The sequence below is a fragment of the Thunnus albacares genome, chromosome 8 (assembly GCF_914725855.1).
Source record: "Thunnus albacares chromosome 8, fThuAlb1.1, whole genome shotgun sequence".
Taxonomy (NCBI): Eukaryota; Metazoa; Chordata; class Actinopteri; order Scombriformes; family Scombridae; genus Thunnus; species Thunnus albacares.
The window spans coordinates 23,588,072-23,732,250 of NC_058113.1; the positions used below are offsets into that span (position 1 = coordinate 23,588,072).

Genomic DNA, 144,179 nt, shown 5'->3' on the forward strand with positions numbered 1-144,179 from the left:
AGTTCATCTGACACAAGGGTTTAATGCCATTTATATCTTGACAAGTGTTACAGTAATAATTTCCTCTAACTTAGTATATTTTTACATTACTGCACTGTTGACTAATGAATTAGTTGATTGAGCATTTAATCCTTTAAATCCGTTTTTAAGCAAAAACTTAAACTGGTTTCAGCTTCTAAGATGTGAAAATTTGCTTTCATATCTGATAGTACCCTGAGTATATTTTGGTTTTGGATTGTTGGCCAGATAAAACAAGACTTTTCAAGATGTCACCATAGAGTCAGAGAAACTGTGGTGGGCATTTTTCACTATTTTCTGACAGTTCATGGTTCAAATGAATAATCAATTTATTGAGAAAATACCCAGCAGATTAATCAATAAAGAAAACAATTGTTAATTGCAGTTATTTCTGTCTATTTTGTTCTCAAATTTGCTGCCTCCATTGTGCCAAAAAATATTGATGCGTTTCCCTTTTAAATGAATGAATTTATGAATGAATGCTGGTTACAGGTAAATTGTTGCATGTTGTACAAGTACCAGTCAAAATCATGTTTGCTTATCTTAAGAAATTTTAATAAAAGAATAAAACAAAATTGCAAGGATATTTTGCTGAGGATGTACAAAGCAGATACTCTGTGACTCCAGCAGAAAGAAAACATTTAAACACATATTCAAATATGTAATTACCATTCTATTTTTTGGGGTTTATATAGATATGTTTTGAGGACTTGGACCAAAATATGGTTTTGTAATATTCCTAACCTTTTTTGTGGCATTTTGCATTTATTTTCTGGTTTGACAGTGGAGACAGACAGGAGATGTGGGGAGAGAATAAGGAGGATGACATGCAACAAAGGGCTCCAGCTGGACTCGAATCAGGCATGCTGAGATTATGCACCAGAGATGAATTGACCACAGGGATGTGCCAGTTCAATAATATTTTTAAACTTGTCTTAAAACATAAATATACACTGGATTTTACTTGTGGTATAAATGTTTACAGCCTCTGAATACATGCATATACCATGTTTAACAACCACATACTGCTGGTTGAAGCCCAAACAAAAAAGTAAAAAAACCTGTCTTCATTCTAAGAAATCGGTGTATCCAAAGCATGTTATAAACTATGCAAATAATATGATCTCAGCATAGGACAAAAAACATCCTGGTGATAGTGTGTAAGTCAGGACTGGTGATGCATATGGTGCACCCACCGTCGAGTATAATCAGAGTTTTGCGAGAAAATGAATCACTTCTTGATTGCACTCTGTAGGTTCTCCAACAGCAGTGTTCAAGTGTGTTTTTAATTCCCAAGTTTGCGTGCTTGACCTTAAAGCTATAATATGCAGGATTTTCCTAAAAAATGTATAGACTCATACAAAAATAATCTCTCTCAGTCATCACTTATGACCTACTAGAAGTGTGTGGTGGTGCATTTATCTACAGAAACTCTGCCCTCTGTCTGTATTTTCTTATTATTTTGCTGTGTTTGGGATGTTTCTGGGTGTCAACCTTTGGGCAGTGGGTTTGTAGCCCCCAGCCAATAACAGTGCACAGGGTGTGAGGTAAGGACTCTATAGAAACGTAGCGTCCAGGTTACATCACTGTCTCCGTCTCTCTCCTCTGCTCTGCCTCCTTGTATCATGGATGTGTAAAGAGCTGCAGGTCTGTGTGCCTGTTGGATTGAGGGCGGGGCTGAGCTACACACGCGCAGAGCAGAGAGACCACAGTGGACAGGATGAAGCTCTGCATTCATACAAAATCAGGCAATGCTGCACCTTCCCGCAGGGTTGTGTGGAGGTGTGGGCATGTTTATTTGTGCTTTAGAACGTAAACGCTGTGAAACAATCAAAAAATAACATTTTATTTATCTGATTCATGGCTTTGTTTTCACCAGCACTGCTCACTTCACTGTCTTGCTCACTCAACTACGGTTGCTCTCTCTCTCACTCTTACTCTGGTTGAGCTGGAGAGGTGGGGCCAAATCCTGCATAGTATACCTTTAAAGGTCCCCTTGAACATCAAGAGCCTAACAACCTTGGATTTTGTTATAGCAGGAGAACTGTTCTTTATTTGTTTTTTTTTATCTTTGTAACCATGACATTCAGAAGCATATTTTTGCTTATACTCCAAATATAGAGGTTTTGATGTAAAGGTCATGAAATTGTGGCAGGGATTTTTTTTTATATACATAGCATATACAAACTGCTTCACAATTTTAAGCTGGCATCCAGTAGTTATTGAAGATAGATGATGGAAATGATAAGGATGATAACACTAATAATTCAATTGATAAATCAGGCTGGTCAGGAATCTATTATTACTCTGTGCCTTTCTCATCTATAACCAGTGGCTGAACCCCGCTAGCAGTCATTTCCCATCTCACGGACTGTCTGGATGACTGATCAGGGTTGTGATTGTCTCCCCTCTCCCCAACACACCACCGCCACATACGTCAGCAGCAGCACATACATCTTGAGCAGTCTCTAACTCCAAGCCAGAGCAGTCTAGAGCCCCAGTAAACGTTGCAATCAGCGCCAGAATTGGGCCAATTCCTCATAACCTTGTCTGCACATGGCACCTTGCCTTGAATCATAAGAGCGTGAGACTGTAGCAAGTGTTCAATCTGTCAGCAAAGCAGCTATATTGCCCCAGTACAGTTGAAGAGGGTAAATCAACGTTTAATTATCTGTGTCTGCCCACAAAAGCTGCATGGGCATTGTAGACCTGATGTAATGGAGTTGCCTGTCATGGCAGTATTTTGTACAAACAGCGGTTATAAGGTGTATGGCATTGTGGGCCTTGGCTGACAGCAGACAGGTATTGTGAATAAAGCTTTCAGAAATGCTTTAATTCTGTGAAGACACAGGATGTTCACAGACTAAAGAAATATGAAACAGACACCTCAAGTGTACTTTATTCCAGCCACAATGAAAACACAAGTATGGGGTATTTATTCCCAAACATCAAGCTTCTATTCTGTGAAACCTATTTTTGATTTTGTCACAATCTTTTCAAGATCAATACAACTCCCTCATAGTTTGAAAAGTTGACACTGTGGCCTTTTGACAAAACAATCATCTTTTCTTTTAACAAAGCTAAAGCTTCACCGTAAAAAAAGTGAATCCCATCAAAAACACCTGAAAAAAGACATCTAATTTATAACCACATTAGACTTAGAGATGAGTTCCTATTGACCCATTGTTGATGGGAGATGTTCGATCTTCAGCATTATGTTCAGTCTGGTGGCAGAGTTCTTTATATTTCTCTTGAAGAGAATAGCAAAATCAATGGTGAAAATGTTTCACGATTCAGTTTTGGGACTCAATCGAAGTGCAGCAATTTTTCCATATAATTATGAACAATCTAACATCTTGGATTGCACATCTCCAGCCAATCATAGGTGTATAAGCGAGCACTGAAAGGCGCCGTGTGGAAATTGATTGTCCTCTTTCTTCTCTCTCACAATCTTCAAAAAATAAACAAAATGTGCTGATCAATCCAGTCAACTAAGTACACCCCTTGTCAATGTCTCCAGCTTTTACAATGGAGACTTGGTGTTTCTGGAGCCATTAGTTATGACCAACTTGCCAGACAAGGCATTGATCGCTGGCCTGTTGTAAATGCAACAGCAATCATTTCACAAGGAAAAAACTTTGAGCTGACTGTGCTGTCGTGTATGAAAGTGTGACTGCTTAAGAAGTGTCAACTTAAATTACTATTTTAATTTACTAAAAGTAGAGACTGGAATGAGTTATTTCAGCAGCGGTTTGATGTTGTTATATTAGGACCCAGTGTCCTTCGGTGCCACAATAAACTTCTGTGTGTCTTTTGCTTTTCCAGTGGCTTTAGTGTAGCCTTGCAGTCAGTCATATCGGATAGACAAGAAAATTTACAACCCTTACAAAAATACCACCACTTTGATCTCAGTGGAACATCAATTCAATCATACGGCAGAAACCTGTTTACCAAAGTGCGCAGCCTGTTTTATTCAGGCTAAAGTTAGTGGGCACTTCAGTTCTTTTTCTGAACTGAATTTCGATAAATGATGTCATGCTGAAGGTAAAAGAGAGAATGATGTACGTTTGTCACCAAAAGGCTGTTTTCACATTCAGCTGCTGAAGGGGGAACGTTTCATTGTGTTTTTTACATTTAAATCTGAGTTTCATTATGCAATTTAAACAAGTGTGATGTGGAGACTTGAAGCCTCTGGTGCACATACATTTGTCAGTGATGAAGGAGACATCTTGTGTCCAGCAGTTAAACTGAAATGAAAAATATTTTCATAGATTCTGGATGTTTCAATGATAAAGACTGAGTAGTTGTAATTTTAAGAATTTTTTAATCATGTAATTAAGCTTTTTTTGTGGAAAAAACACATTAGAAACAAATTAGCATTCAAGTATTTTTGTATGTCTTAATTTAACATTTCTATTCTATTCATATCTTTGGTATTTTTATTGCATACATTGTTTACAACGTAACACATGGATGACATGGATGTGAAAGACAGCAACACTGCCCTGGTCTCTTCTAATAATCCTCCTGGCTGTACTCCCTTTGTGTCAGCACTGCCAAAGTGCATTTCCACAATCTTTTATAATGATATGTTGTAACATATGGCACTTCTTGCGATGACTGTGTGTGACAGGGAGACATAGGTTAACTGATGGGATGCTGTGTGATGCTGTGATGCTGTGTTAAAAAATGTATGCCAACCGCTGTAAGAAAGACAAACGAGTCAAATCCAGTTTGATCCTACAACTATTCAAAATGTAGACAATCGACGGTCACATGTTACCTTAAGTCCCCCCATTTGGAATTTGTAAGTAGTATTATAACATACTACAGATATAAGTGTTTATTTATGTACTTGTCAACAATTATAACTCCTCCTGTTGACATACATAAGTGGAGGCTGCTGTATAAAAAGATAATGAATGATAATATAATAAATCACAGTTATAATTATATAAAACATGTCTTCATGAAGCAAATTATAATTGTTGACAAATACTATACATTACATTGCATAAAAGTGTCCTTTCCTCTTCTTATAACTACATTATGGTGTGTTATAAACCCTTTATTATATGTTTGTACTTATATTATTTACATACACTACTTACAAATGCTAAATATGGAACTTAAAGTAAAGTGTTACCAATTAGCTGAGATACTACATTTTGTACTTCACTTCACATTTCCTCTCGGTGTGTCACAGTGAGGAGCTCCCTTGCTCCAGGGCCTGACTCCCTCCAGTTATCAGCCCAGGTGATTGAGAGCAGAGACCGCCATCTCTCTATAGAGGGCACCCACAGACCCAGAATGTCTTGTTTGCTAGAGCTGTGTACATTTTGTATTTGAAAGAGCAGCAAGTCAATGAATCTCGATAATGCGAGAGCCGGGCCACATAACTCACGTTGATAGTCCTTACATTGTGCCAAGAGGCGATAAATCTGCTCTGGGAGACATGAATATGCAGTGGCAGTCAGTCTGGCTTGTTCTTGCTTGCATGCTCCCTGATGCACAGTTTATTCCTCTCCCCCATTCCAAACAGAAAAATAAAACCAATGAGCCGCTGCACTATCTCATCAACAGTGTTCTATTAAGCACAAAAAAATGTAGCAATGCATTTTTCTGAATATGCCTAATAATTGCAAATCATTATTGTAAAAAAAAAAAAAATGCAGTTTGTGCTGTTGGCTTATTATAATGTAAAATATCTATCTATCTATCTATCTATCTTTGTAGTCAATATATTAACTAAAAAGTCAGCATATTAAAAATGTCTCAAAAACTAAAACATGATTAATTAATCAATCAGAGAGGGGTTTTCTTTTTCAAAAATGGTTAAAGATTAATCCTAGAGGCTGCAGCTTTCATGTCTCCAAAGTTAATTTCAGCCTTTTGATGGTGCTACAATTTTCAAATACCAGTGTTAGGCAAAATGTATAATACACTTACTGAAATCTGCACCATAAACAGGTAATTCCATACTTTCAGCCCGGCTTTACCTCCTCCACTGCAGTGGTGAGAAAGACAGACAAGAGCAACATTCTCTGTTTGATTGTATGTGTAACCTGCAGCTTGTATTTGACGGCTCTTTGTAAGGCATGAAGACTGGACAGCCAGATAGGCAGCGAGCAGTTACGGGGATTTAATGTACTCATTGACACACACAGAATGTCTCAAATAACAAGCGATAAGAAGCCTGCTTTGTCAATGGCCCAATCCTTAGCTGGCACTATTTCACTCATGCAAATAACTCATCCCATTCACAGTACTGTGCAGCCGGGGTTTTTCCTTCTCTTTTGCTTGAGGCAAAGAATAAAATGGCAATTTCCATCTTAGTGGAGTAAATAAAAAATCTGCATCTCCAACACCCCTGAGAACACAAAAGCATAAAATCCAAAATTTCATGATGTGAAATGTGGAGAAATTCAAGTAATGCACGTCTATCAGTAATATACAACAACTGGAAAAGTAGAGAATCGGGTCATTCTTCGGATCCCTCTCACCTCCATAAAATACTTTGACAACTATGCGTAACGACGCGTGCCTCTAGTGGCTCCGTGGAAGGAGGGTCGTCAGACGCACGCAGATGCACGGCTTTCTGCACTACCTTTCCATCCAGCACAAAGTAGATGATTTATAAAATGATCTCTGTGTAACAACGCGCCTTTTTGAACATATTTGGACGTTCTGCTATAACCAGCCTCTCGCCATCGCCGTGCGCAACTGGAGGGGAGCGGCGCGGAGCGGGTTTTCCACCTTCACAAAGTACCTCTGTGTTATATGAACAGTTTTCATGACTGGAGTGTGGGACCGGAATCATCAAACTAACAATAAGCATTTTTTGAGTGTGTGAAGTGCGTTCAGAGTCCTCAGCACTCATCGTGTAACGCTTTTCTCTGTCTTACGGGCGACAGAATCGTTCGAGGCGACCCAAAGTTCCGCAGGCGCAGTTTTTCTCTTCCACAGCGGTGCGGGGGTCCTGCTCGGCTGTTGCCGTGGTACTTGCCAGTAGACAGATAGCATCGGCGGTAGGAGGGGATACAGAGACTCCTGCAGGCTAATTGTAGCAGCCTGCGATCGCAGGTGTATCTGATCCGCCTGTGAGGGACTGGGGGGCTTCATCCTGATCGAACCGCTCTCAGACTTGTGAGTAACAGAAAAAAAAAACCCTCGGAGAATGTTGCACCAAGTACAATGAGCGCACATTTGTCGCAGACACCAAAATCCATATATGCTCCGTCGAATTCAGTTTTGATGAGCAATTCTGAGTCGTCTTTGGAATTTTAAAAAGTGGATCCCGCGACTTTACAACCATGCGAAATACTTGGCTGTCTCCCCGGAGTGCGATTTGGGAATACTGGACATCGCTGATTGCATGTCTCTTTTGGATTCAGCACTCTAACGGGATGCCTCATGTCATTCGAATAGGTAAGTTATTCATATTTACATTTGCATTGTAACCTTGAAAGTTGCTCCCCGTTCAGCTCCTTTCGGTTCGGGTCCTCATCCGTGCGTTCGCAACGGCAGCGCTTAGTTTTTTTTGGAATAAATGAGCAGTCCCTTTTACCGTTCGCCTCATTCAGGTCGTGTATGAATTTTCATTTTACTTAAACGGAAGGGAATTAGTAAGCAACAGGAGAGCAGTGCATTATTATGGCATTATAGCAGTCTATAAAACTCAGAGGCCATGCAGTGAAATATTGTGGGTTAGTGTGACCTCTATGCACTCCGCTTTGTCTGTTCCATTTTCTGCAGCCAGCATGTTGAGTCACCAGCTAGATTCAGACTCATTGCCATGCCTTCTGGGAGTAAGTTTTTAAGGACAGTCTGTTAAATTAAAGACTACAGTATTAAATCAAGAAATACAGCTCCATCAGAAAGTTTCAAACCATGTCATACAATTTACCCCAGGGAAATAAGTAAGTAAGTTTTATCTTATCAAACCCAATGAAGTATGTACACACACACACACACACACACACACACACACACACACACACACACACACACAGTAGTGTTTCCATCACTTCAGAGGACACTACATTGACATCAATTCATTTCCTGGAGACTTATCCTAACCTTAACCATAACCACTACTTGCCTAACCCTTATTCCTTACACTAACCTTTACATAACCCTAAATTAACCTTGACTTTAAACCAAGTCTTTACCTTAAAATGAATGATTTACGTTAAGGGGACTTGCTTTTTATCACCAGAAGAGAGGTGAGTCCCCCCCAGCATGACTGTGTAAACAGATTTACGTCCTCACAACATGAGGAATACCTCGTCCAAACACACACACACACACACACACATACATGCACACACATGTTACAAAAGCATTATGATCAATGTTGTCTTTTGCAGTTAAATCTCGTGTCCTTCCTCATGATCTTTCACACATGCTATGAGAAACAAAAGAAACCAGGTTTGTGCTGGCGTTGTCACATTCCAATCAGTCACAATGGAGGAACAAAGTGAGAATTGTCATTCGGAGGCTGGCGATGCGATGAAACATTTTGCGCCGCCAAGAGACAGGAACAGAATGAAGATCAATACGGTTTTTGTCGCGAGACAAATCGTTTTTGACATTTGGCAGAGTCCCATGCAGGACAATTACTCAAAATGGCACTGGCCCACATTAACATAGCACTACAACAGCTGGAGTACAGGCAGGGAGTGAGAGCATCTTAATGGCATGGAGCTTTTTGTCTTCGAGCTTTAAATGATGGGTGAAAGTGGATGAATGTTACAGAATTGCATACTCCATATTGTAACACTCTAAAAGAGGTAAATGGCCTTTCCATGCCTGTTTGTGTGACATATCAACAAATAACCAACATCGCACTCTGACTGTGTAATATATAATTTCTGTCAAGCCCAATAGGTGGTCATTGAAAAAAGTACACAAGCCCAAATTCAAGTTATTTGACTAACAGAATTAAGTACAGCTACATTTTATAGCACCATTACCTTTGTTGAATGCTGTCAGACCTTTTGCATATTTAATATAAATTACAAAAAAAAAGCTTTAACAGACACACACAGCATACACTGTAAAATAATGTTTACTGCTGAGCATCATATGCAGCTGTCGCAGGCCCAGCATGTCCTGATGATTGACTGCTGCACTCTGAAGAGCCATGACTTCTCTGACATTGCTGTGTATGGACTTTGGTGATGTCTTAAGAAACAGCATAAATCCTTAAAGCTCTCTTTCTACTGATCTGAACTGAAATCATCTGGTCAAAGGGACATTTTACTTCCTTTATCCTTTTTTTTTGACTGTGGCAGCAGCTCAAATAAAGACCTGAAAAAAGACTTGACAGGCTTTGTTTTTATAAAAAATGTCAAAGTGCTGAGACAAATTTACCTTGAAATGTGCTACAGTCGCACTATTGCTTTTTATAGAATCTATCATTGCTTGCGGTGCAGGAGCAGTTTGTTTTTTTGTGTTCCTGAGATTGTATTTTGACAAGCTGAGAAGAGGGACATGCAAAAGAAGGTTGCTGAATATGCCTCGATGCCAAAAAAAAAAAAAAAAAAAAAATCCAAAGGGCTTGCATCTTTATATGATCTTTTGAAGCTACAACGGTTCTGTGTGTATCCATCCAATTTTGTCCAAAAGAATAACAAGAAATAAACAATAATATTCCGTATAATTGCATTCACAACATTTTATTTTGCCTGCTCCAATAGTGGATTGGCTTGAATATGTGTAAAAATGAGCAATAAGTGTGTCTATTATTGGAGACACACTGTAGTAGTTTGTATTCAGTCTGTTGAATCGTTTAAGGATGACTGTTTTTTTTTTTGAGTGGGTGTGTAGTGGACCTTTTTTCTCCCCTTTTTTGTGATTCGGTACTTGGTGTGCAAGTATGTGTGTGCTCTGTGTCACAGCCACCCTGCTAAAACCAACAGAGGGCTCTCTTATAGTCAGCGCACAGTAGCCAACGTCGCTCCTCAGTACTGGTTACCAACACAAACAAACCAGTGAAAATCATCTAGGTGGGTGGTGGTATTTGAGCACGGCGCTCTCTGTCTGTGCTGTGTCTGCTCTTGGTTAGGTGGCCTGTGCAGATCTCCAAGTACACCATCTGGGTAATGGTGGGTATCCAAGGTAGAGTTGTTGCCATTGATTTTATTGCTTTTACAGTGCTTTGCTCTAAGTTGAGGCCAGATGGTCGCTCCGTCTCATTCTGCAGCTTCTATTTGTTGGAGAGAATAAAAGACTACTCCTCCTGTATTTGTCCTCTGACATGCTGTGTTTCTCTTTAGTCTCCCTCCGCTTGCCTTTCGTATTTTTTTTTTTTTCTCCTGACTTGTCTCGCAACCTTTCATCTCATCTAGGAACCTTTTTCGGTTGATAATGAATGTTGTTACAATAAAAGACAAATGTGCTCAAGGACGTGGATGTGATTTCTCTCAGAAGATAGCATGTGTCTCGTGATGCCAGTCTGGAAATCATTTGTATGTTCGCCAACGTTGAAATAAGAAGCATATTAAAGTGATGATTTCACTGAATATGATTTTTTTCTGCTTTGTCCCGTTACCTCTGTGAGCATCTTTGCATCTGCACCGTTCAGTAATTTCCTTACATACATTGCTTTCGTCTCCTTCAGATAGGGATTTCCCAATTTGGGAATTTGATATGTATTTTTTGTAGCGTACATTTATATAATACATTTATTGTTAAATCATCCGGTAATGACAGATTATTATACATTGTGTCTTTCATCTGAGCATTGATGAAACTAATTCATCATTTGTTGTGTCTTTTCTTTCTCAGCAAGGTTATTCACTGCTTGACAGGGATTTATTGAATAATCAATTACTTTATCTACCTAATACTTAAAGCACTTAATCAGTGCCAGTTAATCAATCTCCCTCATGATTTCATGTTGATTTCATTTCCTTAGCTTCCCACTCTGGCCCTACAACACCTGGTCACATGCATTTTTCATGTATCTTCTCTAAAATGCTTTGGGCAGCCACGACTCCAGACTTAATTATTGTGTGTGAAACAGCCCTAACATTTAAACGTAAGCCGACAAATGTGCAGCACTCGAAGCTGTATGCGGTGTGACCACTCAGAAGCTTCAGTGGGATAAATAGGGTTTGTGGTCACCACTTTGGTTGAAGTCTCCAAACACAGAGCCACTTCAGAGGCTTGTCTTTATTCCCGCATCAGCAGGCGAGAGAGACTGAGAAGTTTTCATGTGATTAACTCTTCTAGCGAGCCGTAGAGAGTGCACTCTCCACTCGCATGCTCCCCGAGATCCTCCTCGCCGGGGTTTGTGCAAATGTCTCATCTGAAATGACACAGACATATTTCAAGAGACCGCGAAAAGCTGTAATGGTACTTTGCAACTCTACTTTTAACAAAGTCAAACCAAAAGGGCTGCTTGTATGAGAATTACCCGCAGGAGGATGGTATGGCTGGCTAAGAGAGGGAAGAGGATACAAAAAAAAAAAAGTGTTTGCTGTTGAAAGAGAACAATGAGGAGATGTTGCTTCAAAAGTTGTATCAAATTAAGATGGTGGCCATCAGTTGCTGAGTGGAAATGAATATTTCATTTTCATCTAAATTTAATCTCTCCCTAGACAGAGAGAGGAAGCAGGGGCTGGTGGAGGCTTGGGGCCGGGGAGTTGTCGTATTGAATATGAAGAAAGGCTGGTAGAGGTCACCGAAGAATTGGATACAGGAAGAAGCTTCTTTGATGTGTAATTCCATTATCTGTTAGTGAAAGCAGAGATTGTGAGGGAGAAGAATACAATGGTTGTTTTACCTGAACTAACACACTCCCCTTCATCCACTTGTATAAACATGGACCGTTAAACGAACTGCAAAGAAATAGCAGAGGCCTATTTTCTGGCTCTCCCACTCTCGGGCATTTGTACCTTGGCTTTCTCACACACACACACACACACACACTCTATATAAACCCATACTCCATCCACAACATTTTCCAAAACATATGTCTGGTCTCACTGGGCCTCTTGTACACAATCCAAATCCATTCTCTCTGTCAGCGTACTTGCGGCTCGTCATTAGCTTCAGTCTCGCTGATGAGAAACGGCAGATGTTCGTTTTGTCGAGCAGAGGGCCCCGTCTCTGAATGTGCTGTCTTCTGTACTCGCCTGTGATCCTCTTTAGACGCATTAAAAAAGGAACATTCTACTTCAACAAACAAATATGTGCTCCAGGCTTTCCATAGTCTGTCTTTTCTGAAGTGCAGAGCTGTTTTTTTACGTGACGTCAGTAAACCAGTCAACATGCATTAAATGCACTGACTTCAAGTCAAAGTGTGTCAAATGAACAGCGTGTGTATGTTCCAGACAAGGTGTAATAAATGCCCTGAAATGTGCTCGTAATGTATCTGATCACTAACACTAACAAGACTTAACTGCGTCAAGGAAGTGCAGGTACTTAGCTCCTTGTTCAGTCACACATAATAATGATCATCCAATAATCCAAGCCACTAGGGGCTAATAGAGCGGATCTACCAACCAGTAAGATAATCCTGTGACACAGCAGGGCCCTATCTAGCCCCGGCTAGCTTAGCCTAGCCACTGCTCACACACACCAGATGGTGTTTTCATATCATACTACAAAGTGGGTGCTCCGCAGCGAAAGGTCTGCTGGAAGCATATGCTTCTGATTCCTATTGAAATAAATAAAGTGGTGAGTTCTTCATGTACATAAATTCAATCAATTTTCAATCAAAAATGAGAAAAGCACTCTGATGTTGGATGGATGTTAGATGGTATTTTGCAGACAATATTTCACTGGTTGTCATTTTTAACCATTTTGGGGGTAAAGTTGGATCTTTTAAAAGGGCCAGTTCACACAAATTACCACATTTAAAAAAAAATAAGGTTTTGAGATATCAATCTCTGAGATTCATGCCTCACCCAATACAATGGAGATGAGTGGATTAGTGGTGCTGACAGCATTGAAAAATTACAGTTATACAGTTATACTCTGTATAATCCACATGACGCACTGTCTACTAATTTCATAGGGACTGTTTATTTGGTAGAAAGGAGTCCTGATGAAAATAACCAGGACATGTTTTCTGGAAAAACAATTTTCAACGCTGTGAGCACCAAGAGCAAAATTTCAATCACCCCCATTGTATTGGGGTGGAGGCAGAATCTCATATACAGATAATAATCGCTTTATTTGTGCAGCACTCTTAAAAACACAAAATCAACAAAGTGCTTCACAGGATCACAACAATAAGAATATGTAATGTATAAAACAGTAAAGACATAAAATCAATACAGAAATAAAAAAAACAAAACAGAAAATAGAGCCATATTAAACAAGTACATGTCAAGATTCTTCTTAAAATCAGGTGTGTATCAAGTGTATTAAGTGTATCTAGCTGACCCCTGTTCTTAGATCGAACTGTAGGGATGGCTTGTTAGTTCCTGTGCAACAATCTCAGCGAGCTGGTAAGATCTACAAGATCTGAGCTGAACATATCTTTTGATAAAATCTCAGCAGTAGAGGCAAAAGACGAATCAATCTTAAGATCAAGCCAAAAAGACACAGAAACCTTTCAGAAACTTTTCTTCAAACCCCTTTTTTTTCTCATCTGGATGAGCCGACCTTTTAAACATCTTCACACAACTCAACATAGAAATGTCTATCAGAAATAACAGCCAGATTGATTGGGTTCACAATTTGCCTGCAGGCCTCTCAGGGACTCAATGTCATTATAACAGGACGTGTGCTTTTTTGGATTTGACAGTGTTTTGAAATTCATGGCATATCAATGTTGGCTATTTCCCTGTGAATATTTCTGTACCAAGGCAATGAATCAAATTTCATGCTCTAGCCATTTGTCTTTATTATGTGCCCTTGTCCTTTCCATTTGACTCTCCCATCTCAGCCTCCTCGGGGCACTGCTGGAAAAGTCAAATAACATCAAAACAGTTTTAGAAGAAAGCTTGATCACAGGGCATTTAGCTCCCAGGGTCAAGCTAGCAATATAACATAGTTAATTAGAATGATCTTGTTGGAGGTAATTTGGTGATTATTTTTTATATTTCAGCATGGGGAGCAATTTGTCTCCACTTTTCCAGACAAACTGTATATGTTGGCAAACCACACACACACACACACACACACACACACACACACACCATAAGCGCACAAAGTACTGCAGCAAAAGAGACAGAGGGAGGGAGAAAGAGCGAGGGTGGTTACATAGATGAAGCTTGGAGACTCTTATTTAGCTTGTTAATTAGCTTGAACCTTTTGATCCCAATTTTAAAACCCACCACGTTGCAATGCTGGCGCCTTTTGTGTGTTGCCCCAAGCCAGATAAAACTAAGCTTTATTCCTGCGCCTTTCAAACACCATGGCAGTATTAGCTCTGCTTTCCCTCCCTGTGTTAGCGTTGCTCTTATCTATTCCCAGACGCTCTGTGTAAAGTTGGTCACCTCTGACACCTCAGTTACATACAGTTACGCACATGCATTACAATAACAAGACCTTTTCTTCTCGCTGCTTTAAAGCAATCAGGATTTGACAGTGGAGGTATCAGCTGCAATGCAGGTTTAAATCCTATTTAACTTGGGCTAAGGACAATGAATGGAGGGTGACACTGTTTCATTCTGCCCTTTTAATCAAGCTCTCATTGTTATAGGTGCACCGCAAATGTCAGGTCTTAGTTGTGTGATTCCCTCAAATTGCTGTTCCATGACTGTAGGGAGATATGAGTGTGTGTTTGTGCATGAGCGCAAGTTTAGGAGGGAGTGAGGGAAAGAGAGGAAGTGTGAGTGTGTGCATGACAAGGGGATGTATAAGGGGAGCTGGCATAGAATCCCTGGAGCGTAGGGGTAGAGCGGGAGTTACTAATCAACTGTGAGAGAGTAGGCTAGAGAAGACTCACCCTCTATTTTCCCCCCAGAGAGAAAGAGAAGGAACAGATAAGACAAACCTCTTCAGGCCAAAACCACTACAAATGAATGGCTATCACCAAAAATATTAGAGGGGGGGGAGGGTGGGGGGCAGAGATCCTTTCCTCCACATTCTGCTTCACACATCTTTTTTGTTTTTTTTTCCTCTCCCTGCTTTTCATCCTGGCAGTAACAAATGCGAAGACTACCGCAGGAAGTGCATAAGACTAGGGGGGGTTACCTCTCTAGCCCCTGCGCTCATCACTCCACTGATGGATAGCCAGGAGGTTAGAAGCCAATGTCAATTTAGTTAACACAGCCAATACCCAGAAGATTCCACTCAGCACTCATGCTGTGTGCACGCAAGACAATCTGGGATGGTCTCTCCCGTCTCAGTGAATGTTTTACTGGCTACCGATCTACTGTCCAGGTTGCCCCCGGAGAGCAGTGTGGTTAACCGCAAAATGTTTCCCCCGTGACTCATCTGAAGACAGCTTGTCTGCTCGTGACCAGCTTCAGATATATGGAACAAGACAGAGATTATCATTGACAGGGAAGAGAAGAGGAGGAGAGGTTGTGGGTGGTTTGAGGCTTGCAGTACATTTTAGTAAGGCTATTAGTGATGCTTGTATGGATTAGGGCCTTTAATGTAAAGCCAGAAAAGGTAGTAACTGTTTTAGATGTGGTTTGAGAATTAAGAAATGGCTGTCATAGTAACCCACACTGTTTGCTAACTCGAATGTGATTGGTCAAGATTAGCATGCGATTAGTCTCTGCACCGTCTTTGTCTTTTGTCCAAATCAATTCTCTATCACAGAGTTAATGAAGAATTGGGACTGTAATTGTTTTGTTCCTAAAGCATGTGTTCCAGTCTCAAGTGCTTCTGTTTCTTCACTTCCAGTCTCAAGTGTTTTTTTTTTCCTTTTTTCAGTGTGTGTTGCTATTACTTTTTTGCATTGTTACTGCATTGCACACACCAATTTGTTAAATGGATTTAATCATTTTATTCTCTCATAATTCAGAGCTCAGTAATAGCTCAGAACTCATCATTTTAATGTGTTTAACCATAAAGACTGACGGATTTATTTTAGGGTTATACATTTAATTTTTTTGTAAGTACATATTTTCCAGACATTAAGATATAAATCTTTATATATAGCGAGGTTTTAATCAAAGACCAAACCTTAAGGTGCTGCAAATCCAGAGAAAAAAAAAAAGCAACTTATGACATTACCGCCCCACTCCCACTTTTTTTTTTAAAAACCCCTTAACCTAAGAGTTGTCTTTCTACTCGTCCAGATAAATAAAGGAGAATTAATTCTGTGAAAGCTGACTAATTTCTGAATAAAACCGGGCAAACTACGAGCAATACTTCCAATTGCTTTTTACCAAGAGTGAACATAATACCATGAAATTTGCCTGCGCCAAAATAGTCTGCAATCAGCAAGTATTATCTGGTTTGATGAAAAGGATCAGTTGAAGTAATGCTGCAATAATCGTATGCAAATTTAATGGGACATCTGCAGTGTATTAGGCCCATTATTTTCATTGGTAAAGCAAACAATGCATGTCCTTTTTGTCTGCTATTTTAACCAGAATTGCCAAAAATATTACCATTACATATCATTGGGGTCATAATTATATCTGTCTTTGAAAAAACAGTATTTTTGATATGCAGATTATTTAACATCAGTAGTAAACTGAGGTAGGATGTGTGGGTATCAGCACAACCTGAGCCTCTTCTTTTGTAATAAATGCTAAATGTAATTTTAGGCCACCAGTGGCCACCATGCCAAGATGTAAAATGTCCTTGGTGACTCAAAACAAGGAAAAGAAAAAGAGCTCTTGCTATAATTACATGTCTGAATCTACAAATCTATTAAGAAAATTTAGCACAGTTCAGAAATGTCTTCTAAGGTCTATAAGAAATGTCACAAATTGTAGGTAAGTGAGAACAAGGTTTCTAAAAGTGACATCTATAACTCATCATGAGGGTAATTTACCTGTTACATTTCTATTGTATGATGCAAATTGTAAATCCTATCCAATTTATAGTACAATACCCACATTTTCTCCTGTTTCAGTTGGGTTTAAACAATAAAAGTGCTGTTCACTCTTTCACTCCAGCCTTTTTTCATTTACACCAAGAAGCTTTTGTTAGTTTGATTGGTGAAATTTATAAGCATCAGAACATTGACCACATTTAAAATAATTGGCATCACGCCGACATCACAGAATTAATGCTCAGTTAATGTCCTGCTCAGCCTCCCTCTGCACTGTTCACATATGGATCGCCTGTCTGCCAGAGGGGTAATTACTTCAAATGTGGTTAGGCCCATTCCTGCTACGTAGAGAACACAGGCTACAACACACTGTATAAAGAAAGAGCAATTTCTTAATGAAGCAATTAAAATAGGGCTGAAATGATTTGTTAATTAATTAATTTGTTTTTTTTACACATTTATTTAGCAAAAGTTAAAAAACATGTATATCAGCCCCACTTTCAGCTTTGTGATGAATCGGATACTCTCGTCTGGTTTTTAAATGGTTTATTTAGGTCAAGAAGTAGGATAATTTTGTCAGTCTATAAAAGAAACGCTTGTAATGATGCAGTCTATCTGAAAAATTCAAAATCTCCTAAATTGAGTTTCTGGTTACAGCTTGCTTGTGGTCATCCAAATCATTATGAATGTACTACTTTTTTTAGCCATTGGTAACTTTGGGTTCTGGCATCTTACAATTTTAATTTATCATTGTTTTAATATTTTTTAAATAAAATAACCAATTGAACAAAGATAGCAGTATGTTAGTGAAATATAAAGTTAAATATCAACTGTCAGCCCAAATTTAAAATAAAGAACAATAAAAATCGGAGCAGCAGAAAGATGGAAATGTCTGAATAGAGAATATATAATTGTAAGAATTCAACATTCCCCTTTGTTAGATGTCCATAGGTCCCTTGTACTCAGCATGGTGGAAGAGGTGAGATTTAACCACAGAAGAATGAGAAATGAGTTTAAAAGGGGAGGAATTCATTTTTATCCTTTATCACGGCCCTTAGGAGGCCAGGGGACAATCAGTGGGGTTTGTGAGCTGAGGGGGCCGGTCTGTAATGATGGCTGGCTCAAGCCCAGATAGATCAGAGACCTCACGTTCTTTGTCAATATTCTGCTTAAGCATTGGAGGATACTATGTGATGACAGGATGATCCTGGTGTGTGCATTTATGTGCTTTTCTGAGTGGAGCCTATTAGTGAGGGGAGCCTCTCCAGCCACTGTCAAACTTAAAACGGAGGACAGGAGAAGGTATTACCTCCAATTATGTGCAGTGGTACATCTGTGAAGTCAGAGTACTATCAAGCTGCTTGGCTGTCAGACTTTTGTTCATTTATTAATTCATTTTTGTTTCACATTATATGCATCATGGTGATGGAAAAGGAACCCCCTTTACCCCTTTTAAGTCTTTGTCTTCGATTCCCCATCTTCCTTTCCTTGAGAGAAGAAATAACCATTTATTTGAGGCCATGTTCTTTTAAGAGGGTAAAAGATAAGCTTTAGTTTGAGTTTCATTCACGTGCTATTCATCTTTTCTTACCAGACAGAAGATGTGACCCTGCTAACATATGCTCATTGTGTTAATCCCTTGCCAGGGTAAAATGAGAACTCCCCGCGCTCACCTTTCTTGACCCATACCCCTTCTGCCTTCTCAACGCACTGTATTACAAGACTTACATTTCAATTTGCAAGGCCAATCACAGGGATCTTATGAGCTGCTGGTTGGAAAGCAATTGAGCCTCATTTAATCTGTTCCCCTCATGTTTCCAATCCATTTATGATTATTTAAAGAAATTAAAGGGCTTGAATAAACCGCTTGCAGAACCAAAAAGTTTTTTCTTTCTCTTTCTCTTTCTTTCTTCTCTTTTTCCACAGTTCATTTGATTGCACCCATCAGCAACCTTTTGCTTCCATACAGTGCTTCCCTGGTCATCTGTGCACCTTGATTTGAGAGTTGAAGGTGGGGGATGGGGGCGGGATAAACAGCGCATGGAAATGGGCTAGTGATTGCCTCCCTCTCTGCGTGGTGATGGAGGGCTTGAGTGATCGTGCCCCTCAAGCCCCTCCTTGGTGGTTGATTAGCTGTGGAGTCCTGGAGCTCCGGAGTGACACACTGGCTCATCAGACCCTGTTCAGCCTGTCAGGAACCCCCTTGATTGCACAGTGCTTCATAATTGTACCCCATCCTGCTTTAGTGTCCAGTGTGCTGCTGTCTCATCTTCGTGTCAGAGAATGCGCCCCACAGTGCTTGACTTTTCATGTTGCTTTTCCGAACGTACACGTTGGAAATGTCTTCATACGAAGGAATGTGTGTCATAAAAAAATGTGACCTTCCAGGAGATTCCAGTTAATAGCTGGTGACAACACAAACACTCACAGTAGCTTTTGTTCAAATGTATCTCTCATCTAAAGCAAAGGTGTCGTCTCTCTTAGGGCTGAAAATGAGCTCTCACAGTTGATGGACAATGAATGGCCAGTTAGAAGGTCCATTATAGATGAGCATCAAAGGAATGCAGTGTCATAATAATGCATATTGAGTTGTGTGGATGTACGGTTGGCTGAATTGGCAGGTGTAAAAATGTGGGACAACATTTATGTTGAGAAGGTGCTGCTTTTTTCTCCCTGCCTTTGTCTGCCAGCACCAGCAGCTGCAAACGGGCCCAGTGTAATGTCTTTTTTAGTAAGGCAATTGGAAAAGAATTGCCATCGTGACATTTATAATCATTGAGTTGGTGGACATGATTGAAAGTTAAAGCAGTCAGAATGGAAAACTCATAGGACTCTGGCCCGGGTTATTGATTCATATAGCTTTTGTGGGTGAACTGCCTGAGGTGTGGAACTCATCAAATCATAGACTGTATTAATTATTTTTATGTCCTGGCATCAGCCTCCACTGACACTTAATTTTTTTGAAGTTGAGACTTGTGCCCATGCCGTTGTGATCAAGTTGTAGTATACTGGCTAAAGATTAGTGTGAAGCCAGTCTTTTGACCCTGCACTGGACAACTATATGTTAGGACCCTAAATGTGAGTAATGGATGCAAGGATCAAAAGGTTATCACAAACACACACTTAAGGCTATGCTAAAAGATGAAAAAAGAAGTGTGAAAAATATTAATCAGAAAAGCTAAAGAAGTTAAAGATAACAAATCATAAATATATTTAAAAAATATAAAATTTCATGTGTGTCCTATGTGTTAAACTAAAGTAACATTCTGTACAAGCTCAAGTGCAATTATGCAAATGTGTAGCGCAGTGCAAAGGATTTAGAGAGGACAATGTGCTAGACAATGCTGCAGATATAAAGAGGGCAGAGTTCACCACTCTGATGGCCTGAGGAAAGAAGCTTTTTCTTTGTCTCTCTTAGTTGGACTTTTGGCTTTAAAGGCGTTTTTTCCAGTGTGGAAGCTGGAATAGCCTGTTATTAGTTTAGTATGGATCCTTCAGATTCCCACATGCTCTGGTTCTGCATCTTCTGGCCTATAAGTCCTGTAGAGTTGTGTAGATTTGATGGCATGTTTGGCTGAGCAAACTACTCTATGTAGGGCTCTATGGTCCTAAGTGTAACAGTCTGAGGTAGTCAAGGCATTAACTTGCCTTTCTCGCCAAGATGTCTGTGTGATTTGTACTCCCAGGTACCTGAAAGTGCTCAACCTCTCCTTAAGTGTTCTGTTGATTCTAATAGTTCCTCTGTTGCTTTGTCCCAAAATCCAAAACAAGCTTCTTGGATTTGGTAACATTTAGTAAGATACTTTTGACCTTGCAATATAGTGACAGGTTCCACACCTCTTCCAGGTAGGCTACCTAAACATTGCGCCACCAGCAGACTTTGTCAATGGAGTTGAAGGTGTTTCTGACCACACAGCCATGTGTTACAGGGAGTACAGCAGGGTGCTAAGCATACAACCTTGGAGGGCACCTGTGTTAAAGAGGTGGAGGTTACAGGTGTGACTGACCAGCCGAGTTTTGGCAAGTCCGGGACCCAGGCACACAGTCATGCTATGCTAAACAATAACAGATTAATGGCCTGTTACATACAGGATGAGTATTAGAATGTTTTTAGCGTTAATGCAAAAGACTGGAGTTTTTTTCTATGCCTTGGTTTAGAGTATCACAGCGACTCTGTGTCACATGCATCAGACAGAAGCCCTCTCTCAGGCATTTTGGTTATGCTTTTGATTGGTTCCTCTTTTTGCCTCTGGTAAAGGCCCCAGCAGGTCTGCCATGTCCACACATATCTGTTGGGCTTTTCCACTCACCAGATAGCTCAGATGACCTCCAGTCACTCAGCCCAACAGCTGCTTTTCACTCAACCAAGAGACATCTCTCTGCTGTTTTGGCTCCTAGAAGCTATTTCCTATTTTCACGGCACACACAACCACCTACGGATTAAGACTTAAAACATAAAAGATGACCTCCGTGTTTTGTAGAATAACTTGCCCACTATTTGTGATGTGTGCAATTGCATTTAACTGCATGCCGGCTTTTATCTTATTTTCTACCAAAGACGTGGTGGCTGTGGCCACAGGCTTATTCATGTCCAGACTTTTTACTCACCAAATAGGCTTTTGCCTGTTGTCAAGGTTGGGATAAAATCCCTCACCAGTGTTTGTCGCTTTGTTTTTCTTCTTTTATTTCTTATTATTTCCCCTATTCCAAAAGTAAAAGCATGGTCTATAATGTCTCACTTCTGTTAAGTTTTTTTTCTCGCTCCTCTGGCTTTGTGTAATCTTCTATCTGCATTGGTACATTTGCTTCATTCAGCCATTACAGTTTCAGTGATTTCACCTGCTACATGTTTACTTAACTTGGAGTATAAAACATTACTTTTTCCTTGGTGTTGCTGTGATAGAGATTATAGTGTCACAGCTCTTGAATGAAATAGGATTCAGTGTCAGCCTTGTACACGATGATAGACTTTACGGTGCTGGAGGAGACTTGTATTGGATAGTAAATCCACCATCATATTCAGCACAAGCATTTACATAAGTCAAGCGCTGTGGCAGATGAGTGGCTTGTCGTAGCATTACGCATTTGTTCAGTCAAGAAATGAGGCAAGGTGTTTGCTATGTGTCAAAGGAGAAGCCTCAGAGGAAACACTGGCTTTGTCATGGGTCCCTGAAGAGTGCTGTAACCAGGGTAAAAATTACATGTTGGTTTATACCATCTGTCCTTGGGGGTCTGTGTTTGTATCTATCTGAGCAACAGTAAGATAATGAAGATACTGTAAGTGATAGTATTGTATTTTTGCTCAAACTGGCTAATGGACACGAATATTTTCTATTTTCCTTGTATTAGTAACATGATTTGGGCTATGGCAATGATGCATGGGGATCAATTTAACAGCTTTTTGTTTGGTCGCCCTTTTCATACCAACCTCTTTGCGTGGCACATCTAATCTTGTGTGTGCTATTTAATTGCCGCAGGAAGCATCACAGCATACCTTTGTGAGCTCAGGGCTCCTGATGATTCTGATGAAAATCTTCTGACAACTCATAGTTCACAAAATGGCGGTTCATCCTCACAACAGAGGTGGTGCTGGAACTTGCTTCTCATCCAGCAGAGCAGAGTTATATGATACTGAATGGTGCATCATAGCTGACATGATGGCTTCCTCCATTTTGCAATCTGGTTTTCTCTCCAGTCCCTCAAAGCTTAGCATGACGGTTTACAGTTGGCCAACGGTGCATATTCACACGTCATAGTTCACCAAACTTGATCGCTAAGCTAAAGCACTGCTCAGATTTACTCTGCAACTGTGGATGAATCCACTGATGGTGCCGATTCCACTGAAATTATTATTATATACACTACATATTTTTTTGTATCCTGGTTATACTGTAAATGCTGGTGTACATGAGCCCTAAAAGGGGTTGTTTACCACCGTAATGTCGTGGAAGTTTAATGTTTTCACTCAAACTACAGATAACGCCTGTCGCATGCACCTCAGTTGATTATCGTCAGGTCTGTGAGGCTGTGGGTGCTGCTGGTTTTACAATTCCTCCAAATACATGTAAATGTATTTTATACTGTTACTGTGCAGTAACATATTTTTAACTGCATCAGACTTCATTACAGCTCTTAACAGCAGATGACAAAACAGAGTCTACCTCCTCTATAAATGTTGCCTGATTGTTGATGGTTATTAGTGGACATTTGGTTCAAGATAAAATAAGGAAATTACAACATATCTCCTTATTTATGCCAAATGATCTACTCAAAATGAATGTGGGTTTTGCTTTCAACATATTTTGGTTTCTTGCATGCCTCAAATACAATTCCGAAAGAAGCAGGAATCAATATGAACTGGAACAGATAAGCATGGTAAGAGGGTGTTGCTTAACATGTTTGATGTTTTCGTTCAAACTGCAGTAATCAGAATCAGAACTGCTAAAATCTAAATGATACCAAACCCTAATTCTGTAAACAATATTGTATGTGCCATCATATGTATTTTAAGTGGGGCAAAAAATATGTGAGATTTTTCACCTACCGATGGAAAAGGATGAAACATGACTCCGTAGTCCCCTGTCCGCCCTCAGTATATTCCTCTTTCATGGGCTGAATAATATGTAATACCTTACAAAGCTGCACGCCTTCCTGGTAATGTGTCACTGCTGGAGACAGATACACTCACCTCAGTTCAAAGTAAGGCATGTCATTTTGTTGACAAACTGTAGCTAGCTGCCTGTGAGCATGCTTGTGCCTGCGAAGATATGCAATTTCGTATTCTCTCTGACAAAAATCAGCATTGTGACAGAGAGTCTCTCAGTGTTGTTTGCTCAGATCACTTAACTGGAGCATCTGGATGCTGCTGAAAATCAAAGGCCAAATAATGATAGAGCTGATGCAACATTTAAAACAGAAACAGTTGCTTATGCATACTGATATTACAGCAGCAGGTTAGGGGCATTATAGAGGTCGAAAAGACTGAGTAGATGCAATACAATACAATACCATCAAAGGTTTACTCTCTGAGATATATCCTATAGTCCAACTTAAATATAGCCTGTGGACTTTTCGTGTTAAAAAAAGAGTTATGCTTATATTCAGTGTTTTTCACCAAAATGCCTTGAGTGTATCATTGAGGCCTACCTAAGATGTCGATGCATTTCCTTCCTCATAAAACATTTGCAAAGCAGATGTTTTGGAAATTTTTCAAACCTGCATCATTTACCTCCATGCTTAAATTGGCTAGCAGTCTTGTTCTTCTTCCCCAGCTTTCTCCCTTAGAAGAATGTTATGTTGCCCACCTTTCATTTGATAGACAAGGCCAAACTTTGAGGTACATCAATTATATTGGACTATTTGACGCACAGGCCTAACTAGCAGCCAATAAGATATTTTCAGCTGAGGTAAGAGTTTATAAAAACTTTGGCAAACTTTGATATACCAACTTTACACTACTTTAAATGTATTCTTATTTTTTCCTCTTCCTCTTCTTCATGTTTTATGGCTTGCGTGCACTACATATTTGGGGTAACCACATGTTTTTACACATACTTATGTGTAGAACTTAAGAAACAACCAAAATGAGGACCAACTCATTAATAGTGCTCCATAGTGCCACTGGCGTTCAAAAACTCCACAGGGTACCTTTAATATGCTTTTCCAAAGACTTTTTGTACTTGTAGTTTCTGAGCACATACAGTATGTGTTTTTAACAATATTTACCATTAAAACAAAAAAGTTTTTTTCCCCTCTTAATAGCTCTGTGAAGCAGGTCTTGGTCAATTGCCTTGCTCAAGGACACCTTAATGGTAGTTCTTGTAAGTGAGATAAGAACTCCCTCAGGCAACATCGGTGACCTCCTTATTGCAAACACTTGGTTTAACTCATCTCCAGGCATTAAACCACATGAATGTTGAACAGGAAAGAAGTGCCCGGTGGTGATTGTGTGCATTGTGGCCTTGCCCCTTCCAATGCGGAAGGTCAATGTTGATGCATGTACCGTATCGCCCTACCTTGTTTTGCACATTTCAAAATTGTGTAGGAACAAGGAATGTGGTAATCAGTAGGGGTTGCTGTTGGCATGTAAGCATTTTGATCACTTGCCCAGAGGCTTGAGATTCCACATACTGAAGCTGTGTGCTCACCTCAGGTCAGGAAAATACGGAAGCTGTTTGTTTTCTGCACTGACTCGGGCTCAGGAACAGGAAGTCGGCGCTGCGGCTGCTGGTGATTAACTCTTGTTGTGATTCAACATCTTTTTGAGTCCTATTTTCCGCCCCTTGTTGCCTCTTTCACTTTAAGCTGTCCTGGTACTTTGTCATTCTCTTCATGCTCAGCAGAGTGTAAACATTGTCACTTGAACATATTTATTATTCAAAAATAATTACACGCGCTGTTTCAGCCTGTATGTCTCCACCTTACACAGTTTTGAAAAATGACCTTCAATTACATTTCTGCCAGAGTGATGTCAATGTATCTCCAAAAGTAATCAATGCAAAGTTTGTTCAAATGTAAGAGGAAAGTGATACTGCTCTTCACTCTACTTTCTCCTTAATTAACGAAGGGGTATGCATTACACTCTCTCTCATATCACCTCATGGTTGTCATGGTCTTTGACAGTGTTTAATTGAAAAAGGGTGTCTGAAAATTTCTTACCAAGTTCATGATCAGCACTGATCAGAGTGTGTTGGTGTGAAGTGAAACATGTCCAAAAATTACACTTTAAACACAGTATTACCATTACTATTTTCCATCTTTTTTGCTCCACTCTCTCCTTCTGTCACACAAACAGATAAGGCATTTGTGTTTTCTAGGCTATATTCTACCGCATCAGGCAAGAACGAATATGAGACAACTCATCCATTATAAGAAATTGATTGGTTCTGTAGTGGCAAACATTGCAGCCCCATTTAATACCATAACCACACACACACACACACACACACAAACACACACTGTCTCACACAAACACCTACACCTCAGCGTTGCCCAGCCCTGCTCTTTCATAATTTTCTTGTCAAGTATAGCAGACAGCCTAATGTGAGAGGGCAAGCACAGAGTAAACAGTGGACAGATTTTAGATGTATCACTGTAATGGAGTAATTACCCGTCAGTAGGGGACTGCACAGGGCTGCTTACCAACACTGTGGTTCGACAGAATCAAAAGGAATCACAAAATAAGGTATTAAATTTTAATTACTAGCATCCTTTGGCTGCATATTTTGTTGAAGGATAAGTCAGTCCATTTTTAACCTTGATGCTATTTTCCCATCTAGATCCAAAGTCTGACATATAGCTTTTAATATACTGATTGATGGTACAAAAATATTTTTAATGCATCAGCTGACAGTACAAAGATAAGAAATAAATTATTACAGTTCAGGGCTTCTGCCAGTGAATCGTTTAGCTGAGGTAGTAAGCCACCAATATCTGACATATCTCGCCTTGTGATTGATCCAGTTATGGTCTAAACAATACTCACAAATATAAAAGAGCAATTTAACTCCCCATATTAGCTTGAACACGCCCCTCACCCAGGTTTTCACAGATTTTGGGGGGGATCTAGAGGGCAGATTGACTGGATTTCCTTTGGAAAAAAGAACATTTCTGTTGGAATGGAACCGTGATCAATGTGTGGATTATAATTTACTAACTCAAAAAAGTGGATTCAGTGTTACGTTCAGATATAGGCTTACTGTGTGAAATAGCTTCTCCTCTCTTTTGCCCTGCAGATTTATGTTTCACTTCTTCATAAAAGTATTAACTCCTATAATATTAGCAGAGGTGGACTTTGTTTCAGGGGAAACCCTGCGGTTGTGCCTTTGTTGTATAACTTTAATGCTAATTGGCCCTTGTTTTAGGACTTAAACATCTTTTCAATGCTGGCCAGCTGTGGCTATCTGCATGTCTACTTGAATTATCATGCAATGTAGTGCAAACATGTTATGGATGCTTTAAAAATTGTCCTTCCTTTTCAAAAAGATTTTTCAAATGTCATTTTTTTCTGTTTGTACTGTAATAGTTATTCTTTTAATATTTCTGGATGTCTTTGGCTTTATGGCAGTATTTGATGTGTGCATTTGATGTGTATGATTTGTGCATCAATGTGATTTAAAGTATTTAAATTGCTGTGTCAGACAGAAATACATATGTCTGTCTAGTTATCTTAGCTATAGATAATTTCTTTCTCAACTGATTTTTTGGACATTTTATCACTATTGTTAATGTGATATATAATTTAAATATACTTTGATAGAGGAACAGAGGGTATCACACACCCCTAGAATTGGTACAGAGCCACAGGCCCACACAGGGCCAACAAGCAAGTAACTCTATAGTAAAGCAGTTGTCTGGATTTTGGTCAAAATTGATCAATATGATGGAAAATTATGGCAAAATAGGGTCCGAGATGAAAACGATGGAGTTAATATCCAAGTGGCAGATTTTCATCTCACTTTTTCTTTTCATTGGGAAGCATGCACTGGGAAGCATAGAATCACTCTGGTGTTCACAGTTTGTGTCGGCTGCTGTACTGAAAAAAAGAATTATTAGATTTAATAGTATGTAGGGGAGAGAAAAGCAATGAATAAATAAGAGGTTATACAGTGGTGCAATTCAAATCAGCCTTGGATTCAATTTGTCGATGGAATGGTAATAGGAAGGCCAGAGAGAGGAGGCAGAAAATGGTATGTGATTTCCCCCACTCTCTTGCATCACACCATGCTAATTTGTGTTTCATGCTCTGCAAATGCAAGCCAAACCACAATTTTTCCTCCCCTCAACCCTGGCATACAATTAGATTTTTTTTTAAAGTACTTCATTTATTTATTAATTTATTTGGTTACTTTGAAAGCATTAACTTCAAATGCTGGTTTTGGTAATAAAAGCGAGAGCTGAACATCTGTTGTTTAGTAGTCTTTCACAAGAACTACTTTCAGCCCATGTGGCATCTCACTTTTCACTTTCATGATGTCTGTGTAGCCTTGTGGCTCTCTTCAAAGACCACAAAAAAGTGTGTGAATAAGAAAAGCACAGTATAAATGGCCCTCCTAATGACTCTCAGCAGGACTACTCCTTGTATCTTTTATCAGCCAGGAAGAAATGCGCGCATCATTACGCCTTGATTCCACCGGGCATGGCTGCGTCGCGTTCCAGCTGCGACTCGGTTTTGTTCCCTCTTCTGCACGGCATCACACCCCACAAGGAGCGTTCCAGAAGCAGAGTGTTTTGCTCCAGCAGTACCAGAGAGAAGAGAGCCACCCCTCTACCTGGAGAGGAAGCCAAGGACTGGGGCAGTCATGGAAGCAGTGGTGTCATATAAAATCTTGTGATTTTCCACTTCAAAGATAAACCGCTTGTTGTCCATGGTGTCAAATATCTTGTGAGACCCTCTGACTGGTTGACTTCTGGCCTGGTGCCACCGGTTATAACATAATATTGATGTAGTGATGTATTATACAATCAGGAGTCTGTACAGGGTGTTTTATTTTGAAAATTGACTGGATGCTGCCATTTCTGTGTCTGACTTCCTGCCTGGCTTGATCTGCTCTGTGCAGCTTGACCCGGCTTCCGTCAAGGCTAGGCGCGTATTTTTAGTGGAGCAGAGTGGAGAGCTGCTTCTGGGATGTTTCTGAAACGTGCTGCGGTGCATCTGATGGGACCGCAAGCATTGACTATAGTGGCTACGATCAACTCCGGCGGCCACGTTGCAGCTGGAACGCAATGCAGCCATGCCCGATGGTATCAAGCTGTTATACAGTGCCCATCTGAAATCCACCAGCAGCATGATGCTCAACAAAAAGATTCCCCTCCTGGCAAATCGGATGTAATAGGACACATTAGCATATCGTTAGCCTGTTAGCGTGCCTGGAGGTCAGACACTGTCTGCCAAATTCCTGCTGCTGTAGAAAAAGAAGAGCTGGCTCTTGATGTCTGTTCGCTCATTTGTGAATAGATAAAACACTAGCACAGACACTTCTATACAAGATTTTAAAGATTTCTTCAGGATATAGTAGTGATTAAAATATACATTCCATTTATTATGTCAGGAACAGACAATCATCCAACTCAGCAAACACTGATATTTGAAAATGTCTCTCAAAGTTAAGTGCTGATTCCTCAGAGTAGCAGCTTAGTTCCTCGTGCTTGAATGCAGGCAATTGCAAATATTAATAAAGTTTCCTGTATGCATCAGGAGCAAATTTATTACTTGGTCTCTCACTTAAAATAGAGAGCACTGTGTTAGTATTCAATATATGGACAATCTGATTAAGTCTTTGGCAATAATCTTAGATCATGAAAAATGAGAATGATTGCGGCCGTATCTATTCTCGGTCTCTCTTGTGAGAATATAGTACAGGTGTGCTTTGTTTAAAATGTCACCACTTAGACTCACATTTGCTGAGCTATATAAGAGAACACGTGAGGCTATTGAAATGCCCATCAAAGCAAATCATTTATATTGAGAGTTGCCTATGGGGAATTCAGTACATTGTGGAAGACTATTCCCCCTTATGTGTTTTCCTTATAGTATAGGAATTGTGTCGTAAGACTGACAATTTGTGAAGGAGCACAAAGGGCTTACGTCACTGATGTAGATTACAGGACAGCTTGGCAGAGATTTATAGGAAAATGGATGGAAACCACAGCAACAGAGGATGTAGATGATGGCAGAGAAAGAGAAAGATAGATGGTTGTGGTCAGGGAGAGGTTAATAAGGAGAATGAAGGAAAAAGCGATGAGGGCTGTGACTGTAGCCGTCACCTAGTGTCATCTGTCACTCACTCTACGGTGCTCTGTTGATGGGACCGAGCCCCAAAATATCATCTAATTTGACTCACCTTCAAAATGATACTCACCATCAGAGGCATCATATGCTGTATTATAGGAAAATGATTTTTGAATAGTAACACAAATGACGTGATAGCCGCAGCACTATCATATGGTATAGAGTGGGAGATGCTTCGATTTCCAAGAAATGATAAGGGACGTTTCAATACATCACTGTGCAATCTAGTCAGGGGTAAAAGGTGCGAGAGTGGGGAATTGTAAGGCTAACAAGTGCAGGGGCTAGTCAGCAAATAATGGGAAAGTCATCTGTGAGAGATGACTATCAATTAAAGGCACTTAAGGCGCTAATGATCAGCAAAGGGTTCCTAATGAGGATATGTGAAGGTGGGATCACATCTCTGGAAGTCAAGTGCAGTGTTAAGATTCCAGCAGTATGCTAAAAGCCATGCATGCACACAGGCTCACTCATCACACTATCAAGGTCATTAGACGCTGTAATCAACTTTGCAAGCACTGTTTCAGGGTGAAACAAAGTTGCTTCGCTTAAAAGCAGCGATGGGAAACCATGTGCCGTGGTACAGCAGGTGATTACGCTAATTAATTCCCTCTGTCAGCTAGAAGGCATGCTAATCAGTGAAATCGCCCTGTGTAGTGTTTGGTTGGAATGAAAACCTGCACACTCTCGGCCATTCCCTGTCACACGGTTGCTTTCCCTCCTTATAATGGAGAATTGGACACAGTGAGCTGGTCTGGGCCAATTTCCCTTTTGGCTGTTCCAGTATCTACTGATTAAAAATAAAGGTTCAGATAACTGGGTCTTTCATGGCCGTCTACAAAATATACATGGAATACTACCACATAATTCTCTATAAAAGTTATGAAAGACAAAAAAAGCACTGTTCAATGGCACCAATTAGCAATACATTTTACATAATGATTCTTTTAGATATTTTTCCATGTAGGATGTTGATGCCACTGTGCACCATATATTTGAAGCTTAAAAACTCATTGAAACAATATATTCCATGAGTCTTAGCCACAGAAGCATTGTTGAAAGCCTCATGGGAACTGTAGCTGTTGAATACTAACAAAGCAGTCAGTCTTTGAGCTTTGTAAGTGTTCACATGAAAGAGGTCAATAGCGGAGACAAACTCAGGATTATATCCACAATATATGGCTCTAGTGTTTTAGCCTCTTTTAGCTAATTGTGTTGGTTTTACAGCCGGCACATTTACGTGCACTCTCAGCAAAAAAAAGCTCAGATAAACTAACTGCACACCAGGGATCAGAACCATTAGGATTTTATCAATACCGATATCGCTACCGATACTTATTGATACTCTTATACTGATACTCTTGATACTCTTATTGATACTACTTTCCATAATTTGGAAAGCAGCAGATCCTGCTGCCAGCAGATTTGACCTGTTACTCCATGACTGAACAAAACGATTTTAAAGAAACCAAAGCTGTAATTATAATAATAATAAAATACATTCGCAACAAATTAATGAACCGGATCTTAAGCTGGTGGTCTGGGGCTGGCCATGGGAGGGTTCAGGAGCAGCAGGGCCCAGTGTGCTTGTTATGGATCGTGCGCTTACACTTTGCGCACGAGCAGATCCGTTTCCTCTGCAGAGAAGCACTCCTTCTTACTACTTGGCAAATGCGCCATCTAATAGCAATCTGCCAAGGTGCAGGTGCACCTGGCTTTTAAAAGGAATGAGAGATGACACTCTGATTGGTTATTGCATGTTACGCCGAAAACACACCCATGATTACTTAGGAGACTAAGGACAACCCCTTTCAACCATGTTCTCCTGTTTTAGGTAACATAAGACCATAATATAGTGAGATTGTGAATGTTTTTTCTCCATAAACAAAAAGTGTAAAACCTTAAGAAAACTTAATTATGGATTAGTCACCCATTCATTAATACTGATAATAGACTGATAATGAATGAAAAATACATTTGTGGCTCAGAAATTTGGTTTACAGATTAATTATGAGGGGATACTGTGAACAATATACGGGTTATGGGTTATGTTAGTACCCAGAAACTCAAATCCAAACTAGAAAATGCATTTCCTGCAAAAAATATGAATGCAGACAGCTTAAATAAATCACAAAGCACTGCAGAAAATGCAGAAATCTGATATGAATTTTACTTCAAAAAGCTGAAAGCTCAAATGCATTGCACTGCACTGCTGAAAAATCTGGAAGCTGAAAAATTGGAGGCTGAACTGCATTACCTAAAGAAGCCAAGAGTTGAAATACATTGCTAAAAAAGCTGGAAGCTAAACTTTAATACTGGAAGCTGGAAGTTGAAATAAATTGCCTGAAAAGGCTGAAAGAAGAAATGCTTTGTATTAATATCACACAGATGAACTGAATTGCTAAACACTTTGGAACAGAAAAGGCATTGGCCTAAAGAGCCGAGAGTTGCAAAGCATTGCTGAAAATGCAGAAATGTGAAATGAATTGCTAGAAACTGAACTGCATTATCTAAGGAACCCACGAGCTGAAGTGCATTGCTAAAAAAGCTAGAGGCTAAACTGTAATATTGTCAAAGTTTTTCACTTCTATTGTAATAAATTGTTGAAAACAGCTTAATATTTTAAAAAGTATAAAAGGTAGAACAAAATTGAATAGAAGCATAAATGTCCTTAAAGAACAAGTTTAACACTTGAATGGTTTCCATAGCTTAAAGTATGAAGAAGTAATAGTAAACCGAAAAGCATACAGAAGAAGAATAAATTGCAAAGCATTGCTGAAAATGAACAAATCTGAAATTAATTACTTATTTTGAAATTCCAGCCTTGTCTGTAGCCCCCCCAGTAAGCTCCTATTACCATCTGGGGCAAAAGCTTAATATTTTAGAAAAGTATAAAAGGTAGAAAGAAGAAAAGAGCATAAATGTCATTAAAGAGCTGAATATTTTCATATTTGAATGGTTTCTGTAGCTGAAAGTGTGCAAGTAGTAGTCAAGCAAAAAACCATACGGAAGAATAATAAATAAAGCTTAGAAGAATATTAGTGCTTGTCAGCATTCACACTAATGAATGCTGTTGTTCATCTACGTCTGCTAGATCTGTATGGCAATTGTTCGCTGCTTCATTAGAAGTTGCATGAAGGCTTTAAATTTCTGACACTGGGCACTGTTAGTGGTAGTATTAAAAAAATGTAGTAGATGGAAACGCACACCCGACGATTGTGGCTACCTACCTTACTGATTTAATGTGATTTTTAAAGCATTAAAATGCGGACACTTTTGACACAACTTCCACAAAGGGGTTAACTGTTAAAGGTGTATCCCATTTTGGATTGTCTTTCAAAAATATCTGCTTGTAACTGCATGTCAGTTTTATTTTCCTTTTTCTGTTAATATTAGTGATATATACATATTTCAGTAAGAAACATTATTTTGTTGAAATGGGGAAGTTTTCAGCACATCAGTAAATGAACAAAGTGCTCAGCATGGATTGAGCCCACTCTTTCTAGGCTTTAGGAAAAGAACATTGTCTAGGCAGGAAAGAGCATGATACCACTGACACTGCATACTCTCTGAGCACCTCCGGGTATTTGATTATCTCCGTAGCAACCTGTTCACTGATGACCCCCATTACCCACCTGGCACACAGGTCAGGCACGTATTGCGTCAAATAAAATGTACTTCCTGACAATCTCACACACAAGTCCACAGAAAATGTTGCGAGGCTAGAAGAGGGTCCTCGACAACAATGGAACCATCTGTGCATCTATGGCTTGATTCAATCATGAGCTGCACTGCTGCATACTGTATTATCCCTCCCAGATGTCTGTGTGGAGCTAAATGATATTTTTGAAATATTTATTTGTACTTAAGGGCATTGGAAGCGGTTGACGTCCTGGATTGTAAATGTAATTTCCCCACCACATCACTCCGCACTCCACTCTCGCAGTTAGTCAACCACTAAATTCAGTGCTGAAAGGTTATAAAACCATACGATTTACACCATAATAAAAATCTTTATTTTGACAGTCATGTAAAGGGATATCGCCACATGATTTCTGTCATTAATGTTTGTGAAAAGTGGACATGATGGCCAAGCTGACTCCCAAAATGAATGGTTAAGCCTGACAGAGAACCAGAACTGAATAATGCATTCAGGCTTTCCTTGTAAACCCCTAACATAATGCATTTTCAAATTTATGATCAGGATGTTGCAACTAAATGTACATGGCATTAACTTAAACACAAAATAGATGCTTCTGGCATAAAATGCACCAGGTTAATATTTATATATATATATATATATATATATATATATATACTGATAAAGAATAATATTTTTCTATTATTTTTCTAATATCATATTATTGCAGTGATGTTGACCACTCAAAAACATTGTTAATACATAATGCTTGAGTAATATTTCCCAACTGGAGCACAGTGGATCATGAGACCCTGAGAACTGCAAAGTATTCTGGTGGTGACCTCTAAATTCAGGCAAAACAAGGCTGCATTTGCATTTTAGAGGATTCAGTTCTTAATTTGGAACATAACTGTACTGAGTATAGTCTCTGCCGATACTGATATTTGAGACTCCATAAAAAACCAATAAGGATTTACCACCTTATGTTTTTTGTATAAAAACATTAACATTTTTGATGAGAATCTCTTAAATTGCTTTTTAAAAAAACATATCACCACAATCTTTTTTTTTTTTTTTTGGACTGGAATTTCTTTTTCTTTTTGGCTGATGTAGTATAGGCCGATAAGATCTGTGATAAGCTAATTTTAACTAATATGTCAGGTTCAAGTACAGACTGGTCTTCTAAGGAATTTCTAGGTTTTTTCTTAGCTTGTTTGTTTCCAATAGTTACCAACGGTCACTTGTGTTGCCAATTTGACCAGGACAGAAATCTTCAGGATTAACACTTTGATCTTAATATAGAGAATCACAACTCCACATAAAAACGAAACATAACTCACTCACTTTTCTGACCTGCAGCATCACCCAGTGTGAAATTTGGGGCATATTGGATACTAGGGCATCTTGAGCAATAGCCTGCGTGTATTTGGCCAGACCTGTGTTGTCTGTGATCAAGAGCTGATTGTGTCCATGTGGGAAAACGCTCTCCTCCATTACTTTTTCATCTGATATGTCCACAGGTGTGAGCCCACAACAGTGGATCAAAGGCCAACAGAAGTCTCTTGGTCTTAGTGGTATATATTGTGAAATCATAAGAAACCTTGTCTAGATACTGGCATCATTTCAGGTGGTTCATTTTCAAGACCTGTACTTGCATTAATGAGACCAAACCCCCCTGAGACAAATAGAAAGTGTGATTTTGTGGATGCCAATAACTGTAATTTCTCAACTATAAATATCACATTAATAGTGGTATTTTTCCACCCTGTTTCCCTTGGCAAAGTAGAAGCGTGACGGAGTATGTCTGTGTCATTTGGCCATGTGGGTGTTTTGGAATAGACATATCTTGCAGGTTAATTTTTCATTCACTCAACTGTGTTAAGGAAATGGTGAAAACATGTGCTGTACATCAGTCGTTATGTCTCTCTCGTTATTAAAAATATTTGGAAAATGGCCCTTCACGCTTCACAATAAATGACATTTCTACTAAATTGTAAAATAAAATAATTCTCACCTACCTTTCGTTCTCATGGTAAATAAATAAAACTCTCCTGTTCATCTCAGCTCATTTGCATGTTAGTTAGTTAGTGCGTGGCAGTGTTAGTTTCCCCTTCATCATGTTCTTACAAAGGATTAAGCAATACAGTACATCATACTATTCCAAGCTTCATGATACAACTACTTCAAATTAAACTGCTGAAAGTATTAAATGGATGATTAATGATGCAATCAATATTACACTACCTAAAATACTAAAAATCACATCCTCTGAACTCTGACATTGATAGATGAAAATAATCTTAAAGTCAAACTGCAATTTGACTTCACATTTCTTTTGTGTCAAGAAATATAAACTGTAATTATATTGCAGCTATTATGCAAATTTTTCAAAAGAGGATAAAAATGTCTTTTGACATATTTGTCAAAAATATGTCAATATCATGGAAGTTGCTGTCAACTTCCATGATAGTGTGCTACTGACTTGAACACATCATAGAGCTGTACACATGTGAAAACAAGACATTTTTTCAACATTTTCCTACATAGCATTTGTTATGTACTATCAGGGAATTAAGTTTGTGCATTCCACTCAGAAAGTGGAAACAAACAAGCTAGGCTAAATAGTTAGCTCTTGGATAAGTGGAGGCTAGTTAGCCGAACAGCCACATTCTGCACACTCATGCTGCGTTTCGTTCCAGTTGGAGGTAGAAATTGTGTCACAATCATCAGCACACAGGTGTATTGTAGAAGTGCTTACGTTCTTTTGCGCCATCGTGCCATCTATCATTAGTTGGTTAACCAATTGTTAGAAGTAAGCTACTTATGCTGCCTTCAGCACAATGTGTAGCATAGAAGGAATTATTGATGCCATCGATGGATGCCACTTCAAGATACAGAGACCACACATCAGAGGAGGGGACCACTTAAACAGAATGAATCATTACTCCATTGTCCTTCAGGGGATTGTAGATTAGAGAGGGGGATTCTGCTACATCTCGGTTGGAGCAGCGGTTAAGGGTCATGATGCAAGAATTTTAAGGAAATCAAAGTTCTTTAAAAACTGGAATGAAAAAATGGGAAGGTTCATGCTGTGCGGTGAAAGTGCCTACATTGGTCAGGCCTACCCTTTTATCACTACTCCAAAGTGTGACAATGGTGCTCTCACCATGCAGGACCAACTGTATAATTTAAGAATAAAATGTGGGTGGGTGGTGGTAGAGCAGGCATTTGGGAGACTAAAATGTAAATGGAGGAGGGTGAGAGATCTACTGAAACTAGACTTGATGCGGCTATCATGCTCATTGCGTCTGTATGTATGCTGCATAATATGTGCACAGGATCTACAGACATCTGTGAAGAGCATCCAAGTGGTTGTCCACGCCAGGAAGATGAGAACTGCCAATATTATTTAGCTGGAAATGGAAGATACATAGAATGTGATTGAAACTCTGCAGTGGCTCATACTCTTCCTCCTCTAGCTTGTGCCATTGGTAATGCACATAGCTGACTGTCTTTGTATTGTTTAAAACACAAATTTAATTTGTTATTGTTTTGCAATTGTTGTGATTATTGATTCAGATTTTTTTCAGGAGAAATGTCATTTATTTCACATTTGTGATATTAGCTGGTGATTTCAAATTATTGAAATAAAACTGCAACAGAGTTTGTGAAAATGAAAACCTTTGATTCTATTAAAGAATTTCAAGTCACATCATATAATGTCTGAAGTGGGACACATTCATTTGCCTAGATGAAAGCTGGCGCAGCGCCAGGATTTCAATTTTGGAAGGGCCAAAGTAATTTTGGTTGGGCCTTTTAATTACAGAAGTACTGTTTGCCTTCCTTTGACGGTTTCAAACTGGTAGTGTTGCTAAAACAGAAATGACTGATATGCTGTGGAAGGCAACTAGCACATCTGGTTGATTATGACACTTTTTAGATCTTTTTCTAAAACATTTTAATGCCGAGATTAGTTTATTATTTACCCACAATAGTTTGTATTTATTACAAGTGGCATACATGGGTATATTGCTCAAATTTTTGCAAAAATTAAACATAGTATCCTATCTATCATGTTCATTTTTTGCTGTGGATTGTGTAGACCAATACATCCATTCATTTAGAACACTGACATTTTAATTATTATTATTATTTAATTGTTATCATTATTGACATTATTTGAGGAAATACTATCTTGCTTGGATGATCTGGCTGGATTATCATTTGTTGAAGTTAATTGCAGGGAGAGACAGAGACTGACTGCTGGGTGAGCTAGATTGACTTAACAACAGAGAGAGAGAGTGGCGCACTGCGCTGTCAATTCATAAGCTTGTCTCAACAGAAAGACTCTATGCTTTCAAGGCAATATATCAAGGCAGGAATCTTCAGCTCTTCCTCCAGTCTTGTCTACATTGTTTTGTAGGTTCTTCTAGTCTCAATAGGAAATGCACTTAGACGGTGACTTCATCTGCACTGTAAACCATTGATACACGCATTCTACACAGCTGGAAATTGATGTGTCACTATTATAGTAACCTAATAAACGTTGTCTTTGACTTTTTTTAGAAAGGGAAACATTTGTTAGTCTTTATTGTGTATTTTAATGTTAATTTTAATAATTAAAAATATAACTTAAGAAATTATGTTCTCCCAGTCATTTAGGATGGGCCAGTTGTAACAGTGGGTGGGCCCAGGCCTGTTAGGCCCACCCACAACGCTGCACCTGGATGAAAGTCAGAAAAATAAGTCAATAAAGAACTACAAATAGCACAAAGTCAGTTACAAACAAGTGCACTTTGTAAATTTCTAGAAAATGGCAATGAATTTAAACATTTCTATTTGGATGTGATAATTTAATTTGATAATTTAACACTTAAAGATCCACTTATTGTAATGTGCTTACCAAAATTGCAGGGTCATAGCTACCACAAAATATTGTGAGTTTCTCATAGTTTTTAAAACAGAACAGCACTTAGCACTAAAGTATAAAGACATCACAAATGTAGAAACCCATCCCCCTCAAACATGACTTCACCTTAAGACTTGCTGAGATATTCTTTCATTAGAGTCTCAAAGGAGACCTGCAAAGCTCTCATTTCACTTAATAATTCTTCGTGTCTCCTTTGGCTTGCGGCCTCTGACTCACGGAGGAATTCCACAAGTGAGTTTGCCTGTGCTTTCAGCCTCTGTCTTCGTGTGCCCCCTGTGCTACACTGTGGAGATGGGCTGGATTGGCTGGGTTTGAATAACTGTCTCCCTTCAGCACCAAGGCCGTGTCATTTGGGAAATCTGCATCATGATTTAGATCTCCCAAAAGAGCCTTAATTTCACTAAAGAACCTAAAGGGCATACTTCCCCTCCCTGTGCTATGACTTATCTTTGACTTTTACAAACTATCTGGGTCAAACACCTGGCCAAAATGTTCAGTCAGCTTACTGGCCATATCCCTGCACATCTGTATCTTGGATCCTTTGTTTATTTTAATCCTAGCATTGAGCTCAGCTAGGCTTTATGGGAGTTCACTACTGTCTAACTCTGGGTGTTGCCTCATTAAGTCGATTAGAAAGAGGGGTTGCTCCCTTGTGAAGCCATCATTTGCTTGCAATGACACACTGCTTGTGTTGCTGGCACAAGAAGAATCTCCCTCCATACTCTTGCTTTCTTGTCTCTTTTCCTTGCTGCTGTTCTTAATCAAGAATAGAGCATATGATGAGCTGTTTATCAGTTATCAGTTATCTTAAATAATAAAGTGAATAGTTAACGTCCTGGTGAGAAGATGGTTAATGTTTGTAAACTGGGATAATATTGATGATGATATACAATGTATAATGAATGAATGAAGAATTGCACATTCTTCACTGACTCAATGGTATAAAATGATTTTACTTACTATGTTCCTGTCTAGCTACATCAGTAGGTAATCTGCAAAAGTCAGTAAATGTTTTATCATTCTTAATATTTTCACATTTTTTGTGGCATTTTTAATATTTTCCTCAATAACTTTTGTGCAGAGAACATAACTTTCAGAGATTGTTTACTGTAAACACCTACCTAAAAACAGTGGGGACATCAATTTACACGCAGAGGTTTTTACTATATGATAGTATGTATTTTAATTAAATACAGGCAAATATACTTTACGTTGCCTTTTAGTTGAAGGTTTACCATTTACAGTGTGCACCTCCATGCACTGCATTTTTTTCTTAAAAATCAGTAGTCTTTTTATTTGATTTTATTTTTTATTTCAAGTATTGTACTGTACTACATTTCAGGTTACATCCGTTGCAGAGACAAGACAAATATATCATATAGTATATATCAGAATACGTTTTAACTTACTTTCATCTAGTACAGTTTTACAAGTAATTGTATGTTTGAGTGAAATATTAGTTATTATTAGTAAGACCCCTTCCATTCCCGTAACCTCAGAACACCATACATTTTTTGAATAATTTGAATTATGAGACGGAGTGACGATCATACAGAGTAATATAAGAAAATGTCAATCACAGATGGGTTAACACCAATTATTAAATGTCAGCTCAATCTTAACAACAATCGCAAGAAAGATGGCTGTTTTCTGATGCTATACATTTGAATAAGTGAAGTAAATAATAGTTTACACCTTTTCTATGTAGCTTGGTGAAGTCAACATCGTGGTGGTCTACAGAGACTTCAAATCACAGGGCTCCAGTGCCACCATACAGTCTTCAACAAACTGAACTGCAGTCATGGCCCCTACATCAGGCTCTCAAGAGAAGTCCCTAGCACCCTCCCACACCTGCCAGGGACAGGCCTTCCTGCGGTTGCCTCTCCTCTTCCTCCTCCCACTGGCAGCAGGGCAGGCGGTAATTAATTTCCACATTTTAACTGGGAGGCAAAACGATAGTGTCCTGGGACTGAGGCGCGTGCCACCAGCCTACATTCTGGATTCAAGGGATTAGGATAATTAGCCCCCGGAAGAGTGGGCAGACAGATGGAGAGAGGAGATGGTGGCACTTCGTGGTCGGGGAGGCTGATCCCTCCTGTTCTTTCGTCTAGCTTGTGGAAGAAAAGAAGCTGTAAACAATAGTTTCCTAACCGAGAAAGAGTAAAAAAAAAAGACAAAATTCTAAACACAAACAGATTGCCAAATACTTTTGCCTCAGGATAATCCATCTGATATGTCTTTTTTTCATAGTTTTGGCTACAATTCAAACTCTTCTGCGGAAAACTTAATGTGCTAACTTGTTGGGGAGAATGTATGTATGATGTTTATGATTCTGTGTGTCTGTTTATCAATCAATCAATCAATTTTTATTTATATAGCGCCAGATCACAACAAAAGTCATCTCAGGGCACTTTTCGCATAGAGCAGGTCAAGACCATACTCTTTAATTTACAGAGACCCAATAATTCCCCCCATGAGCAAGCAACCAAGTTTATATGCACAAATGTAAGGAAGTTGTGTTATTTCTCAAAATGGGTGCCAGCTAATGTGTGTGATGGTTGGGCAGGGCGTTTTGACAGCAACTCTGCTCTCTGCTCTTCTCAGCCTCCAGGATCCCTCAGTCACTTAATGAAAAAGAGAGTGGACTTGTTGCAATTCACTGATGCAGAAAACAGATTAACTCAGCTGGGCTGCACTTGCCCAATATCATGTACAACAAAAGCATCACTTCAAGTGGCGGGTATGAGGGGAGAAAGTACAAGAGGGACTGAGAAAAGGGGAGGGAAGCTGATGCTGGGGATGTATGGCAGAGCATATACTGCATATACACTGTATCACAATATTCACATTTCTTTTTTATATTACTATAAATCACCATGTGTCAAATGTAAACAAAATCACTGCCATTAACTGTGTTCCACACAGTTAAAGTTACACATTACATTAGAACTCTTCACATATGTAAAACTAGAGCTTAATTGCATTTTCTTAGGTTATAATTAATTATTAATTGTTCAGAATAATTTATCTGAAAAACAAAAAGTTGTAAAACAGCATAAGATTTTTTTTATTTAAGTACACAGTTGCAATCATTCAGTAGTCACACATTAGCTGGTTTCAGCCCTTTTAATGTCAGGATTTGCTGCTTTTCTGTCAGTTAAAGGGAAACTTTGCCAATTTTCAACCAGCATTGTATCATTACAATGTGAGTAGTATATGCAGATGAACAATGTTTAACTTCCCTCCATGTTGCCTGCATCCAGAGCTCCCCGCTCATTTGCCGGCAAAAGTCCACCGGGTGATGCAAAACACGTACTTTGTGTACTTTGGAGATCTGCATTAGACTACAAACTATGTTTACACATTTTCAGTAGTGGTGCCTTCAAGGACGATAAAATGTGGGTCTCCCAAAACACTCCGCCTGCCATGTGACGCCAGCGATAGGGAAAAGCAGACACTAAAATATCATACGACTAAATACTAAATACTAAATAATATACTAAATATCTGTATATTTTGAAGAAAACTAGTTTCATCTTATGAGGATAAACATCGCACTGTTGAATCAGACATAAGAGGAAGAGGAAGCGACCACCAGACTAGAGCGACGTTACATCCGCAGCTAAACTAAGCTAAGCTGCTAAGTTTCTCCATGATTCATCCAGAAGAGCTGAATCCAACACAAAAAAACAACTAGCTTTACAGTATAATGTTGGAGCAGAGATGTGGTGCCACTATTACAATTTATGAGGCTGACTATAGTGCTGTGTAATCAGACAAAACAGTGTGAAGGAGGAAGTGACCACCAGACCGGAGCGATGTTGTAGCTGATCCTAACACTAACACAAACAAATTAGCTTTACAGTATAATGTCAGAGCAGATATGTGGCGATGCTATTACAAGTTAAAGTATGAGGCTGAATATAGTGCTATGTAATCAGACAAAACAGTATGGAGGAGGAAGCCACCATGGGAGCTGTACCAGTGTCAGCTGAGAGAGAGGCTGCTGCAGCATGACGGTGCTTACCTGGTAAGGATCGTCAGGGACAACGGAGACAGACTTAAAAGTCAGTGCTGCAACAAACTTTGTGGTGTTTTGGTAAACCTGACTTTGTTTTCTGACAGAATATTATATCAGACTTTGCTAACTCTGAATACAAAACAGCACATCAGCGACTGCATTACCTGAACCTGCGGCTGCATCCAGCTTTGAGCACAATCCGGTCCGGCTCATCGTCATCCAAAATAGGTAAAAGAAACAGCGGTTTGGGTTAGAGACACTGGTATGAAATATCCAGACTCGTGGAAAAACATTTTGTAAATAAGCCTCAGTAAAGATATATATTGCTGCTCACTTTGTCTTTGCTCACCGGTTGGTCGTAAACACACCGCGAGTAGCTCACTGAAAGCTCATTGGACACTCTGGTTGTTGTAGGTTTCCCCCTTAACTGTGGTATGGGGAATCTACAGCCTTTTTCTCAGTTTTCTGCGGTCATAGAGCACCAATTTCAAAAATAATTGCACATTTCTACTACATAGGTGACCTAGTTTTAAGAAATCATCATATTTACAGTGGTGAATATTTCCTTTTATATGTTGTAAACTGAATTATCTTTGCTGCTGAATGGACAAAACAAATCATTTTAAACATCAGTGTGGGATTCACATAGCATGTTTTCATGGGCATTTTTCACAATTTTCTGCCACTTTATAGAATAAATTAATAATCAATTAATTGTGAAAAAAAAAAAAATCAACAATTTAGTCAATGAAAAGATAATTGTTGGTTGCAACCCTAGTCCAGTATTGACCAGTGTCAAATCAAGGTCATTTAAACACAAGCAGCAATATCATAAAATACCATGAAAACCTAATAAAAACGGCACCCGATAATCCATGACCACGTCTGATCCCCTCTTTCAAAATTGTTTCAACTTGAGTTTAAATTGATCCTATGAACCTTTCTGTGCTCTGTGGAGCGTAAGGAGTACCACATATTGACGCCCTGAACAGAAAGGATGAGGTTTTACTGAAAGGTGTTGTGCCCTTAAACACAGGAAATAGAAAGGGGAGAGAGATGAAGAAACCAGCACAAAGCTCTCACCTTCACTCGTCTAAACATGTTCACATTCACAGAGCAAGATAAGCATTAGTGTTAGTTAGACTAAATACCATTCAGTTGTAGTCATATTTTAGTTATCTGAATAGTTTTAGTTTTAGTCGACTAAAATCTAACAGGCTTATTTAAAGTGTAATATATTATTTAAATGTTTCTCTACAGTTTCCAATTCATTTTCTGTATATACACAGATTGCTCTACAAACTTATTAGAGACTCCTAGAGGAAACATCTATTTACCTGTTATTATAGAATGATATTAAGGTTTGAACATGCAATACAGACACAGCTTTATCTGTTGTGATATGAAACATTTATCTTAATCTTTATCTTAAACTCAAATACAAATAAAACCAAGTCTCCTATAAAAAAAACAAGAACATGGCTTTGCTTTTTCAAAGAAGACCATCTCAGACAATTACAAAATAACACCAATGAGCATTAGGTCTACTCTCCCTGAATAATTAGATATACTCTACTGTCTCCATCATTAAAACAAAGTCCTCTTCAGTCGTTGTGACCAGTAATCCTGTGCGCTCAATCCATTTTGCTATGCCCTCTTCCTTGGTACATAGTTCTTTAGATTCACTTAGAAGCACTTAGAAGAGCTGTTGAAATATTTTGCTGGGATGCACTAGCTTTATTTGCACTCAGTGGCCCATCCTTGTCATCGGAGGTCTTCTGTATCTGTGAAGTGGAATATAGAGGTAAAAAAAAACGAAGTTCTGATTTTTCTCTCTCTCACCTCCTTACTTCCCCTCCCCTCTCTCACTCATACAAATGCACACACACAGCTCCAAGTTGTCTCTATACTACATTTCTGCTGCTTTCTCCCATCATATGTCTAACATTAAGCATACTACATTTCTGCTGCTTTCTCCCGTTATATGTCTAACATTAAGTATACTACATTTATGCTGCTTTCTCCTGTCATATGTCTAACATTAAGTATACTACATTTATGCTGCTTTCTCCTGTCATATGTCTAACATTATGTTACAGTAATATTAAGTTAACATGAACTTTAAATTTAACATTACATTTTTGGAAAGGTCAGTGTGGTACTGAAAGCTCAATGCAAACATTTCCTCCAGCCCTGCCAACACTCTTGTTTTTCCTGGGTTTCTCCCGTATTTCACCCCCTCTCCCACTGTGCTCCCTTTTTCTTGTTTCTCCCAGGAAACTCCAATAATTTGCATGGCCCTCAACCTTTATTATGAATAATCGTCATACACATGGATCCATAAGTTTTGTATGTTTGTCTGACGTTACCCAAGTTGCCAGATTGTCTATGAAACACAATCTACACATGACATACGATTTCAACCCATCTGTCACCAAGACCTGATCCAAGAGGCATGTGCACAGCTGCACTCTGCGCAGGTAGTCTTTCCTCCTGTCCTCTGTCCTCCTCCCTCTGCTGCTGATATGATTCACTGCCTGCAGATACCGTTGGTAGAGACGAGGTTTGTCTCAGCCAGCAGCTTTTTTTTTACAAGAATTCACCAAATTGTAAGATACGTGGAGAAACTCAGGTAAACAGTTAGACTACATACAGACAGCTTTCGTGTTATTAGCTTAACCAGCGCGCTGTGGTTGTGTAACACATACCGGCGGCGGATGGGACACTGCAGGCAAAGCAGTTGAAAATATCACTTTTCTACATGTTCATGCTTTTTGAAAAGGTGGTTTGATAAAGTACTTATTGGCTTTTTACTTGCAACAGTTTGGTTGCACTTACAGTAACAAGTGTAACTGTCATCAGCTCAAGTAAAACGTTCACTTCACTTCATCCACTACCCCCCCCACCCCCCTTTAGCATGTCAATCTTTTAATTTACGATCTAAAATTAGCAACTCTGGGTCATTCACTTCTCTAATCAGTACAGGACAGTGGTAGTTTCTTTTAACTTGTATTGTATTACAAGTTTAGTGAAAACACACCAGCTTGGGGTAGCCGATAAAATATCATTAGCTTGAAAAAAATCATTAGAGTGCTCTTCCTTTGCATGAATTTCGGGATAATTCGTCTGCAAATGTCACTTGAAGTTCATTGTGTTTTTACTGGTGATTGTCACTCCACACGGTTTACAAAGGGTCTTGTTTTCTTTGACTTAAAATGTGAAATTTATCCTTGTCAGATCTCTTCCCATCTCGTCTTTCCCTAACATTTTCGTCTCGCATTTATTCGTTGACGAATGTGTCAATAAATTTTGTCATCATAAATTAGCTTTTGTTTACTTATCATTTTGTTTTCGTCAATGAAAAAAATGTCGTTGACAAAAATTATTCGTCAACAAAATTAACACTGATTAGCATTCATTTGGAGCTGTCTTTCTGGCTATCTGACGTGTGTTAGTCCAGTCTCTGACAACAGTATGAGTGAACCCAAACAGTAATATCGTGGGCTGTGAAACCTAAACTGCTGAGAGATGCAACAATGCTCAGTAGAGCAGAAGGTAAAAGCAGAATCAGGTGATTATTCTCTGTGGGTTTAGCATTACAAGAAACACATTTTACATTACACCTAAGCATTTGATCTAGTGTTAATATAAAAAAATGATTGGTGCAGCTTTAATATTCACACATTTGAGGAGATGATCACACTTAGAAAATATTTTGTTTCTCGAGAAAATGGCAGCTTCTTATCCATTCTTTTTTTTTTTTTTTTAAGCATATAGGGAATAAAGGATAACACACACCCACAGAGCCTTTGCCCTTGGCTTCAAATTCTCTCTTACCATACTGTAGCAGCATCACTGACAATACTAATGTTACATGCCTCCCAACATATGTATGCCTTAATGATTTCTAGCACTGGCTGACAGTTTCGGCCATATCTTTCCGCCCTGAGTGTGTTACTTTGTTTTTCGCTCCCTCTCCTCATGAGAAGCACTGGGAAAAATAAGTGACAGTTAGCTCCGGAGACTCCAGCGCAGTGGTGCACTATGTCTGAAGCTGGCATCTGACAGGCCACAACAGGGGCGCTGCAACTGTGAATAGTCTTGACTACAGTAGTGAGGGGGGGCTGGCAGTGAAGGAAAGGAGCCAGCATTACAGTGGAGGCTTTTGACAGGTAGACAGCAGGTGTGAGTAAAAAAGGATATACTTGTGCCTGTACAGAGTGGGCTGAATCACTCCAAGTGTTTCTGATATATAATGTTTTTTTCATGTTTGTAAAACTGTGTTCGCATTCAGATGTGGACTGCGGTTCCCTCCCCTCTCCAGTTTGTTTCATTTAAGCTAATACATCTATCTGTCCTTTCAGGGGAGTGCTTTGTAGATTTCACTTCTAGCACTTCTAAAATGTCAAATTACGAGTTTGTTGTTAAACAGTAATTGTAGCACCCCAGTGCAATAAACTCTCAGTCTTTCAACTGTATTAGAAAAAGCAGCAAATGAAAAACTGCCTTTGAGGTCACATCATTGAAGTACTACGGTTTCCATTCTGTAGACTCGTATAATTAGAGTTCACAGTGGAGTTAACAGCCTCACATGAATTAATTCCTGTCCAACTTTACTCGTAATCAAGTTGACCTTCAGTTTGAATTGATTTTGCAAGTATGGCAGCTACTTCAGTGTAAAATAGCACTTTGTTAGTCTTGATAATATGATATTGTTTGTTTTGAGAGACTTAGCTGCACTGACTATGTGTTACCTCGTTGCCAGTAAGGTTATTTCTAATAAATGAGTTAAACAGTGGTGATCATATCCGCACTCTTTAAGTGTGAGGTAAATGCTGACCCAAACATTTTTCTATCTTAATTTTGTTTGGCGCGAATGCTCTCAAAGGCAAATAAAATCTGCTGTTTGCGTCAAATTTCATACAGTAAGTTCACAACTGATATTAAGGCTAAATGCGGGTCACCAGAAGGAGAGAGAGGTGAGTGCTGAGCAAGCTTAATTGGCTTGCATCTCTTAAAGTTTGAAGGGGAAGAATTTAAAACAGGGAAAGACTGTAACATCAGGTGTTATCAGGATGCATGGCAAAAACATGATATTCTCTGTGACATACGGATCATAAATATCTTGCAAGTAGATGAACAACATGTAGAGCACATGCATCATTTCCACATGCTCCAGTCTAAACTTAGCTATTTTCATCTTTTGGGAAATGCATACAGACTGGTTCTTCGTCTAAACAACAGCACCTGGCAGAAACAAAATAAACCCTGTAGATTTTGCACAGTAGACCATAGCTTGAAAGAAAAATAATTATGTCCAAATTACCTGGTAAGCAATCATTTAATTATCCTTGTCACATTGAATAAGGATTAATTTGCAGGCAAATATTACACAATGAATTATTGAATAACTCATCTCCCAAGCCAAATTAATCTTGAGGATTGATGGTGTGGATGTAACCTGTGATCGGAGTAACATATTTCATGAGTCATTGGTGGCGCTCTACGCATTCACAAGGGCATTACCAAGTGATGACTTGATTTCGGCTGACTGTGCCCATTTGAATCCCGGTTATATAAACAAACAGGGAACACCGGTTCAGCAGTAGACCGAATTATGATTGCATAGTCACTCAGCTTTTTAATTAAGTCTGTTCACGGATTATGACAGTAACTGAAACATTACGCATTGCATGGAGTGACTCATGAACCATTCCACCCTGATTCCTCCAGACACCCAAAATGATCGGATGCAGTGTCCTTTAAAAGTTGACAGCGAAGCTCCCTTGACGTTTAGGATCTGGACTCAGTGACGCACAACAGTTATGCAGCTGTACAAATTGATTTTCTGCGGGCTGCCATGCCCCCTCAGAAAACTGTAACAGGATATTATGGACAAGGTAGAGCAGTTCGTATTTAAGTTTTCTTCAGACATCTTAGGCTTCAGGCCGTCTCTGCTTTGAATAACAAAATAGGTCCTTGACTCCATCCACTCACTGGCTTTACAGTATCTCTGCTTTCAGGTTTCAAGTACCGCCACTGGAGTGACTGTTACTAAACTAGTGCCGTGTGAAAGTCCTTAAGGAAGCGAGTGTATCACGGTTGTTTCTCTGTGTGGTAGTCTCTTCCCTCGCCACGCTGTTAGCTCTCTTTAGGCCGCGCGTTATGCTTGCTTTGGTCTCTTGATCCCACAAGCACCCTTGAGATTGGCCAGGCGGATTTAGTAGATGCCTCCTGGCATATGGCTTTTATTACTGTGTTAGATTGGCAGAAGAAAATAACTGCACTTTTGTCATCTTGTGTAGGTTAAGTTAAATAATGCTTTAGTTTCTAAGAGTGGATTTTGTAGGAAAACAAATGAAATACATTATCAAAACATTCATTATCAATATTTTGCAACTCAGCAGGTATGTTAATTAACTAAGTTTCCTCATTATGTTGATAAAAAAGATTCAGGTGGCATTATGTTTCTTACAAAATGCATTTGCTGTTGTACATTACTACCGGTAATTTTCAGGAGACAGTATCGCTCTGTTTGATTTGTGCAAGGGGTTTACTGCGAAGGTTCCCATGGCACCTGCTCTGTGTTTGTGTTTGCCCGTTTGTATATTTGCATGTGTGTTTCTGTAACCTCATCCTATCATTTAAGAGCAGTGATATTTCTTATTCTATCTAATCTGTCTAATCATTAAAAATATCTCAGTTTAGCTCTCATTTGTATTCATCAAAACGCATTTTTTATGAAGTGGACATGCTGCAGCCTCCGCAGTTAAATAATGGAACAAACACATACTTGGTTCGATATGTAGCAGCATCTATAGAAAAGCTTGAGTGTGAGAAGAGGAAATATAGGATTAAAAACATGACCTCGATTTAACACCAAGCCACCATCATTGTAGTGGCCAGACAGAAATTTGCAGCGTGTGCAGTTATTTTTGAAAGCTTTTATTAGTTAAAGCCTCATAAGAAAAGCTGTTAGCCAGGTGGTTTCAGCGGGTAATGAACTTGTCAGCTCTGAGGTCTTAGAGTTTGTTGGCTTTGTTGCTTTTTGCTATTATTCAATTCAGCACCTTGGTCGCTCTTCTCCCCCAACTGATTTCTCAAGACGGCGCTCGGCCGCTTGTTTTGCACCAGGAACACATTTTAGCTTCTCCCATTGGACCCAAGGTATCGAATTGCCTCTCATTCAAAATAAATAATCTGCTCCCATAATGCTTCTACTGTGTATTCCCACAAATGCTAAGCAGCTAAAATGCCGTTGTAGCAAGGGGATTTTCTGTTCTTTTTCAACAGCCCATCAATAGTATTAGGCCTGCCAGATAAAAGCACTGAGACTTGACTGCACAAGAAGGTGAGGTTAGTATTAGGTATGGATTTGCCTCAGTCCTTTTCCCTTCATTTGAGATTTCTTGCTTTTTTCATTTGGCAGAGGAAAATGCCATCAGCTCATGTAGCATACATTATTCTGCAGTGGGCGGGATGAAGTTTTTCATGATAACTGCATGGCCTTGCAAAGCAAATTCATGGGCAAAAAGGAGTAGAGCCACTGATTTTATAATAACTGCCGTAAAATTTCACCTGAACACTCAGTGACATCAATGGGTTCAAAATGGAAAATTCAAAATGGAATACAATTACAATAGCCAATATTACTTAATTGTTAATAATACTGACTAATGAGGTAATTATGTATATGCAACTAATATTTTTAAATATCATAACACATGCCATGAACATGCTTATACAATTTTCAAAATAGCATTTACTTGTAATATATTTCAAGTATCATCAACAATGATTAACATTAATATCTAGAGCTGAAACAATTAGTCAATTAATTAGTCGATAAAATTTCGATCCAGCAACTATTTTGAGAATCTATTGATCTTTTAAGTGACTTTTTAAGGAAAATGACAAACATGCCCTAGTGCAAGCTTCTTCAATGTGAGGATTTGCTGTTTTTATTAGCTATGTATAATTGTAAAATATAATCAATGAATCTAGAAAATAATCAACAGAATAAGTGATAGTGACTAAAAGCTGTGTCTCGGATACAGTTTAAAACACAGGAGCAACGTCATTATCAGAAATTATGGACAGCACTCAACTAGAAGTTATCGCACTTTCCAATAATTATGAGAGAATATTTTCAGCTGATGCAATTGTTTGTCATAATTGATTCCTTTACTTGACCATGCTCAATTGGAATGACAGTATTTTAAATGATTAAACAAAAAAAAAAACGTCCTAGAAACAACAACACTCTCAATTCACTATAATGCCGCCTTCTTCTCACAGTAAATATATTCCACATGCACTACTATTTCTGAAGCTGAGGTCTGAACGTAAATCATTATTCCGTGTCATACAAGTCAGTATTTCTGCCACGTTTCTCGTGTGAATGATCAGATATGATGCACAGCCTGTTGTATAGGCGATTCACAAGGTGCACACATGTTAAGTGTTCTTTCAACAACAAAGTGTCGGCTGATTGTCAGTACTCCACACGGAGCTGCTTTAGCGGGATGCCATGTCCATGTCAGGGATCAAAGAGAACAGTGAAGACAATTTATGCTGTGCAGTGTGTGTGACCATCACTCAGAGGGTGAGGGTGGAAGAAGTGATGTGAGAAAACAAGTTGTTGCGGTGGTCTGAGGATGATGCCAAGAAGACAGTGCTGTTGTTAGGATGCCTCCGACATCTCCCTCGAGTCACATTCTAATAATAATAATAATAATCAAGTATTATCTTTGTGATTTGCAAAGATTAGTTCACTGAGAAACATCAATAGGCAAACAGAGGTACACTTTATGTTTTCAGTATATGAGTCTGAAAAAGAAAATCCAACAAAAAGAGAGCTATGTTAATCTACTATGACCTTGAACTTTGCTCGTTTGGAGATTCTCTGCATACGTCACACACAAAGTTGTTTTAAAATGAGATGCTTGGAAACAAGGTTCTTTACTTATTGAGTTGTCGTCATTTCTGTATAAACTTCAGTGACATTCAGGCTAGAATTTGATAAGCGTTATAATAAAATATAAAAAAATTGGATTATATCCTGCAAGGGGGTTTCCATGTCTATGACACAGAGATAAATCAATGGGAAGCTACAAGACTAAACATATAGTGAAGCATCACGGTCTCAAGGACACACACAGCTGACAATCTGATATGTTTGGTGCATTTAATAGAGAAAAACAAATAAAATATCTTAGGCATTTTTCCACAGCGTAGTCATAGAACTTTATCAGTGTCTGTGTAATGAAACACATACTTAATGGGTTTGTTTAAAATGGCCTAATGGTGTTCTTGGTCTGTGTCCAAAGATACTCAGAAAGGCAATAGGAATAACTTAGACATTTAACTTTGGGCCATAGATTTTTGTCAAGGGCACTGATCTCATTAGAATTATTCCCTTATGCCACTGACTGACACTTCTTTTGTGCTTTGGCTTTTTGACTCACACGTGTTTCTTTGATTTCGATTTCACCGCAATCGGTGGTGCGAGGCAACTTGGCACTATGAACAAAGATCAGTGATGAGACTCGTTGCACCTGTCAGAGTTGACCAGATCAGGTAATGAGGAAAGTCCCCTAGGATGTTAACGAAGCCATTAAGCACTCATGTGTAAAACTGCTAGGAAGCCGGCACGTTAAATTGTAGCAGCCAAATTAAAATTCCCTGCACATGGCAATGAAATGTAAATATCCTGCCTTTGCAAGGATGAGCTGGCCTCCTTCTCTGTGCTCTAATCGGCTTTGAAAAGACGGTGCAAAGTGCTTAGGAATAATGCTTGTGCTCTGTGATAAAACAGGCAGCTTTTATTATAAACCTACAATAGTCAAACCATGTTTGAAAAAGAACTAAAATATAAGCTCTGCGTATTTTGTTCTCCACAATGAGAATAAATGGCTCTTATTCAGGACACGACATGTAAGCAACAGTTTTCTCACACCGTGTCTCTTGTTTAATCATTTTGTTCTGTCTTATCATTGCTAGGACAACTCTGATGTGTCAGCTGTCTAAGCTCTACACAGATTGATAACAGTATTTAACATCTTGGTTTTGAAATGGAGATCATAAAAATGAAAATAAAACCTTGTATGCCTATCTGATTCAAATATAGACCTACCTGTAAATTTCCATGAGAGATATCTGTTCATGAAACAACACATCTGGCCAAGGAGAGTGTGTTTACAAGAGAGGCTTCATGTAGACTGTCAATCAAACCAGTGCAGTCAAACATGATGATTTACATACAGTCATGAGGGAGTGTGCTTCAGTCAAAGCTTAAAGCTGTTCATTAATGCTACTTTTTTTGCTACAGTGACAGACTTTGGATTTTAATGTGATAGATTTTACAGCAGTCTGTTAAAATGAAAAAAGTCCACCTGTAGTAACTTAAATTTAGGTTCTATAAATGTCCAATTTCGTTCAGGGGGTATCAGTTAATATCCCTCGGTTGACTGGTCCTTCACATTCACTGCCCCGTGCTCTCTGCTAATCCTCATGAGTACATGGCCCTCTACGTACCCTGAGGGAATAATCTCCCTCCTCATACCACCAGAAAGTTGGAGAACGTGGATAAAAATGAGCGCCTTGGGCTTCAATTCGGATGTGTTAAGATTGGTCTTGTTCCAGGAGGATGTGAACGCTCTCACAGACACAGCGAAGTTAATTTCCATTTGAGTGCCTTCTGTCCCAGAAACTAGCCAGAGGTATCCCAAATGATCTGACCTGCACCTCCTCCTCATTTGTCTACATTAACTTTGCATGTGTGGTCCGTCCAATAGTAAGTGGGGCAGATTTATATTTAGCCGTGCCTGCAATGACTTTGAAAAACAGGGTGACTCTTGTCTTCAGACCCTTGTCAACCTTTCTGCTCAAGGCTTTTATTCGTTTCCATAACATACGTTATTAGAGTTGTATTTTCAATTTTGATATTGATCTAGAATACAAATGTTGAACTGTCTGCCATCTTTGTCATTGGGTTACAACCAAATTCTATATAGTTTTTCTATCTTGGAGTTGCAGTAAAGCCCAAGATGTTTACTGCCTAGTAAGTAAGACAAAAGCTCATAAAGAGATACTTATGTCCTGTTTTCATTATGCCCCTGGCAAAAGACACTCAATTTCTGTGGGTGGGGTATGATAATAGCACTGTCAAAGAGTTTTATATGTAGCTGAGCTCAAACTCTTGTTCTAATTATGTTAAGCATTAAAGCAACTAAGTGGTTGTCAAAACTGCACGGTAATAAGGTGGCCTAAATTAAACAATGCCTTTTCATTTTCATATGGACTTTGAAGCAGCTTCCAGGGATAAACATAGACCTCAATATTAATTGCACCAAGTTGTAAAATCAATGTCAATTACACTACACATTTTAGTGACCCGGAGTAGTTATCTCACCTTGTGATTTCCACTTTAGAGACTATACATTCAACTGTGGTGCTTTAAACCTCAGGATGAGTCAATTGGTCTGCAACAGGTTTGTGACAGTAAAATTAAAAGGTCCTCCAAAGAGCTTCTAATGAAAATGAAGCCCTGGAGCCCCCAAGTGACCCGTCACAAAGAATATGAACATAAAACTCAATGGTGGAAGCCTTGAGGTGGAGAGCTATTACACTCAGCTTTCAGTGCTGCTGTTTCACTGACACTCGTCACATTATATTGATTGTAACATAAAATGTAACACGCAGTAATGAAAGAATGACAATGATTTAAAAGTAGTTGTGTTTTGTTTTGTTTTTTTCAGTGACATCAGACTTTCAGTATTGGCTATTCTGGTTTCAATTGATTGAAACAACATACAAGTTCAGTGTAGAGCTGCAACAATTAGTCAATTAATCAGTCGATCATCAGAAAATTAATCCCCAACTTGATAATCAATTAATTGTTTTGAGTGATTTTTTAAAAGAAAAAATTCACCAATTCCAGCTTTTCAAATGTGGATATTTTCTGGTTTCTTTAGTCCTCTATGACAGTAAACTAAATATCTTTGTGTTGTGAACTGTTGGTCGGGACAAAAGAAGACATTTTAGTTTTCATCTTCAGCTTTGAGAAACAGTGATTGACATTTTTCACAATTTTCTGACATTTTACGGACGAAACAACTAATCAAGAAAATAATTGACAGATTAATCAATAGTTGAAGCCCTAGTTCAGTGTAGAACAGAGTGTGATGTGTTACTGGGCATTCATATTGAACAAAGCTCTGTTATAGAAGAAAACAGAAGGGGCTTCGATGGTCTGGGCATCTTGTCTCAGGTACTGGTGAGCCAATTAAATACTATTCAAGAAGGCCAGTTTGAGTAGTGGATATAAGAATTTCAAGGCCAAAATACTGCACAGAGGTTTATAACACCAAAGGATTTTAAAAACCTGGAAAATCATCATGACCTTCACATTACAAAGGACTCTACAAGGAATGTGCGATTGCGTGTATGTGTTTGATCAGGTGATTTAGTGCCTTTGTGGGATGACATTGCATTGTGGTGTGCCAAAAGTTGAGCCAGGTTTAACCTTTTTGTCGGATAAACTCTGCTTTTTTATCCTGAAGCTCTCTGGAATGAATGAAGGAGTTGCGATTTTTCATGCAAGTCTGTATGAACACGGACTTACACTGCTGCAGTAGCAGCTGAGATGCTCAGAGAAATCACCCTACATTGCTTGCCTTGCAGATAGAGCGCACTTGCTTGCACACTTATATAGGTCCCTTCTTTAAAATTAGTCTGACTGGGAAAAGGAACACAGCTATGTGTTTACTAGTGACACCTATATTTTCAGCCCAGACTTTAACAAGCAATATACAGCTATCGTACAAAGACTATATTTAGTATAGTCTGCTTGACGCTTTGTAACATTGTTTTTTCACACTTTTTGAAGATTTGGTGTATAGGGTTAGGTGTTAGAAGTACTGTATAAAATGGTTATGCTCCAAATGGTGTTTTCTTTTCAAGACCAGTAAAAATCTTGTCATTTGTTTGTATTGGGACTGATCTCATTGTCTGTTATTGTATGCTATTTTATGAAAAATTATGAAAGCCTTATCAAATATAACTAAGGACTATCACTTTTAGCACTTGTTTGCCTATGTTTCTTATTATTGTTGGACACACTGTATAGTGTTATGTCATCCATTAACGTCGATAGCTGATAGTAAACACCTGATGTGACATCACTGATTGGGGCGTGGCCAGAAATGTAGAGTACTTTCATTTTTCAGCCCATAGAGAGAAATGCAGCAGCAGGTTTTTTTTCCTCAACATGATTTAGTGTTGAATTGACATTTAAAATGTTAAGTATAATCAGGTAAGTTTCAGGTTTTTTATGTGTTTGAGTTTGGGAACACTTGCCATGAATGCTACTGATATTATAGGCGTACGTTAAAATAGTGAGAGAGGGTATTCAAGGCCAACAGCACAATAAGTACGAGGCTTCACAGCTGGTATGATTGAATCAGATACAATATCATGCTGCAGTGAAGTTAAAAAGGTTATTTTAAGTTTGTTAGCTGAAGAAGAATTTTAGTTACATGTCATATCCAAGATGGAAATATGGTATAGAAAATTAAAGTTTTGTATTACAAGAGTTTAGCTGCATTTTATTGATTTTTAACAAGATAAAGCAGACATGACAGAGTATCTGTACTGTATTTGAAAACCACAGAAAAAGCAGGCAGCCACAGCTAGCTGGTGAGTAAGCTACAGTAACGTAATGGTTACTGTGATTTTCTGCAGCAACATAATAGTTACTGTGATTTTCTACAGTATTGTGTTCACTACTGTGATTTCTACAGTATCATTATGATTACTGTGTTTTTAGGCCCAATACACAGTACTATACAGTAAAAATATTCACAGTAATTAACTGTGCAGAAACACAGTAAATTACTATGGATTTCACAGCCATTTTTTACAATGTAGTTTGGGCTCATGATCAAATTACTGACTGACAAATGTTGCCAAGGATACAATATTTTATTCTTGTAGCTATTTATCTTTATGTACATCCACGTCCTAAACACATGCGCATTATTGAAGGCGCACCTTCCAAGGCTGTTGTTTATGCACAGTGTGGAGCTTTTTCCCGCTGCTGGCCACCTTTGTGTCCCACTGTGACAAAGTGCCAAGGCTGCAGGTCTGCATATTTTCTGCCACCATATGTGGACAAAGAAAGGTGGCAGCGGGTGAGAAGATAGATGGGGTAGGCATGATGATGGACACAGGTAGCTTGGCACTGCTCAGAGCCCCCATCCACCTGGCATTAGTTACCATTGTCTCACTCCCCATTTTCCTGGCACAGCCTGTGATTGAACTGGCGGTGAGGTGAGGATTTGGCATAGGGATGGTTTTACCTCCGTTATAACAATAGGATACAGACGGGGGAGGTGGCTGTTTGTAGCCTGCATTGTGGAACAGGATTGTCTAATGGAGGTTCACTGTGCATTGTGCAATGTTTCTGGAAACGGATTCGTGGTTTGTAAAAGGGCATCTGAGTCCCGCTGCTCGGTTTGGCTAATCAATTCTGTGTCCGTGCTGGGTTGTCCCACAATTGTCCTTATAGAGTATCTAATTGACACAGCCAAGTTTTTATAGCATGCAGTGAGAAATATATACCCATTACTTCTAGCTTGGTTTAAAGGGGGGAAAAAAAGGCATTTTCATTACAAGCACGCCCCGACACCCCTAATCATGACCGGGGTGCCCTGTATGGTGCAGAGCACCGGCTTCCGCCCTGACAGATTATCCGGTGTGAATGTTTGGGAATGATAATGAGATCAAAACACCTCACTAAACCGGGAAGAGAGGGTGGAGACTGGAGAGGGAGAGGGAGTAAGGGGAAAGCGAGCAAGAGCGAGCAGGAAAGGGTGAGCGATAGCTGCGATAAATTGCAGAAGCAGAACCACTTGAGCATAAAATTAGATTTTACAAATGTGTTGTTACCTGACAGTCCTCTGACAGAGGAGATATCACAACATTATAGGGCTGCATGAGTACTAGGAATCATACCAAATAAATAAGAATGCCTCTCAGCTGTGATAGAGCTTGATGGAGATTCAATGTGGACAGTGAGTTAGAGGGAAAAATAACATAATTAAAACAGCCTTTCTCATTATGGACTCAAACATTAGAAGCCTAAATTCAATTTATATGATAATACATTATCTTCTGTGAAAGCCGCACACATTACGACACATTTGTCTAAATGCTGTGACACGTAAAACATTGTCACTGACTAAAGGGTATTTTGGAATTTAAGAGTTTAACTGTTTTCTTATGTAGGTTATATGGATTTCCTTGATATGACTTTGTTAATCGTTTTATTATATTTCTAATATTGCTTCAATACATTTAGTAGCTCAAGGATTCTTGATATTAGGGGGGCTTAAACTTGCATCATCTGTTCCCTCTCACTACTAAATGTTCCTGCTGTTATCAATTGCTGATATGTACTTCTTTAATGATAAGAATATCTTTGCCTGTGGATCCTGTAACACAGTGAAATTTAGTTGAGGATACACCAATTCCCGCTGTGGTTGTAGTCAGTATTACTGTTCAGTTAGAGACACATAACAAAACACATTTATTTAAATGCAGCCTGTCAAAGTGATAAATATAAGCATAGTCTTTCTAGGTAATACATTGCTATGAGGCAGAGTATTTGAGGAAACAATTATTTTCCATATTATTGGTAGTTACAATAGTTAGTTAAATACATCATTAAGACAACAATGAAGTCTGAATAACAAATGGAATAGCTAATTCAAGTCAGCTTAGCAGAGAGCGTGTGTGAGAGACAAGTCACTGAGGCAAGCTTTATCTGCAGTATGTGGCAAGAATAAATAGTGTGCATGCGTATGTGATTGAACCTGCTAGAAATATGTCTCACTGTGAATATATAAAGGGTTTTTTAGTACACCAGGTGGCAAATATTTTACCTGATGTTTATTACTTGATGTTTCAAACAGCAGAAGACGGTCATACCCATCACAGTGCAGTTGTTCTAACACTAATAACTTCAAAAATAATCCTTTATAAGAAACGTTTATATCTGCAGTTTAGTAGCTGTTGGTTTCATGGTTTTTGAAGTGGTGAATTTTGGAATTAAGTTTTTCACACATTGAGAGTACAATCAAATTTAGACCAGATGCCACGTTTGCACACAGGAACTGAAGCTGCCTTGATGATTCAGAATGTTTTTGGCATTTACTTTTTAAAATCAGCTTTACAGCTGAACTGAATGTTCATTCCTTCATATTTGAAGGTTGTGTGATAAAATGGTATTAATGTTCATATCTTTGTTCCACTATCATGTTTTGCCATCAAATTGTAGTAAATACAAAAATAGGTTAAACAATAAAATGTGTGAATACTCAAATATTTCCATGTTAAACTTGACACAAGTGCATTAAATTAGGTATTAAGGATATCATCCAACATAAGTCATAAAATGTCTTGTTTTTATTATTTGAATAAGATAAATAATCAAATTAGTTATTGTAGTGCTGAAAAAGGAAACCTCTCCTGGTGAAGTTGCCAGTATCTGGTACAGAATGATTCAACAATCAATGAATTCAAAGTCCTGGTTATGAATAAGCAACATCTCCTTACTGCCATCATGGTTCATGTTGAAATTATGGCGGATCATTTGTCAGGGCTAATTTGAAAGGCTAATATTCCTATTCTGCTTTGATTAGACCATCAGCCCAGTGATATCATTTGAAATAACCAGTCATAATAATATATTATTTACTATGTTTACCAGGTGTTGGTAGGTTATAAGAGACAGAGTTACACATTCACTAAATATCATGCGCAATAAAGTCAATGAATGATAGTTATCAAGTTAATTATTGATTATAATAATGAAACTGATGTTAATATTTAAATAGTATGATAAACATGCAGTTCATTTTACATGATTAGAGATTACATACTGTTAATTATGTTATGTTAATGACAGATTCATATCAGTATTTGATATATTACACAATCCTAAGATGTATTGTTTCAGTATGTTCCCACTACATGGTGATGTTTGAATGCATCAAACATTTGAACATGATTACAATGCCAGGGAACACAAATTCCTTTGTAACCACAAGCCTGCCAAGTTGCACCGCCATTTTTCTACAGTAGCCCAAAATGGACAAACCAAATACTGGCTCTAGAGAGGGCCTTTCGCATTTTTTACAAGTTTCACGGCCTTCACTTGGAGGGGTGAGAGGTGGTATTCAGTTGGTTGCAATCTGCAAAGTCACTGCGAGATGCAACTAAATCCCACACACATGCATTATCAGTGAACACAAACACTTATGCAACAGCAAATGCCAACAATGACATGGCCCGTGTCATCCTTTAACTATAGTTATGACATTCTTTCGTTTATTTATGTAATGTAATCATTCACATTACCAACAGTAAAGTCAGTAGGGTTTGTAAACTAAATGCGTTGAGCTCTCAAGGAAAACACAGTCTACTAAAATATAAGTACACTTTGTTTGGTCCCAACATCTTTTTTATCTTATGTCTGCAAACATAACCATGACATTGGTAAGACTAAAGATAAAAACATAATAAAGTTATATATTTTACATCTTTTTAAAATCTCAGCAAAAAGTTTTAAATGCTAATTTTGTCAATGTGCTGTTTTTGTCACAATTTGTCTTAAGCAAGGTGATCTCTCACACACACAAGCACAGTCACGCACACAGATAAAAAAAACTTAATATTTTTTCAAACTTCCATAATTACAATTCATTCATCAAACTTGCATGTCCTTTACACCATTAATTTGTACACAACATCATTTGTGGCATTTTGCAATTAACATATGTGAAAACATTAGCATGTCAGCAGATACCTGTCAGTCGCTATTACACTAACAGTATCACACGTTTGGATTAAACACCATCAACAGTAGTAACCCTTAATAATCCCAAAGGTAACACTTTGATCAAGCCAATAAACACAACCTGTTAAAATGAATATGTAGCCAAATGATGCACATAGACAAATCCTTCAGATTAGAAAGTGGTCCGTTGCTATTCTACACCACACCAACATACTGTGTATCACAAAACAGGCCAGAGCAACATAATTTTCTATCAGTAATGTTTATTTCATAGGTTTCTTACATGTTTCTACATGCGTACATCATATGTATTTACTATCATTTTGTTTCTTTAATTGTTGATGTTTTGCAAGATTTTAAAACATAAGTGAGTGAACTATTCACTAGATTCATCTCTTCAATTGTGCTCCTCAACTGCTTATTTTTGATAAGGCTTACAGAGGGATTGGACCATTGGGAGGAAAGGCATGGCATGTCTAAAACATAGACATCTACACTAATGCCTACAGTGTAGACAATTTAGCGTGTTAGATTTACCCGACCTGCATGTGTTTGGACTGCGGGAGGAAACCAGAGCAGTGGGGGGGGGGGACTCAAGCGTGCATGTTGAGAGAAACCAAGGCCAAGATCAAACCCAGAACTTTCTTGCGGTGAGGTTACTTTGCTAACTAATGAGCCAACATGCTGCCCGCCACCATTAATTAACCAGCACCGTTAATTTCCTCTCATGATACTAATCATTGATTAAATGTAACAGATTTACAGGCCTGCATGTTTGCTACGTGTGACACAGTACTGGCTAACTTAAATACTGGTATCATCATTGTATAACAGTTAGTCCCTAGTGTTGTGTTGTTACCCATAATTATGAAGGAACATATTCTTCCCGAAATTGGCTGCATTTCCGAATGTTCATGGTGGTTTGTCTGTGCTTTGTGCCGGTCATTGTTTGCTGCCATCATTGTGAAACTGAGTGCTGTTACATATCCAGGGAGACAGGAAGCTATTCACAGGGAGATTGGGAATCCCACCAGTGAAAAGAAAGTACAAAAGAGCAACACTCAGAAATGCAGTGGGCGAGCACAAATGTATCCAAGAGCATAATGAGCTAGTTTCATTGTTTGGGCTTCTGCATTGGTTCGTCTGGCAGCAAGGAGTTTGTTTTAACAAGCTCAATGTATCATACAATGGAGGGCAATGAAAATAAAATATGTATGAATATACCGCATCTAGCTATCTACTCAATCTATACAATGGATTATGGATTTCTATTGTAAATATATACTGTCGAATTGTTTATCCTCTCATATTTTAACTTGCAGCTATGCAAAGGTACTGTAATCATTTACATGTTCCATTTGTTGTTAATTTCTTCTAAAGCAGGGCCCAATGAAATCAATGGAAATCTTCCAAAATGTGGTGTTACCCAGGCTTAAAAGGACAAGTGAGGCAATGGAATAAAATTCAATGTTGTTGTAAGGAAGGAAGGTCAGACACTTGCTTAGCAGAAAAGAAAAGATCTTTGATCATTGCACAAGGGCAACAGTATCACAGTATTTACCTTAGTAGTAAAAAGTGCAGATACCAAAAATGACCTTCCCTCGCTTTTAAATTATTGGGTATTGCATTTATTTAAGTACACATTTTGTTGGAAAGAAACAACGGGGAAAAAAAACAAAACATCCAGTTAGCTGTTTAAACTAGAAATGATTTTCAGAGATTTTCAAGCTGAAAATCAAAACTTTCTGATTCCTTGAGACTATGGATCTTAATCTGTTATGATTGTGTTGTTGTGTGACTGGTTGTTCTAAGGACAGGGACAAACACATTCTTATAAACCCCACTGTTTACATTACATCACAAACAAGTATGACTTCTCTAGTCTTGGATGTAAGCCAAAACAATTGGATGACAATCTCAGGTATTAAATTCAAAATTCAAAACAACATACACTATATACTGCAGGTCCTTGGATGACTCCATCCTAACTCACAGCAGCTTTCAAGTTCAATAACTCACTGCATGCATCCAGCATTCAAGATAATGAAATAAAAAATGCAAATTTTTTGCAAAATGCAATGTGTTTCTCTAACCACAGAGATTAGTCCACACACGTCTGACAGCAGTTAAAAAATTATAATATCTGATAGGAGTCTACCTTCCCAGTTGGACAATGTATAACTTTATCATATTGTGGGAAAAGTAAGAAACCAAAAAGCAAAAATAGCAAAAACAACCCCCAGCATCCTTCTATTTTAATGTTGCTTTGTTTTGGCAGACTGTCATTCTGTCACTCAGATCATACTCTTTGAAGTCTGTAAATGCACTAAATGTTAAAAATAAGTATTTTCAGTGGAGCCCAGATGATTCCAACCTTACCAGCTAAGCTGGCTTGCAGGCAGTCTGCCACCACATAACAGCAGAGGGTGGGTTTACGCTTGTGCACTTGCCCACGTTGTTTGCGGGTACATAACATGTGGGGCTTTCATGCTACAACATGGATTTTTTCAAGGGCATGTACAGCTGAAATGTGAAACCTCTGATTTTGACTTGGCACCGCATGTCTGTTAGTTCCTTTAGGCCTTGACTTCCCTGCACCCACAGTTTTCTATGTGAGAATAAAATTCAACTTGATTTCCATTTACTCCACAGATTTATAAATACTTCCATTTGTATGCAGGCCAATTAGTTCTTTAATGTTTAATTTATTAATTTAAATAATAACATTTTATCAACTTGTAATCCACTCCTTAGTCATATTTGTCAGGTGAATTGTTTTTAAATGTTTCTGAATTTGTGCTCTTGCTCTAATATTAATATTTAAAACTATAATACAGCCTGTATTCATCTAACATTTTCCTGCTCTCTTTCATACTATATATCCTGTTTTTGTACTTTCTTGATACCTTTGCTTTGTGTAACTAGATGTACAAATCTGGGAAGCTTAACAGATATGTTATAATAGATATGGAGACCCATTATACCACCGCTGGGATACACTTTATCAGCAACAGACGCCTGTCTCAGGCTGTGCTTTATTTATTTTAGTTAATATTGCTGGAGCCTTGAGGTAAAACCAGCAATGCGTATTTGTAATTTAAGCAAGAAATAAGGAGATTATCTTGATACACTGACACTGATTGATAACTGGAATAATCAAGGGTAGCTTGGTTGACTAGCTTTACTTGCAGTTAATTAGTTAATTCTACACTATAATATTATACTGAAGTATAACATTTCAACATTTATAGTATATAGTACCAGTGCTAAAGCAGTTGCTCCTACTACAGTAATACAACATGCTCTATCCTTAGACGCTCAATGTCTGTACATTTTGATGGTTTTACTTTCTGCAGTTAGGAGATTAATGTGAATTCTCCTTCCTCCACACACATCCGTATGTGGCTTTGGAATGGAGCTGATCCACAAAGTCCTCAAAGGACAAATTATGGAAACAGCCGCAATTAGTGGCTGATTTATATATTGTGGTAGGACCTTAGAGACTAATTAAAGGCCTTTGTGTTCTTGTCTATTGGAGACATGCTAATTTGAAGCCTTTTGACTGAGATTCACATGAACAAGTCTGAAATTCATGCATCTCAATTTGTGCCTGCCCACTGCAATAACAGACATTCAGTTTGGTTGCTTAAATGAAAACTTGTAAACATGTTCCATAATATTACAATCCCTACATCAATGAGTAAATTTTGTGCGATGCTAAAAAAGTAGTGGTTATCCCTTATTTGATGGAGTTCAGGGAGCACTTGTACATTAAGCCTTGCTATTGTGCTTATGGCAGATTTCTGAAAAGGGCAAAGCAAATTATCTCCAGGATTTTTCCTCCCAAGGAGCAGGTTTCCCTCTGTTTATTAAATTTGTTAAAGTGCTTCTGCACAATGCACATTTTATCCTCTTAACAGTCAAATTACTATATACTCCAGCAATTACTTAATGTACTCTAATGAGATTTCCCCATGAAATGGAGGGATTCATTTATTTTAATGTGACACATTCCACTGGGAGGTTTATGCATCACATCCCCTCGCAACCCAGGGAGGCTTTGAGTCATAAATAGTAAGATGAATTGAATTGAAGTGAATTGAATAAACTTTATTTCGAACATTAAAAAAAAAAAGAAGATGAGCTCAGCTTCCAGAATTGCCCACAGTAACAGAGGTGTGTGATTCTTTGATCCAAGCACTGGGTGTCTATTCAGGGGGCATCAGCAGGTCACAGGTGCCATTTCCAAGCCTAGCTCTCTGCAACCAGGTATTCTCTAGGATTACTGAAATAATGCTGGGCTGGCAGGCTGTATTTGCCAACTAGACTATGTGTGTGAAAAATCAAAAACACAAATTAAATATAATGAAATAGGCTATTTTGTCCTCTTTAAATCCCACTGGGTCGAAAAGCTTTTGGATTTTTTTTTTGGCCAATTAGAATAGTCAAGTCAGTAAAGTTTAAATAAACAAAAACAAAAGCCTTTTGACTGATTTGTCTGTGCCCTCTACTATGTAATAATGTCATGATATGCATATGGATCCAATTACAGTTTGGATCATGCATTCAGTGGTAAAGTACACCTAATTTACCATATTTAAAACACTTAAAACATTTTTTTCAAGAAAAAGAAGCTCTATACTCCCTTCCATTCATTGTTTGCAAGCCGTATATATTAATATTATATATTCTATACCGGGGAAAATACCAGGGGGAATGGCTGAAGCGTGATCAATAACTGCACTTAATCAAACCAACAAGGGACACTACAGAATATTTGAAAATACATTAGTGTATAATGATGATGCAGGGTGGGAATTATTAGCAGCCAAATACTGTGTAACACCAACAAAAATGGTCATATAATCATTTAATGTTCCTGGCAGAAGTTATGTGTAGAGATATTAGACATCTACTGCGGCGATCTGAGTGTTTAAAACTGTGTCCTCTCAATGCAAAAAAAGCAGGTCTTAAAAGGTCTCTATAGCACACATGAAGTTCAACTTAAGTGCACACATTAGGAACAAATTTTGATGTCAGTGAAGGTTTTTTTTTTTTTTTCCAGAATTGATGAAAGATGGCAGCGACATTTTGCTTTGTTATTTAAATTGGTAATATGATGAGAGTGGAGGTGGAGGAGCCAGTCTCTCCATAAGCTGATGTTCCTACAGGCATCTTTTGAGAAGCTGTCTAAACTGTCTTCTTAAAGGCTTCAGCTGAGCCACAGAGGGACTTTGTTGTCTTATATTTGACAATTCACATAATTTTTGTTACTCTGCCAATTACATATAAATATGGGAACTTAGAATCATTTAATGTTTGATGTAGAGGACGTGACAGTCAAATATCGCCAAAGAAATTAGTCATGACATTGAATATTCTGTGTTCTGTGTTTTTGTACATTAAGGAGACTGCGTGGGTACGTTATAGTGTAACATAATTAATACCAATTGTTTTTTCTTGGTTTTTTTTTTTTTTTTAAGTATGACATACAGCAAAGGTCCCTGGCTGGAGTCGAATCAGACTAAGCAGTAATGTGGCATGTGCAGTAACCATTCACTCCACCAACCCCATGTTATATAAAGTCCTATGAAGATTTTAATATGCATGAAAATCTGTGCAGAGTAAGCACTGGCTTGGTCAGATGTCAAACTTGACTTCATGTATACTTCAATAAATGGGTCAGTGTTCATATGTTTAGAGCTGTAACAACTAGTTGATTAATCAATAAATCAATCCACAGAAAATGAACCGGCAACTATTTTGATAATCGAATAATCTTTTTTTGTCATTTTTCAAGCAAAATGCCCAAAATTTGCTGGTTCCAAGGATTTTATGTTTTACTCTGTCTTCTGTGATGGTGAACTGAGTGGTTTTAGGACTTTTGGTCAGACAACACAAGACATTTGAAGACGTCACCTTGGGCTGTGGAGATTAATAATGGGCATTTTTTTACTATTTTCTGACATCTTATGGACCAAATAACTAATTGATTGATCAAAAAAAAATAATCGGCAAATTAATCAATAATGAAAATAATCTTTAGTTGCAGCCATACATACGGACATGACTCTTTTGGCTGCATTTCCTAAGATAAGGACAATTCAGAGTATGATGTTTTTGTTTGTCACATTTAAAGGGGTACTCCAGAGATTTACAATTGCATTCCCATGAAGTTGTAAAACCTTTATTCTCTAGTATAGTTAAGCCCCCAAAACACTGAACACACTGAATACTACATTTCCCATAGTCCAACTAATGATTTTGTTTGACTCTCCTGCTCATTAAATGCTCATCTCTCTAAAGTCTCCAAACCCAAAGTGAGATAACATCATAAAAGGTTATTTTCTCAAAGCTATAGAAGTTGGATGGTACTGTTCAGTGCCTATTTAAATGACCTAAATTGAATTTAACTTTTTGATTATTTTAGCTTAATTAGCTATATTTGTCCTATAGGTCCAACATATCATGAAAAACCGCATTCATCTGGAAAACTATTGAAGAAGTTTTTGTAGTACATGATGATGGTCTGATACACATCACCACACCACTCAAGTGATGCTCTACTTTGATGTACATACAGACATGTTTTGAGCAGTGGGCCAGCTCATCTAAAAAATGGAAAAATACTTTCCTTTGAAATTTATGTAAAAGAAGAGTGCTGAAGTCCAGTTATCTGCTCCACCAACGTGGTGTTCTGGGGAAATAAAAGGACATCTTAAGAGCTTGAGATATGCTGCTGTCCTGATGGAGCGGACAGACAGTCAGACAGACAGACACACACACACACACACACACACAAACACACAAACACACAAACAGAGTCCTTAAATCCATTATGGCTTTGGACTTCAAAGCTGATATTGGTTTCTTGAGCATTCCCTGAAAATGGAGAGGGTTGCTCCATGTTTGCTGAGCAAATTTAATACCTCGTGTAATGAGCACTGCTCCCCTCACTGCTAGTCTTAAGTGCAAATACCTCTCAATATTTTTCTCCATTTAGTCCTACCTGGAATAGTGTCTGTGTGTTTCTCCTTGTGCTTGTGACTATGTTTGAGACCGATTGTCATGGGCCACGTGTCTCTGTCTCTCTTTTGCTTTTCAGGTGGGATTTTTGAACAAACAGATGGACCTGTTTCACTCGTCAGTGCTGAGGAGCTTGCCTTTAAATTTGCTGTCAATAACATTAACAGAAACAGGACTTTATTGCCAAACACAACATTAACATATGACATACAGAGGATTAATATCTACGACAGCTTTGAGGCATCGAGAAAAGGTGAGTCCCTTGTCTCTGTGTTTATTCAGCGAGTAGAGTGGATGACTGCACGAATATGGTCAGGCAAAAAAACAACAAAACATCAAAGATTAGTTTGATAACCATGATTGATTTTTGGATCTCAAGATAAAGTCTTGCATTTAGTTTAACACACTTTAAATTCTTTGAAATCCTCACTGAACTGACTGAAAAGGTGACACACTTTCTTCTCAAGCTTTCTTTTCTTGCTCTTCTCTAGCTTGCGACCAGCTGTCTTTAGGTGTGGTTGCAATATTTGGGCCCTCACATAGTTCATCGTCTAATGCTGTGCAGTCCATCTGCAACGCATTGGAAGTGCCGCACATCCAGGTGCGGTGGAAACATCATCCTATGGACAACAGGGACACCTTTTATGCCAATTTATACCCGGATTACTCATCACTGAGCTATGCTATCTTGGACCTTGTGCAGTTTCTCAAATGGAAAACAGCTACTGTTGTATACGATGACAGCACAGGTGAACAAACTATTATATTGTTATATAATGTTACTGTATTCCTACAAACACCATGAACATGTGCAAAGAATAATTTAAGAAATCTAAGTCCTAATTGTGTTTAACATCAAAGCTACTTTCTTTGTGATATTGTTAGTCATTAACATTTGTGCTGTTTCTGTTCTTCAGGTCTGATAAGACTACAGGAGCTGATAATGGCCCCATCCAGGTACAACATCAGGCTAAAGATCCGTCAGCTTCCTATCGACACGCAGGACACCAGACCCCTTCTCAAAGAAATGAAGAGAAGTAGGGAGTTCCGCATCATCTTTGACTGCAGCCACCACATGGCTGCACAGATTCTCAAACAGGTGAGTGTGAAGCCCACAGAGTGTGGCATGCAGATCCTCCTGTTGTCAGATCTTAGCTTAGCATGGCCAAACATATGAGAGCATGTGGTCCAGTTCCACACAGCTGTCTCCGACACCAGTTGATTCTTATCAGATTTGTTGTGAATAAAAATATGGAGGCTTTGGCTTGCCAAGAACTTGGTAGCATCTAGGTGGGAGCAGAGCAGCAGCAGAAGGTGTGTCAGTAACAATTAAGCGGCAGTTAAATTTTGGTGTCAGGGAGTAGGCAGATTTCCACTTTATGATGTGTAGATCTTACAATGAATCGTGGGCGTTCACCAATTGATGCATCTGTGCCATTGTGGATTTTTGTTTCCCTCTATCTTTGCAATGGATTGTAGGGCAGCTCATTAACAAAACTGCATATACATATGTTATATGTGGATCTATATTAGTTGAAGAAAATGCATCAAAAGCAATTATTTATATGTCTGCTTGTGACACAGCACCTCACTACTTAATTTTCCGTCAGTTTTTCATTGACATGAATAATTGTCAGTCAACAAAGAACTGTCAGTATGATGCACAAGAGTACAGATTGTGTAGGTGGCCTGATGCTGTATAGATGTCGGGAACAGGCTGGTGGACCCCCCCCCCCCCCCCCCCCCCCCCCCCCCCGTTCAGTTTGCTGTCAGTTTCTGTTAACATGTTTACCAAATGCATCATCTCCTCCCAAGTTATTTAAATAACTCAATCCTCCCAAGTTATTGAGATCTAAAGTGACACATATCTGCTCATGGCCAGTCTGCACATCTCGCGCAAAGAAATCAGTGTCCTCTTGAGAGAAGAAGCGAGAGAAAGTTTTGAAGCGCAAAAATGCTCAAAACATTTCTCTTCCATGAGTAAACTGTAGTGGTGCACAAGGGTAATTGGTTTTGAGTGATGCCAAGAATAACACACCTACTGTGTTTGGTTACAAAATGACCAAAGGTTTAGTGCATCAGCATTATGCAGCTTTGATTCCCTTTTGTGCACCATTGATCAGTTAAAACAGAGCCCTATATGTGCATCACAGAAAGATTATGTTACTCTAATACTCTAATATTGTACTGTATATGAGCTTTTAATTGAAAGGTTTGCTTTGTTATAAAATGCATTATACTCTGTGCAGATTTAATTCATAAAAATGCAGGATTAGATATAACCCCATCACAATCATTCGATATAGATTAGGGCTGCAACTAATGGTAGTGATCATTATCAATCAATCAGCCAATTACTTTTTCAGTTAAGTGATTAATCATTCAGTCTGTAAAATGTCAGGGAATACAGAAAAATGCCCATTGCGTTCCAAGAGTCACACCTGACATATTCTTATTCGACTTATTCGACCAAGACACAAAGATATTCAGTTAATTATCATCAAAATGTAAGAAAACCACTAATAAAAGCAAAAAGTTGTACCTAAAAACAAAAAAAGAATAATGAAATTTTAAGTTCTTTTCTTTTTAAAAAATGACTTAAACCACTTTGTCACTACAGGCAGCAGTGACAAAATTTGTCAGCTACTGAACTAGAGTATCTAAGATGTGCAGACTAATTTACAGCTTTATGAAAAGGTTGCCCCAGTCTAAGACAATGAATGGAAATTGGACACATTTAATTTAAGTGTAATGTGACTTTGATTGGTACTGCAGGTGCATGTGTGAGAAAGTGGATCAGAAGCTACTGTGTTTTTAAAAGACTTTAAATATCACATCTGAAGCATTGTATTATGCCCTTGAAATATTTCTTTTGTCATGCCCTGATTCTGAAAAAAATACATTGAGTCCTATCTTCACTCTGACAAGCTCACCTGCTCTCAACGTACCTCTGTCAGGTTATATTCCCTCTTAGATTGGATGGGAGAAAATTGGAAGCATGTCTGTGGTGTTTTTTAAAAAAAGAAAAAAAAACTCCCTTTGCCCTTTGTTGTCATGTGTTTTTTTAATTTGTGATGTGACCCTGCAGTTGGTGGAAACAGGGATTTCAGGGAGTTTACTAAAATAAGGGGTTGATGAAGAACAGAAATAAAACATAGTTCTGTGCTGACAGAATTATGTTGTATCATACTGTAAATTCATCCAGCAGCAGTGGAGAGATTACTTTAATTAATGAAAAACCCCTACTTACAATACAAAACATGACACAAAGTTTCAATGTCATGCATTTGGCTTGATGTCTATAGACGGAGAAGTGAATTTGCCTCCACATAAGCACAACATCTTATTTACATAACCTTGGCTTTTCTTTTTTTTTTCCACAACAGATGGTACAATTAAATGGGAAGCACAGCCGCCAGGGGAATGCGGGGCCTTTGAATGTAGATTGAGTGAAACAAGTGGCAGTGATGGAGTGTTCGGATATGAGGCAAATATTACAGAGCTCTTTTGATTGAAGGCTCTTTTCTCTGCTAGGATAATGTCCCATGCTCTGAGCCATTGCAAACCATTTAAATGCATAGAAAAAGCATCAAGTACTGTTGCTATTCTATAATTCTTTGGACCGCATATGGTGCAGAAATTCCAACAAGAGATACGGGAGGAACTTGCCCACAAAATGAACAGCATGTTAGTCAGTATGCTCATTAAAGCCTGGCTATTTTTTCTTTACTGATGAAAGTCTTTTCCTGCATCTCTTTAGCATTGTTTGTTCTGACTGTGCTATTGATTATAAAATGCTCTGACATTACAAAATGACTGCTTTCTCTACCCTGTCTCCATCCTTTCACACCTTTCTTTCCCATCCTCTGTCTCTGTATGCTTCCAGGCCCAGACCATGGGGATGATGACAGAGTATTACCACTATATCTTCACCACTCTGGTAATGTACCATGCTTGTTAATGCAAATAGAGTCTCGTTTGTTCTCATCTCCCCACTGCTTTAGTTTTTGATGAATAGTGGCTAATTGCCAATGGGGTTTGGATCCAGTCCATAATATCAATTTTGTTTGACAAGCCGGAAGCATAATGGAGTCTTCAGTGTGCTGTGGTAAACACTCTTCTTTATAGTAAAGTCAACAGGAGGCTTTGAGGTGGCAGTATAAAAAAGACAGCATAAGATTCAAAACTAAATGTGACTTCCAATTTTTAAAACGACTAAAATTGGTCTTCTGTGAGCTTTTAGAGGAAAAATAATTAAATTAAATGCCATATATTTTTAAAGCAGAAGTCATCAAAATGTGAACAAAATGGTAGCACTCCACCAGGAAAATTGAACACATGAAAATTCAAAACCTACTCCCAATTACTCCCAAATTTATTGACAGGGCTTTTAACAGAGTACACAGACTAGAGAACAGCCAAGTCTAAGTTGCTGAGTTCAGACAAAGGTTTGTTTACACAAATAAAAACAGGAATAAAACAGGGCTATATTTTAAATTATGATTTCAGCAATGAAGTGAGAAACAATGTTTACTTTTCATCTACATGTCAGTCTCCTAAATTACAAAATATATGTGTATATGCCTGTAATTTATAAGCTCAAAAAATACGTCATCATTCTCCGTTGGCCCATTTAAAGCATATGTGTGATATTATTCTACATTTTTCTTACAGTCACCAATTCACATGAAAAGACTGATCTGCTTATCTGCTAACAGTATGCTGCATTGTACATATACATGTGTGTAGCCAAAGCCTGATATAGCTTATTCCTCTGTGCCATAGACTTCCAAAGTGAGGCACATCGTTGCACTGGTTGTTCCATTATAATGATACACATGGGTTTATCATAACGTGGCTTATTTTAAGTGGATCCCACATACATCATCCTGCTACTGTAAATACTTTCTAGCACACCAAATTGGTGGCTGAAAATATTCTGCAACAAATGTACTATTTTCATTTTGCATAATTTTTTAGACCTTTTTAAAACATAAATATATGGATGGACTCGGGGCTGAGTGCCAAAGAAAAGCTGGGGAAGTTGTATTGTGAGACAAACTAACACATTTAACATCTTTTGGTGTTTCCATGAGGTTTGTTGACAATAAAAGATGTAGAATATGAGAAACATTATCCTTTAAAATCATAAATGATTCAGATTTGAACATGATTTTTTAAGCATCAGATGAGTTTAATGTAACTTGGGTATGTTACCGTTTCATTCCCATCTTGAGCATTTTAAGTTCTCGTTCTTATAAAATGATCTCGTCTGACTAATACAAGCAGACCCAGCAGGGAGCCGCTGCTGCTCTTCAACTGAGATGCTCGCTATCTGGTGACAAACAGACTGAATGGAAATGAATACCAGCATGTTCTATGCTGTTCCTTTCACTCTCTGTTATTGTCTCTGTTTCTGCCTCTCTCATGCACACACACTCTCTGTCTCTATGGACTTGGCCAGTCTGGGGTGATAATGCGATATGACATAGAGGCCCAGGCACGATGTGTGTCATCTTTCACGCTCGACAGCGTGGCAATGACATTGTTCTGCCATGCATCATGTTTCTGTAGCATGTCTATCGCTTTAATAGGGAAATCCAAACCTCCTTTTTATTGCCAGTGTATTGGTTTATGTTTTTCAGTTTACCAGTTTCCAAGCAGACGGAACTGGAAAATATTTACTTAAGGATAAACTTTTATTTGATGTAATTCTTCTGCAACAACAGTATTTCTCACAAAGGCGGGCTATCCCTATGGAATCAGTATGTTATTTATTGTGTGGTATCTATCTAAAGCTGCAATACACTTTCATATTGATAGACACACCATTAAGAAGATTGTACCTGGCCTCTTGATTTGATCCAAATATGATGAATACTTGCATAGTATACATGGCAATAGAATTTCCTCTCGATAGTTTTCACTGATGTCTGTGTTTCATCTTCTGAGGTGAGGGGAATGCCGACTTATTAGAGCGTGAAAAGGCAACAGCAGAGTGGTATGGGGTAATAACTTCCTTGTCCTTTGAAATGAGTCTGTCATAGCTCCTGCCTTGCCATCCTACATTGCTATCTCTAAAAACCTAAAGCTGAAAACTTTATGTTTGCCACCTCCATCACACTTCTGTACACACTCAGAGAGAGAGAGAGCGAGAGAGATGCAGCATGCTCTTCGGGTAAAGATTTCAGTGTAATGCTGTTGTAGGATTATGTTGATTTTGTGTTATATGTGTACTTACAAGGCAGCACTGCAAAAAGTGAACTTATAATTGGAACAAGTTACTTTTCTGACATCCCAAAATGCTCCAACAGAAATGAGGAAGTCACAGAAGATGAATTGTATTTCTACAAACAATTATGTCCCAGTTAGTTTGTATTCTTAGCTTCAAAGCCAAGAAACTTGTAACCTGATCTACTTTACAGAGCATTTCTGAATGTCATATAGAACAATGGTGATTTACTTTGATCTCTGCTCATAAAAGAGAGTACTGTACTGCAGTGAGAAAGAAAAAAAAAAAAAAAAGGAGAAATATTTCAGTGACTGGCGGCGACCGTTTTTAGTAAGTGTCTTACATGCTCTCATTCCCCCAGCGCTAAACCCACAGGGTGCTAATGAAATATCTATGTTCATCCAAATGTCTTTTCCAAGCCCCCTGGCCCATTCCGACACGACATGTGTCAACATGTGACTTCACACTTCAGCTACAATGGCTGCCCCAGAAATTACAGCGGCTTAAATTGAATTGCTTTTTGCTTAGATGTTGCCAAGGGAATGCAAGTGATGAATTATTAATATGATCCAACAGAACTGGTGTTTTTTTTCTTGTTTTTTTTTAATTTTTTTTGAGCTATAAACAAAAATTTGAATCTTCCCAAAATAAGACAATTGCACCTATAAAGATTCTTTTACATTAAGATAATTAAGAAGGACAAAATATATCTTAAGCTTTTGTTTGTGCATTATAATTTACAATTCCTCATTATGTAACTACAAGAAAATAACAATTTGTCATTTCTAAAAGGATTTGCGACTCAGCCACCAGAGCCTTTTTAGATTCCATTTATTACAGACACTGCTTCAGACACCATACTTAAATCTCCTGAGTTGACATTGAAAACTACAATATTTCTCCCTCCTTCCACTTTATTTGTTCTTAATATAGTATCTCTTTAATCAGATACTGCGTCATTCTCTTTTCATGTGAGGAGAACGCATCCAGGATAAAACTTAACACAAAGATGCTTGGTGCCGGCAGACTAAATGAGAATCTATCCTTCATTACTGATGTCTCTCAAAAGGACCTGATGGCCATCGACTTGGAGCCGTATCGTTTCTGTGGTGTCAACATGACTGGCTTCCGCATCCTCAACGTGGATAATCCCCAGGTTGCGTCCATTGTGGAGAAATGGTCTATGGAAAGGCAGATTCCACCTAAACCTGATTCAGGCCTACTGGAGGGCATCATGACGGTATGTTTTATTACTTCTGTGTTATTCCATTTAAAGTCAGTCCTCAGAATGTCAATATAAAGCAACCACATCTATTTTATCTATTTATCATGTCTTTTGCCCAAGTTAAAAAAAAAAAAGGTTTTAACCTTAAAAGTAGCCCATAAACTATTTTACCTAATAAATTAACATTATGACCATGCGCAATAACCACTTAGGTTCACCATCTGATTTATTAGGAACAGCTCACTCCTCTAGGCTGTGGCTCATATAAATAAAAACCATATGAAGGATGTTGTCAGATCTGAATGGTTCAGCTAGTAAATGATAAATGGGAATGATGCATATTTTAGATTATTTTAAAAGTAGTATGACCGTTGGTGCCATACTGAGTGGTTCCAGCGTCTTATTAACAGTTTATATCCTGGGAGTTTGTGTAGCTCAGTGTCTCCTATTTATTCACTGCATCTTGTGGGCAAAATGTCTTGTGAGGTTAGAAGACGAAAAAAATCAGTCAAGCTTATACATAAAAGGTATGTAAATAACACTTTCATAAAACATTTAGGCATAGAAGGGGTCACAGAAAAGACAACCTGTCAAACTTTGAACCCAGTTTTCACTCACATTACTCAAGCAAAAAGCTGAAGCTACACCGAGCCGAGATCCCCTAACCCCAGTGAATGAAGAGGAGAAAAATGACGCCTGAAATATTTCTGGTTCTGTACTGGTGTGCTGATGGCAGGGTCAGATATCGGCAAGAACGGCACAAATTCATAGTTTTGTTTTTTTTTTTTCCTCCCTTTTATGCTTTCAACTGTACAGACAGGGTGATATAATGGCATTGAGAACATTTATTAAGCCCTCTCATACCAATTATCCTTTGAATGCAGCAGTCTCCCTAAACATCGTTTCTGACCAGGTGCATCCCTCCATGGCCATTCTTGTTCAAATGGGTAGTTTATAATGGATAATGTGCTATTGTCTCAGTATGTTTCCAGGAAAATTATAGCAGCTTACTCCGATGGTCCACTCAGTCCATATATGAATGTGCTACCAAAACATCTGCTAACATTTTATTATGCCATCAGAACAGAAAAATCCTTACAGATGGCTTCCATTGTTGATAAATCCATACCTTCAGGCTGTTCTGGAGGACAATCCAGACTGTCACAGATTGTGTAGCTAGTTTTGTCAGTAACTCGGAATAAATACTGATTATAGTACAGGTATTGATGATAAACCAGAGTGCCAGAAATTGGTCCAATTTGCGTCATAGCATCGGAAATGAACAGCTGACTGATTTAGGCCTGACAAATTTTATTAATTATTGGAATTAAATTAAAAAATAATTAAAAGGGAGCTCATTTACTTGAATCTTTTAATATATCATATAGCCAATAATGTGTAAATCCCATCCTTCATTACAAATAAAGAATCCCCCTCATAATCTCATGTAAATTAATGTAGCAAAGAAGAATTTTATTTCCATTTTTGCATGTTTATGTATTTTCATTTTGCTGTTTTATTATTTAGGAATAAACTTGCTGAAGGCACAATCTGTTGTTCAAACGCATAAATATCACAAAATCACCCCAACAAAAAGACTAGAACCCACTTTCACTCTCAAAATTGTAAGGTGTTTTAGTATACTGACTAACAAAATACAGAAACTAAATCCAAAATAAGACCACTGTCTAACGTTCCTAACAATTACATCAGTAATGTAAACAAGACAAAATCAGGACTGTATACTGAAATATTAGTTGAGAAACACATATGATGCTGATATGCCATTTATACCTTCATATACACCTTCATGCAATACAATGGAGGATTAATTATTATTATACAGTATAGACAGTATTTGATATCCAGAATTTGATCTGTAAATTTAATTAATGTACTGAAACAGCCTTAAAAAATCAAAAACTCAATCACTTTAAATACTAAAATTAAGTTTCAAAAAGATGACATGAGAACAAATGAGTGAGAAGTTAATTATTTTTCTTTCATTTTGGACCCTTTATCATAATTCCTTTGGATTCTCCTATATGAGTGTGAAGATGAGATTGAATGTGACCCAAGTATTTATGTCTTTCCGCAGACATCAGCTGAAATAATGTTCACCCCTTATTCCAGACAGATGCGGCTCTGACCTATGATGCGGTCCACATTGTATCCGTCTCATATCAGCACGCACCACAGATGACTGTAAACTCGCTGCAGTGCCACCGCCACAAACCCTGGAGATTTGGAGGGCGCTTCATGAGTTTCATCAAAGAGGTGATGGGACACCTTTGGCCTGTTGCTATTTGATTTAAGTGTTATTTATATTAAAGCATACTGATTGAGTGGTGAACATGACGACAGGAGTGGAGTGAGGACCATGCAGTCATTTGGGACTTAGATATTTACCCAGCAAATCAATGATATCCACATACAAAGCAAACCAAGCCTTGACAGACACATCAAAGCACCGTTGTTGTCAGCTTTAAAAATTCCCTGTATTCATAACCTATTTTCCAGAAAGCACATACTGTAACCTTTTGAAAGCACAACTTGTGTAATCTGCTTTTATTTCATCTAACACAAGAGTCTGACAGTGCCTCAGAATACACAAACAAGCCTGTGCAAAATGGCAGATTAAGGGTTTGCAGAGATGCTACTATTTGTATCTTGATTTGTTCAACCAACAAAATCATTTGTATTTGTATTTGTCCAAGGTGTCGTGTAGAAATGATAAAAATGCTAGGAATTCCAGTAGTTTTCCCTCTTATTATTGCAATCATTACCATTATTGCAAAATGAAAGCTTTAGCTTCCTGGATGTATTTTACACAGGCATCCCACTTTAACCAGAACTGTCTTAGGTAACCTAAGGTTACCACAGAGGTAAAAGAATGATGGCCACGAGGGGCGGTCCATATAAATGGCAGAATTAAAACCCTCTCCTCCTCCAATTTTCTTAAGCAAAATGGATGACAACTTCTCCTCCCAATCCATGGTTAAGATAGTCTTTCCACACAGACTAGGTCTCCATGGTTGAACAAGTGTTTTATGTATCTAAGTGCATAAAACTGTGTGACCAGTTTTAGCAAGCTTGTTGGCCAGCACGGGCCTTCATTGTGGTGGCAGTGAGATAGAGTGGCTGTACATCTCCTGAACACTACTCATCCATCCAGAGCAAGACAGTATACTTGTCTATCAAGGTGCCACCATTTGCCTCTGCAGTCTCGTTCCCTTGTTGTCACACTAAAGAGGAAAATTGCAACCTCAATTGGGCTACACAGCCAGAGTAAGTCGTCATTGTGGCTGGGATGGCCACCTTCAAATGTCACATAAGTACAGCAGTCATACTGTACTATTGCCTTCCCTGCACTTTACCTCCAATGAGAGAGGCAAAGGATCAAAGGATAAGAAGTACTACAGGTACAATAGAAGGTCCAGTCAGACTGGGGAGAGTGGGCTGGTGTGTGGCTCCTAATGTGGTGAAGAGAATGCAGGTAGACCCCAAACTCATGGTATGATAGCAAGACCCACTCTCCACATAGCCTTGGGTACAAGGATTTGAGGAGAAAGCCATGGGGTAACTTCAGTAGTAAGCAGGGGCAGAGTCAAGGCCCAAACTGAGAAAAAGTGTAACCTTTTGCCTCCCTAAAGTGCCGCATTGAAAGAAAGTATGGGCAAGTTGGGAGTTTGAAGAATGTAGCCACAGCTTATCCTCCAAGGGTCTCCTTAACCAGCAGTCAGTGTCTCAGAGTCAAGCCTGATCTTCCGTACAGGCCCTCCATCTCCATTAATATTAAAAGACAGTGTTGGAATTGGACCCAAATGCTCAGCTCACTCTGGTGATCAGGGACCTACAAAGAAAGTTGGCATGGGGCAGAGTTTTTCCTACTCAACTGGTTTCCCTTCGCCTTCTGTTTAAGAGTAAGGACAGCAATCCATGTATGTGTATTCAGGACTTGCTTCACGTATGTGCACTGCACTAAAAAAGGGACTTATAAAACACTTGTGTCTTCAGTGCAATACACTGAGAACAGTGAGGTGTTGGCAAGTTTTCCAACTACTCTCTATTGTTTTATTAGGTGTGTGTCGTGTCTCTTCTCACCTTCTGCTAAAGCAGTCTCACTTGGCCAATCCGATAAGACAAGCTGCACACTGTGGCTTGCTTTTTGTGATCATGGCAGAATTGGGTACAGTTATCGTGCTTTGCTTCTTAAAACTATAGAGACTTGCTAGATAGAGAAGCCTCTGTTTAATAGCATGATTGTTACTGTAGCAATCATTTGTTCGGTGAGCACAGGTGGGGCCCTATAACAAATTGTCCCTGCTACTCCTTTAGTTTCTGAGGACTTGTAAATGAGGAAGGGCGTCAGTGGTGAACTTCTAGGAAGCCGGTGCCTTGAGGGTTGAATCGGCTCACCCTGTTTAAGTGCATACAAGCAGATTTACAGTTTTTGGTTAAGCAAAAGCGAAGAGGTCAATCTTATAGAGCCCTGTTACAGAATTCTGCCATCGTCTATAAAACTAGCAACTAATTATTGTGAATGCTATGTAAATATTGGTTGCTATCTGTACAAATATACAGCACCTTGGCTGAGAAAAGGCCATTGTTCTCCTTATAAAAACAATGTGATTGTTTTCAATCATTTCTACAATACCTAGAATTTATTGAGTAAAGTGAGTCCCATATTATACTCTTACTCATCTACACATCCCCAACTGGCACAAGAATACTATGGTTTGTTTCTGAATTGTAGCAACAGTTTCTGCTTGTCTGCCAAACACACCATTGTATTGTGTGTGGTGTATAGGGTCATCCGAAACAATGAGCATTGTCAGCTGTCCTAACAAGATGTACCATTAGCAGCTATGTTAGCGACTTGTAGTGATCATGACTAAAGCCAAGAAAATATGACATTGTTTTCCTCATACAAACATACTGTACAAACAACATAGTGTTTGGTTATAAAAACACTTACTTAGGTCTGATTTACGTTCGCCTCAAGACAGGCGCCTGACATGTTCTGAAGGTCGAATTGGCCCTTTGGACGTGATGTGGCTCAGGCATTTATGTCACTCTCTGAATGAGAGCTGTTTGAACATGCCACCCACCTTGGTGGCGATAGGCCATATGGAATGAAGTATGAGGGGGTTTGAAAAAAAGGAGAGTGCCACAAATTTCTTCTTGAAGCTTCAATCTTCTCTCAACAAGTTCTGGCAAGCGACAGGGAGGAGATGAGAGAGTTATAGCCTGTAGGGTTCACACAGTTTGGATTTTAAATATCAGAAAAGTGCTGCTCTTTGACACAAAATGACAGACTACTATATTGTACCAAGACCTATTACTGACACTGATAGTTATTTAAATATCTGCTTTTGCAGTAAGAAAGACAAAAAGGTAAATAAAATAAAATACATCTTGGCACAGGGAATCCGCCGACAATGGCTTGGCATACAATACAAATGCCGAGACTAAACCAGACAAAATCAAGGACAATGACAATCAGAAAAGAATAGTTGGCTCCACCAGTGCTGAAATGTGATACTTCTCTTTGCATAAGTGTGAGAAGAACAGGTGTGTAGCAGCAACTAGTGTGTGCGTTTGCTTGTGCACACGTGTGTTGAGGTGGCAGTTATCAGGGAATCGTAATAGGGGGCAGTTATGTGTTTTTCCCCCCTCATGGGGAATCAAGCAAAAGGAGATGGTTGTTAATTAACTCCGTAGTCTGAGAGGAGGGGGGTGGGGAGGGGGGGTGCATTGGAGGCGTTGAAATGTAAAATGTAATTAAAAAAAGGAAATGCAGCCTGCCCAGTTTGTGTTTGTACTTTTGGTCTGTGGGTGTGTGTGTGGGTGTGAATTTACTCTCAGTGAAAGATAGAGGCTGTTGTGTGTGGCAGGTGCATGTGTGTGTGTTTTGTTGACTGCATTTCTCTGTGCTTCTTTGTTAAATATTGTTGACATGTTGTAATGTTTCCCAAATATTTTGCATGCATACATTCACAACAACGTGTGAAAAAATATTGGGTTCACAATATAAACCAATGTGATGTAACAAAACCATAAACAAGGGCCAGAACCTTAAGAGAATTAAATAAACATGCCTGACACAATCTGATGACACAATTGGGTATTGTAAGATTAAAAAATATACAATTTATTGCATTGATTGTGTTATTATTGATTAGTATTGATTAGATTAGATTGTTCAGAGTGTTATGTGTAGTATTCTACATTACATTAATGATGTTCATATTTAAAGGTGCAGTGTGTAGAATTTAGTGGCATCTAGCAGAACGGACTTCGCATAAATGGAATATAATATTTCTAAGTGAATTTTAATTAGTGTATAATCATCTGAAAATAAGAACCGTTGTGTTTTCGTTACCTTAGAATGAGCCCTTTATATCTACATAGGGAGCAGGTCCTCTTCCATGGAGCCCGCCATGTTGCACCGCCATGTTTCTAAAGTAGCTCAGAATGGACAAACATTTTTCGTGAATTTTGCAGCCACCGTAGGTTCTCCTACATGCTTGGAAGGGGAGGGCGAGGGTTGGTGTATTCAGTTGCTTGCAATCTGCAACCTCATCGCTAGATACCACTAAATCCTACACACTGGTTCTTTAATCATTTAGCAGATACTTTTGTCTAAAGCAACGTACAAATAACATTGGTAGAGTTGGTGTGAATTTGAATATGGGTATAAATATGTAGATATATTATTTTTCAGTCCCACTGGGATGGTTTGACGGGAAGACTGTCATTCAACAAGACAAGTGGGCTGCGTACAGATTTCGACCTGGACATCATCAGTCTGAAGGAGGATGGACTTGAAAAGGTAAGTTTTGCATAAAGCCATACTGTGTTCTCAAGGCATTCTTTGCTGTGATGCACGAAAAGCACAACAGGAACAAACACTAAATGTTATTGCATACAGCGTGCAATAAAGCAAAACTTCTATGATTCCATTAAAAGGATTTAATGGATTATTGATCTCAGAGATACATTTCAGATTTTCCTCTTGGCATGGAACAGATAATGCAAAATTTGACAGTATCATTTACCTCCTAACAAGGAAGCAAATTGGCTGTTTCAACAAAAGCATAAGTTAGTGGATCATAAAGCAAATTGGATTAGGGTACACATTAGGGTGTTAATTGCAGCCTCTCTTAATGATAATTTGAGGTGATGCCCAAAATGCTGTTTGGTGGTAATGAGCTGTATAAACATGTTTTACAAAAAAAGGAGGAAAAAAACTAACTAAAAGGTTGGTAATGTAGAACTTATTTTATTATACTAGAAGGCAAAGTACCCTCTGGACTATAACAGCCTTTCTCTACTAGAGAGCTTTCATACATTATGAATATATCAAATAGGGATAAGTCCCATTATGACTTCCTCAAGTACTCCCTAAAGGCTCAAGACTATATAATAGCTGGGGCTTTTCAGCTTGTAACCCTTCTGTTCAAGAACAGAGCTTGTAACACTGCTGCTTTGAAATGATTCTTCTCCCTTTCACTGGCATCTTGTCCTGTGTGTGCGGTCAATTAAGTTGAAGCACAGTCATCTTGCAAAAGTATTTGATGCCATATTAGCATCTTCTCATTGTGTCTCTGACAAATACGCTCCAGCGTGTTAATGTTGATCCAGAAGTCTGCTGCGGATTGCTGATTCTTTTTTTTTTTTTTTTTTCTTTCTTGTATATCCGTGGAATCGGCTTTAACAGTTTGAGCCTGTTAAGATGTGGATTTTTCTCAACTAATCCATTGTAATTGAATATTAGCCCAACTTTGAGCTCACACTGGAATTATGAGCAGGTTCGCAGAGTGCCACTTTCACTCAATGCATGTCCATGACACGAAAAAACTAAAAATAAATGTAATGCTCTGCATGTGGTTGCATGAGTAAATAACTTTTGAATCAAGTCTTTTGCTAATCATGTTTAATGAATTGAGCTAATTGTAATTGGGACAATTAGAAAAAATTTTGCAAAGCGGAAAGCATTCACAGATATTTTTAAATCTCTCTCCTGGAGTCCTCTTTGGTTGTGTGACAAGCTGTAACTAATGTTCTTTTCAAATTAGAGCATATGCCTCTCTCTGGATTAGGCAGGGAGGACATTAACAGACGTTTTTCATGCTTTTTTGTAGGGGGCTGTATGTCTTTAAATGGATCCACCTCAAGCACAAACCCCAGTGAATATTAAAAGCTGTGTCTGTGGTAATAGAGAAAGCGGGAAGGATGGGAAGAGGGTTTGGTGGAGGGCAAAAAGAGATTGTTACCGACAGCCACAGGACCATTTGTGCTAATGATATGTTCCAGAGTGTGTCTCTACAATATGCAGAGCTTTTTGCCTGAGGGCGTCTCGCATGTATAACTCCTTTTATTTGTTCAAATCTCTTGGCTTATCTTACTGAGACTGCAGTACAATGTAATCCATCTGGCAACCTCATGCTGTACCTTCATTCAAACCAACTGTAACTCTTTGAAATATTTTTTATTAATGTTTCTATTTGTTTTACCCTTATATTTCTTTTTCATGTTTACTCACAGCTCCAATATATCACTACATCATACAGCACCAATATATCACTACATCATACAGAATGTGATTTGTAATTGGTCTAATGTAAAATGTGCAAATTTAAATTTGTTTTTCTTGTCATTTGTTGAATTGAAGAGATAAACAGAAGCTGTAACCTTGATTTAAACATTTTATTGAGTCTACTGTATTTTCATTATTTTTGAGGGTACAGAAAATGTATCCCTATTTTTGGGTACCAAACTAAATTGATCACAATTTACAATATTTCTTGCAAAATTACCTGTTAGGTGCGTTATGTGAACTATTCATCAAATTCCAAATGCCAGTTTATTTTATTTTTCTGTCATGCTTGATTTTTCTAAAGGCATACACTACCTACTACTACTACCCGCTGCTTTCCAAAACACTCTGTCCTGCTGATATAAAGGTGACTCAGCCAATCATCTAATGCTGCTGGTGATGTGTTCAACGTGGCACTAATGTGGGAGACTGGTTGGCGGGGGATTCTGCTAGGGTCAAGGCCCACCAACAGACACAGAACACTTAGCTATACGCTTTTCATCTTCTGCAGGTGGGGAAGTGGAGTGTGTCGGGAGGTCTCAACATCACAGAAGCGCCGAAGCGAAAAGGGATGAACATCACCGATTCCCTGGCTAACCGCTCCCTCGTCATCACCACCATCCTGGTAGGTCACCTGTGTAGCTTGGCGTTAAAAAAAAAAAAAAAAAAAAGTCCTATCCTTCATGTCTCTTCAGTTTTATTCCAGATAACATCCGAAATTTAAGCTTTACAATGATGTCTTATTAAGCTCCTTCCAGCACAGGTATACAATCTAGAAATCATCGTTCATCAATCAGGAAGGAAGAGGTGTGCTGAGTTTACATTTCTCTGCGACTGTCATATGGCACAGTGTTTCCCCTATGTATATAATCCCCTATACAGTGTTTCCCCTTCAGCAGAGGTATACCGCAGCTGCAAAATTATGAGTGCTGCTGCTAAAATCTCACACTATCATTAATGTCAATGGGCTGTTAATGTTTTTCACTCGCGCACTGTGCAATACACCCTACATTATTGTGGAATTGTTTGGAGTCACCCTCCCTCTCTTCATTCTTCAAAGGACATCTACGTAAAAGGTACTCTTATAAGAGTGGCGTAGCTCCGTTAAGGAATAGGGAAGTGTGTAATGTGTGTGTGTGTGTGCGTGAGTAGTGAGTGTGTAGTTGAGGGAGTGCAGAGAGCAAGTTGCAGAAAAGTGACGGTGAATGCGAGCAAAGCAGAGGAGAAGATTAGCAATAACTTGTCAATCTGGCAGTAAATGTACAGTACAGGTTACAGTGTGTCAGTTAATAAATGCTGCTGCTTCTCATCGAAGGGGGTTAGCTCCGAAGTTAGTAACAATGCTTGACCAGCCTAACCTGACCAGGCTTAATTAAGGTGGACTGACCTTTAAGGTGGACCAGCAATTCTTATTTTAATGTCAGGCTAGAAATGAGAAGCCTGTTTTTGTCTGCCTCTGTCTAAAATCAAGTACCCATGGTTTCAAAAAGTTATGAAGAATTTCGAGTGGTAAATCTGCCACATTTAGTAACTGCAAATGTTGCGTGTGAGAATGGAAAGCTTGACAGTCTTAGCAAGAGCAGTTAAGGGGGACGGGGCTTAGCAAACGATCAATTATCAGTAATTCAGATGAGATTTTAATGTCATGTCATGATTATGTTAAGTGGGAAGGCCTTTAGCAAAAAAAGAAAAGGAGGAGGTATATAATGAACTATTCCCTGAGAATGCATTTAATTACATGTTCAGATAGAAAGAACTAGGTGATCCCTCCCCCCAGCTTCACATGGCATTCATTTGTAGATCCTCTGTTGTATGTACTTAACACTGTCACTGGATGTTGGGGCCTTTGTGGAGCTATCAGGGAGGTGCCGACACAGATGTCCCCAGTGCACCTTTTTAGGACAGATATAGGCCTACAAGTTACAACGATAAACACTATCATTATGCCTACATTGGACCACGACGCTGTAATTATGACAAGTGAGGTCAAGGCGGGACATAATTAATGCCTATCAGGTGCCATCTATGTTAATTCTGTCTCAAAGAAGAGAAATGGAACAAGGATTTAAGTGGTGTAATGTTGAACTACTGTACTAGGCAGTGCCAGTGTTTGCTGATTTTATGTTATAACAGAGTGGCGTTAATGTATGTGTGTTTATCACCAAGTAGTTCAAGTGTTTCAATTGCATATTAAGTTTCCTAAAAATTTCCAATAATTTTTCCCTTCAAGTGCATTTGAATATTTCTGACATGTTCCTTGATTTGCTATTTCATCGGGAATCATTAGTTTAAGATCATAAAACTGCCTACTTTCAAACTGCTGAAGAGAGTTTCAACTTTAATATCAATCTCCCCTCTTAGCGTAATGACATTGCATCAAACTGATTTCAGTGATGCATGAACAAGACGTCTGACAGCTTTATAGTGATAACTTTGCCGAAGAGATTAAGGCACTTAATGTGTTTTCCCCCTTACATTAATTGTTTGCACTCCATTGCCTGTAATGTCTCTGCGCAGGCCCACCTCCCTCCTCTTCCTGTTATGCACGCCCATGCTGCGACTGTGAGGGTAGAATTGGTATAAACACTTTGATTTGAGTCCAAACCTTAGGGAATAGCAAGAATTGGACGGCTAGAAACAGATGGTAATGACTTTTTTCCCTTAACATGCAAACTTTTTGATCAAGTTAATTGGACAACTTGAGCAAAGTTTGTGGCTAAGCACTTGCTCTCCAAATGCATTGTCATCAAGTATTCATAACTTACTGTTTATTTAAGAGGCCATCCTAATTGTAGTGTCCAAGTGGCTTCCTATTTTGATTGCAAACAAAGATGTTTATCATTTACTGTATGTTTTTCCATGCATTTTCTTTGTTGTAATTTCTGGAATAAATTATCCCCTGCTGGATGTTAGCTTGGTTAAGTCATTTTAGAGGCAGCACACACCAACAAACAGTGTAACTGGTGTCAACATGGCACCAGCACATGATGTTGTATTTTTTTTTGCCCCCAACCTCCACCCTCACCACCTCTGCCTTCCCCCATGAAAAACAATTTCCTGAAAGAATAAAGAGTGCCGTGACTGCCTATTTTCTCCTCTTTGACTGTATCTTTTTACCTTATGCCACACAAGCCACAGCTGAAAAAAAAAAAAAAACACAAAGCAAGGGGTCACCTTCACTAGAGAATCAATTACTCTGCTTCTGAGCTCAGTTTGTAAATTATACATCTGGCTATTGGAGGCAATAAATTGTATTACAGCCCTTGCATAAATGGACCAACATGTTTTGAAATGCACAGCGGGATATGCAAGTCTATCTAGCAGGGAAATGGTAACAGGCACTAAATAAAGGAAATCATTTACGAGGAATTCTGGGTTAGTCATTGTCACTGCAGGCATCAGCTCAGTTGCTCTCCCTTGGAGGTTGGTGACAATTGATGAAGGCAACGACGTGGGCATGTTCCATTTCACTGCTGCATTCTGTTCCTAATCAAGCTTTTATACAGCCCAAATTATGAGCAGCCAGGCAGGATATTACTGGCCAGTAAAGAGTGTCAGCTACCTGACCATAAAATGAACCGACCTGTGCACCAGCTATATAGGTCAGCACACAGCAGTGTGGGGGAGACAGTAGGTTGAATTAGCTCAACACTGCAGGCACATTGATAGTGCAAATATTCCTTTGTGCATAACCATCACTATGAAAACACTGAAATTTAAAAAAACATTTACTGACATTACAGTCTTAAATTAGCTCAGATCTCCTTTTGCTAATACATCACTGCAGAAAAAACCTCAACCCTCTTCCATATTTAAACACTCTCTATACCCGCACGCTGAACTTGAATCTGCTGTCACTGTCTGTTAAATGCAACAGCGTTTCATCAACGCAGATCACTTTGCTTCAATTAGGTGCATGTGCTGAAACAAATTGAAAAAGCTGACCTCACCATTGCTTTTCATTTGATCTTTTGTGTGTGTGCAGGAGGAGCCATATGTCATGCTTAAGAAGTCTGACAAGGCGCTGGTTGGGAACGACCGTTTCGAAGGCTTCTGCATCGACTTGCTCAAAGAGCTGGCCAACATCCTGGGATTCACGTATGAGATCCGTCTTGTGCCCGATGGGAGATATGGCTCTCAGGATGACAAGGGCCAGTGGAACGGTATGATCAGGGAGCTTATAGAGCATGTAAGTAGTCTGCTTCACATTTTTCCTTGAAGTAATAGTTTGACATATTGGGAAATAAGTGTACCTGCTTTGCCATGCTTATGTCTGTATGGTAAATATGTTTCTGGAGCCAGCAGCTGCTTAGTTAGCTTTGCTACAATCACAATTAAAACATATTAATTAAGGACCTTTGGACAGACCCAGGCTACCTGTGTCCCCCTGTTTCCAGTCTAACAAGCTGCTGGCTCCAGCTATACATTTATTTACCTTGCAGACATGAGAATGGTATCCTTTTCCTTTTAACCTGCTGCTTCTCTACAATTATGTTTTCCATCATCACGCAAACTTACACAAGCATGCCACTGAACTGACTTGCAGGTTATGTCCTCCACTTGGACAGTGATATAGATTTGATTGAGTACAAGTCAGAAAGAGCCCGCAAAGCTGTCACTTACATTTATGGCGCACTTATGTCAAGGTTGCCTAAAAGTTACAAGTGTGTTGATGTGATTCAGTGAGACAAAGCATTTCCTTCAGCTGGAGAAACCAGAGATCTAGGATTAGCATGTAATACTGCATATATTCTAAAGATGCAAGAGAAAACATCAGCAATCATCTTGCTGTTACATGGTGGGCAATCGCTACTGTCTATGTCAAACTCGGAGCCTTAGTGGCCATCAAACAGCCTCACATCAAAGTGATGGTGGCAATTCTTTGCTGGCATTTCATAAGTGTCCCTGTCAGTGCTCTCTCTTTGTCCTCAGCCCCATCAGGTCAGCGCTGTACTCAGCTGAAAACTTGTAATAGCTTAAATGGCATTTAGTGCAGGGAATCGTATGGCAGGAGTCAATGGCTTGGTGCTGAAAGGGTTGGGAAAGGTGGGCTACCACTGCAGCACTTTATCCCTCCATCCAAGCTTTTTGCTAGATCCATGTTGATAACAATAACCTTGAGGGGAACAAATGGATTACTAAAGGCAGAAAATGCTGGCACGAAATGAAGATGCATGACTCCATCATTAAACAGCACGCGCGCTATTTGTTTTAGTCCGTTCTTTGGTTTAAAGGGAGAAGGTGTAGGTGGCCACAGAGAGAGTCTGTTCATTATGTTACGGCTAAATAGAAAAATGAGTGTTGTTGTCTGTGACATAAGGTTTACATGTGTTTTGTGAAGATGTAGCATCTGGTGATTGAGACCTCTGGACTGAGCCTAAATATGAACATAAGCTGTTGAATACACAGACAAGCCAATGAGCAGCTCTGGTAGTCTTTGATTTTTTGCTTTAGAAAAAATATTATAAATTGATGGATAAATACAGTTAAAAAAAAATACATATTTTTTTTAGAATATGCACATAATTTAGCCCTTTTTAGGTCTATTGCTTTCGTATAGCAGCAGAAGAGAAGATTAGAATCTATACTGCTAGTTATTGCTTTTACTGCTTCTTATCGCATGACCAAGGATGCATGATGTCTTCTTTGTGGATTTTTAGTTGGTTCTATTTTGTGGTCTAGTGCTTTCCTTCTGTATGGATAAGCCGATCGTTATTCATCAGACCTGAAACATAAACTTTAAGGCAAGCTCAAGAGATCTGACCCTGGATTGCTATGAGAGGCCAGTATGGCTACAGATTTCATGAGAGAAAACCACAAACTACATCATCCCCCCACTGAGGTAATAAGTTTGGACTGTATTTCTTCCTAACTCGGACAAAAACTGTTACTGCAAGTTGCTATTTTCCTATATATCTATTCTTCACAAAATTCAATTCATGGAGCATATTGTATACATGACTTGCATTTACTGTGTACACCATATATAAAGAGATAGAGAAGGGAAAAGTAAATGGCCACTGTCATATTTGTTATCTGTTCAATTTGTATTCATATGTTCTTTTCTATTAACCTTTTAAAAACACATTGCCCCTCGTTGTAATGCAGATAGATAAGATGCATAACAGTTTACCGGGGATCAGTGCCTTTACTTAAAAAAGAATCACAATTAGATAAGGTCTGAGGTAGAAAACGGGAAACAGTTGGTTTTAGCTGATAAAATGGTGCTGAAACACAGGGCTCACGCATTCTTCATATCATATCTTCATATCATACTGTAACCCCATAAATCATAGTTGCATTTCAGAATTATAGTTGTAAAATCAGTTGTAACCCGTCATTGATCTCTGTATCATCAAGATTTGTCAGAAAAGAAGATGTGACAGAAATGGAGTAAAGCTCCGTACCAGTGTATATATGTCTTTTTATATGTTTTGATATTGATATGATACATTTATGAGATTTACTCTCCATGTGACTGATGCTTTTGAATGAGGAACTGCAATGTTGCTATGTGCAACAATTTAGCATTGTGTAACATACAGCCCTTTATTTTGCTCCGTGTAGTCACAAAGCTCACTGCAGTGCCAAAGGGCATTGTTTGGAAGGTGCTAAATGATGCAACAGGCCTTGTTAAACTTGATTTAGTCACAATAGATGATCACTTTAATCATGCTGTGATGCAAATGTTAATAGCGTGCTCAGCGCATCATTTGTTTCTGTCATGCCAATTAATCTTGCTTCGACAGATACACTGGAAGGTTAAAGCCAGCCTACATCCTTTTTGTCTACACAGATAGATAGTCTGAATGAAAAGCTACAGCACTTTATTTCTAGTCAGGTACAACACACATAGTTTGCGTGTTCATGCCTTAGCTAAGGTTTTTTTTTTTTTTTTTTTTTTTTGGTAATTGAGGGCAGCATGTGCCTGCAAGTGGATGGACAAGTGTGAATTTGATTTTTATCTGAGGCAGCAGGATGAACTGGTGGTAAGAGGGCTGACCCATAGCTGGAAGGGCACGAGTTCAACTGCCACAACGGCAAACATGTCTGTCCTGCCTGCCAAAGCACCCTTGAGTAAATCACTGTTCCAGGCCACCACACTTCTAACCTACTGTTTATGCAAAGCAACAGTTTCTTGATCATATTGTGTATGCTTCATCTTTAGCCCTTTGTCTATTCTGATATGAGACTAAATAACATGAGAAGGTTTGGGCATAGCATATTGTTGTGTTGTATGCACATAAATGTCACATTGTGCATTCATTCACCATAGGTTTTGTAAATGCATGTACAACTAGCCAATCGGATGATTTTGCATTCCCTCAGCACCTCTATTGCAAAAATTGCTGTTATCTGCAGTAACCATTGCATCGCTCAGCAAACTGTGTTTCTGCAATTACAACATACACTAAATCAAAATATGCACTTGTGTCTGCTCTAAATGTTAATAACAACAACAAAAAGAGTAACAAGAAGGTACTATAAGTGCTGTCCAATCCTCATCAGAATTGTGATGCTGCCTATATAGACTGTACAGTTTAAATGCTTGATGAGGGATAGAAAGCTTTGGTTGTGAGAGGTATGTAATGTGTCTGCTTCGAACTGGAGCAAATGCACTCATGTCCAAAAAGAATAACTCATCTCTTTCTAAGTATGTTAAGTGTACAGTCAGCAGATTCTAAATGCATGTATCATGTTAGTTGTAACTTCATGAATCCTCCAGACTGACATCAGGTGAGGAGGACCGCAGGGAGAACACCACTAAGCCCACCATCTGCAAACCCAGATAACACCAAGCCATGTGGCACACAGCAGGGCACTATCAGGTTATTTTGCTTGTGCCCAGTTTGTGTGTCTAAGCAGTAAGCAGAACAAGGACATGCAGCATGTATATTAGCCCTCCGTTGGGATGTCTGGAATTGCATGCTGGTTGATCTTCCGGCTGAGTGGCAGGTTGGTTCAAAGCTGCAGTTGGCAGCAGAGAACAGAGGGAGCAGTATGTGATGTACAAATTTGAATAGTTTAAGAGAGACAGCAGATGCACTGCAGGACGCACTGGTTCTCCCATCTTTCTATCTCTTCAGAGGCCACCGTGTATTTAGTCACCATGGTGCTGGCCACAGGAGCAAGTAATCTGTAGTGTCACACACAAAGTAGAAATGTTTTCTTTTTTGACCTCTGTTTACTGTTGTTTGGCAGTTATCAATTGAATCTGAGGGAAGAGCTGTCTAAGCCACAAGGAAAGTTAAATTCATGCAAGAATTTACCTTGTGAGGCAGCTGGATTCGCAAGTTTCACAACATCACAAGATCACATGAGAATCCATCATGTCATTCTTCAAGTTATGTGCTTGTGACCAATCAGCATGACGAATCCAGCTGCCTCACAAGGAAAGGTGGTGATAGACAGTGAAAGATAGATGGTTCACCCAATCACCTGCCAAGTATTTTTTGAAAGTGCCTGCCCTTTTCCAAACAGTTTCCGTGGACGACTTCTCAGATGGTTCTGGGTAACAAATCATCTGGTGCATCAGGTTAGCTAAGAATAGCCTTAGGGTCTAGAAATGGAATATTCATAATTAAAAAAAAACAAAAAACATAGTTTTTAAGGTGTTAAAACACTATGTCATGCAATACATCAATTTCCAGTTACAGTTAGTGTGGTTATTAAAATGATGCCGTGAATGCATCATTCAACCTCAACTTTTCATCTTATTCTTATTGAACCATCATCTCAAATTCCTGTTGGGTTAGGCCCTATGGCTTTGTGTAAGTTTCGGATCTTATTTTACCTGAAAGTGCCCTTTTCCTCTCCCACTGCTCAGTAGGTAGGAAGTAAAGAAAGAGGTATCCAAGCGTGAACCAAGCAGCTGGTTTCATTAACCTCCTGCCCAGCCTTGGTGCAGGGGAGTTTTGGGGGCAGCCAATATAAATGTTAACCTTCTGAATATGCAGTCCTATGCCATGTCCATTGCACAATGCTATATGGTGTCATATGGCATTCTAGTGGCACCAGATAATGGCTTTGTAGATGGGACTGCCTCTGATTTTGTCTGATACACTAGAATGATGATGTCTTTACTTTTTCCAAAAGGCATCATCAAAAAGAAAAAAACATGTTTATCATGATCAATTTTTACAGCAAATGTCAAAGCCATATAATATTGTAGGTTTCCACACTTTAAATAAAAGGCAACTTTTAAATAGCTCTGTTGTAACCTCTTGATATATAATTCAAAATATCAATGATATAACACAACTAAGATTCCACTTACACGAGCAGCTCTGTGAAGCTGTACTGTTTTGAAATAAATACTAATGTCACCATGCTAACATTCTCACCATGACAATGTTGACAAGCTGATGTTTAGCAGGTATAATGTTAACCATGTTCACCATCTTATTTTAGTGTGTTCTCACTTGGCGTGCTAATATTTGCTAATTAGCACTAAACACAAATTACAGCTGTGGCTGATTTTGCAGGTATTTGCTCATAAACCAAAGTATTGGATTGATTCAAATTTTTATCAGATGATGGTGCTACATGAAAAGTTAACTGGACATTGATGCTATTGCTGTTCATCATAAGGGGGTCACTAATGTCTGTCTACCAATGTTTTTGGTAATCCATCCAATAGTTGTTGAGACATTTTACTCAAAACCACAAATGTGAACCTCATGGTGCCGCTCGATGAAAATATATCACCAAAGTCATTAGGATACATCATCTGGGAACAATGATAGTCTGTACAAAATTTTGTACTTATCCATCTTATAGATGTTGATAGATATATTTTTCCAGATAAGTGAAAACTTTGACCTGCTGATGGTGCTAAAGGAAAAGTCAAGGGATCACTAAAGTCGGATTAGGATTCATCCCCTGGGCACCATGAATGTCTGTACCCAATCAAATTTCATGGCAATCCATCTAAAGATTCTTGAGATATTTCAGTCTGGAGTCTAGGTTGGCTAAAAAAAAATACATTGCTAATATGAAAATACAAATTGGATCATCTTCTTTTTCCTCTACAGAGGGCAGACTTGGCAGTGGCTCCTCTCACCATTACCTATATGCGTGAAAAGGTTGTCGACTTCTCCAAGCCTTTCATGAGCATGGGCATCAGCATCCTGTATCGCAAACCCAATGCAACCAACAATGGTTTCTTCTCCTTCCTGAACCCCATGACTCCCGACATTTGGGTCTACATACTCTTGGCCTACCTGGGCGTAAGCTGTGTCCTTTTTGTCATTGCCAGGTAAGTGAGGACAATGCATGCCATTTGCTGCTATGTATTTGTTCATACATGTCTCCATGAGGTCTTTCAATAGACATAGTAATTTACGCTGTTATCATTGCAGGCTGTGAATTGAGTACGCTAGCCGGTTTCGCATACTGTGTTAGCTGCTGGGTAGTGATCAAGACAGTTATGTCTGCATGGGCTCTCTACAGCTCAGCAGTGGGAGGAGGAATAGAAAAAGCCCCCAGTGGAGATGCAAAGTCCCATTCAGTGTGCAATTCCTTTGGAATTGGCAATGCAGTTTTAAATGATGCACCCTTAAATGATCATATATATATATATATATATATATATATATATATATATATATATATATACTGAGAAATAAGAAATAAGATGCTCAATGAGGCAATAAAGATAACTTAGATAATTATCATATTCAGTACAAAAAGAAAAAATATACACACCTGATGTGAAATGTCATTAGAGCAGGCTATTTATAGTTGATCATCAGTACTTACATAAAAAAATGAAATTCCTGGCAGTAATAAGTCATACATTTAATATGGATGAAAAGTATCTCACTTAAAAATTTTTTTTTTGGTCATGAATATGATGAATATCCTGTTAGTATCATTGTCAGTATTTCCTGCTGCTTCTCATGCAAAGTGGTGCTTCAGGAAGTTCTAGAAAAGTGGCCGTTGAAAGGAGTTCTGGGGCTTGAGAGCAAACAGCTGCACTCCTCTATGCTCATTCGTTGGTGTGAGACCAAACAAAATCTGGAGTGGCTTCACACAAGTACAAAATCATCTTAAATTGTTGCACTGGTTTTTTAGAGGGCAGCCTAGATAGTTGAAAAGCTGCTCTAAAAGTGCATCATGTGAGGATGAAATAGACTGCAATGAACAATCAGAGGGCAACTTCAGCACAAGTAGGTTATATTAAATGCTGGACAGAGATGTTAAGGTATTACCAACAACATCAGACAGAAAAACACTTTGGCTTTCAAAAGCACTGCGGCACCATAATAGTCATGTTGCCAAGTATTGTATATTTATTTGACCAAAGGCACATCTTATTCCATAGCTGTAGATAAATAACATGACACACAAGATACACAGTAATGCTTATATGCAAGGGAAAACCACTGCTGCCATTTATTTGCTTATACCAGCCTATATATTAAAACTAAGGAGGATTTAGAGCATGTAAGTAGAGAATATATTTTGCCTCATTGATTCAATACATAACCCACACAGAACCTAGAAATACTGGGGGGAAAAAAGAATCCACAGATAATACTAAGCTGCTGAGTACAGATTATTAGATGATCGGTAACATGTTGACGTGGATAAGCATTTATGCTCCACTAACTGTGTAATGATGAAGGTTTCTCATTGTGTATGATTTTCTTTTTTGTCACAAAGTAACACAGAGAGATCCGTATAGGTCCATATAGGCACAACTAAGTATATATTCTGAATACAGGATGGCCTGTAGCAATATTTACTTTCCCAGTGATCTGAATTATAGCTTCACTAACCTTGTAACCTTGCTCACAAGCGTGTTCAAAACTGTTTCACGGTAATAATTTAAAAGCAGCCATACTTTGTATTGTTGGAATAAATAATCTTGAATTCTAAAAGCAGTGTGGGTAGTTGATTAAAAGATGCAGTATCTTTCAATATCTAGTTATAGCTTTTTCGAAACTGTTAATAAGGAAAATAGGGCAAATAGCAACTGATTATGTTTCTGCATTCTATCTGTGATCAGATGTATTTATACCCAAGAGTGTGACATGTAAGTTTTCTTTGGGTTTGCTTTGCTTGCCATGTGTGTAGTGTATTGTGTCTGAACAAAAACCACTAATAATGAATGGCAGTGTTATTATAAAGTGAAAATAAATATAGTTTTCTAATGATTAGAGGCACTGAAATGTCAAACGACATGCATGTTGAACCATAAGGCTGTGCAAATTCAATTCAATATAAGGTTTGCAAGAGCCAACATAGCGCTTTTGCTGTGTTGCGTTTGGATGCCAAGCTGTTTCCAAATCACCTCCTCTATGTGTAGGCTGCACTCTTGGCCGACACTTAATAGTGTTGTTCAGCAGACAGGTTTGTATAGGATGGTTCAGCATACAGTCTGAAAGAAAGCTCTTGGCTCTGCTTGCCAGCACAACCTTTTTTAGAAATTAGCAGAGAACCAGGGGTAGCCTTTTGAATCAGCGTTGATACATTGTTTGTGTAGAAACTGCACTCAAAAGTATTGAAAATAGACATTCCTCTTTTTTCTTTATTTGTGCTATGTGTAAGTCCAGTTCATGTATACTTTGGATGTGTATAATGCCTCTCTTGTTTTCCTTGCCTCTTCACTATCACATATTATTTGACCATGACTTTCAATTTCACATTAAAGTAAAACAAAATGAGGTTGAAGGAATGAATTGAAATGGTGGAGAGTACCATATTTGTGCAGCAGTTGCCCAAGGCCTCTCTGATGTCTGCAAATGTTATTAAGGGCACATGAGTAGGGAATATTAAGGGAAACACTTCAAGATGGAAACGCTAGTGAGCATATTTGACAGTAGTCATTTTAATGCACAACAAACAACACTTAGGCATCCCAACTTTGGGCAAAAACACTCTCATATTGTTCATCAGTTCAGCTGACTGATTGCTTAACTAAGATCAGAAACTTGAAGGATGGCTGGTTAAGACACATCATTATGGAGCTGCTTCATGATTAACCATCAGTCATGTTCAGTGTCTGATTAAAACAGACTGCTGACATGTTAGAAAATATTTCTGCAGCATGTAATTAGATTGAAGTGCATCTAACTCATCAACAATATAAATTTCAGTCAATTAAATCTTTCCAGATTATTCTCATTGTGGTCCCTCAGAAATCACAATATGCACTCGAGGATTCACCATAGTGGCTTCCAGTGTTGTGGACCATTCTAGTTGCTTATCTGGTTTCAGAAAGAAAAAAGGGGTTCTCCAGCCATTAGCACTTTGTACTATATCTCATCAAAGAAACAGATATGCCACATTTTGACGATACACTATTAGTAGTCTAAGGGATCTGGTTTAACCCAGAATAAAGAGCCAGAAAATGGTTTTTCATATTATATAAATAAAAGTGGAAAGTAGTGACATTTAGCATGTTTTATCTCAGCATCTGCCTCTGAAAATGACTTGTACAATAAAAGGTGTGCAGCATTTTCAGCAACTGTCACACTAAATGGCAGAGAAATGGAAAGATGCATGCTTTATGGTTTTATGTGACTTTAAGAGGCATCTTAATGCCTCACATTCTCAAATATGACATTTTATACCTTCTGAAGAATGATATTTTTGTGCTTCATTGGTCACCTTTAACTACAAAGCATATAAAAAATAGTTGAGGGGATTTTTAAAAGGCAAAGCTTACCCGGGACCAGTTGATTTTAAAATGTTTTGATGTGACATTTGATAACAGATTGACAAAAAGTAAGTTTTCACATTTATAAAACCAGTAAAACTACTATGTGTGATGACATTGTTCTCTACATGTTCTCATGTTATGACCACACTCAAAGTAGCTGCACTAGCCAATGTTTTTATGTGAATAATGGATCAAAGGACTATGTATAATGTGAAAGCTGTTGCTCAGTGATGAACCCACAGAAGTGTATCATTCAACTCTGCAGTCCCTTTCAGTTCCATGGCAGCTTTCTAATGTCAGCTCATTGTTTTGGTTTTACGGGCCGCAACTTGTTTCCAGCAGCAGTGGGCAGCTGTTTTCAGTGGAAACGTTCTGACTGTCCAACACCAAACGGCAGATAAACAAAGTTAGTGACTACGTGGAGCACAAAGTGGACCATTTATCAGCTCAAGAGACAGATATTTTTGTCAGGAGTTGGTGGAGACCAAAACAGAGCTTAAAGGAGAGTAAATATTGTGTCTGCTGGATGTGTAAATAGACGGCAGCTAATGTGCTTGTCACAACAAGGTTGTGTATCCAGCTTGTTCTGCTGCCCTCAAGTGGCCAGAAAAAATCAATTAATGCTGCTTTAACTGCTCCTTTGTATAGCTGCTATTCTAATGCAGACATCAGTAGTTTTGTTACTGTTCTGTCCAAACCTGACATGACTCCAAACTAAAAGCCAAACTCGAAAATAGCTGTAACTTTTAGAAAAGCTCTGTGAATGGTGTTAAGATAGAATAAAGAAGACATTTTCTCAGATCTTGTAACTGGTAAAGATTTAAAAACAGCTTTCTAACTTCTTGTCTTGTTCTCAGGTTCAGCCCATATGAATGGTACGACGCCCATCCTTGTAACCCTGGATCAGATGTCGTGGAGAACAACTTCACCCTCCTCAACAGCTTCTGGTTTGGAGTCGGTTCCTTAATGCAACAAGGTATGGCGGCAGACACATCCACTTCCCTGTCAAAAACAATACTACCACACCACCACCCCCCTTTTTCTGCTGCACTGCTAGCTCCCACTTTCTGCCTCTTTAACTGACAAGCTCCATGATTTCCATTTCGTGACTGTTTCATAAGACATTTATCTGTCAAGAACAACTGCAGAGCTCAGTCTTACATGACAAAGGCAGGCTGTTGTCACCTACCTGCTGTTTAAAAAAGGAAGAGTGGGTGCCAGGCATTTGTCAGAGATTGGCAGGTGTGGATGGAAAACACTGCTGCATTTATTTCCTCATAACGCAGTTGCTGGCCCTGCTCAAGAGCTTTCTGAGTGTTGGGACAAAAAGGGTAAGTTGAGGGACATGTCTGACAAATGCTAGCTGTCAGCCTTGCTAGAGCTGGCTGCTGTGATGTTTCCAGTGCTGCGTAACTTGCACTGAGAATGACCCATTGCAGAGTATCCATACATCTCATCCAATGAGATGACTCATTGGATAACTATCCAAGTTCCCTAACTATTAGATGTCACTGCAATCTGGTTTGATGCTAATGTATAAATCTGAAACTAGGTGTCATATATTTATAGAGATAGAACAAAAGAAGTTTTCTCCTTCCAGTACAAGAACCTAACATGTATTACTAAACCTCCCACTGCAGATTTAATTTTACCTTTTCACTGAAAACCAAAGGGATACAAATAGGTTTTCACTTGCTAGGTGTCCCTTAAAGGAACAGGTAAGCAGATGAAGGCCCAGAAATGACATAATGAAGTCAACTGTGGAGGAAAAAGACCCAAGTAATAAAATGTTTAACCTCAGTGTAACAAGACAAATCAAGGAGGCTTAGTGAGACTCAGCAGTGGATCTTTGCCCGTAAGGATAGCAAACACATTCAGCAATTCATTAAGCACAGAAGCTCGGCAGCACTCTTGTGAAACTGCATAGCAGCTCTGCCAATTTGCCGGTGCAGGCAGAGGGCTATGAGCGTAGCACCAGTGTGCCGGGAGGGAGAGCAGAGAGAGAATCAAAACAAAATGAGCTAGTTAGTAGCCTATATTACTAAACAGGGGAGAATTCTCCATTATAATTTGTACTGTGGCTCACAGTGTTGTCGGTCAATTTCTAAACTCTAGTGTTTCTCATATTTACTGTACAGTAGATGAATGAAGCAGCTGCCAATCAGTTCTTATTGACAGTTCCCTGAATAGATTTTTTCTCATTGGGATATCGAAGTTAATATGAGGTCCATGGAATTTGCTAATATTTCACAATGTATGTTTTCCCAGCAGGTTTTGCCATATGATGACTATGAACATATAATACATACTTTTATTTATCCTGCAAATCTTTATATTACCATTTCTGTATGTGTTTAAGTAGAAGAATTTAAAAAAAATATCTTAACAGTGATTTTGAACATTTAATTTATTCCACTTTAGGATGACACCGACTAATTCTGACTTTCTGTGACACCCATTTTGTGCTACAGTACCTTGTAACACATGCTGCAAGGTGGTATTTGCAGCGAGGTATATTTTGTCTGTGTCACATAAACAGGCAGCCCGTGCTTGTCTGCCAAACACGGTGACAGCAGCTGAGACGGAAGCCATTTCCTTGACATGTTTAAAATGCAAATGGATGTGTTTGAGGGGATGGGAAAAAAAAAATCTACCAGCTTGTCTGTGGGAGGGAGGTGTCATAGACAACACAAAGAACACAAAATATGAGGAGGTGCAAAAGCAAACACTTTATGTACTTCAAATGCATTCCTGGGGGTCTCAGTAGGCTTTTGCTCACAACAAACATATGTCTGATCATTTCCTGTAAATTGGTTTCCCTGTATAAAATAATTTTTGAAAGTATGTTTGATTTATGAGTTGTCTTATTCCCAATTCTTTCATTCTCTGACATTATTCCTTCATTTTCTAAAATATATTTCTTCTCTAAATATTACCAAGATCTAAATCTTAAATCTAGAATATTGTTTTCTTTATTTACTACTTTATACAAGAACTAATCTATGGTGGCATTTGTTTTGTGGTTTAAAAACAGAAGTTGTAACTTTGCCCCTTCTTTAGATTCAGAGCAAGATTTACTTGCAATGGAATAAACATTTCCATTCACAAGTGCCATTATTTAAGAGCAATTAACAACTAGTAAAAGCCTCAAGCTCTGAAAGGGAGTTTTTGTGTGATGACTCCACAGAGAGAATGCTAAGTGCAGGTAATCATTCTCATGGGAAGACCTGGTTTTCTCGTGTTAAGGTGAGGCATTGCTAGTGGGGAGAAACACTCCAGAAAACCTGAGCATCATGTTTAGCACGATGCACCACTAAATCCACAGAGTACATCCTTTTCCCAGACTGACAATTCAAAACATTAGATGCAAAACATTCTGCTTATTTATTCAAAAGAGAACAGCAGTGTCAGAGTGATTTCTTTATGATTTCCTCATATGATACAGAGGTTGGTTTTAGACTAAAGACATACAGTATCTACTGTTCTAAACACTAAAAAAATTGATTGACTTCTGGAATAGTTTCAAACTCACAGACAACTTGGAGCCTAAAACACTGACAGTTTCCATCAGTGTTGATTAACTAAGAATATTTATGCATACTGAGAAACTGTTGAAAAAGAACAGAAGTCCTCAAAACATATCATAAGTCTGCTTGAGAAAATACATGTAACAGGAGACAAAGTAATAATCTTGAAGATTTTCATTTAAATGAATGTCTGTTAAGTCACTATTGCCAAATGAGGAACGCAAAGATGATTTAGCCTATGGCCCACATTCCAGGGAAAAAACACAAGTGATGCACAGTTAGTGACATGTTTTCTATCACCAGGCAGTGGTTGGCCCGCCAAAGAGGGTAGGCGGAGCTATCGCAACAGACTTGCTCTTCAACTCACCTGTGTGTGAAGCGGCATACTGTTTTTTCCAGTCTGGGCTAGCATTGACGTCACACAGGCAACACTGTTTGGATCTCTGGGAAGTGAGGTTCCAAAAACACACCTGCAGTTACCACTTATCGCCATAGGTGGCGACAGAGAATGAAACAGATATCTTCGAGATTGTTACTTTAAAAATGCAACAGCACAGTTTTTCTCAGACTAAAAGAATCTTCAAAATTCAAGGATCATTTTAAATGTTTTTAAGAGTTGAGCTCTCTTTTGAAGCTAGTGAGTGGACTGGCTCAGGTGAGTTTTTGAAATATTGTTACTACAGTGAGCTTGCTTCATATTAAAAAAATAAACAGTTGGATAAACAGTTGGAAACAGTTGATGAATGGATAGTAAAACCAGGCATAATGGATGTGTGTTACTGCTGGATATTTATAAAATGATGGTGAACGAGATGCTGTAGTGAGCTAACATTTGCGATGCTGCATTAGATTAGGTAGCTAACATTAGCTACTTCATAGCTTGTTTTCCTGCCCAACAATAAAACATTATATGGTGTACCTCCCTACAATTTAAGGGAATACCTTGACATTACAGGTAATACGCTAATTTGCTTATTTGCACTTTCCAAGTGCTAGATGAGAAGATCAACCACTCTCAGATCTGTCAACATTAAGTACAGCGCTAGAGCCAGGTGATTGCCTTAGCTTAGCATAAAGACTGGAAAGGGGGGGGGGGGGGTAGTTTTTCTGGCTCTCTCTATGAGACTGTAAAATATTACTGATGATATCTTTAGAGGTAAAGTCAGCGATTCTAACCTAATACACTATTTTGTCAAATTCAAATATCTCCTCATGGTTTGCTAGCTTTCCGTTCTGTGTGTGCGCTGAAAAAAAATCTGGTGTTCACACACATCACTGGCTCTTTAAATGGGCATGTAACACAGTGTCTTGGAGTGAGCCACACAACACCATTCCAGCCAATCAGCAGGGGACGTTCGTGCACGTGCACAGGACAAGGGGAAGTCATCAGAGCAGCTGTCTGTGTGAGGACATGACAGTCTCCCGTCTCCAGCACTCGTGGCCAATTCATATAGAAAGTGTTTTCTCACGGAACAGATACACTTCCATTTTATTAAATGTGTCAATCCACACTGAATCCAAGACAGTCTCACCAAACTTATTAACCGTATCAATGAATCAATAAATACAAATACTGTCGATTTCTTCCCGTGGAGCCAACATGCACACTATCTTGGTTCAGTAAATTTCTGCTGTCAGTCAGCCTGGTGAAGGCAGTTTGTCCGGCTGCTGTCCTCTCAGTTCTCCAGGAACTGCAGCTGTCAGTCGGCTGCTTATGTGGACAGAGATACTGAGCACAGGTCGAGTGAGAAGTGGGGAGGGGGCAGTGAGGTGGTGAGTGTGGATGGACTGTTCACATGAAACAAAACTTTTTTTCCGCTTTTGATTAAGTGTGAGAGGAACAGAAGTGACTCTACAGCTGGCATCGCTCTGAATTCTGCCATCTTTCTCTTTAGGTTGTTGCCTTGGCAATGTGTGTCCATGAATTTGAGGGGTGGAGCTTCTGAAAGAGCATAAAGGGAGGGGTGTGTTTTTTTGGGTGTTTAGTTCAAATATCAACAATCTTTCTCCAGAATGACTGACTCTACCTTTAAAGCACCTTCTGCAGGTCTTTTATTCATTTAAAAGTATATTCTTAAATTACTTTGTAAAGCACTTTTTGATTGCAAGTGAATTCCTGAACCTACCACTCCACACATCTCACAATAATCTCTGCACTTCAGTGTTTTGTACCTGTAAATATAGTCTAGTGTGAATGAGCTGTGCAGCAGTCTTTGAGATAGATGAGATGTTTTGGTTACTGAAATAGTGTCAGTATCATCTCCCCTGTAAGAACATTTATATTTCCATGGTTTACAAGATAGGAGTCCTTCTTCAAGGAAATGTATGGCATATTGACACTGCTTTATTTTCCGGGCACCATATGACTGATCTGCTTTTTGTATTTATATTTATTAGTGTTGTGATGCAGTGCTATATACTGTTCCCTGCTGACAACAGCGCTTTATAGTGGGGAATTCAATTGAGTTGCTTGACTTCATTTTTAGTGCAACCAGAGAATGCATCTGGGTGTTCCCTATCTGAAGTCATAGTGAATTAAGGGATGGTGCCTTCTTGCCTCGTTTGTAACCATGTAGTCTTTGTCAAACCACAAAGGACAAATCCAATCAAATTTGGTAGAAGAGGTTAAAGAGCTGACCACTCTGCCCCCCTTCTGTGGGCTTGTTACTCTTCAGAATTGCCCTCATAAATCTTCTCAGTAAAGTAACAGAGTGCACAAAGCACAAGGGTATTTTAAAGGTTGTCAGAGATGAGATATAAAGTAACTTTAACACCAGTCAGTGAGCCATTGTAAACATAGTATTACTCAGCAGAGGACTACTCAAAGTCAAGGCTGATGCAGAGGTGCACTGTCAGTCTATCTAGGTAATATATATTGTTTTTTCATTTCACATTTTTATACAGGCTGTGATAATTTGTTTGTAAAACACATTACTGTGTACATCCAGTAATCCTGATAAGCTATAAAATGACATCATAGGATTAATGTTAGAAATGTTGATTTGTGAATTACATGTGACATTTCAAGAAAAGACATTCAGTGACTTTGCATTACTGGATAAATAGAGTCTCTCAAACTTATTGATTTTACTTATTAACATATGATCTGACATCTCATATCTTACATTGATGTTGTTATCACAGATCAACTTACATGCCATCTGTTTTACCAAAACTCATTTCACACAAAAGACCCAGTAATAGACTAGGATCAACTGCAAATGCCGTTAATCCTCACTAGATACATCTAAATTGGTAATCTAATACCAGCAGTGCTTTAGCAGTAGAAAGCTGTTGAGTGTGATTACAGTACGTGCAATTATAAAAGCAGCAAATACCACACTAATACTAAACCAATCTAGAAATATTAGATGTAGAGATAGTTTTTATATTCCCTGGGTTTTTGATATATGTTACATCTTCACTTTAAACCTATTTTGTTTTATTGTTGTCAAATTCTAAAGGCTTACATGAATTAAGAAAGGCTTTTATGCCTAATATAGAAGCCTGGGCAATATACAGTTACACCAGGCTCTCAGCTTGTTGTGTGCGTTCTTAGTTTGAGCTAAACTGCCAAACTGGCTTCATTTTCTGTTTCCTCACTGACAGTGTACCTTGATCAACACCAGCAGCAATGCCAATAACATTTGCAGGCTAATTAACAAAAACTGAAGCGATAGTAATGTTTCTGCATTAGTTGAGTTCGGTTACAGTTTTGGCAGGTGCACTTTTAGATAATTAATGGCTCAATCCTCTCTTCACTTTGTGTTGCATACAGGCTCAGAACTGATGCCCAAAGCCCTGTCAACCAGAATCATTGGTGGGATCTGGTGGTTCTTCACACTCATCATCATATCATCCTATACAGCTAATTTAGCAGCTTTTCTTACTGTGGAGAGAATGGACTCGCCTGTGGACTCAGCTGATGACATCGCCAAGCAGACCAAGATTGAGTATGGTGTGGTCAAAGATGGAGCAACTATGTCTTTCTTCAAGGTACAGTACAAATAAAGAGTGGCTATTATTGAATCAGGCTATTTTGTCATTATGAAGGTTCATATTTAAAAAATAATACAAGCTAGATCAATTACAGAAGGAATGATGTAGCTGTAACATATGTCAACCACAATGTTGTCATAAAAATGTGTTCCTCGCTTATTTCAGTTTGAAAACAGTTGTACTGTAGCTGAAGCATGCTAAGCACAAACATGTACAGTGGTAATAATGTAAAATTTATGTGTTAAGAAATGAGGCAAGATGTTGATCTTGAGTTTTTATTTGACTTTTCAAAAACTTTTTTTTTCCTATATAGTAGGCCTATATTTCCAAAGAAAAAAAATCAATTCCATTCCACAAAAGAGACTACATATTATATATCTATCTATCTATCTATATATATATATATATAAGTATATATATATATATATATATATATATATATTTCCAGTTAGATCTTAATTCCCACAGCAAAGGCAAATTCTTCAGCTTCTCCTCTTCTCTACACTGTTTGATGTGTTCCTCCATAATGATTTTTTTATTCCGAAGTTTCAGCGTTTGCCTGCGGGGTCTTTGACTTTATTTTATTATTTTGAGCTTTGCTTTAGATGCTGCTGCTGCTGTGGTGCTGAATAACACATGTAACAGAGTTACAATTTCTCCGAGTAAGAAAATGAAAACACTGCACATTTCTATTGAAGACAGTCCATAAGTTTATGATATTTAATAGCAAAATAGAAAGAAAAAAAAAAAAGATTCTTCCAGGGCATCTGTCTGCCCTAGTTTTTATGCCTCCAAAAATTGGTAGTTGAGTATCTCATAAATACTGAATGCTTCATTGTTGAGTTTGCTGAATGGTGTGTATATTGGATACTCCAGCTTTGATTATATAATTGGGTTAAGGGTTTTAGCTGATACCATGTACGTTTAAAAAAAAAAATAGAGGTGTCTTGAAATTGCAATCCATTGTGAGCTGCTAATCATAATAATATACTGTAAGATTGCTTTCTCATTGTATTGGTATCTCATGAATATTAAATATCTTGTAATGAATCATTTTGCATCTAGATCCAATTCAACACGTTGACCATTTGAAAGAAATCAACCTTCAGTTTTTCTGAATAGCTGTCTAAAATAAAGTTGTTTTAGAAAATTTTATGTACTTTGATCAGTTGCAGTTGTGTTTGTCGCATCAAATAGAGGGAGACACAGGTGTCTAATTACCTCATCAGAGCTGCAAGGCTCAAGTGCCCTCTGCTCCCTCTTGCTTTTACAGAAAGGCCTAATGATGTTGACTCAGTGAGGCAAAGAGGCATGATAAATACTGAGGAGACCGGGGGAGGCTTTGCAGATGTATGTAACAGGATGGATTTGGTCCTAAACTTATTTTATGGTGACACTGTTCTTTTTTTTTACCGTTGAATCTAATCAAATGTGATATGAGTTGTAGCTTGAGAAGAACCCACTTTAATGACAAGTCAGCAGAGAGCAATTGATATTATTAATGTGAAACCACTAGTCAAACACTGCACCAGATGCAATTCTGTAACTTTTCTGCAAGAATACATGTCAAGGGAGAATTAGTTGATATTGTGGTTGTGGACTGGCAAAATCCACTGCCTATAGACTTTTATTCTGATTCTGACTTGATTCACTACATCCAAGGGCTGCAGAAGGTGTGTTGGATTTGTGTATCTGAGATTGTCATTTCATCGTTCCCACTCACATTTAATCTGAAATCCATCACGATAGTCTTCAAACATATAATATATGTTCACTTCTACTAATTTATTTCACCAGCAAGCAAATGTTTTAGTGATGACTGACCAGGGACAGATTATCTAAATACCAGTTGATCCGATACGTCTGTAGCGTAATGATTATGTTGAATTGCATTAGAGGCATAATCAAAGGTTTGCAGCCACTGCTTGCCGGGAGCTGCCACAGAGGTTGTCACGTCACCTGAAAGCCCTCTTATGAGGAGCTGTTGTTTCGTTAAATTGCACTTTGTATTAAGAGCGGTGAAGGGCATGGCTAAGCAAGCCAGCTGTGTTCTAGGAAAGTAGTTTTCATCTATTGCTGAAAGGGTGAAAGACATTTCCGGATGTGGTTATAGTTGTCATTTTGAACTCTTAGCAGAAATAAGGGGTCTACTGGTAAGCAGTCTTTATCATGAGGCCTCTTTTAAATTACACATTGCTATAATGCAAACTAGCATCAGTTGTACTAAGTTTCCATTTTTCTGTCTGACCTCACCTAAAAGAAGAATCATTAAATCTAGCATCTAAAATGCCAACTTGTCAACACCTGCCATATCTCCTACTTGGTACTTTTATGTTTTAATATCATATCTCAGTTTTAAACAACCAGGACTATGCTTCTATTGGAGTTATACATAATGGACGGCTTCTTATAATAGCATCTTTCACAATTTGAAATGGCTTATAGTCTTTAGACAGTAATTATCTAGGATTAGACATGGCATAAATGTGACCTCATATAAAACTGCATGAAATACCACACAGCCTGATGCAAGACTAATGGAGAGGCTGCTTATTGCTGCTTCACTAGCACTTATGAGAATAGATGTGCACAAAGCTTCAATTTACTGTCCTTTTAATCCTGTGACAATGGAGATCTGTAATCATATAAATATATTTGGTCATTTACTAAAAAAAAAAATGTATTCTTAAATGCTATAAATGTGCAAATACAATTCTGATCAGGCATTTTAAAAATACCCATGAAGATATTCTGCCAGTCACCAGGACTACAGAGAGACTAGCAGGATCTCTTGGTTAGCAGTATCTTCAGCTTTAACACCTTGGGCTATAATGTTTGAAAGTTCTTTTGTTCAAGCTCAACCCCCTTTTTAAGTGCTAAAAGCATTGTATATTTTTCAACTACTTCTTCCTCACCTGCAGCCCGGGAGATTGTTCAAATGAGGTTCAAAGGCACTTTTTTTTTTTCTTCCATCCCTTACAGAAATCTAAGGTTTCTACTTTTGAGAAGATGTGGGCCTTTATGAGCAGCAAGCCAAGCACATCACTGGTGAAGTCTATTGAGGATGGGATTCAGAGGGTGCTGAAGTCAGACTATGCTCTCATTATGGAGTCCACCACCATCGATTACATCACTAGGCGGAACTGTAACCTGACACAGGTGGGAGGGATTATCGACAGCAAAGGCTATGGAATCGGCACTCCCCTTGGTAAGACCTGTGAATGTCCATAGAATACATTTGAGGCTACCAGGTCATAGAAAGTTATGCGTTGCCTTTTGAAAGATGAGTGTGAGGGCTGGCTTGTCAGTTAATGCATCAGCACAAGATGTTTTTTTTTTTAGCTACCAGTCAGACAGTATGCCACAACGTGTTTATGAACCTTATTATCACAGAATCCAGCTGGTGTTTCTTCCAAAGTAAAACAAACCTTATGTTGCTTCCAGGCTCCCCGTACAGGGACAAAATCACCATAGCAATCTTAAGCATCTTGGAGGATGGGCGCCTACACATGCTGAAGGAGAAGTGGTGGAGTGGGAGCAGCTGCTTGGATGAAGAGCGTCGCGAGACAGGCCCCATGGGTATCCAGAACCTGGGTGGTATATTCATTGTGCTGGCATCTGGCCTAGTGCTGTCTGTTTTTGTGGCGATTGCTGAATTCATCTACAAACTAAGGAAGACTGCAGAACGTGAGCAGGTATATGTCCCCATAAATCGCATGCAGAACGCTATATAATTTGATGTTTACTCTGTGATTATGATGTATGAAGAAAATGAATTACATACAATACATTAATTACACTCCACCAGGATTTTAGTTTATTTCACCTCGATTTTAGCAGTGAAGTTACTAACCATGCCTGTTTTGCTATGATACTTATTCTACATAGCCTCTAAACCAAAGCTGTGCTCTATTCATGGCTTTTAGTTCAAACATGTTATAAAAGGATTTGCATGCCTTTGGCTAATCCCTAGGAGTACTTGGCCATAACACCACAACATTTACTTATTTTAACAGGCATAATTGCAAATTGGAGCATAGAGAATTAATCCATTATTAGTCATTGGAGATGTCAGAATAGCATGAACCCTTTACTGTTGTAAATCACTAATTTGAGTCATACTAAGTGAGTAGCTGCATGCATGCTCATGCAGCGTACTTGTTCATTCTTTCTGACACAGCAGCAATAATGAATCGTGTGCAGGTTGCATGTGGCGGTGGTGCAATTTGACATTGCTGTTAGCCAGGGACGCACACACATACTGCACACACACCAGTGTTAACACAACATGAATGTTATGCTGTAATGCATTTTGTGCTCTTTAGACTGTCGACACTCTCTGCTGTCAGAACAATTTAAAGCTAAGGCATTTACCCCCCGTCCCTTTCCCCTCTTCTCCTTCTTGCTCTCCTCCCCGCATCCTCCCTTTTTGCCCAGAGGTCTTTGTGCAGTGCCATGGTGGACGAGATCAGACTGTCGTTCACCTGCGAGAGGCGGGTGAAACACAAGCCTCAGCCTCCAGTCATGGTGAAGACGGATGCAGTGATCAACATGCACGCCTACAACGACCGACGACTCCCAGGAAAGGACAACATGAGCTGCAGCACTGGGATGACTCCCGTGTTCCCGTGACAATGCGTTCTCCCCAGGGCAAGAACCTCCTGAGCAATGTGTCAGGGGCGGTGCCAGAGACTAGAGACAATGGCATAGACGGGATCATCAGATTCACCATTAACCACAGTGACATGGGGACACTAACAAAACATGGGCAACTCAAAATGGCAGCATCAGCCACGCAGGTATGACAACATTCAAAGCTGTATTCAAAACCACAAGAGGTAAAAGAAATATTTGGGGGAGGTTCTAGGATTTTTTTCCGTTCCTGAGAAGGGAAACCCAAATAATCAGTTTCAAGTCTGATGTTTACGTGCGCAAAACAAAAACACAAGAAAATATACATTAAAGGAATCCTCAATCAGTGGAAAGACTGAGAATTTATTGGGAAATACGGACTGAAGCAAGAAGAAAGGCTTTGTTGAGAATGGCAATAAATGACAGATATACAAGGAGGAAAAAGGAAGAGCAGTTTTCATTGGAGATCAGTGTTGCCACATATTAAGTTATGACATCAAGTTCTTACTTTACTCCTGTTGATTTACACAAACTCCTGAATGGCCTTTGACAACAGAAAGTAATGTTACCTCAAACATGTTGTCTAGGCTCCAACGGTTATCTTTGAGTCATAAGCTGCAGGATATGAGACTTGAAAGCATGGTTCACAGTGACACATGTGATAACTTGGACTACACATAATTAGGAACACACATTCAGTATCTGCAGTATCGTTCTTGATGGAAACCCATAGAAAGATATAAACAGTCCAACAATAAATATACATTTGATGAAGTTGTGACGTGTAATTAACTATATTGTTACACACAAGCAATTAATCACTGATGCAAGGCAAAGCTAGAATGGGGAGATGTTGAAAACAAGAGATTCCACCATAGACCATTGTCTACATGTTGTCATGGGATTTGATTTATTTGAGCAAAAGTACATTTTATGTCAAAATTATTTTGTACATGATTGAATTTTAAATCAGTTAAAATATGTATTGCCAAAGATGTGACCATTCAACAGAACTATATACAGAAAAGTACAGGGCCAGACTGCTTACTAAGCTTTTCGGAGAGCACTCATCTTGTGCTCAATGCAAAGCAAATTGGAGAAGTCTAAATAGGACTATTAAGGGATCTTCCTTTAACAGTTTTTCCAACCATGCAGGGTAATATGTATCCAAAGTAAATTGTATTTGGCACAGTCATGACATTGTATTTTCTGGCTTTGCAAATCACCTCATCTCAAAGTATTACAACACTAATGTAAAACAATCATTGCTAAAAACATAAGAAAAAGAAAATCAATGGATGGACTTCCTGAAGCAATGCCTTTGTTAAAACATTTGCAGTTCTGGGTAATAAAAAATGAGCTGATTTCAAAAGTTTAGGCTCACTTTTAAAAATTGTGAAGATGAAGTGGTAGCATGTCTGTAACCTGTATGTACAAAATAGGATGGAAGGCATTCGATCAGGTATTTGTTTGTTTAATTAAGAATTGTAAGTCACAGAGACAAAAGGTAAGAGACTGTGACCTTAACCTAACTAAAGTGCATTTTTTAGTGCATTTCATTGTGACGTATCCATCAAACTAAATCCCTGTACTGATATACATTTCAACAGTTAATTTCTAAGTGTGATCTTGGCAGGTTTTTGGCAGCAAACTGATTGTTTTGCATTATGTGCATCATGAAAACTGGGCAAGAGTTTGACTTTGAAAGGAAAGATTTTGAAGACTGTCTATCTCAGACTAGAAAGCCACAGGCCTTTTCTGTTTAATAACCTAATGTGGACAGAGTAAATTCATACTTGTTGTGTGAACATACTGAAAGATAATGTGTGGTGAATAGATAGAAGAAAGATGATGATTTTGTGTGTTCATGTTGACCTGAATGCCTGTTGAATAAGTGTATATCTTCAGCAAGTGTCATGCCGTAAGAAGATTCGAGGAGTCTGTAAGCTGCTGTCACCTGGGAGCTGAACCAACAGCAAACCTCTGTGAGGTTTACGTTGTCGATACATCGAGACAAAAAATCGTAACTGTCTATGATTCAAGGAAACTCCAATCTGTAAAACTTAGCATTGGTTTGGTAGAGATTCATTGTATAATTGTTTATTGATTCCCTTCTGCAAAGTAGAGTATGTAGATAAGATCAGCAGGAGAAAATGTATTTTGCTAAATTTATACTGTTATAAATGAATTCTGTTCACAGTCAAATATGTTATAGATGCTATTTATTTCATTAGAGAGGTCACTTTAACCTACTTCCTCACTTTACCCCAGATCCACAGCCCTAAACCTTGTTTATTTATTGAATGGAAATGCATTATATTACGGTATATTGGATTACTATCATCCAGATGGGAAAATGTATGTAAATCTTCTTTTATGATGGCTAATATATTTCTACAAGGTGAAGATGAAATGGAAATATTGAGCCTCCCCAAGAAATTAGGGGACACTCCCTTAGAGTAGGGTTTATCTTATGTAACTGGATCTTTACTCCTCTTGAAAACCCAATTAGGCCCTGGTCTAAAGTATGGCTGCGGCTGAAACGTGGTTATACTGTATTACTGTTACCCCTCATGTGTACTGTAGCTTTTCATGAAGGTGATTCAAAGACTCAAGTTTGCTTGTATTTCACTTCTGTAATATGTGAAAATAATTGAAAATTTCATCATAGTCAAAATTATTTGAAATCACAACAGAGTTTCTGATTTGGCTGATTCAGTCAATTTGGTTACTGAATATACACATCTTTTTTTTTTTATAAATTAATGTGAATAATAATGTCATTTTACACAAAATTGTATGAAATGTGAGAGAAAAGTAATGCAAAATGTAAGCTACATAACCTGTGTTCCATTAGCAGTGTGTGATATGAGTTTTAATTTTCCAGCAGTCACGACAGTATGCCTTTTTTATGTATACCTTTCTTTTGAGTTGCACAGCTTCTATCATTTGGCAGAAAACCTCTCAAACAATACGATAAATATGTTGGTGCCAACCAGGGTTTTCTTTGTGGACATGCAGAATTTCTATGAATATAGTTTTTGTAAGGTTTTGTAAAAAAAAAATGGAAAAAAAGATTTTGTTTTCCTAGTAACTGTATGTGTTAAGAGAACATTAGAATAACCAACATCTGAGTAAAAAACATGGGGAAATTCAACAAAATATTATAGAAAAGCTATTGAATTATTTTCTTTTTAACACACTGTGAATAATTCAATTGTACAGTTTGCTGTATGGGTTATATGAAGTTTTAAATAAAAAATACAAACTATTTATATCTCTTGTTGAGCTACTGCTTTATTGGTGTTGTGTTACAGTGCTAAATAATTGTGAAACATAGATTTAGCTGGTAAATTGAAATGTGTGTCCCCTTTTTTGAACAGAACATTGTTAATATTGATGATTGAATTTTGATGTGCTGTAGATTAGATTAGATTTTAATGACCCCATTGGGTGATCACAGCACATAACAAGATACAGATATTAATAATTTAAACATAAAATGTAGCTAATTATGGTAAAAATAAGGCTACAACATAATCATTAACAGCTAGTCCAAGTGTACTATGCTGGCTATTGTACAATATGTCAGACTTAAGAACTAATGCAGAATAAAACAGAGCATTGTTGAACAAGAGAAGAGGGAAGGAATAAACATGTATGCTTCAAATGGTGCTCATGCATGGATGACTACATGCATGTGTCGTGACGTGAGGTAGCCGATCGATGGCGATAGGGAGAGATTAACCTTGCTTGCGTTGAGATGGCAGACGTGCGTGTTAAAAAAGCAGGGGAAACCCCAGGCTATGGCGTTGAGAAACAGCGGGCACATAATGAGCGATGGGCAGGGGCCTTGCGCCTAATGGGAAGATTTATTATCTCTCACTATCAATTAATCCCTTTGGACAGACCAGGCCCAGGAGGAGTGCATCAGGAGTATGTAAAAGAGAGAGAGAAAGGATGGGAGCCAGCCAGATGAAGAGAGAGAGAGAGAGACAGAGATGTGAAAGGACATGAGAGGTGGAGGAAGGAAGAGCAGTGGGTGAAACGAAGAAAAGATGGGGTGAGAAAAGGAAAAAGCAAAGAAGAGTGAGGGAATGACTTGAGGATAATAACCACAAAGATTTGAGAGGTGTGCAGAGAAGAACAATGGGTTGATGACAAAGTAAAGAGGTGTAGTTGAGGTATAGGTATAGTACTAACCACGAAGATTTGAGAGGTGTGCAGAGAAGAACAATGGGTTGATGACAAAGTAAAGAAAGAGGTGTAGTTGAGATATAGGTATTGTAGTAATAAGATATGAGCGAGGAGAGACAATGCAGGAATTAGATAAGATAGAAATAAAAGGGAAAGCATAATATAGTAGATAAAGAGAACTGAAGACTATGGACACTATGGGAGACTCAGGGAACATAAAACAAAATTTGGAAGATTGATACAACACTATGAGCTACTTTGTGCACATGCTTTTAAAGATTAGCTATATGTTCAGTTTGAAAACCTACTGGACTGGTGGTGCAATGATGTAGATAACAATCTCCGCAAGTAGGTCAACGAAAATAGACTTATAAGAAATGAGCCTTTTTTAAAAATAAACTACACAGTTACTAAATGGGTTTTGATGAAAGGAATTATTCCATTCAAAGGCAGTTGTGGTGCTCAATTATGTTAGAGTGGCTTTTAGGAAAAGGGGCATTTTTTATGATGGAAAGTCTATGTTTGAATTAATGTTAATGCGCTTCAGCCTAATGTAGAGCTATACACTATTTATCTGGAGTGGTTTTACATAGTGTTCCTCATATTGTGAATGACATTAGGATTTTTCCGGTACCTTCACAGATTCAAGCTCATGTCTCCGTAGATTTATCTCACATATATTTTGCTGTACTGCACTATAAGTTGAGTACTGTGTGGAGAAACCTCCATACACCTCCAACCTAAAGCTGTGCTGACCTCAAGCGTCTTTGCCATTATGGAGACTGCCTCGGTCTGTTGCTCATGCACGCTCGTGGCTGTTTTCTCACTCTGATGGCACATGTCCAGACCAGAGCTTTTTTTTTTTGATGACCTTGACAGGGCCGTCAGTGGGTGATGTTTTGGTTGACACTCAGGGGCTGGAGCCTGATGGCTGTGCTTCATCGACACATTTGGGGGTGAATGAATGCCCTACCCACGCCATGCCCATCTCTGTGGACCCACTGGGTGAGAGACCGATCTTAGCTGAAGCTGCACCAGAGGATTGGCTTGATACAGTAGGAGGGCCAGTGTGCGCTGAACCTTATTATAGGCAATGTCATCATCCCAGAAAACTGAATTCCCTCCAGGAAGCGCAGGATATGTAGCTGTAAAGGATGCAGCTGAATAAAAATGGTTCTGGAGGAATGGAGGTAGATAGTAGTTCCCAAAAAAGAACAAAGGATATTACAAACCGGGACATGGAAAGTTAACTTTATAGGATGATGGGTTGTTGATTTAAAGAAAAGAGCTGAAAAGTTTGTTTTAAAATTATAGATCATGAAAGAGCAAACATGTTTGTGTCATCAAGCCATAATAAAATGAAAATCTTCATCTCAACACATAGACTTATCATATGTAGTTAAGTCATACAAGTCAAGATCAACATTTTTTTTCACTTTCAAATATGTGGGTAGTGTGCCAGAGATGAGTTACAAGAGTAATAGAAGGTCGATAGCACTGTCCATCCCAATATCATTAAAAATTAGTATAAATCATTAGTAATTAGAATACACTGTAATGCTTTAATGAAGTGGCACCACAGCGGGAATACTCATGCATATTCTACCTTCCATAATGAGCTTGGCATTACATGTATCGTGTCTGTACAGGGAGACACCATATGCCACAATGTCGGAATGACAGAAAACAATTGTTTATTCCAGACCCCATCTCTTTTATTGCAAATCACTGACACCACAGTATCAGAGCTTTATCTTCACACCATCATGTTGAATTATCCATTTGACTTTAGGTGAAATAGGCTGATAGAGACATTGCCCATGAAATGCCTTAGTGGCGTGCTCTTTTTGTACTCCGTCTTTGACCCTGATAATGACTGGAATAGAGGCTTTTCATGAATATGAATATAGCACTGGATGAAAGGCAATTTTCTCCAGTGTACATAAAAAACACACTCTTGAACATTAAATGCAGAGTAGTGTTTATCAAGGAGGTACTGTGCTTTTGCAGTTTAACATCACACTGTACACTCAATGACCACTTTATTAGGTACACCTCTTCATTTACGTTAATCCCTCAGTCCTCTATAGAGTGAGTCATACAGTACCCGTCAAAAGTTTGGACACGCTTACTCATTCAAGTGAATGGGAACTTGTGTCCAAATTTTTGACTGGTACTGTATGTAAATTAAGCCTAAGCAAAAAGCTTACACAGGTAGCTTAGCTAAATGTTAGATGATAGCGCATGATAAAATAATTACATGTTGTTGACTTTGAAAAAGGAAAAAAAAAAAAGATTTGCACCAGCATCTCAGACCTTACCAAGAATTGTGTGGCAGAAAAAACACATGCTGCACTGAGGGCAAAAACACCTTGTTCATAGGAGGTTCAAAGAATGATGAGACTCAAGCTGACAGATGGGTCACAAAGTACAATCGTAGTACAACTGTAGCGTGCAGAAGGGCATCTCATTAACACACAGCTGACTGAACCTTAACGTTCCGGTTTAACTATAAAAGTAGCAGTATACAGTAATACTACATTAAATATCCATGTGTCAAAGTATGTTTAGCATGTTACAAAGTAAATATTGTCTGACCCAGATGGTTTCCGGAATTTAACATTCAATAACTCTGCAACACTAAGCTTACTTCTGGAAGATTCTTCTTTATTTCACTAACACGTTTCAGCACTGGATCTTCATCAGGGTGATTTACAAAATGTGTAAAAAAAAAAACACACAGCCTATATATGCGGTTGGAGCATTGAAATTTCAAAAGTATGTAACAAAATGAATCATAAACAGCAAAAAAACCTCTCACAGTCACAAAATACCATAAGGATATAATTTAAAACCTATGTAAATTTAAAATTGTTAATACAATTAAGAACAGCTAAATCTTGATTAAATAATTGTAAAAATTACTATAAAACCCAAGAAACCTAAGACTCCAGCTGCCTTCACAACAGACACCAGCAACACACGAGTACCACACTGTTGTTAGCACCTTTTAACATCTCTGGTTGTATTAGACCACAGCAATGTTGCACATCAATAAGCAGGACTGGCTTTAGATATCTAATTTTTAAACAATCTTTGCATCAAAGTGTTGAATTAACTTGACGTGTCAGGTATTTAATTCACTGAATTAGCCAAAAGACATTTCTGTCTGGGTTTTTTTGTTTGTCTTTTTGTCCATAAAAGTTCCTCATTTTATTTAACAGAACAGTGACTATATCACGAAATGCATTGATATCGAGATGTAAAATAACACATTGTGATAGAAGATTTTATTCAGATTGCCTAGCTCTAGTTTACCCTCTTTACTGTAACCTAAATAATCAGGATTTGTTAAAAGAAGCAGATCAAACCGATCGCCAAAAATCACTTATCTAGAAGTGATTGTTTTTTTCTAAAGGAAGACACTGATCACAATGGATCACAAACCAACAAAGCACCTTTGAAGCTTTGAGGAGCTAGAATGAAACAGCAAGAATGTTTCACTGAAGTTACTTCAGAAAATACTAGATGTTAACCAGTCATCAAAGACGGAGATTCCTGTATAAGCTTTGACCATCTTGTGTAATCCATGTGAAGAAAAATTCAATCCACATCAATATATTACCGGTCAACCGATAAATTACAAGAAATTGAAATGCCAGTTTTGAAATAGTGTCACCATTCTATATTTGTTGCCCAAAGGATAGTGACAAGTTTATTTTTCAACTGTCTACCTAGTAGATTTCTTGGTTGCAAAAAAAAATTCTCAAAAATGTTTTTTGCATCTTGTTTAATCCATGCTAAGAAGAATTCAGTCAGTTCTAGATGAAACCAAGACAACTTTGCAACATTTTCATTGATCCAGTTGCAGAGCTTTAACAATTGACTGCAGGATGCATAAAAATTATATACTTTCCTGGACTGTAGGAGATGCCATCATCATATCTACATAAATCTGTATGATATAATTGCTATTCCTTTCATTTTCTGTAGGTGGCACAGGTTGACAAGTGAACCAGTCTAGCAATAACTGAACAGCTAAATGTGAGTGCGTTTGTAAACAAGCCAGTATCTACAGTAAGTGGTGCTGTGCGTTTTTTATTAAATTTGGATTTGTTGTGCAAGACGGCAGTGTTTCTCATCATCAAACAGGAACTCCAAACCTCTTTGCTAACTTCTACCTGAGGAGATACTGTCAGTGTTTTATCCCAAGGTTGCTTGCTGCCTACAGCAAGGCTGTTTGATGTTGGCCCAGGACCAGACTCCATTGCGTTCCAAAGGGGGATGGAGTTCACCAGCAGATGATTTGCTATTCTCTATCCAACTCCATCTCTACATTTCCACCCTTCAGCTTGGAAAACTGCCAATGGATCTAGCAGTATTCTTTCATTTAAACCTCCCTAAAAGTTTGCTTACAACATTACAAAGAGTGGTAATATAAAAAAAAAACATAAAGTTTGTACAAGAGCAATGTTTACCATGAATGGTTTGACTTAGCCTTGACCATTACAGGTGAATGGGTTTGTGCTGGCTCCTCAGCACAGCCTTGTCAGTTGTAGACTAAAAGTACATTTTCAGAATTGGCTAGCAGCAGCCACCCTGGCTTGGCACATTCACTATAATGACTTGATCATGATGATAAGTTTAATGGAGGCTTTCTTTTACTATAAGAGAGTGAGGCCAATTTCGCTTTACTATTGCAGAGAGGACGTTATTATACCGCACCAGAAGCTAAATTCAACTGTGTCTTTTCAATCTCTCTTTGCCTGCTTGGTAAAACATGGAAATGAAGGAAATCAGACAGGCTCTCTCTTCTCTCTCATGTCTCTCTTCTATAAGAGGACAATGTATGGCCTGTCCACAGGGAAGGTGCTAGAGGGTGTCTGGCTGGCTGAGGGGAAGTTTATGGGCTGTGAAGGCTGATTTGAACAGCCTGCAGATGGAGTCCAAAACCGCCGTGTCACCTTCCTCCCTCTATCGCTGTCCAATAGAACGTTACAGGGAAAAAAAACACTGTCAACAAGAAAACAAAACTCCTGTTCAAAACTATTTTTAAGAGGTAGTGGCATGGTTTTGTGCATCTTAAATTGCTCATTAATATTAAATAAGGAAGTGACAGTTGGAGGGACTTGGCATACACTCTTGGCACCTCAAGCGGGATTGCGAGTGATGGCTGGGTGCTTTGTTTAAACCAATATGTGGTGGTTAAGTGAAAGAACAGCTGCTTTGGGTGTCTAAGACCAAGTTGCTGCTTGGCAGTGTCAAGATAATCTTGGTGACTGATAAAAGCCTAAAAGCACAAGTGAATTTTACATCAAAATATATCTGTTCAATTTTAATGTATATCTAACTTTGTATTCAAACTCTTATTTCATTTATTTAGAAAATAATAAACAAAGTCCTGTTTTAATAGTGACAAAATGCAACGTGTGAATATACAATCCACATTTCTTTATTGTTAATCATTTTTGAACAATAAATCTTTGAATTGATATTCTGATATATCCATTCAGAGTCCGACCAATAAACTAGCCAGGCCAATATATCTGAAGATAGCAGGTCATACTGGTATCAGCAAATGATGACATGAAACTGAATTACAGAAAAAACAAAAAATGTGTTTTGAAACAGTGTCACCATTCTACAGTTTGAGAACAGTGACAAATTTATTTTTAAACTGTAAAATGTTCTGCCCAGTTCGTATCTTGATCGCAATCATTGAAAAAATAATAATTTAAGAGAACCATCTCAAATAATGTTTATTTATGTGGGTTATGTGAAGAGAAATAGCAATGTCTGATAGATCATTATCAGATTTTTTAAACTCTCAAATATCAATATGGGTATCATCCTCAAAAAAAAAAAAAATCCTGTATTGGTCTATCTAAGTTGATTTCAACTGTTTCAGATTTGTTTTATGTTAAAAATCTTTGGGTGTTTCAGATGTTAACTAACATCACCTTATGCCACACACTAAATATGCAGTTGCAAACAAAGTCACACAATGTAGCCATAAAGTGCATAATTAAAACATGCGTCTTGCTTTCAGTATTTATGGCAGATGACTTCCGTTGTGCTAGACTGGTTTTAATATCCACACAAAGCTACAAAAATGGTAATGTGTAGCCACTGAAAATAACAATTTATGTCTCCCATTGTGCTTTGTTTTTGTGGCTCCTTGTTGCCTGTGTTTATGAGTAAGGCCAAATGTAAAGTCATATTTAATTACAGAGCATTATTGCTCAATGAGGCTGTGTTAATGCAAGCTAGTGTCTCAGATATAAATGATAAAGAGACAGCACCTGCAGCCGAGCATAAATGGGACAGTGTATTACCTTTTTCAGTGACATGGACTGTTGACTGTTGAGGTATTATACATAATCTTGTTGGTTAAATTAAATTGAAACTAATTTTAATGTATTGTTGATTTGTTAAATGAAGGAGATTAGAATTAATATGTGTCAGGAAAGGGACTTGGAAAGCTGCTTATTGGAATTCCTCTAATTGCTCAAATCATACCTTCCAATAAAAAGTGTCTTGGTAGAGGATTTGGGACCCCCACAACAATTCCACCTCATTGCAATTCCTTGCCTTTGACTTATCCGACTAAAAGACCGTTAGGAAATGCTGTTTGGCATGAAGCAAGTGGCACGGGCTTCGTTGGCGGTTTGTGCCATGCATATGGGAAGTCCTTCAAAGTCAGCCGCCGTGCCGCAGGCAGCATTCTAATGAGGTCATCAATAACCTGCAACAGCTGCTCAGAGAGAGAGACCTCATCTGTTGAGCTCTAGCCACCAGTGACTCTGCTGTAACTGAACAAACAGCTCCAAAATAATGAGAGGTATTCTATGGAACATACAGCAGTACTTTACTATGAACCATTAATTAGTGGAACCGCAGTAGATTTAAAAGTGACAGCAGTGACAGTGACTGAAAAAGTTGCAAATAAATCCCTCAGGAACTGTCACTTAGTCCACTGTGATGCTTTTGGTGGAATGAGTCTCTCACAACGCAACAACTATAAACATGTCATCCTCTACAAAGGATGCAGTGTCACTTTGGGCCAATCAGAAACAAGTAAACAAATTTTGTAGCACCTCCCAAAGGCAGGTGACTTTGAAGAAAGACTTTTTTTTGTGTCTCTTTTTTTTCCTCTCTTTATCATCTTCCAGCACTGATCCGTAAACATATTCACCGATTAAGCCATGGGACACATTCTGTTACATTTGAAGAAAATACAAGCAGCAGCGTCTAAGGTACTGCCCATTATGGGTAATAATTTAATGTTCCAGCACTCCTTCATCATAGAGGAGAACAGTAGAACTGGACTGGTTGGTCCCTGGTTTTTACGTGGAAAGCCTATTGTGACCTTCTGGTTTTGATATTGGAGGCAACATTTGGATGAATGACTTCTGATCTTCCATTTCCTTCCCTGTTACATGTCTTGTCAGACTAAGGCCTGTCTCAACATGTTGCATAGTATTTCTTTCATCATCATTGCATGGTTGACCCCTTCCTCTATCCCCTTTCTCGCCTCACTGTTGGAGATGCCATGAGCTCATCTATTTGTGTGACATTTGCGGCATGGCACCTGTAACCTGGAAGACTCCTCTCATGGCTCTGTAGCTGTCAGAGGGACATGAGGAAAGACAGCAAGATATATCTCTCGCTTTGTCTCTCTCTCTGTCATGGATTTAGCCCAGAGTTCATTCTTGCTTGGATAAAACAACACCAAGACAAAAAACAGGTCCAACTTGTCTTGCCAGTAACAAAATGTCTGCCAGTCTACTTAGAAAGCCTTTCAAGGGAATACTGTTCAGGTTTTATAAATGTCTGAGTTGAACTTACAATCAGAGTAGATCCAGTGCAATTCATATGATTGCCAGAAGTACATGTGCTGAGACAGAGAGAAACGCCTGGGACAAATTTTTATGGATATCTTAATCCTTAAATTGTCATGGTTCTGTCATTGACTCTAGAGACTCTTGTTAGTCTCTTTGAATTCCTTGGTTTCCATTGTCCATCAGATGCCCTCGGACTTCTTCTGTTTTGTATGTATTGGACTGTGTGGAAGAGGGCTTATTTTGAGTTGGACTTTTTGAAGGACTATCTGATGTATGTTTGTTTGCTTTTTGGTCATGTGGGTTTTGTTCGTCGATGTGCTGGGTTGTTGTGTTTTCTGGGTTTTGGTTTTCTGTTGCTCTTTGTCTTCCCCACACCTGCCCTGTACCACTCTTGTCAGCCCTGCCCTGTTCGCTGTGTTTCCCTCAACCAATCACTCCTAGAACAGTTACATGTTCCCCATTTCCTTATTAGTTCAGTTAGTATTTAAGTCTTGGTTTGGGAGTCAATGGTTGTTGGATTCTTTTTTCTGTTGGTTCCGTTTAGATGTCTACACTCCCCATTCTGTCAGCTTTTGTTTTGATGCACAAGCCAAATAATCTATCCCTGCTATTCACTGTGACATAAATGTCTTTACAAGTGAATATTAAGAGGTGTACATTTTCATCACAAATAAAACACTGTTTATTCTTTACTTTTCTTGAATCAAATAGTTGTTGGTAAAAATGTGCAATTCTGCCAATGGTTTCCAATCCAGACAACCATAGTGTAGGATATTATCACACTGGCTGACTCATTAATATTTCACAATTTGAAATAACAGCTAAATGTGAGTAACAACAGAATTTTAAATATTTTATTGAAATTACTCATCATTTTAAATGGAAGGAGCCCGCAGGAGAACAAGACATGTAAACAGAAAACCGTTGGTTAGTTTTATGGGAAAGCTGAAGCAAAATAATGGTGTGATATGCATACAGTGTAATCCTGTTACTTTAGTTGCTTAGAAATGTGCTTTTGCTTCCAGAAATGCAATTTCAAGTCAAATATGGACAACATCTGCCATTGGCAATATGTTTTAGGTGTCCCATATTCATTTTGTGGCACCATATATTTGCACCTTGCAGCTCTACAACTTCTTGGATAAGAAGTTTCATCTCTACAGAGGCAGGTCTCCACTCTGCTATCATTTATAAAGTTGTCAGTGCATGATAGCAGGGAGCACAGTGCTTTTAAACAAAAAAAAGAGGAGTGATTCAATTTACTATGATTAATGCTAGTTCCTATCACACCCACTGATAACTCCCACCAAGATTCTAACTGTGCCACAGGTGTTCCATGCGCCTCTGGCCATAAAAACACCAAATTTGGTTGCAACAGCGCTTTCGTTTATTTTGGACTATTGGCTGAATCATTTATTTCCATAAATAGGATTGTAGGAGTTTATGCTCTGGTCACAAAAATAAATGTGCTAGGCATTCATCAGGCAAATGAGATAATTGTTCTCATTTACTAAAATCATTTAAGTAAAACTAGAATGATTACTGTAAGGTTCGGGCATGTGATTGGCAAAGGACAAAAAAGCAGGAAAATATACAGAGCAAAGAGCATGGCACGACACGGCAGCCCCCCCCACCCCGACACACACACACACACACCCACATGCACATGCACATGCACACAGTGATATTTCATAATGAGTAAACTGTTTCCCTTCATTTGTTTTATTACAGACTATAAGATCTGGAAGATTTTGATGTATGAATTATAATGTTTAACCATTGTATTTAATGACACATGTATAGATTTAAGTTTATGATAGAATTATAATACAATTTAATGATAATGAACATGTCCCAAGGCAGACACAGTAAAAATCCAGAGCTGCTCACTGATACTGATGTTGCTGTTGTGTGAGGGTATAGCTTTTAAAAAACTGATTTGAAAAACAAGTGTCCTACTTTGAGCGTAATAAGTGCTTTCAGAGTGATCTTTTAATTGGCCTTTGATCCACACACGATTCTTTGTCTCAGATAACTGTGAGCGGCTTTGAACACATTTGTCCAATGTGATCATTGTTGCATAGTTTGTTAGTGGAAATTGTGAGGGGGTTATTGATGAGAAAAATAAATAGCCTAACCTAATCCTCACAATCATTCTGTACCGATCACAGTGAATGATAGTATGCGATTCATGAAAATAGACATTACCAAAACAAAAGTTATTTAGTGTCTGACTGTGGCCAATTTCTTTATGTGTTGCCCTAATGATGGCTCATATCTTTTACTGGCTTTAAACTAAACTAGTACCTATAGTGGTAACTATAGTGAATTTGATGTAGAGTACTGTATGTACATCATTGGTCATGGGTTTCATAAAACTAAGGTGACGGTCATAAGTTCGATTCCCACTGTTACTTCATGTAGGCCGCAGAGAGTACATGGAAATAGCATGTACACACACATCATCTCATCCTGTGAAAGCCATGTATCTTCAAAATAAAGCAAGAAATGAAGAAGAATGATACCTGAAGAGTATAAACATCTGCTTATGAAATATGGTCCTAGATGCACTTGTGGACACCTGTGTGTTTATGCAATTATCTCATTAAATAAGTGATTATAAAACAAAGTATCAGACAGTTGTTAACATTGCTGTGACTTGTAAGCACATCAGCTGAAATGGTGAACAGGAATACAATTCACACGTGACAAGCAGCTAGAGATGTCAGTTTCGGTTGATTTTGCTTTCGATAGACCAACACCCATTAACCGGTAACTACCTGGTTAATTTTTAAGAAAAGTTGTGATGTAGCTCTCATTTGTGAGCTGTCCAGCAGTCGGTGGTCAGAGCTAGCTTGTCTGCTCTGGTTAGCTTGAGTCCTAGTTCATCCTTCTTCTTCTCAAAGTGTTTTTCAGTGTGTTCAGTCATAGTAGCTCTCACTGGCATAACATACTCAGGCTTGAGGTACTGAACTAGCTCTTTCAATCCCTCACCCTCTACCACACTGATTGGCAGCATATTGGTCTCATTCAGCACACCAACTGGGTGATGGCCTGGGGTGTGCAGGGTGTCTGGTGTTTGACCTGTGACCCTTGCGAAGTTAAGCTATGGTTTCACCCAGTTCATGTTCATATTACCGGTCGGGCTCAGTGAGGCAGTCTGATGACATGTCGTGGCAGGGCGTACATTCATCGGATTCTATTGTACCAATAGAATCTAGTAGAGGGCAGAGCCTGTGTGAGATAGAATGAACGTTACAATATTGTAACCCTAGTTCTATAAGCACAGGGGGAGTCCTCTACCTATGGAAGTGGTTCTGGATAGTGAAGTGGCAGCAAGATGCTGCTTATATAGTGTGTGAGACACATCCTGAATGGACGGCTACATACATGCAAATTTCAGTGGGTGATTTTGTGCGTGTGATTGGAGGAAAGTAATACCCATAGAGTCCAGTAAATGGTTCTGCTGGTGCTTATAGAACTAGAGTTACCATATTGTAACCTCCGATATTGTAATTCACAATAATTTGAAATGCACAAGACTACAGTTGTTACTAGACATGGGTTTCATTTGTCCATTCTAATCCTGTTATTTTTAAGTTCTGAGTCTATGAGTAAGATTTATCCTTGAATGGTGAGTACTAGGCCTCGCTGTGACGTTGGACGACATGAATAAAATTTCTGATAAACCCTTTTTTCCTCTGTAGTTCTGCCAGGATGGCTCACATGGCAAGAAGGGAGGTGGTGGTGGAAGGATTAGGAGAAGGTTATATCTAAGGCTCACTTGCAGTATGGCACACAAAGGGTGGCAATACAGGTTCAGCAGATGCTACTGGAGCATGGCCACATAATCACAGATTAGATATGGAGGCCCTAGCTAATTATAAGAAAAGCAGCAGCTGACAGCAGCCTCTTCACAGTACTAATATACATCCAAAGTGCAGAGTTAATGAATGAAACAAGATTCTAAAATAAATGCATGTTGTCTCCTCTTAAAGTACATTCATGTGACACATAAATCTGCTATTTGATAGATAGATAATTTATTAATCCCAAAGGGAAATTAAAAATAGTGATGCTACTGTGCAGCTTTCTTCTGAGCATTTAGACCCTCCATTCTCAGTTTTATTATGATGGTTTTCTTGTATTAATGTACCTCATCTGTCAATTAATCACCTTGATTATACATTTATTTACCTAATGGAATCTACTTAGCCCTGTCAGTCCTCTTCAAAATGATGTATTACCCTTATTGATGGACTGATTTCTGTAAACTGCTTGCGTTCCCCTTAATTGTCCTTATCGATTAATTTTCACTATCTTGTCACAAATGTCTCCTTTATTTAGCTCACACATTCATTTGTGTATGAACGTGTGTCAGACCCATTAAATTAACAGTCAACAGTTAGGCCCTTCCAGCAAGACTTGGGTTACTGTGGATTATCATAAATTGATGAGTGATCCCCTCTTCACTGATAAACTCTGATAAGTAGCTGTATAATGTGCATTAAATGATCAAACACCGTGGCATTTTGAAAATACACCTGACACAAGGGTGAAGTTTGGCAGGAGAGGATACTGTAAGACACGTTTAAGTATGCAAAAAGTGAATGTAACATGCAGTCTGCCCTCCCCTTGTCCTCTCTGTAAGTTCAGCAATAGTTAACATCATAATGCTGCTATTTATGGCACCTGTTAAATAAGGCAATATCTCAGGATCGATTTTGCTGCCACTCGCTCTCCCCTTTGGCACTCTCTTCCAACACACGTAGGATTTGATAACTCAAGCTCTATTGATTTTTCTATAAGCAAAAATAGTCTGCACAGAAGCATAAACAAAAAATATTGGTTGTGTCCACTGCTTTTTTTTTTTTTAAAGATCAATATTTAAATGTTTTTGTTTGGTTTGTGTGGGACATTGTAACTTTATATACTGTAGTATACTATTACATTTTATATCTATATATATATATATATATATATAGACACTATATTTGCAATTGATACATTATTTCTGCTTCTAAAATTATTTGTAAAAAGTAAAGTTATGGTGTCACATGACAAAATAATGTAATGAAAATTAAATGTAAATCACTATCACTAAAACTTTTCTATCAAGTCCAAAATATCTATTTCCAGGAGAACGCATGCAATGTGGTTGTCATATCACAACCTTGCATGCTTAAGCTATGACACCCTGGAAAGAGTGCCACTTCTCCAACTTCAAGATTACAATGTATACAATACATCTTTTTGATGAGGGTGTGAGGGGAAAATTTGGTTTTGGAGGATGAAGCTGATAGAATGGTGAGATGATATAAAGGGATATTGCTACCCAGATACAAATGGAAATACACAGTATGCAACAAATGCAGAAAACGTAATGGTATGACGGCATTTGGGAAGGTCTTGTGGGATGAAAGAAAGAAAAAACATGGAGGGGAAAATGGAAAGAGAGGGACCATAATATTCAAATGGCAGATTGGGATCTAGCTTCCTGAGTTGGGGAGAAAGTGACAGAGACTAATGGATTTCTGTGCCTAGTGTGATTAAGAGGCTGTACTAAACCTGAGATAATGTGCTGATATCTGCTGGGAGCTGCTTGATGCTGGCTGATCATAATAAGAATACGAAATACTTTATTAATCCTGAGGGAAATTTAAGTATCAGTAATCAGTAGACCCAATACTGTCGAAGCCGCTCACCTCTCTGCAGCACTCAGCCGGCCCCACATGTCCAGTTCAGTTATGTCTTAAGAAAGTCATCCATCTTCTCTACAATCTGACTATTAAAATAATGCAGTACTGATTTGGTTAAAAGGTTTTGGCAATGGCTGTGCTAGATGTAACCATGTGTGTCATATTAAGTATAATGGATTGCATATGAATGTAGTGTCATCTGATGTGCAGCACAAGAATAAGAAATGTTTCATTTTGCTATTGAAGCATCAGTTGGTGAGAAAAACTTGAAATACGGAAAGAATTGGCAAAGCAAACCTTAAAAGTTTCATGGAGTAAACACAGGCTTTGGTGCATTAAACATTGCTGATGTTCTTATGCATGGTCCTTGGGCTTCACTGTGCCGTTGCGCATTTTAATTTTAATCTTAATCAATGTTCCGTGCTCTAATGAGAACACTGGTTTTTACACGCTTGTTGACCTGCCAGATCAGGATGTACTAAATGTGATCAAAGTCTTATTAGCCTTGGGAAGGTAAGCACTGGCCCCTAGCACCATCACCATAACAACAAAAATCCCAACCAATGCTGCAAGCTCTCGCGATGCAGGAACTAACGCAACAAATATTTTATTTTTTTACAGGAAAGACGCTCTTTGATGAACCAGGGTATCAATTTAATAAAGGCCACAAAAACAATGAATGGGACTTTAAAGCAGCACCTGTGGAAATATGACTCTCGTCAATTCATTCCATACTGTCATTACTACTTAACTGGTCCTGTGGGACTCCTTTACTGCAGAATAACAAGTTCTTGCATTGCAACAACCATATGTCCTGGGTTTCCCTGGGGATACGCCTCCGGCTGCCCAGATCCCTGTTTTCTTGCTGTCAGTTGTAGGCAGAAGAAGCCTGACAGCTGTACCAAGTGTCACCAAGTTGGAGCAGGATGAAGTACTTCCCCTTCTAATCTGATCAGTGAAAATAAAAACCCACAATTACAGTATGAAGTCTCTGCTGATTAGTCTTGTGCGTGATCTTGTGAAAACTTTCTGTCTGACTTATAGTATCTTGCACTATGCTGTCTTGCTTAAAGCATAATGAAACGAGAGATTTATTCTGACATCCATAGCCATGTTTTTCAAGTTACTCAAACTCTGCTGAAGAGGTGGTAACACTGCTACAATCATGATTGTGTTTTACAGTTGCACAAATAATAAGAATCTGTCACTGTTTACTAGTCTTGCTTAAAGCATAATGAAACGAGAGATTTATTCTGACATCCATAGCCATGTTTTTGAAGTTACTCAAACTCTGCTGAAGAGGTGGTAACACTGCTACAATCATGATTGTGTTTTACAGTTGCACAAATAAGAATCTGTCACTGTTTACTAATGCTAAAAGGTGCTGTGCAGAATTTTCACCAGATAAAACCTTGATCAAACATTGCTACAGTTTCTACCTAATCATCTCATCTGCCCCAGAGTAAAGCTTGATAGATCAATGTTTCAGATGAAACACGATTTACTCGGCTTGATATGGATGCAAACTGAAGGAGTAGAGTGATAAGACCTATACAGTTGATAGATAAAAGCTGGGAAAACTCAGCATAGCTGCACCACCTCTTTGAGAATTATCTGTTTGAGCAACTGAAAGTACTGCGGCAAAATGCTTTTTAATGCTACTTTATTGCTCTGTGCATTCTGCACTTACAGGACTTTTAAGTGCAGGCTTTTAATGTCACTAACACTCTGTGTACTGACACTTACAACATGATTTGGAATTAATTGCATAAATGAGTAGGATAGCTCATTTGTTTATTTTTTTCCTTCTTGTTCATTATTGAATTAAATGACACAATCCAATTAGTAGTGTGCATTACCCTTTCTTGCAGTTTGATTAAGCAAGTAAAATATTAAAGCTGATGCTTAGCCAAATTATGTGGCATTACAAATCCTCCAAATCACAAAGCTGTGCAAAGATTTTATTCTACAAAACTCTCTAAGCTGCAGGCTGAGCACAAGAATGCCTTCATCTGACAGTTTTGGATTGGTGCTGTGAAGACTGACCTGTCCAAGCACATCCAGTGTGATACGGTAAGTCTGGCATGCACATATTCATGTTATTTCCATTTTTTCCAATTTTATAAAGAGTTGTATTCATTGGTTGCTGTCTAATATTGTTAGTATTATATTATATTATTAAGCTGGGTATTTCCATTGTCATAACAGTTATTTTTGTAATATATTTCCCCTCGTGTTGGACTGTCAGGACAACAAGTATTTGAATAGAAATGACCTCAATTTCGAGGGAACATTTCATTTGGCTGGAGCGTGTGTTATACATCTTGAGGAATGGTGACATGTCAGGCCTGCCAAGCTGATTCCCAGAGTAGCTAAAAATGACACTGCTTACAGCCAGTTCTGTCTTCACCATACGTGTGCGCCGAGTATTTTGGATGTCACTACAAATATTTTACACATCGGTTGCGGAGGATGTTTTGTTTTTGTCTCACTCTGATTATATTCACTCTTTTTTTCCCCCTCCCACACAGAGCTGTGATACAGACAGACCATGTTTTCATTTCCAGTCAAACCATCACCTGACAATGTTTCTAGAAAGCACCTTTCACCATGTCCTAACCCATTGCCGTGATGGTATGTCTGCTGGAGAAAAACAGCTGTAGAAATAGGTGAAGGTTATCACTTCTTATTTTCTAGAAAACGTGGCAGGTGTCATTTATAATCCATTGGCACACTGCAGCTGGCTCAATGGAGGAAATTCTTCAACCTGAGGAGAATTAAATACATTCTACAGTCATCTACCGGGGTGAATAAACTGCCTGAAAATATAACGCATGACCCCAATTTGCTCGACGCTTATGACAGATGTCTCTCCTTGCAGGTCAGTGTGAATGTGAGGAGGTTTACTTTCTCTTTTAACCAATCTTTAGTGAGGGTTGGGAAATTAACTTGGCAAAGCATGTGGTCTATAATCTGAGTGAATGGCTATGTCATATATCAAAATTCTTGGCAAGAGTCCTGAGTTCAAAACAATTTGAAAAACCAATAGACAGAGAGTAAGACGCCTGCATACTGCCTACAGCGCTCATGACAAAAAGAATGAATCTGTCCCTGACACTTGCTTTCTGTTATACTAATACTCTACATGCTGAATGATTGATTTCAGGGCTTACCATTAGCATATGTTGGACAAACATGTCTATTTGTCTAGCAGTGTTGTCTTAAATGGAAAGCAGTGCAGTGTACTTGACTACTCTACCCAGACAACTTGATCAATTGGTATACAGGCTTTCCACTCCACAAAAAAAATTGGAAGCAAATCTAAACAAAAATCTAAATTGCAGAGCCTAACCAGGGCTTTGTCAAAGGGACATCAGCACAGAAATTGAGCACTCATGAAACAATGGAATAGAAGGGGAGAGCATCTATTTGCAACAATAAAGGGCAAATACAAGCAGCCGGTCTTTAATGGAACTCTTCACTGTATCACTCATTGCTCAGCCCCCCCAAGGCTTAGCAAGATTGAATATACCATATGTTTATCTGGAGCTTTTCCCCTAGTAAGTGGCACTGACGGCATGGTTTTGGCACTACCCTTCTCCTTCCCATAATGCATCATTCCAAAAGCTCATTTAGGCAGTCCCTTCCCAGACGGCACACAAACAGCGACTGGGGCTTTTATTTGGTTGTTAGATTACTGCTATCCATTCACTTTGTATATCTTACTTCATGTATCTACTCAAAGGTTTTTCCTTTGTTGTGCTGTATGTATACAAAATACCACATAGTGTACAGCAGAGATTTCACTTGTCTGATCAATACAGGTATGAAAGTTGACACTTTCTCATGTCTCCTAGAAAATATGTTTATGTAAAACCAATTTATTTAGCCCATAAAGTTATGAGGAGAAATATTATTGATGTCTGGATTGCGATTACGTTCACTGGCCACATTTTTTTGTAGTGTAGGAAGTGCTACATTTGTGTACTGCTCATTGACACCGGAGACCGGGTTTTACATCCTGATTGGTTAGGTTTAGGCAACAAAAACACTTTGGTTAAGGTTAGGAAACGATGATCGTTTTGGGTGACTGTTAATAAAGTAAAAACGTAGTGTCTAATGCTTTATGTCACTTGAACATTTAACCCAGACCACGAGCTTTCCCCAACCTTCCTGTTGTAAGTGCCTAAAAATAACCATAAATATGTTTTAGTTGCTGTGGGCAGATAATTCATATCGTAGGAAAAAAAAATACTTGCCAAGATTTTGCCACTTGGAAGATACATTCATTAACAATGTTTCCTCATTATGCTGATAAAAAAATGTAACAGGGTTGGCATTACATTACATTTGTTGCAAATTAGTAAATGTAATTTCTACAAGAAAGGGTTGTCATGTCATTGTGTGACAATTTGGCAATGGTGCTACACGACAATGTGCTAATCCATACAGTCTCACCTCAGCTATTCTCTCTGTGTGTGAACTGAACTCTGATTATTATTGTGATATCCGTATCTCATCTAACCTTGTAATGATATTCCCTTGTCCTGCCTCAGCAGCCCTCCCTCCCCCCCAGTTACCCTGCTGCTGCTGTACGGCCATTTTTAGCCCCATAATTTCCTTGGCAGTAAGCTCCTGATGAGGTTGGTCAGGGATGAAGACTTCTATTAACTCAAATGTTGTACATGAAGGGAATTGCAGACCCATAAAGCAAGGTCTTGTCAGTCTCCCAGGTGAGCTCTACCATGAAGAGCATAGCCTCCCTCTCCTCCCACTGGTAGATTTGCCTTAAAAGTTTCACCGCCCGAGGGGAAAGTAAAAACTTTGGGAAAGCTGCTTGATTTTCCCCTCCACTTCTCCAGCATGCACGCCGTATCTGCTGCACAGTGACAATGACTCTCTCTCCCTCTCTCAAAAAACCCCAAAAAGCTCCACTTAGTTTTAAAACATGGGGAACCATTAACAATAATGACTAAATTTGAGATTATAGTGGTCAAATCATTTATCAGGATGTGAAAACATAGTCGAAAGTCTTTTTTTGGCTTTAATTGGCTTTGTGCCAAAGAAACATTCAGGAATTTATTTGTCTACTATGAAAAGCTTGATGAAATTTAACTTTAAGAATAATGTTTTAGAGTTCAAATAATCTCCAGTTTATGTTTTTAAATTATTTCCAGGAACATAATCAGCAGCACTATTTGTCCTTTCACGTGTAACTTTATATTATTGGAAGCATTTTTCGGAGATGTTTTCATCCAAAGAATGAAAGACCTTGTTTGCGATAAATTATTCACAGTTAGCAGCATCATCTTGCAGCAAAAAAGAAAAAAAAAAATCAGTCAAAATCAGTTTTAAATAAAATCTGTGTGCCTTAATCATGTAAAGAGGCACTTACAAAATGGCCTACCACCGGCAGCCAGTAGGAGGCAAAGATGCGAAACATTTTGATTGAGTCAGGCATCAGTTTTTTGGTGAGACAAAAGCTCTCAATCCTGTTCTCACCTCTACGAACTGATGAGTGTTTGCAGGATATTGCCCTCATATTGCTTCTGTTCTCATTTCCTGGAATGCTCTTGGATCTGGGTGATACTACTCAATCCAAGTACCAGCTACATCTTTCCAGAAATGCCTTATTTTTAACCTATTATCTGATTTGTTTTTTTCCTTTTGTATCTACAGTATGGACAGTGTGATATTCCACCAAATTCAAGCTCATACTGTGACAAACCTTTACTAGATCTGAGTTCTAGGTGTATTGAATTAAACAAACTCAAGAACACAAATTAAAGGTTCACTGCAAACCACAAAGTCACATTATCTCTGATTACTATTTATGTATTATTAAGCTTTATTTATTCAGGAAATCTCATTGACATCAATATCACTTTTTCAAGAGAGACCTGTGAACACTCACAGACACACTAATTAAATCAATCACAAGGAACAAGTGTCTCTAACTCTAACAAGTTGTTTTGCAGTTCATTCCAGTAGTAAGGTTCATATCACCAGAAACCAGTCCTCCCCAGTTCAGAGTTTGTATGAGGAGCTTTTAAAGCCAACTGCCCTGTGATCTGGTGTTATGGTTATTAGCTCTGAACTCATCTAAGGATGTTAAATATCTCAGCAACTTAGATCACAAGGCCTTGGTATGCTGGTGCCTTCTAGATGTCAGTTACAAATATCTGACCTTTTCATATAACTCACAGTGGTGAGTGCAATAGCTGTCTTGTGTAATAAATTGAGTAGCACTGTGGCAGATAGTGTCCAGTGGTTTAAAGGTGGTGGCAGCAGCATTAGCATACAGGATATCTCCATAATCTGAAGTAGACAGTATCGTAGATTTTATATTGTGTTTTCTGTTTTGCGAAGAGAAACAATTTCTGTTCTGGACTCCAGTACAAGAATCCAGTTTGAATTTTTAGTTTTCGAGCGAGATGTTCAACATGAGTTTTTGTAAGACAATCTGCTTACCCATCAAAGTCCTAATTATTTTTAGTGCTGTACTGTGTCAGTTAGTTATCCATTTTGAACAGGGTTAGATGTGGGAACATCAGTGGTTTGTGCTCGTGTGAAATGCACTCATTTAGTCTCTTTTGAGTTTAGAACAAGCTTTAAATCAAACAGAGAGGTCTGGAGGTCGTCAAAAGCACACTGTAACCTGGAGGCCTGGTCTGCGATTAAACTGATGTTTCCAAAATCTAATATTGGAAATCTCATACTGGTCCCCAATCAAGGCCTGATCAATTCTTTATGTCTAAATAATGCAGTCAAATTAAATTACATTAGCCAAAATAAAATTCCAATTGTTTAGCTTTGCTATGTATTGCATATAGGAAACCTTATTTATTTGCCATATTTTCTATGTTGGTACTGTCATTGTATGTTTTCCAGCTGATGTTCTAGGAAGAAAATTGTGTTGGCAGTTGCAGTGGATTTGGGTGCAGCAAAATATTCCATATATTATCCTGGATGCAGCACAGTAAGATGTTGGGCAGACTACAGAAACAGTGTTGCTGATGGACACATAATAAGCACATTTGCAGTAACAGGGAATTGTCTTCATAGTTGGAATCAGAGAGGCAGTGTTTTCAGACCATTGCATGCAGATTAATGTGTTGGGTGGGGGAGACTGAGAAGAAATATGATGTAATAAATTAATGAGGATTCACTATTGCCTGAAGGGTTTGGGATTAAAATTCTTCCTTTCATACTTCTTCATTTCATTTCACTTATTTATTTATAAGGACAACACAAATTAATCAACATTTCTGTAAATGTGCCAGTGTTAGCCAGCTGGCTAATTTTCAACTGCAGTCCTTTGGCGAAATGTTTTGAAACCTATAAAGTGATCAAATTTACAGAACGAAGACAACAACATGCCATAAAGGCAGCAAGAAAACAAGAATTCTCAAGACAGAACACAAGCCATGCAGAGCAACAGGAAACAGCAAAACAGTACAATAATGTAGCAACAACAAACACCATTTCAGCACATATAACCATGCAAGTAACACCAACCAACAAAATACATCCAAACAGTACTGACCCCAACCATCTTTTGATACATGCGGACATGCAGAGCAGCAATAAAAAGTAGACATAAATAAAATACAATAAGCATGATTGACTGAAGTAGCTGGGAAGGGATTACACTGTCCCCTCTCAGAGCAGATCTTGTAGATCTGTTGTTTGAATTTTTCTGCTTAATAAAAGTATTAAGTGGTGGAGGAGCATTGCCATTTAGGATGCTAAACATCAGGCAGGTGTCAGTGTATTTCATTAGATATTCCAAGCTAAGTATGTCATATTTTCTACGAATATTGGAGTGATGGTAAGTATTAGGTTTTCTGTCTAACACTTTGAGAGCCTGCTTGTACAGAGAGAGGGAATGGGCCTGAGTGTTATACTTTTTGCTTGAGTCCAGCTTGTCATACAGTATGTTAAGTGGGGAATGACCTTTGCATTCATATTTAGTTTTGCTGCTGTAGGTGTTAGGCAGTGTCTTATATACCTAAAATTAGTCAGGTTGTATTTGGTTATTTCTTCACTTGTTTTTTGAAGGATAAGGTGGAGTCAGGGATAATACCGAGATATTTAACAGGAGAGATTACTTGGATGATCTCTATAGATGCATAGACTTTGGGGTCACAGTCAGATGCAGAGTGTGTCTTTGTAAAAACATGCAAACAGTCTTCTTAACATTAAAAATCAGGTGTGATTCATCAAGCCATTTGTTTACATTTATCTCTGTTGTACTGAGTTTACAAGCTGCTTGTTCCTTGGTTTTTGCTATGGTATTGTCCGCATACATCTGAACTTCATATTCTGTGCAGACTGATGGTCAATCATTTATATATAAGCTGAACAGGAGAGGTCCCAGGATGGATCCCTGAGGCACACCCATTTGCTCAGGAAGGGTGATGTTTCATTATCCACCCTTACACACTGAACTCTGCCTGCAGGATAGGATTTCACCCAATTCAGCACATCAAGTCTAAAAATATGGTCCCAACAACACCTTCTCTATCCATTTTCAGTTCGATGTTCTCCAAGAAGAAGCAATTTGCTGTCTCTGTGGAATGGTTGGCTCAAAAACCAAATTGTATTTGGAGCAGGGTAAAAGGCCTACTGTTGTGGTCAGCTGTTCAGCAACACATTTCTCTGTGATTTTGGAGATGATGGTAAAATGCTAATAGGCCTGTAATTGCTCACATCAGTAGGGTCTCCTAATTTATGAACTGGCACAACAATGTCTCCAGTCCTTTGGAAACTTCCCTTCTTGAATAGAGGCCTTAATTATCTTTGTTATTGGCTCAGTGAATGAATCTGTATGCCTTTTTAGAAAAAGGGAGTGCAGTCCAAACATGTCTTTTGATCTAGAGTTTTTAAGAGTTCAAAACTGTATTGACTTAAGGTTCAGAGACCTCCATCAGAGAGAAGACTGGTTGAGAGATATCTATCAGTGATGGATCTAGAGGCGCAGTTTGATTGATGTGTACTGTCATCTTAACATAATTCACAAAGTAGGTGTTGAGGAGAGTTGCAATTTCTTTTGCCCCTTTAATCAGGGAGCCACTGTCTTTAATCTCTAGCTGCTTTGTTGTATTATTATGCCATTTTCTTGTTAACTTTCTAAAATTTTCCCAGATTTGTTTGTAATTTCCCTTAGCTTCTCCTATCAGACTAACAAAGAAGTTTGGTTTAGCTCTCAGATGTCCTTTGTTACCCCTTTTCTTAGAGAAGTGAAAATGCATCTGTCAGGCAATAACTTAGTCTTAAGAAATGTTCACAGGGCATGGTCTCTCTCCTTCATTAGTCTCTGTACATCATCATTAATCCAGGGAACATTTGTAACAGATAGTAGTTCGTTCCAGTTGATGTTCTTGATTGCATTTCCAAATTCACATACATCAATCTTAGGTATTCTGACTTGGCAAGGCTCTGTGTTTGAAGACAAGTAGGACCAATTTTTAGTGAGCTTTCTAGCTATGAGGATAAGGTTGTGATTAGACAGACCTGTAACCACATTGAAAGATTTAGTTACTCTCTCAGGTTTGTTGCTGAACACCAGATCAATTTGAGTTCTAGAGGAAGAAGTTATCCTAGTAGGTCCCTTTACTAGCTGTGTGAGATCAAATTTATTTGAGATTTGTTTCAGTGTCTTTTTACCTGACACTTCTTCTGCATTGACATTAAAATCAGCCATAATAATTACTTCCTTCCCTGAGCTGCGTTTTCTAAGCATAGCATATAATTTCTCAAGAAATAAAGATTTTGCAGAGGGTGGTCTGTACACTCCAATGAAAGACATTGAAAGACATTTGTGGTGACAGTGTGACGTTTAGACAAGTACATTCTCAACACAGCATTTAATCTCTTTACATGATATGTGATCTTTAATATAAAACAACAACCACCCATCTCTACCCTCAGCTCTATCTTTCCTGAAGGCGTTATAGCCAGGGATATGTAAGGCAGAAGATTGGGAGTTTTTATGGAGCCATGTCTCTGACAAACATAGAAAATCTAAGTTAGAATCTGCTAGATGTTTAATTTGATCACTTTTTGGAATAATACTGCAACTATTCAGGTGCCACCCTAGCAGACCTTGAGAATCCCACAATACTCTGGCATTATTTTGAAAAAAGTTCAGTTTTCATAGTTTCTTCATTTTTGGGTTTAGACCTGTGATTTTCTATAGCAGATTAGATTGGGCTATACTGCTGTCATTAGGGACACTGGATTGGGTTATATTTGAATAGCCGGTTGAAACTCAGGAAAAGTTGTTGGTTGGCCAACGCTAACATGACCAGCCATGTAAGTTGTTGTTTTGTAGTTCGGGAGGAATGGAAGTTGTAAATTCGAGATCAGCTGTTTGTGTGTTGTTTGTGGACTGAACAATATGAGAGCCACCTTTTGGATCAATTTGGCTGAGTTTTGGGAGTTCGCCATGTGGTGGAAGAGTTACTGTTTGTTTTCGGGTGTCAGCATAGCTGCCAACTGTCTAGGTGTCGGTGGCTTTCTCTCACCCTCCACCACAGTAACCACCTTGTCAAACAGGCTCGTGGGTCTCGGTTGAGTGGCAGCTGGGGCGGACATGATCTCCAAGGCACTCGAAGAGCAGACATTGGTGGGTAATCAGAATCTGTATTTGCAGTGTTGAAGATGTTTGTATGTACCTGTAGAGCAGGGTAGTCACTTGCCATGGTGGATTTGAAGATCATAGGAGATTCTGCTTTGAGTTTGGGGCTAAACAATGGGCCTGGGCATTGATTAACGTTGCCTGCTAAAAGCAGGCTAAATGCAATGATAAGTAGTTCCCCTCTTTGGCTATCTGCCCTGATGAGATGCTGTTTGTAGGTAGCCCTGTTTTCCATACCAGGCCGGATAAAAGTGATGACCAAAACACTTCGACCAAGCCCAAAGTGTTTTTGTGCAGCCTGATTGCTTAGTAGGATCAAGAAGTTCCATTCACATAAATCTCCAGCACCATAAAGGTTTATGATGAATGCAAAGATGAGAGCTGCTGCCAATACACCAGTCCTGCCTGCCACCATGTTGATGCATTAGTATGTATACTTGGGGTAAGAAATATAGACTTGCACAGTTTTTATTGCTATAACTACAATACATACAATATTTTAGCATAATTTATTCATTGTGTTAATCTGAGTCAACAGCTTAAGTATGTTGTGTAAATTTCTACACAAATACTTACACCTATTTTGATATTTGGGGTCAAAATATCAGCACTGTGTGGGAGAGTATTACTATATCATTCTATCATACTAATTTTTCTATTCACTCCTCCTGGGAAAACATATATTTTGTTATAACTGATATGCAAACCATTACTCAAAGGTTATTTGTTCATATTCTCTTGAATGTACTTCTACATGATTGTTGCTTCCAGTCTGACTTGACTTAAACATGTGCAGCCTGGATATAAATGGATATTCCACCAACGTATAGTACTGAATGAACTCTTATAATTTGGTTGATAACCTTCTCTGTTATGTCAGCAGTATAACATTCCCAGTGAGGTGGGATGTAGTGTAAACAACAGTGATTAAAGCGTGTTATCTATCCTGCCTTTTGACACTTGTATATCTGAGGCTGGGTTAAGAAGACACATGCTGTCAGGCAATAAATCTTAGTTGTTTCCCAAGGCCTAACCATGTTTACATTTAGAACACTGCCTTCAGTTTTGTGAGGAGTACTATCTCACATCAGTGTTTGGGAATATGTCAGTAGCCTTTCTGACAAAACAGCTGTTCTTAGAAACTTGACTATCAGCTAATGCTGAAAAAAAACAGTCATTATTGATTTATAAGGATGGTAAAGCTAATATGCATCAAAGTCACCGAAGTGGATAGAAATCACTGACAAATTACTTAAACAATATATATCTTCAATGTTTGGCATACACATGTAAATGAAAAAATTCATTAGGCAGTGATTACTGATTTCTGGGGATTGTAAAGCTGGGCAAATATTTACAGATTAAGCCTGATTTTCGAAGGGGTTGTTCCCAACTACTTTTAAAATTTATGGTTTGGCTTTATTCTAATTGTCAGTGGACAAAGACAACTATGTGAGCATCAATGTGGTTACCCGTCGATTAAACTGTAATAAAATCATACAGCGCCTGCCCAGCTTAAAGCTACAACTACTGTAAGCATTGTGCAGCGTAGATTTTGAGTCCGTACAAATGTTCAGGTGCTGCTGAATTGTCCCTACCAATAATTTTAATGACCTAAGATGAACTTGTAATTTTAACTCCACAGAGTGTTGCCACTATTTTTTTGTCCAAAGAGTGGAAAATTAATGAAAGTGTAAGTCATGGGGGATAGCTGACTGGATGATCTGGCGACCTGCTGTACTAATGCTACGAGTTGTTGGCTAGCTGTGGGAGTAAATTTGAATCAGATTATACTATGAAGGATTCAAATGTCATAGACTTTAAAATTATTTTAGGCAACATCCATCAGTTAATTTTATAAATATTTCAGGTGTAAGGAGTTAGCTAATATGCTTCTGTTGCTCAAACATTTCAACAACTTTATCATTGTGAATATAAAGTTTGATGGACAGAGCACAGAGCAAACGAAGGAGAAATCGAAGGAAACCAAGTGTAATTAACAGTTTAGCTAATGTTCTGTAATCAATCAAAGCCAATATCATCCTTGACATTATGTTTAGTATTCATGTTTATTAAACTAACACCATCCCTAACTCTTTTTCACAAGTAGATCAGGAGTTGTATAATTATTGTGTGGGTCATTATAATGTCAACGTTATTCATGTGAAAATGAATACCAGGCATCAATTTAATCAGAAAAATCCAGGTAGCAGCAGCTTGACCAGCACAGAGACACAGAGGCAGGTAAAGTGCAGGATCTCAGGTGAGCTCTGAGGTCAATGTGAAAAGGCTGGCCTTAAGTTCATGAGTTGTTTGGAAAATAAATAAGAAGAAGAGAAAGTTTTGAGATGGTTTAAGGACAGGTTAATGTTTGAGTACTGCTGTGGCTCTTTCATGAAGCATCATTTTATTATCTGCAAGACACTTTTCTTGCCAAAAATCCACAGACTGAGAGCTACAAAATCTCATATGAGGTTTGAAAATGGTTTACAGAGAACATTTGGTTTAAACAAAGTAGCACATTTATGACTGCTTATTTTTTTATCTATTCTCTTGTAACATTTATTTTTGAAAGTCTATAGTATGCTAAAATCTATGAAAAATTCACATATGATACAAACCATGCTTTAGGCAAGCACATATATTGAACAGCCAAAGTAAACATTTTGCAGAATCAAGCTCTCAAGCTTGTGTGTATGTGTGCCTATGTGCATATAAAAGAGAAAAATAGAGAAGTGTACATATACACAACTCTGTATGCTGTTTGTCTGTTGAAGAAAATGTCCATTAAAATCAATTAAGTCCATTAAAATCAAACCTTTGTCCTTGACTTATGAGCAGAAGAATAATCCATGTTTATAATAATGTAGACACTATACTGTGATTGACATATATTTTTGATTAACTATGAAAATGCAATTATGAAGGATTTCATGACGTATTTGGTGCTATACTGCAGAGAGTTCTGCCAGAAAAATGCAGAAAATACCACCACATTGCACAATCGCTTCAACCTATGAAGGCGTCTGCCTGCACTTTAATGAGAGCCGGGGTAATGGGCTGTTTAATCTGGCCTCAGAGCTGGAATGAATATTATGATTAAGAATATGACAGTGCCACTTCCACACCTTGAGAAAGTGATGATTCTACACGTGTTGGTTGTCGCCTTGCGTTAAATGGTTGTTTCATCACTGTCAGCGACAGATGCCGCGATCCCCCCTCCTGCCATACTGAGCTGCTGCAGGGGAGCTTCGTCAACAACAGACTACCATGACAAGAGGAGAAAGCGCTCATTGGTGTGCATTATTCTGTAAAGAATATCAATCCAGCAATGTGTGTTTATACAGGGGATACTGTATCATCCTCAACAACAAGTGTACCCCTGATATCTGGCTCAATTTGGTGTCACAAAAATGCCTCCGCCAAGAAAGAGACCCATTTACTACCAAATCCCCAGCTGGAAATCTAACACTTACTGCAATTCATCAACTGTTTCAAGGGAGGTGCACTGCTACCGGCCATTAGGACCACTGAGGGCTTAACCACAGCCCAGCAATGAGTTGTAGTCATAAACTACTGGAGTGTAATCGTGTGGATCTGTATGAACAGGTTGTGCACTTGGTGATGAAGTACCCAGACTTCTCTGGACCTCTGAGCTGGCCAACATTGGATCATTTGGACGTCATGCTGTTGAAGAGCAATATAAATACAGAGTGTGCTGCGCTCACTGGGGCAAAATGCATAACCATGACCTGGGAGGCTTTGATCTCAGACTAACATATGACCAAGGCCAGTTTTGTTTGCTGAAGGTAAACAGGGCAATCTATAAAGAAAAAGTAACCTCTATGGATTAAACAAGTTCACTTGTGCTTTTTGAGGAGGCTCAGTGCAGGGAGGAGAGTTTGTAAATGTACAACACTGCAGAAGTTGGCAGATACTTGTTTAACTTCTGTCCTGGTTATTTGGTCTATCAGTGAACACAATATTTCACTTGTACTGCGCTCCTGAGGCTCTCTAAGACTAGAGATGCACACAGTTAATTTCCCTGCTCAATGTGAGTAGCAGAAAGTGTTACATACAGAAAGAGCACACAACCAAATGAAATATGAAGTTTAGGGCTGCAGCAACTTATTATTTTCATTATCGACTAAGCTGCCAATTATTTTCTCAATTGATTGATTTGTTTGTAAAATGTTAGAAAATTGTGAAAAATACCTGTTAAATTTCTTAGAGTCCTTGGGGAAATCTTCAAATATGTTGTTTTGTCTGATCAACAGTCAGATAATAGAAATAGAAGAAATTCAGCTCACCATCATGTGTGATACAGAAAAGCTTCAAATCCTCACATTTTAGAAGCTGCAAACAGCAAATAACTGGCATTTTCACTTGATAATTGACCAAAATGATGATTCAATATCAAAATAGCTGCAGATTAATTTTCTGTTGATCGACTAATCATTGCTGCTCTAATGAAATTCATAGTGTTTAAATTGCAAGTAATACTATTGATTAAGGCTGAGCAATATAGTTTCATATCAATATCATAATTTATTGACTTTCCTTGAAATGATATGATGATATGCTCATATTGACTTATTGTTTTGCCACAATTCAGCTGTCCAAAGTAATAATTCCAAGCAATGTCTTATCAAAAAATTGTTAATGTTTTTGTTTTACATAGAGTTTTGTCTGATATAATTAATAACAGCAGTTTGATAATTCAATTTTTTATTCATTCATTTGCCAAACCGTAATATATATCGATATCAGAAAAATGGTCTCAATACTGTGATATTACTACTACTTGATATAAATAAATGAATATAACTCCAAAAAAAAATTTCATTTGTTTCATACTTGGAATTATTACATTTCTTACAATTATGCTGCTCTGCACCTCAAATTTAAGCTTTAAGTTTGCCTTCACTGCAGCTTGAATAAGATTGTTCCATTACCCAAATTCTGAAGGGGGTCGTAAACACCCGGGCCAGGGAGGTTAGCTGAGTTGTAAGTGTAAACAAGACCCTCTTGTTCAGGAGACTGAACTCACAGTGAACGCTGACATGATGATGGAGGGAGTCCGGATGGGACCTTGTCAGCGGGCCACAGCGCCATCCCCCAGGGCAGCACGACAGCGGATGAGGGTGCCACCGCTCTGTCCGTTAACATAGAAAAAATGAGGGAGAGGTAAGCTGAGGACTGTAAAACAGGGTCAGTGGGGACTCCCTGTGTCTAGTCCCACATCAAGAGATGAGAGAAGACACACAAGCCTGGCTTTTAGAGAGAACACATTCACAGAGCAAGCAGTGAATGGAGCTCTGTCAATTTGCCAAAGTAGCTTGGGTGATTAACATTTGAACTGTGGCACATCAAGAGCCCCCTGTGGATGAATGGTCATTCTATCAGCCTCATTAGGGGAAACCTATTCAAGGATGCCAAGCACAAATTGCCCAAGCCCAACTGTCAAGCATTGGTAGAGAATGACAATGGCGACCCAAAGTAAACAGTTGTGTCTTGTAGATCGCTCAAATCCTCCAGTAAACAACATTCATAGTAGGGATGCAAACTTTAAGCAATTTCTTTAATCGATAGTTGGCCGTGTCAACAATCGATTATCAGTTAATCATTAACAATTTATGAAATAAGCTGGACCTTTTTCCCATTATAAAACCATGTTAAACATTGACATGGCTTACGTTCGACACAAAATCATAGTAGGCTACATTAGTGATTAGTTCAAAGAACAGATAAAATAAACACCAAGTTACTTGAATGATAAATTAAATAACAAAATAATGACTTAATTAAAATTTACCAAGCTCCCACTCTGGTCTATTGCCACAGAAAATAGTTGCACAACTTCCAGTTTCATTAGATGACATAATTAGATCAGACTAGATGTGTTGGATATATCTAACAATTAATTAACATTTAATCAAAATTTCAGCAACCTTCAATTGTAAACAACACGTTATGTTATTGCATAAATGTAAAACAAGACAGACTTAAGTGTGACTAGTTTTATATAAAATAATCTGCATACCTGATCTACATGATGGAGTGATGTGTGTTGTTTACTATAGCTAACGTTGGTCCAGCTGCTGGAAACAGCTGTTCAGCTGCAACAGCCGCACAAATACTGTCGCTCCAACTTTATCAGTCCATTTACTGCCACAGCTAAAATGCATTTATACTCAAAGCAGGGGAGTGTTGCTTGTACAGTTCATCACTTTTGTGTTGATTTTGTTGAAAACATGTAATTAGAGTCCTGCTTGTCCTGGATGTTAGCATCTCAGTGCTGTTCTCTGCTGTCTGACACTCAGCTCTCAGCCTGCATTAACCGAGCAGCTGCTTCTTTTCAACATGCTAGTTTAGCATTAGCATGAGCCTCAGGCAGGTGAACTGAACCGCCGCCAGAAAACAACTATGTGGAATTTTCATAACGTAATGCTTCATGTTCATCAACATGACACTGAGGAGATCGAGGCACACTGAGACCTTTTTCTTCCTTGGACTGCAGGGAGGTGCGTTTGTTTTACAACTATTGTGGCTCTTACAGGCGGTCATCAAACACACCTGTAACTCTATCTCATCAAAAAGTAAGAGGCTCAGCCTAGTGGCGCAACCATGTACTATAGCAAATCTATTTTCAGTTTGTTTACTTTGTCTTAAATGAGACATTAAATTTTGCAATTAATCCGCGGTTTTGTG

General features: G+C 38.5%; 1 protein-coding gene across 1 annotated transcript; it reads left to right on the plus strand.

Annotated features, from left to right (window-relative positions):
• Nucleotides 1-6,090: 6,090 nt before the first annotated feature.
• LOC122987452 (glutamate receptor ionotropic, kainate 3) lies at nt 6,091-112,361 on the plus strand. Its single transcript, XM_044359348.1, has 16 exons — nt 6,091-7,446; nt 67,280-67,453; nt 67,692-67,949; nt 68,118-68,299; nt 71,087-71,140; nt 74,502-74,672; nt 76,791-76,934; nt 81,385-81,492; nt 83,771-83,884; nt 87,245-87,448; nt 93,294-93,517; nt 97,786-97,904; nt 104,234-104,451; nt 107,437-107,662; nt 107,899-108,149; nt 108,894-112,361. The coding sequence occupies exons 1-16, from the start codon at nt 7,332-7,334 to the stop codon at nt 109,257-109,259; spliced, it is 2,928 nt and encodes a 975-aa protein (XP_044215283.1). The 5' UTR covers nt 6,091-7,331; the 3' UTR covers nt 109,260-112,361.
• Nucleotides 112,362-144,179: the final 31,818 nt, after the last annotated feature.

Excerpts from the sequence above, each read along its gene's own strand:
- LOC122987452 (XM_044359348.1), top strand. The coding sequence starts at position 7,332 with ATGCGAAATACTTGGCTGTCTCCCCGGAGTGCGATTTGGGAATACTGG. Across the intron at positions 68,300-71,086 it reads CTGCACAGATTCTCAAACAG|GCCCAGACCATGGGGATGAT; the intron begins GTGAGTGTGAAG and ends GTATGCTTCCAG. Across the intron at positions 104,452-107,436 it reads CAACTATGTCTTTCTTCAAG|AAATCTAAGGTTTCTACTTT; the intron begins GTACAGTACAAA and ends CATCCCTTACAG.